The sequence below is a fragment of the Conger conger genome, chromosome 4 (assembly GCF_963514075.1).
Source record: "Conger conger chromosome 4, fConCon1.1, whole genome shotgun sequence".
NCBI lineage: Eukaryota > Metazoa > Chordata > Actinopteri > Anguilliformes > Congridae > Conger > Conger conger.
The window spans coordinates 24,335,683-24,450,508 of NC_083763.1; the positions used below are offsets into that span (position 1 = coordinate 24,335,683).

The window sequence follows — 114,826 nt, forward strand, 5'->3', positions numbered from 1 at the left end:
TGAAAATCATAGCAGGCTAGCCAGCTACTGTTGGTAACTAACTAATAGCTAGCCTACCTAGCTTGTAGCCTAACTAGTTAACTCGTAGATGCAAAGGAAGTTGAAAACTGGGTTTTACTAGTTTACAATAATGGGGACCAAGTAGTGGCAACCGCTGAAGGCAGCTGGCCATACCACAAGTCCGTTCACAAGTCATGATCTTGAAAAGGTCATACAGGGCTCTGCAATGGTCAATCAGCTCAGTGCAACAAAATACACAGCAATACCATTCAATCGTCAAAGCAATAGCATCACCAAACCACACTCCCACATCTGACCACTAGAGGTCTGCCCACTATACTAGATTATTAAAGCCATTAAATTACTATACGATATTATTTTATTAAATACAAATGCGATTTACATGTAAAAAATCTACTTATCTGAAAATACTCTATAATGCATAGAAATCCTGCACATAAAACTACTGGGGAGTCACAATATTACATTTATTCCATTCCTTGCTGTTGGAGGGAGGGAGAGGACTAGCGAAAGCCCGTATGACTGGACAGCTATACCTGCACATGGAAAGCGGCACCAATGGTGTGGCTTCAGACAATATTCAGACCCCTTCCCCTTTTGCACACTTCATTGAGTTAATTTTAAATTTAATTTAAATTACATTTCTGCCCATCAATCTACACTCAATAACACATAATGACATTACAACAAGCCCAAGAAGGCCATGGACTGAGCCTGGGAATGTTTACGACCCCCACGGATTAGCATGTCCACTTCACTGGAAACAGTGGGAGACAAATTCTGTAGCAAACCCTCCTGGAGCCTGCCTGGAGCAGGCAAGCTTCACTGCTCAGGCCGAGGCATGATCCCAGGTAGCCAGCTGAGTCAAGGTAGCCAATTGTGGTCAAGTGCCAGCGCACTCGGTTATGTTCTGGCACCAGATGTACCAAATGTGAACTTTGGCCCATATATGGCGGCCATATTTTACAGTGTTTTGGGCCAGTACACTTGGGCCAATTCAGAGTAATTGTGAAGCAATGCTGGCAGTGCCAGCTTAGTGTTTACATCCGGAATTGGATCACTGTACTTGGGCCGAGTTATTCCTCCAAGCCATTTTGGCTACCCTGGCTTAGGATAGGCTTCATGCAGCTGTCACCCTGCAGCACTTGTGTTGGGGTGGCTTGCAACCCAAACAGCTTTGCCTTTGCCCCTGCCAGCATAGCAAAACTGGGCCTGACGCTTTGGTGCCCCCCTTAGGTTACGAGTCCTTGGGAGGGCAGTCATTTGACAGCTCTAGCCGAGATGGTAGTTTCCACCCTCACAGGAAAAGCAGCCCCCTTAAGTAATCGCCAATTCTCTTAGCAAAACAAGATAATCAATACTTACCAATTACTCTCCCATGCAGCTCTCTACCAAAAATAAGCTTTTGCCCTGACGGGGGAAAAGGCTTCATTCGGCAATCAACAACTCTCTCAGTAAAATGAGAAAATCAACACCAAAACGAATTTAGTCTCGCATACACTGGGAGAAAAACTGCAACATGAACCGCAAAGGGTAGCTAACAACAGTTAAACATGCTTTTACTTCCTCAAAGAGGACATAATGCATCTCAGCTTCATCAGGAGGCAAAAAAATGAATGTGCCAGAGGATTCACAACTGTATTTGCAAGATATGATTCCATGAAGGTGGTAGGTGTGTTATTATGTTAAGTTGTTATTATGTCACCTAACAGTTCCACCTCACATCCGCCTCTAATTCCCCCATTTTCACAAACACACACACACACACACTCACACATACACACATACACTAATGGCAATAGGCTGCCATGCAAGGTACCAATCAGCTCATCAGGAGTAATTGGGGATTAGGTGTCTTGCTCAGGGACACTTCGACACACCTAGGGCAAGGGGTCAAAAAGGCGACCTTCCAATTGCCAGACAAATGCTCAAAAAACCCCAAACACCTGTCGGACAGATCAGAAGGACTCTTCAGGAGGCAGGTGTGGAATTGTCAGTAACTACACTACAGCAGACATCACAAATAGATCTACAGAGGGTAAACTACAAGATACAAACCACTATTTAGCTAAAACCAATAAGGACAGCCAGGTTACATTTTGTACCTACAAGTTTCTACAGAGTTCTGAAAAAGGTCTTGTGCACATATGAGACCAAGATTGACTTTTATCAGAGTGATGGCAAGTGCAATTAATTAAAATGAATTGGCAAAGAACCAAAGCACTCCCCACCCTTTACTCTCATTGGTGAATCGTGGTGGTTTCGGGTGTTATAGTTTGTAAGCCGTCTGAGGTCAATACATAATGTCATTGAGGTAACATTGTGATAAATTGCATATATCCTTGTTTTGAATGTGATTGCCGTTCTCTGATATTTATTTGTGAACTGAATCACGGGAGTCATACTACAATAGTGATACTATTCACAAGCTCTGTATTTGCCGCTTCTAAACTCTTCTACAGCCACTGAGCCACAGACATCCTCTACTTCATGCTACAGCCCAGAATTGTACATACTTTATTGTGCCATGTGCTAAAATACCACATTTCTAACCTGTCAGTCAATATTTATAATATCAACATTTAAAATATACCCTCAGACATATTAATTAGACACATGTATACAGTACATTTTCCCTGCCAAATAAATCAGTGGGTATGTATCACTTGATATCTTGGCCCCACATAAATCGGGATTCTTATAAGGATTCCTTCATGAAGTCACATTGGTGGAACGTGTTGTTTTTGACTGGGGTCATGTTTGACCCCAAAAGATATGTCATTACCTAATCATCACATCACTCCAAATAAAGGCAGAAACCAGAAAAAAATGGTATGTAATTATTGAGGACAAAGTTAAGAAATTGTATGTCTGTGGTCAGATATGACCCCAGTTGGTCGCTTGAGGGTTAAGGTGGCATGACATACAGTAGGGTTAGGAAAGTAGCCTAGTCAGCTCAACAGGCCCCTAGAACAGGCCCCACTCCAGCCTCTGGCTGTGCTCCAGAGATAGGCCTAGTAGGTTTTTGGCAGTACGACGGTATTTGACACCAATACAGGCCTGGTTCTATAGGTGCCTCTTTACCCTGTACAGCATGTGTCTGACTTGTGGAAAGAGCGGCATTTCATCTGCTCTGCATAGATTCCTTACATATATCTTACATATTTATGCTTACATTTTACACTATATGGGTTTATATTGTGGTTACTAGTTATTATTTAAATGACTGCATGCTGATTAATGAACTACTGGAAAATGTCTAGGATTTTTATTGTATGTCTCTATGTATTCATTTACATAGTAATACCATCTGCTGCACATTGTGGAGCCCCTACTACTGTAGTTTTACTACAACCACAGTACCACATTTACTAATAACACCAAATATAATCAATATATCAGCAAAAAACAAATGATGAAAAGAAAAATAATGTTGGTTATAATGCAATCAATAATAATAAAATATGTCATAGAATAAATAGTGATAGTTTCAGAGTATGCCATCCTTGTTAAACCCTAAACATAGACCGGGGGGAAACTCAAGATGTGTCAGAATGACCTACTGTTATATAATGTGAAGTAAGGTCTGACAGGGAAAAGGAAACGTATAGAGATAATAGTCTTCTTTCGCCACTAGGTGGAGCCCGTCAATTGAAAACATTTTACATTCATGACATGCGCCTTGGTGCCATAGAGTTTACATAGTATGCTAGTGTGTGCTATGGTATGCTTGAAAAGAACAGTTATACAACAAAACTCTATGAGTGAATACGTATCGTTGTCATCATAAATCCTGGGGGAACCAGAAAGGTATTCTGGTTGAAAAAAACGTGTATCTTCTGTAATGCAGTCAGGCTAAGATTTTTTATCTGCTGGTTAACCGACAGGTCATAAATTTGTACATAGGACTACATCACCATGTCTGTTTACATCTTTCTGACAAAGTGTCATATAACAAAACAATTATTAGACGGTGAATTGTGATATTGATAATAGAAACGCCATCATAATTGCACTGAAACAATGACTATAAAGCATGTGATTATTATTATCATTATCATTCGCATTATTGTTATTGTTTTGTTGTTGTTGTCCGGTAATGTGATACAAATAGTTCAACACAAAAAATTAATACAAAAACGATAACACAATTATCACTTGCGGGAATATGCAATTAAATGCATAGTAGTAGGCTTACTAAAATCGAAAAGACTTGTCGAAATGGTGCAAGGGTGGTTACTATGTGCAACCTTTTTGAAAGATGTGCTTTGTGGAGGAGTGGCTGTCGCAGGGGCTATCACGTGACAAAGAGTATATAAAATGGGAAAACCCCCGCGCTATAAATCCACCACCTGATTGTGTAGCCGTCCTTTCTACAAGTGTGGTTGTCTTTTGAAGTCCGAGGTCTAGGCTACACAGTAGCTTTGACTTTCCACTAACCATGGCAGGTATGTGGATGCAGTCCGTTCAATGGCACGAACAAAGGGGAATGCAGGCAAAATGCTTTCAAAAAACGAGTTTCAGTGTAGTTGCTGGTCATTTTTTTAAATCGTCGATGGTAAAATGTATTTTATTTTATTTTTTCGGATAGAGGTGTTACGAAAATATTGGCAGTTATTGCGTTCTTTTTTTGGTGTTCTCGAGTTTTGAGTGTGGATGATCGAACCGACGTCTTAAGTTTTTAGTTGTGGTGGAAGGCACAAAAGGGGGCGTGGGCCTGTGGATCTCTTGTCTCTCTCAAAATAAGCGTTTTTATGGAAGAAGTTGTTTCATGTTTGTTTTTTATATCACCCAGTTTGTCTTCAGTTGGTTGTTCTACTCACAGGCATGTAAAAAAGCCGAAGTTGTACATCGTTATGTAAGGTATTGTTTGCACGTAGCCCATGCACGCATGTAATAATGCCCGCAGTAGCAGGTTGCAATGGTATGTCATTCATTATGGAGTGGTGCTACTTTGTTGATCGATCGTTATCGCTACTGTGGGTTTTATATTTTCACGTCAACAGGATATACCGGTAGTGATGTATAAGGTTTCAGAATTTAAATTGACTGTGACAAGTGGTATCTTTTGAGCGGCATCTTTGATCAAGAAACCTAACCTCAGTGGTTCATAATGTCCAACTGTTTAAATGGATTGTTTGAAAAATGTAAGCTGTGTAAATCGTGCTGATGAGAGACTCTGCAAAAAATGTGTGTATGTATATAGCATATTTGTCGAGAGCTCGATGTCTCCCAAATTTGATTGGATTTGATTATCATATGTATGCAGGATTTTACATATATACAGGCTAAGGCTCTGACTCTGAAGCCTCTTCCTCTAAGTGTATTTGTTTTACTAATCTGGCTCAAAAGAAATGAATACAAGTGATTGCCCATGTTAATTCACACAAACTAATACATACACATTTTATTGTTGGTTCCCAATTAGATTATTTTGAAGAAAAAAAAAAAAAAATCACACCATACAAGGAAGCATACTGTCAGCTGTCCCTTGTTTGCTTGCTCACTCCTATCTAGCCAACCAGCCCGGGAGGCAGGGCTCAGTCAGAAAGCCCCTCTTATGCAAGAGAAACTCCTCTGCTAAATTGGGTATCTGCAGTCTAACCAGCTGCCTAAAGCAGCGCTTGTTGACCTCCAATTAAAAAAAGAAAATAAATGTAAGAAACAAAAACAAACCAAAAAAACACTTGCACAGAACTATTTTGATTCTACTTTTCTCTGTAGCTAAGCTGCAAAGTTACTTACTAATTGAGCCAACCTATTTGACTGAGATGGGGAAATATACAATTGTCTATAGCATTCTCTATGAAAGCGCTTCCTGTCTCGTTATGCAATAGCCACTCCTTTTGTCATTTGGGGTTCTGTGCCATTGGTCAACTTTTAAGAGGTGGGGGAACAATGTCTTACTGCTCATGATTCAGAGGATAATTTTGAGTCTGTATGCTCCAAAATTGAAGAAAGGTGTTGCAACAACAACAATGCTACTTTAGGAATTTGTAGAAAAGAAGAGATTTAAAGTTGTTTAAAATGGCTTGACAGGTTTTTTTTATTGGGTCCGAAACTAGGTTAGTACATGCCAGAGGACTATCCCCTCCGAAGTGTTGTGCATGTTAATCCTGTTCTGGCACAGACCCATGAATTGATTTATTGAAGTCTTGTCAGCTGTAGTATCTGCAATATTTTTAGTAGGGATACACTTTCGTCATCCCCTTTGCACGTTCTAGTAATCTGCTTTACAATGCAAGATGTCAATCTATTGTTTCCAAAAGCTTATCTGTGCACTTTGAGTAACATTAATAGTTTGATCATAAATACAGTGAATTAATGTGGCTTTTTAAAATGTATTTATAATTCTCTCTACTGCTTGGTTGACCAGTTCATCGTGTTGTATAGCCCTTTTACACTAGCTGGTATGAATGGATTGGAAGTGAATGAGTTAACCCTTAAAGTATCACCCCTTTTCTTAACACAAGCTTAAATTGCATACCCAAAATAAAATGGTTACTATTCCTGTACCCTTTTGACTACAGGCGTCATCCTGGTGGCTTCTGAAATGTATTCCTTTGGGATTTGTTTTCCAATAGTCAGAATTACTCTAATTCTTACTAACACATAACTACAGAAGCTCAAACAGTGGAAATGTAAGATTTTTTTTCTCACATTGAAAAGATTTTCTGTTTGAGTGGAAACGGATTATTGTGGCGGTGACTGGTTCACTTTGACACGCAATAGAGGCACAGCCAAAACACTGGGCAAATCCTTTCAAATTTGATGACAATATCATAAGCATTCCACATTGTTTTTTTTCTAAGCTATGTCTAGGCTGTTTTCCCAATTATAATTTTTTTTTTATCCCAATTTGTCTATTCCAATTATTTGTGTTAGCTGGGGATACGCCACTTACGACCCCCTCCCTCGGCAGCCCAGATGGACCTAGCAATCCTGAGAATGACATGCCTTCTTCGCTCCGTATCATCTCAGAGCCTGTGACCGTGATTCCAAGGCGACTGGGGCACTGTTGTGCACAGCAATTTTACTACCTCCTACCGAGTCCCTCCCTCTGAGTGGCGAGCCAAGTATATTGTTCCACGAGACACGGCCAAACTCGGCCAAAATCAAACCCCGATCCTCAATGTGTAACTAACGAACTGATGCCTGCATCAAGGTCCAGTAGCTGTGCGGTACTTTTTTAAAATTATTTATTCATTTTCCCCAAACATTTGGAGACTCCAAAAGCTCACCTGGAAACTAAATGATACCATGCATCTTATGATGTGTAAAATGCTGTATTTTGCTTACTTGGGTATACGACACTTTTTATCCTGAAAAAAGTGTTTGCACTTCCCCCTGCTTGTGACCCTCCCGCTACTTCTCGTCTCCTTGTGTTTTCCTCAGACAGCAACAGGTCGATAGGATTGTAAAAAAGAAGTACGATAAGAACATCTTGACATAATATATTTATTGAGGTCCATTGGTTGAAGTTTGTCAAATGCCCAACCCCCATCAAGTCAAACACATTCCACAATTTCACATGCTATCTATTATTCAAAAGCAGGCTTGCTCTTTAGCATACTGAATTATAAACGTAAAAAAATGCTTATAATAAAAAAAGTTATTTTCCAGAGAATAGTCAAGAGGCTAGAGATAAGATTCCGCTATTTAGACGCAAGCATCACAAAATTAATTTTGTTGTAAAACGTCAACCTTTTTTGTTAAGATCTCAAGAACTGTTTATGCTGAAGTGTAATCTCAGCGTGTATATTGAATGCTCTGGTTTTGTTACAAAAAAAGCTGTTTTATGCAAGCCTAGCAAACTATACACTGTTGGAAATGTAATGTAATTAGCTAAAGTGTCTCAGTCGTTAATTCAATACCATAGCACAAGGCGGTTCTAGGTTCAGCTGAATTTATACTGTATTTTTTGCTCACAGATGGAGACCAGGCACTTACTGTGCAAGTGGATTTGGTCAGAACCTGCTAGTTGCACTGATTGTGTTCTAGACGGCCTATACAAAATGTAGACGATAGCATTCCTCAGTACTTTTGTAGAAGTATATAACGGTGAAATGGACAATAATAATTCCTCCAGAGAAAGTCCAAGTAAAAAATTGACATTCTATTGACGTTTCTCGTAGTTAGTAGGTTTTTAGAATAGCATTATTATGCATTTGGTTCGCTGGGCCCTTGCCGTGAAAAGGACACTGACATTACCTTATTTTGTGTAGTATATTGATTTTTTTTTTTTTTGAATGCAGAGAAGACGTGGTCCCCCAATGCTTGTTTTGCCACCTGCATGTTACAAAATAACTGTTGCCGCTAAATCAATGGCATCGTAACATAGGCTGCATAGATAGAACCATGAGTTTTAATGCTTTCAAATGGCATATCCCAGTACCATAGCGATCGAAAATTGCACCCTGAAAAAAGGAATGAATGCAAATAAGACCACAACAGCCCAGCCCTGGGACTTAGCTTAACCCCTTAAGTCTCCCCCTAACTGCACCGATTGCAGTATTGTTTTGCAGAGAATGATATTCCTTTGTAGCATGCGAAGTATATGTATACAACTGGATTGTACCAAAATTACATTTCTTTACAGCCAATAATACAAATGGCAGTAAAGTATCTGTAGCGATCAGCCATTTAAATGCATCCTGTTCAGTCTATTGACAAGTACACTTGGTAGCCTGGTTCTTCATTATATATTACATTTTATTGATATAACCAATAATTGCCAGTTATCACCTGATCACACCATAGCTAAACAATAGAGAAGTCATTTAATTGAACTTTTTTTGCCTTGGAATATCCAGTCATTGCAGTTCTCTATTGATTCAGGAGAGTGCAAGCATGTTCTCTCTTGAAAAGCGTGTGATGTCTGCTCCTTATAATGCTGCAGTAGGCATGTCTAGCCCCTGCAGACATGAGTCAGACGATGCTTAACAGGCAGAATTTTAGATGCCCATTTTGCCAGTGGGGGGTCCCTGGTGCGCAATGCGATTCTGTCATCCTGGCCAACTGAGGCCATCCAAACAAATTTGTCACTGTGACACTGCTGGCCCCAGTCAGTCATGGTAATTCCTCAATGGGAGGTAAAATTCACAGGGGATGGGGTAAAGCAGGACAATGGGCATTCTCTATGATATCCACCATTATTGGCTGGTATTAGCTGGGATATCCTGCATTTCAGACTTTTTGTATCTTTAGCATCCGTGCCACTAGTGGTGAGCATTAGCATTGGTGAGCACATCTTGCATGAAGACGAATTGTATTTATAGAGCATAGTACATATTTCTAATGCATCTTTATCCTCCATATCTTGATACTTTAACTTGATTATGAATACAGTGTATACTGTATGTCTTTACAGCTAAGAAAGAATAAAGCTCTTGCCAAAGGAATGGTTAACTCCTATTGAAAGCCCCCTTAAGTAATGATTAATTTCTTTAGATTAATGTGTAGACACGTTTCTTAACTTTCTGTGCACACCAAATGCTATAAAGACCTGTTATTTGTATGGATATGTGTGAGCCAGACATTGTTGAAATTCCTAATGGTGAATGTACAGTGCCATGAACATGTATTTCCTGATTTCCTCTGATTGCGCATTTCCTATAATTTCATTATCACTCTCACTGTCATTTTTGAAAAAGTTTGTGTCAAAAATGTGTTTACTGGGCACTAAATATATAGTGTGAATATGTCCATATGTGAAGTTTTGTACAATAATAGTTTCAACTATATAATAATGTGAATTTGAATACTTGCTTGCCCTCATTGTATTTCAGTGTATGGAGGGTATGTTAGAGTTGTTCTATGTAGTAACTTCCTTGGTAGCCTATTGTGTACTTCTGCTTGCTGTCCATCTCGCTGGGAACAATATATGCTTCTGCTAAACCAGTAGTCTGTCACCTGAAACATCAAATGGCCTGATGGAAAAATTTGGTACTGAAAATTAATGTCCCCTTCAGTGCCATTATTATTTTGAGGGAGGTCATTTCATGGGCATTTCCAGACTGCAATATAAGGCAGAGAAGAGCACTTCTTGGGGAAACCAAAGTTTGACAAAAAAAGATGTGACTAAATTATCCCAATTATACCAAACTGCATGGTGGAAATGGTTCAGGAAATTAGGTTAAAGTAAAAAAGAAAAGTTCCCCATAATGTTGTTGATTTATTCCAGACCTTGTGCTGTCTAAGTGAAGTATGCTGTATATTTGAAAAGTGTAGTTTATTCCTCTTTTATGGGTGTCCATAAAAGTGGAAGTACCCAAACTTCTGTGTAACTAGTGCAATATACTATACAGGCACTAGCAACTTTGAAGAGGATGGTCTTTATTTTTATTTATTTTTTTATTTTTTATTTTTTTGTATGAATGAAATGTAAAGACTGATATGTACCTTTGCTGGCTGTGGGAACCGAGCCATAATGACACTATTTTGGCTCGGTTCCCAAAACTATTTTATAAAAATATTTTTTCAGGTGAACGGAACATTGTCCAACTTTGTCTAACTTTGTTAAATGGCTTTCTCTTTTTACAGACCAGGCTTTTGTGACTCTGGCCACGAATGATAACTATGCAAAAGGAGCAATGGTGCTCGGCAAATCTTTGCGGAGCCATAAGACATCCAGGAAGCTGGTGGTGCTCATCGGCCCGCATGTGACTGAGCCTACCAAGTAAGAGGTTCTGCCGATGCCCCGCTTAGAGCAAATTTCCAAACTGAATGAGATTTACCTACTTAAATGTCAAAATGAATTTATAAATTAATTTAGTCATACTTTTTGGGAACATAAAGCAGTTGTTTAACATTATCCTTTTTATGTTATGAGCATTTGACAAATTCAATTATCAAACCTCAGAATTCCCAGACGCTGCATTGGTTGTCTTCTACATTGCCACAGTACCCAGGACAAAAACTGATTGTCATTGCCAGGACTTTTTGTTCCTGACTCCCCTAGTCTGTCAGATTGGGCCATTATCAGGCTAATGGGTAGTCTGAGGGAACCATAAACACACTGTTCGAATCTGCAACGCGGCACCATGTTTGGCCAAGTTCACCTTATCAAGTATGACAGCCTTATGTTTAGAAGCGATATGATAGATAATGTATATTTGTAGATTTTCCCCACGTAATGCTTGACGATTGAAGCAATAGCGGGAATTACGATGGCTTAAGATGTGACGTACTTGAAGGAGAATGGGAATTGCTTTGATATAAGCTTGCACCACCCCTACCCACCTTCAATCGATGAACGCGTCTGTATTTGTATCTCTCCCCACTTCTTTCAGGGCAGTGCTCAACAGCATTTTTGATGAAGTAAGGCTGGTGGATGTGCTGGACAGCCTTGACTCTGCTCACCTGGCTATGCTAAAGAGGCCAGACCTGGGGGTGACCTTCACCAAGCTGCACTGTTGGACCCTGACGCACTTCGCCAAATGCGTCTTCATGGATGCAGACACGATGGTCAGCCTCGCTACCCAAAATTGCCTGCCTTGCCTCAAGTTATTCTGAGTACAATGTAGGTGCAGTTAATACAGAAATGTTAACAGCCACTCCAACGGAAAAGTGAGTGGACTGGATTTGTCTTGTGAAGCACCTCAGTGTTTCTTTGTGTGGTTTTACTGTACTGTATATAGTAATCAAAGGGTGAACGGTAATTACCAGTCCTCTCCTTGCAGGTGTTGTCAAATGTGGATGATTTGTTTGATCGGGAGGAGCTGTCAGCCGCACCGGACCCTGGATGGCCGGACTGCTTCAACTCTGGCGTGTTTGTGTTCCGGCCTTCTAAGGAAACCTACAACAAACTCCTCGCATTCTGTACAGAGCATGGCAGCTTCGACGGCAAGTAGCTTTTAAACTGCATTTACTGTACTGCTCTAAAGTCAGAGACCACCCTTTGTTAATGTCCAGTCAAATCAGCCATTCCGTACAATGTTTTCAGTGTCCGTCAATAAGGTAGGAAAAGTATATTTATTGTGAAAGAAGAAGCCTCCACCACAAATATAATATTGATAATATTGAATCGAAGTACTTGTCCTCGAATGTTGTTAACAAGTGCCATTGCCTTCAAAAGTGAAAACGGAAGCTTGCCTAACTGGAGTTCAAAGGATTAATGGAGAGAACATGTACTTAACTGTGTAAGAACTGGTAGACCACTGAAGCGGTCACCATCACTAAGACCGTACTTGAAGATTTATTGTGAGAGATTGGTAAATAATCCAGCTCTACTCTTGCTTCTGATCTGAAGACATTCACAGATGTTTTTGTCAATCCTTTCACTGAAGACAACTCAATGCTATGCATCTGAATGGATGTGTACCTACTCAGAAAAGGAAGTAAACAAAGAAAAGGAAGTAAACAAAGAGAAGACTATTTGCAGTAGTACACTGAAACTGTACACGTGAGTTGTGGAGTAAGTTTTATGGACCGGTGAATCTAAGTTTGAGATTTTCAGAAGTACAACAAGAGAAGCAGTATGTACACTGCCACTCTTTGAACCACGTCCACAACAAGCAAGCATGGTGGCAGATATACATTTTGGGTTGGGAAGGAATCATGAAATCATGCAATGCCCTCTGGACAACCTTTGCTTGGGAGTGAGTTCATTCTGCAGCCTCAAGTTGATGCAACTTCAGAAAATGGCTGCCTCGTAGGCCTTCTGTTGCACATCACAAATGTTGGAATGTGTTATGTAACGCCATATAATGGCAGTGTGGGGATCTGAGCACCTTTGCTTCAGGGATTCAAATAAGCCAATGAATGTGGCCTCTGAAAGTTTGGAATGTTCGGAATGGAATCGCAAGAGTTCTAGTCCGGTTTTGCAGTTGTACAAGCAAGGTTCTTTTTCATTTCACTCCAGACAGTGGACAGTTGGTAAACTGTTAGGGGGGGGAACCCCCTAATGGACAGGTTTAACTTCGAATTAAATCACTACTTCATCAAGTCCGGTGGCCAAACCTGAGTTTCTGTCTCTGTAATGCTTTTGCTATTCTGGGCATCTCTTTTGGGGGGGGGGGAGGAGAACATGAGACCCAAGTTTGCAACAGCCACATAGTTGTACACACTGAGTGAATGTTGTCTAGTGGATTCCTTTTCCTTTTTGTTCGGTCTAAAACTCAATGACAGCGTGTTGGCAGTATATTAATGGCTGTCTAAGCACCTCATTTATTGAAGATGTATACCTTTTTTTTTGTCAAATTTGTATTCAGTCAAACTAGATTTGTAACATTGCCAAGTGGAATTGCATGATGATGCAGCTGCCAGCCAAGTTGTGAATCAAGGCTTTTGGTTATATATTCTCACTTGAAAGAAAAGGCATTTTTCATGGTAGTCATGTCTTATAAACATCAGACATTTTTATACATTATGATTTCAATACTACTGTAGTTTTTGATCAAACTTGCTGTGCTAGGTGTTGCAAGTGACATTATTAGAAAGAAATGATGAATGGGCATCTTGACAGAATTTTCTGATGAATGACTTGCTGCCGGGAGGCTTTCTCAGACTGGTTATTCTCATATGAAGGAATGAACGGCAATAGACTGCAGTTTCTCTTATTTTAGATTAATAATGGACACCACTCCACCCTGTTCAGTGTCTGTATATAACGTGGCTAAACAGGCTATAGGGTTGGACATTTAGAGTGACTGCTTGAACCTTGGCGTTTGTTCAGAGGCCGGTTTTGTATTCTGAACAATTCGCATACATATCATCCTATTTCCTATGTTCACTTAATTTCTTCAAGTTTAGTAAATTGGGTCTGCTGCTTTTTACTTTAGGCCAACAGCCCTTCTCCCATCCAGATTTGTGAGGGTTTTTTTGGTTTGTTGAATAGCATGTTAATGGGCCTGTGGTGTGCTAATTGGCAAAGCTAGAGTATTTTTAGCATGGGCACTTCTGTATCCATAAGACTGTCTATAGGTTGACCTTTAACATTTGTTTCCATTCCTCTGGTATGAATAGGTCCAAGTGTTTATGCATGTCTTCAAACACTGAAGGCTATAGCAAATATGCTGAGACTGTTAAAATTGAAAGTGGAAGGACAGGAACTCTCCTTTTATTGCGTTGTGTGTATCACCACAGGTAGTCACTTAGCCTGTAGTTATAGTTTCATGCAATGCCAAGAGAAACATCAGCAAATGATGCACATTATTGAGGTCTGGTCCCTTTATAAATGAAGAGGCTGAAACCTCAAGGGCTTTTAACATTCTGTGCTATACATAGTGATGGCATACCCGTTAAACTGCATTCGCACAGGGTCTTAGCTCTGGAACCTTTCTTGACAACTCATGCACACAATATATTCATCACTGTTGGTGGAAATCGTGGGAAAGGTGACGCTTCTAATAAATTGAGTTTTTAGCGGTGAGAAACAGCCATGTAAACATGCCTGTTGATGCTATCTGTGTTATGGTTGAACCATTAATCCTATTTTGTTTGTTTATGATGTCATTGTGTTTTACATGACTCCGTTAGACATTAACATTATTGAGTGGAAAGTGGTGAGGAATGGTCAAACAAAGATTGTTTTAGTTTGTACAAGCTAAACTCCTCTGAATTTGTGTGGAGATGATTGGCTGTGCTGTTATAAACTGTTTGCTGCTGTTCAATTGCGTCTGGCGAGATGTATTTTGGGCTGATGAATAAACCATAGCGGAACAGGCTTCACTGTAGCCCCCAATGACCGTGAGGCTTCTTTTATGCCTTTGGCAGTGTGGCTGTTTAGCCTGTGCTTCTGAAAGAATGCAGCTCCCCCCTTTCTTCCTCGCAGCGCAGCCTGCGGGAATTCAAGGGCTTAGTCATTTGCAGTTTATTCCTATGTGTGTCCAGCTGCCATGGAAATTTCCCGGATTGCTCTTCTGGGGGATAACAGGTGGGGAGAGCACGTAACTACTAAAACCAAGAAGTAAGTTCATCTCAAGTATTTTAGTCTTATATTGGGACTTCTTATTTTACTTTTTTGGTAAATAAGACAAAAGTTTTGCCAACGAGGTAAGTTTTACTCATTTTAAGATTTCACTTGTTAAGCAAACAGTAACTTAAACAAGCTAATTTGCTACTTGAGAGAAAAAAGGATCTTCTGTCTTACAAGACTAAAAGGCCTGTTAAGACTCATGTTTTGCAGTTAAGTTGGCTCTGGCCCACTCCACATCTGTAGAGTTGACTACATTACTATGCATCAGATTAGCTCAGACTTGCAGTTCTATCTACACTACACTAAGTATGGGTCACCAGTGTGTCTACCCATGTTTTCTCGCATGATACTTCAGTCCTCCACCAGCTAGAGGTCGCAATAGCCTCATTGTCAAGCCGCTTTTCAAGCAATTAACCCTTTTGAACCACATCAATAATCAAAGTTGATAAAGTACAGACTGACTGACAGTGACATTTACAAGCGACGCTTGCGTGTTAAATTAATTTAGATTAGTTACTATAGTAGTCATGCTGCCGTATTTTAAATGTTGTGCTGGGGCATGATGAGTTTTGTTGGAAGTAGTGGGAAATGGCCACATTAAAAAAATATGAGCAGTTGTATAAGATTTAAAGAGCAAGAATTTTTAAAAAACATTATTCAACTAATTAACGAACGAAATGGAATTGCATCTGATGTAGAATGTGCACGAAGTCATGAGAAATGTACCTGTTGTACCAACTGTGCTTAGCACTACATCTGGGTGTAAATTGTGTGCTTACTATGGGGTTGATGGAAGTGAAACATCTCCTCTTATTCAGGACCATTCTCCTGCATTTTATTTTTTCCAAGAAAAACCTCTGTATACAGCATGTCTTATTTTGCACCACCAGTACAGTTTCAGACGTGAGTACATTAAGAGACTGGTCAAATCCTCTCAACATGTATGGGGATAGTGTATTAATTGAACGCTTTCATTTCAGCAGGGTTGACCTAGTTGAATTCATTGACGAGCTCTTGTCTCAATTAGAGCATGTCTCTGACCGGGGGGTTTCTCACAAAGCAGAATTAGTTCCCTGGATAAGTTTTCAGAGTGAAATCAGAACAGCAGTTTTCACTGTGTTCCAGTTTGCAAGGTTTCTTTGTGTTGGGCAAAAGCAAAAACATGCACCCACATCAACCCTTTTCAGACCAGTTTTGGACACCCCTGCATTTCTTTTTTCTGCTGTGATATTGTGTACTGTTCCTGGAGAGCTACAGTCTGCTGGGTTAACTGATCAATTGCTGTGCTACTGAAGTGCTGAGTAACCATAAAAGCCAGCAGATCCTGTGGTGCTCCAAGACCAGGGGGGTGGACTACAAAGCGAGATTATGGGGTTAGCCAGCTAACCTGAGCTGTAACCCTTGGTATTCCGTACTGTGAAGCTGGGTTACTTTAAATCTGGGTATATCGCCAGGGCAACATTTGCTGCACGGCTGATCTTGTCCGGGGCAGGTTATGTGTAGGCTATCAGTTTGAAATGTATAAAAGCACCTACCTTTGACCACTCAACTCTGTGGACTTCAGAAAGTACAATTTCTTAATCAAAAGCTAAAATCTCTTGTTTATATGTATTTAGACCCTTTATTCAGTACTTTGTAGAAGCCCCTTTGGCAGCAATTACAGCTTTGAGTCTTCTTGGGTAAGGCTCTACAAGCTTTGCACACCTGGAGTTGGGCAGTTGATATCATTCTTCCTGGTGTTCATATTAATATCAGTTGTCAAGGCAAGAACACCCAAACATATTTTGTTTATCTTTCAGCCAATCTAGTTTAATATGTAATAAGGGTACTTGTAACAAATATCTAGGCTCAGCTCTGCTCATTACAAGTTCCCAGCTCCAGCAAGCAAACTGGCAGTGCTGGTTATAGACTCCGTTCTGAATAAAGACTTTTGTGATCCACAAGGTGGGGAACTATGCTAGCTACATACAAAATGGTCCTGCACAAGTCTATTTATACGAGGCTGAAGGTATGGAGTCGGGGCTAAACGCTGTGAGTGAACGATGCTCTTCACATTATGTGAATAGGTTATCCACAAAGATAGGGTTGCAGACCATTGCCCTTTCACCGTCTGGGATGAACTGAGCATGACGTTCTATTCTACTGGCTTGGCTGCTGCTCTTTACATGCATGACCTCGTATACATTACAGAAAAGCCACAGTAAAGCTCCTCAGTAACAGCCGCTGCGTACACACACGGCCAATCTCGGTGGGCCGCTGTGGACTTTTTTTTTAATTTTTTTTTTAAAGGGTACCTGTACCCAGAACTAGCATATGCCTAGGTCTTCTTGTAAGCTAAATCAGTCACGCATAACAACGCGTTTAATTTATTTTATCGGTCCATTAACACTTCGGTGAGAAGACATTGCCGAATACTTAACGAACGTGTGACGTCAAGTCGTTGACTGCTCAAACCGGAAACCGCTGCAGCCAACACTAAAAAAACCACTGAAAGGGGATTATCCCCATTTAGTATGCTCAGGTGGAGGAAGCAACGATTCAGATGATGACATTATGGGACCTCTTGCAAAATCGCTAGCTCACAAGGATCGCATAAAACACGCATTGGCTCCTGGCTCACAACAACTTGATGTCACACCATCGTCAGATCTAGGCATTGGCTCATTTTGGGTAGAGGTGCCCTTTAAGCACAAGTTCAACTCTGATTTTTCTTAAGGTGGAAGTTAACAAAAAATGGAATGAGGGTGAACTCTGTCTTTGCAAGCTCCCACCCCACCCCCTTATAATGACTGACTAAAAACAAAGCTTTCTGTTCTACAGCAATATGTTCTTTCATAGTTCCACAAAGGCTTAGTTAGCTGCTGATTGGCGTGCACTTCCTCTTGTCTGTGTGATGTTTTTGGAGAGGGTTGATTTCAGGAGGGTTGCCAGCGTAACTAGGCCAGTATTAATTGCATTGGGTGGGACAGGTGTATGGATCACTGGGCTGTCACTTCTACTGAATTGTCTGTCGCAATCAGTTTTTATCCCGAATACATGCAATCTAGTAAGTATTTTGGCACTTTCTGTCCAGAATCTGAGCAGTCTTTTTACATTTTGTTCCGTGCACAGACCAACTGCAGTGGTCATTCATAGGAATGTATCGTGATCTAAAAATATCTTCAGTCTAAGACTCCATCTATGAATGGCCTACGAATGGCCTCTATCTATAGCACTGTTTCGCCATGTTTTTTTTTTTTGTGTGGACAAAGGGGAGACATGATGAAAGTGCGGAGGGAGGGAGGAAATTTATATTCATGCACCCAAATCTGACCAGCTAAAATACTAATTGGAGGAACGCCATTCTCTACAGATTTTTGCTCCCTGTAAATGGGAATTCAGATTGGATTTTTTCATGCATTTTCCCAGTGTAATTTGTTTGCAGAAACCTGCTGAATGCAAATTGTATACTGACATGAAATGGAAGTGAACCTAGAATCCATGATTAATTGCTGAGTCCAATTTATGCACTAATCTAGAAAGTTGATAAAATAGGAACGTTCTACTGAATTGGATTGTAGACTTTCCTTTGGTGCATTAGTACAATTGACAGATTATAGACAGTGCTGCATAGTATATTATTGCACTTATTTTTGGAGGGTGATGAACATATTTTGCTTTGTATGATTTTAATGGTTTTGCGATTGCTGAATGTTTGTGTAATTACAGGTGGTGACCAGGGAATTCTCAATGGCTTTTTCAGCAACTGGGCAACAGCTGACATTACGAAGCATCTTCCTTTCATCTACAACCTCAGCAGCATAGCCATCTATTCATACCTTCCAGCTTTCAAACAGTAAGTACCTTTAAAAAAAAAAAATAATAATAATTTGGCAGCCTCTCCGTTTCCCTTAGCTGCGCCAGTGCTGGCATCCTTGCCTGAACTGATGCTACCTGTCGTCTGTGGGAAGGTCTTGGGTGTTGTTTTAAAGTTGAGATGGCGTAAGAGGATCCAAGGTCACATGGACGTGTGTCCATGCCATGACATCGGGTTACAGGAGACGACATGCCGCCTCACCCCGCACTCGAATCTCCATGGGCCCCGCAGTACAGACCAGCTACCCAAAATAGACACGTTTATTTAAGGACCCTTTACGCACACAAGAGGAGGGGGTGGCTAGTATGGGGCTGGGCACCGGGATGTTTGTGAGGTGCGTCTTTTCTTTTTCCTGTGAAAAGCCTTCCCTCGAGGAAGCAGCCCAGTGGCTCTGGTTACAGCGGATTAGTGGGTTCTGTTGGCTCCCCTATCAAAGAATGAGTGACCAGCATGTCTTGGCTGGATGATGAATGCTTCGAAATGCATTAGACATTAGTGGTGTGTGTTCCACAAATGATATGTAAAACAAGTAGACCTTTTGAATGTTTTTGTGATTGAATGATACCTTTGATTTAAAGGTAGTTAAAGGAGTTTGGCTAGTTCTCATTTTAGGCTTGAAAGTATAATGAATGAAAGTGACTACTTTTATATACAGTGGGCTCCAGGATTGTACAAATGCTGTGAACTTATTGACAAACTTTATTTTCTTTGTGTAATGCGGTGTGCTTTATTAATGACTCAATGAAAACATTTTCGAGTAGCAAAATGCCAAACTGGTAATGTTTTATTTTATTTTTTTCCCCCACCTGACAATTTCACAACATGGTTTGGAAGCTAATACCATAATACTTAGAATTAAGACTCATCTCTTCCAGGAGGGATATTGCACAAACCGTTCAAAAATAGTTTACCTTCAAGCTGGTTGCTAGCACCGCCAACTTGTCACACAGAGGCATCATTCCAAAAAACATTTATGAAAGGCACAATAAATGAGAATAACATTTATGTATTATGTATTATGTAGAATGTAGTAGACCAGTGCGCACAGCCCCCGTAAAGCACAACCATATTAATCTGAAGTACCAGTTAATGACGTGAAGGAAAGCAAGATATCCTACTGTTTAACTGTGATCTGTTCATAATTTTGCTAATGGCTGCTTCCTTTATTTCATTCCAACTAGGCGGCTATCCATTTAGCCATTTCAACTGGACATGTCTGACCTAGCAAGTTGAATGGTTGGGTATAAACTACCTTGCTCATAATTAATCATGTTAGTTTCTCTCATTCCATAAACACATTTTCTAGGAATACTAATAGACCTACATAGCATTACACAAAGCGCACACGTGGGGAAAAATGATTCTTAAAACATCCAGTTATTTTGATCCATATTACTTTTGGAACTGAAAAGTTCCATTCCGGTGAACTGTTCCTGTTGACATGTCAAGTTAGGAGTCCAAATCAATTGCTACCATTATTTGAGCGGAATAAAGAAGAATTGTAGGTGACCACTCCTTGGTTCCATTGAGAGTACAACTCACTAGTACAGGGGTCAGCGACCCTGGTCCTGGAGAGCTGCAGGGTGTGCTGGTTTTTGTTTTCGCCTTAATACCAGCAACCGATTCAGACCCAAGAAACCAGGTGGGGCGAGTTAACTGTAATGTAACTAACTGTAAATCGATCAATTAAGTGCGGAGTAACGACAAAAGCCGGCACACCCTGTGGCTCTCCAGGACCAGGGTTGCCGACCCCTGCACTAGTAGAACCATGGTAAACCGTTAGACTACTAATATTTTGAAAAGGATGGTTTATAGTTTTGGAGCAGATAAAACATTGGGTTTTTAAACAAATGTATAAACAATTTTCCTATCAGATTGTATTCCATGAGTCAAAAAAAGCGCCAACTAATGCAATTCATGCAATCTTTGGTTTGGGTTGATGAACCAATGGGTCTAATCATCAGACCAGCAGCTGTGAGTTCATCAGGAGTAATAAGATCATGCTGCATGCCGGAGCTTGGGCTTAAAGCTGTGGTCTCCAACCCTGGTCCTGGAGAGTCACAGGGTCTGTTGATTGGCTCTTAACTGTAATAAATTAGAGCAGTTGAACTCCTCACCTGGTTACTTGGGTCTCAATTGGGTGCTGATTTAAGGTGAAAACAAAAACCAGCAGACCCAGGACCCAGTAGCTCTCTAGGACCACTGGTTTAAAGCACTGTGTAATGAGACATCCTTGGACTCCTTTGGCCCAGGTACGGTGCCAATGCGAAGGTGGTCCATTTCCTGGGGCCAACCAAGCCATGGAGCTTCACGTATGACACCAAAGGGAAATGCCTCAAGGGTGACATCCACGATTCCTCTACACACGCCACCTACCTTCTGATGTGGTGGGAAATCTACTCCGTGGATGTGCTGCCAATGCTGTTCAAGGAGTTTGGAGACCAGCCCTTCCACACTGGATGCGTTTCAGTAAGTGGGATGCCCATCTTGTTGTACAGTAGCATTCCTCTTTTGCAGGTCTATCACCCATGCACAATAAATTGATGCTTTTGGATGGCATTTTATTTATAAATGGTAAATGGCAGGCATTTATATAGCGCCTTTATCCAAAGCGCTGTACAATTGATGCTTCTCCATTCACCCATTCATATACACACTCGCACACCGACGGCGATTGGCTGCCATGCAAGGCCCCGACCAGCTCATCAGGAGCATTTGGGGGTTAGGTGTCTTGCTCAGGGACACTTCGACACAGCCCAGGCGGGGAATCGAACCGGCAACCCTCCGACTGCCAGACGACTGCTCTTACTGCCTGAGCCATGTCGCCCCCATTTATAACCAACTTTGCTTTAGCTTTTTAGCTTTTGTGTTTGAGTTTGTCAGCAAATAGGTTTTTTATTTTTTTTATTTTTTTTTTTATTTTGATGGGTTCACACATACTAAAGACATGAATCAACATCAGAGTTCTCTTCTCTTAGTTTTCTTGACTAGCTAAAAGCTGTTCTGTTGCCATAACATACTTTCTGATGTTTTAAAAGGTACTCTTGTCTAAGTTTATATTCCTGCATTCCTCAAGTTCCAGTTCACGAGTGACAACCTAAAGCAGTTATGCGGAGGATCAAATGTACTGCAGCTGGTTGCTTTTGAAAGGGCTAATGCAGCTTACTGTACTTGTGAAACCTTTCCTTGATATTTAATTGGTTATTGTGGCTTCAATGAATCACACATTTACAGATTAGAGGAGAGCAAACGCATGGGAAGGTTTCTGCTGATAAAACAGTTTTATCACCACATGCTCTGTTTAACAGTTGATCACAACAAAGATGGTCTAGCTTGTTGGGAGAGAAAGACAACTGTCCTCCTGGATGTGAAACTAAATAAGCAAGCATACTGTATTAACGTTCTATAGAATCGATTACTGATTCCAAATGGCATGCTGTTGTTGATATACATGAGCTGTAATTAGTGATGCTCCAGCTAGCCGTGTCATAATTCCCACCAATTGGCCATGAGGATTCGGCTGGTGGGTCTCAAGATCAACAGCATTTATCCATCCTCGCCTGTTCAACAAATATGGACATAACTTTTATATCGATGTCATTCTGGAATGCAGTAAGAATGTGTTAGGCGTGTGCTTCATGGCTGCTGTGGCAGTTGGGTTCCAGCACATTCCATTGCATTCAGGCTGTATTCGCTGTGCATCTCCCCCCACAACCATCCCATACTCCTCCTGTCCCCCTCTACACCCAGGGTGAAAATGGCAGTAGGTCATCGGACGCCGCTTCCCACAACGTGCCTGCCATCTCCTCAGAAGAGCGGAAACAGCGCTGGGAGCAAGGCCAAGCAGACTACATGGGAATAGACTGTTTTGAAAACATACAGAAAAAGCTGGATTCTTTCCTCAAATAAAAACGGGGATAGAGAGAGGGTAATAAAAGGCTATGCAGGTTGCTTCCACAATTGTTTGTGTGTGTGTGTAGTCTCTATGGAAATAACAGTCAATGTCATCTGCTTATGGACATTTTAAAATTCATCTTGAGAAAAAAAAAAAAAAAAAGTTCACCTCATTCTGAATCCAACCTCCTGCTCCCCTCCATCTTTTTATGTTAGAACCCCAACAATGGCTTGGACTTGTTGCAGTTGTAGGTGAGATGGGTTTTTTTTTTTTTTTTTTTTTTTTTTTTTGTGTAGTAGCAGCTCATTCTAATAGTGCAATGCTGCATTTAGAATGTCTTTCTGGCTCTATCCCTTTTGTATCTTCTCTAGCAAGCTGAATGCCACACACTGAACCACACATGTAAAACTACTATGAAGGTACTCTAACATTAAACCTGTTGTCATGGAGGCATTGTGAGATTGAACTTGTGGGACTTCAAGAAGAGGCAGTCTGTTGAAGCATCAGGTTCTCATTGGAACCATGTTCAATTGGCATCACGTGGCTAGAAAAGTGCCATGAGGAATTTATTTTGCACTTAATTTTCCCCTTCATAGACGAAAGGGTGGGAGTCAGGCATCTGTTCCATCGAACAAACTCAGATATTTCTGTATATATTTTACGTTTGCAGTCAGTTATGAAAAAAAAATACATTGTAGCAATTAAAAAATTTTTTGTAATGGTGTTTGCTACTGATTCTTCTCTCAAGCCTTTCTTTTCACCCCAGGGACGAAATGAAATCAACAAAGAAAAGTTTTGTTGCCTTTGCTTGATGCACTGTTTACAAGACACACCATATGCTGCCAAAACACTTTAAAAGCCTCCACTCATTTTCACATGGACTGTAGGAATACACTTGTATTCTACACAGTCCAGAAATGAGTGGGGGGGGGTTCACTCCTCATTGTCTTAGTTGCAGGCTGTTCACTCCTGGGAAAGTGAGGAAGTGTGTTGTTCTGCGGGTTTTTTCTACTACTGTAGATCACTGTGTATGACGCTGCACTCTAATAAGCTGTTTTCTCATTGTTTTTTCTTAACTTGAGCGATTATGGTATGTAACGGCACTGGCATAATTCTTTTTTAGCAGCAATAAAGTAGTGACATTTTAAACATTGAGGTCCGATTCATTTTTGCCCTGCTTGCATCCCCCAGCCTTGATTGTGCTGAAGCGTTCTGCAAGATCCTTCTCATCAAAGGGTAGTCTGTCAAAGCTATACCTTTCTCTTGAATTTGAATGATTGATGATGTAGTGAAACCAGGTAGAATCTATCATATGCCCTTTGGCCTTGCTTTATACACCCCTCTCCTCTTTGGGGGAGAGACCCACTAACTGATAACAAATAATAGTATGAAAACTTCCCCCACTTCTGAAACATTGTAATATACCATCTTTAACACGCTTTATTTTTTATAAGCACATAGTGTCCTAGATGTGCCCATGTTTATAATGGTATGATCTAAACACAATTGTGACACCTAGTGGGGTATAGAAGTATAATGTACTGTAACAAAATAAATATAATAAATAAAACACATTCCAATTTCAGAATACACATCTGATAATGATTACAAAAACAGTATCTTCAAATAATTGTTTAAAACATTTTCATATACTAATTTCAGTTAAGCGTAATACACACTCAATAGGCTATACATTTGCATACATTAGATTTGAAAGGAATTACTTGGCCAGATGTACCAGGTCCAGTAGAATAGGAGACTACATCAACTTGTGAATCTGTAGGAAATGAAATAAACTCATTAAGAGTGTACAGAAATAATTATGTGGACACAGGAGGGCCTTCGGGGCAAAAAGGTTGAGAACCAATGATCTAGGTTACGTCCCTGATCTGCTGAAGGGGGAAGGCAGGCGACCTCCCTTCAAGCTTTGTGTGGGAGGGACATATGCCATGGAACCTGCCAACCACAGCTCCAGTTGTGATTAACTGCAGCAGTGATTTTAATTAGTGAAATTTAGTGAAATTGTGTGATGTGTATATTTCATATTGCTTTATATTAACATTAAAATGTCAAATTTTTTAACATTTAGCAAAGTTAGATTATTATTTATATAAATCATCATTATTGAGCATAATAGAAGCCATATTGACTTCTATGTACTCAGATAGATGAAGACATTTAAAAGTAAGTAGTGAACAGACTACTGAATGACTGCACAGTTCCAGTTCGTAGTCCAGCTGGCATGGTTGGTTATGGAGGGTGGCTCCATTGTCTGTTTTTCCTTTTGAGCTTATGTAGGATTATTTTGAGGGTCCAAAGGTTCAGAGCAGACTCAACCTCCTGCAGCTCTGCTCTGGCTGCTGCCAATGGCCAGGCTGTGCCAATGCTTTCAGACAAAGAAAATGGTTCCCCCCTCCCCACCGCCATTGTGTCTAGAAAATGTCAGCTTGCAAGCATTCCATGCCCTGTGTGAGAGTTCAGCCACCCATAGTCTGAAACACTGGGTAAATAAACGTGTAACACTGAAAAACGCTCAGATGTTGAGCCTACTGTTTGATACATACAGTTAAAGACACAGTACATAGTAGAATTTACCAGCCATTTTCAGTGCCAGCTCTGACCAGTGCAGTGCAGTTTTTCAATGGCAATGGTTTTGTTCAGCAGGTTTCCATGCAGCATGACATCAGGAGAGGCTTGTGATCGATCAGGCACCCACAGTTTGGATGTGCCAGCTGTGCATTATAAGTGTGATCCTCTGAGGCAGGAAGACAGCTCAGTGGGGAGACTGAACTAAAAAGAAAAAGAACAGGGGCTGGTAGAATGTGTGGAAGAAGAGAACTGTGCTGGTCCGTGCTGTCATGAATGAACTAAGGGTGGAACAGGGCCTACGTGCAGGGTGGTATGTAGGAAGTATTCAGATCCCTTCCCTTTTTGCACACTTTGTACAGTCCCCTCCAAAAGTATTCCTTTGTTTTTGTGATACTGAAGATAATTGACTTTGAGGTCAGAAGATGTACAGCGTTTATTTCCTGGATTTGTTAAACAGCTTAAAACATATGACCTTTTGTATCAGACCACCCATTTTCTATGTGAGCTAATGTATTGGAACATGTGAATGACAGGTGTCTCTTGTTGCCTAGATGTGCCCTGTTAGATTGATTGGTTAAGCAATAAATAGTTCTGAATGTCTACTCTTGGTTTTAGCCGTGGGTTTTGCCTGTGCAGACTGCATTTGTGTTAGAAAAGATAAACCAACATGAAGACCAGATAGCTGTCTTTGTGAGAAACACAAGCCATTTTGAAGCTTAATAGGGGAAAATAGGGGAAATCATTGGGGATAGCTTGTACAACAACTTGTACTGCTGGCATACTGAGCAACAGACATCAAACAGGTCGACCAATGAAGGCAACAGCAGTTAATGACATAAACATTGTGAGAGCTGTGAGGAAAAACCCCAGTGAGATCACAATCTCCACAGGGCTAGGGTTTAAGTTATCTCAATCAACTGTTCAAAGAAGACTTCAGAGAGCAGCAACATAGAGGCTATACCACAAGATGCAAACCACTCATCCATAGTAAGAACCGAAAGGCAAAATTACAATTGGCAATGAAGTACAGAGATAAGCCACAGTTATTCTGGAACAAAGTTTCATGGACTGATGAGACCAAGATTAACCTCTACCAAAGTGATGGAAAAGCCAAAGTCTGGAGAAAGAAGGGATCTGCTCATGATCCAAAACATACAAGCTCATATGTGAAGTACGGTGGAGGAAATGTCATGGCCTGGGTTTTCATGGGTGCTTCTGGAGTGGGCTCACTAATCTTTATTGATGATGTAACTCATGATGGTAGCAACAAGATGAATTCAGAAGTCTACAAAAACATTGTCTGCCAACTTATTGAGAAATGTGTCCAAACTAATTTGGAGGAACTTCATCATGCAGCAAGGCAATAACCCAAAACACTGCCAACACATTACATTACATTGATAGCATTTTGGCAGATGCTCATATCCCGAGCAAAGTACAGTTGATTAGATTGAGCAGGAGACAATCCTCCCCTGCAGCAATGCAGGGTGAAGGGCCCAACAGCTGTGCGGATCTTATTGTGGCTACACCGGGGATCGAACCACCAACCTTGCGGGTCCCAGTCATGTACCTTAACCACTACACTACAGGCCGCCCCTACACAGCAAGACTGGCCAAGTCAATCACCAGACCTTAACTAAATTGAGCATGCATTTTACTTCCTGAAGGGAAACTCCCCCCAAAACAAACTGAAAGGGGCTGCAGTAAAAGCCTAAAAAAGCATCACTGTCAATGGGTCGCAGGCTTAATGCCGTTATTGCAAGCAAGGGATATGCTACCAAATATTAAGTGTTATTTACTTTCATTTACTTAAATCAGAGGTGTCCAATCTTAGCGTAAAAGGGCTGGCGTAGGTGCAGGTTTTTGTTTTAACCCAGCAATAACACACCTGATTATATTAATGAACTAATCGTGGTCCTTGATGAGTAGTATCAGCTGTCTTAGTCCTGTGCTAAAACAACAACCTGCACACATACCGGCCCTTTCTGGATAAGATTGGACACCCCAGACTCAAATGCTCTCTGTTCCAATACTTTTGCTCACCTACAAATTGGGTGGTCTGATACCAAAGGTGCTATGTTCAAAGTAGTTTTACACATCTAGGTGTAAATACCAGGAAATAAAAGCTGAAATTCTGAACTCTTCTCTTTTTACCTCAACCACAAATATATTCAGTGGATTGCAAAAATAAAGGAATTGGCCTTGCTGTTCCAATACAAATTTTTGCCCATAAATCTACACTCAATAACCCATAATGACAAAGTGAAAACATGTCTATCGATTCAGTGTACTTTCTGAAGCCACTGTATAACAGTGGGTACTGCAGCAATGGAACAAGACCTACATATAACAGAGGGTGCAGCAATGGAACAAGGCCTGCATGTACGCTCAGTAAGCACTTTATTAGGTATTTATTAGACTTATTGGTCTTCTGCTGCTGTAGCCTATCCACTTAAGAGGTTTGATGCATTGCATGTTCAGAAATGCTCTTCTGCATACTGTTGTAATGTGTGGTTATTAGAGTTATTGTCACCTTCCTGTCAGCTTTGACCAGTCTAGTCCTTTTTCTCTGACCTCTCTCATTAAGGCATTTTTGCCCAAGGAACTGCTGTTCAACTGAAGTTGTTTGTTTTTTTGCTCCGTTCTCTACAAACCCTAGAGACTGCTGTGCATGAAAATCCCAGGAGATCAGCAGTTTCTGAGATATTCAAACCACCCAGTCAGGCCCCAAGAATCTATTCACGGTCAAAGTCACTTAGATCACATTTCTTCCCAATTCTGAAATTTGGTCTGAAAAACAGATGGTCTGAAAAATGTAAAAAAAATTAAATATATTGCATTACCAAGCTAGTGTATAAGTCTAAAGTGTACAATTGGGCATTCCAAAGCATGGTGGAAACTTAAGAAAGTTTCAGAATTCATTCATGTTCGTTTCTCTTTTTTTGGAAAGCAGGCTGCATTCTGATTTGCATTCTAACCCACAAAAATGAGACTATGTGCAGAGAACATTTGAATACAGAGGGGGATATCGTTTACTGCTAATATTTTGATAGCAAAAATGTCATACAATAGAATTCCTGGTTTACTAGAACTTTCATGATCACATATTTAACTGGAATTAAAGTACAGAGGGGCAGCACAGATGGTGCAGTGGGTAGCACTGGGTTTGAATCCCGGTCGGCCGGGGCCTCTCTGTGTGGAGTTTGCATGTTCTCCCTGTGTCTGCGTGGGTTTCCTCCGGGTACTCCGGTTTCCGCCCACAGTCCAAAGACATGCAGGTTAGGCTAATTGGAGAGTCTAAATTGCCCATAGGTATGAGTGTGTGAGTGAATGGTGTGTGTGCCCTGCGATGGACTGTCGACCTGTCTAGGGTGTATTCCTGCCTTTCGCCCAATGTATACTGGGATAGCCTCCAGCCCCCTGCAACCCTGTTCAGGAATTAAAATACTTTTTAAACCTGCCACCAGAGTGCACAATTGTACAAGTAATGGAATGTGTACCGTTACTTGGCCCTAGGGGGTCTCTAATGGAGACTGTACAGCCACATCAATCATGATCCTTACAGAAAATAACTAATATTCTTTTGATTGCTTTGGTTGCGAAGCCATATGGTTGTCAAGCTATATTACCCATCTAACTCATTATGTGCTTTATATAAATTCTTATATATGGAGATATTAAAATGGAATAGGCCTAAATAGAGAGAGGGAATGTGTGTTTTGAGACAGACTTCAATTTAATGTTTTGAGAACATATTGACATGGTATGGTTTTATTAAATACTCTTGGAAAAGCATTAATATACCCTCCAAAAACAAACCAATGTTTTCTTGGAATTACCTTACTGATGAAAGCTCTAAGCAGGTTAAGCAGATTAAAGGTCTGAAATATGAATGTGCTTTAAGAAATAAAGGAAGAATAAAATACAATGAATTAACATATAGTGCATAATCTTTTATAACTTTGTGAGGCAGTGACTACCACTGCAGCATGTAAGAAACAACAACATTGAAAACAGCCTAGAACAACCATATTTGAGCTGATGCCTGGCCCAGTGTCTTTACAAACCTCCCATTGGATGGGCAAAGTTTCAAGGTGGTTTTACTTAATGCTGTGGAAATATACAAGTACATAGTTTATGTCATCTCAGGATAAGCTGCGTAAGACAAAAGATTAGGACCCTGCCTCCAAATTTGATTCTGCAAATCGACTGCGGTGTTATTTACAGAATACACTAATTGAGTCATAAATTCTCAGCTGAACTTATTTGGAGTGCTTAGTTTTCAGTGTCACAATATAAAGACCAGACAATGCTCATTTAAGTCGGTAATTTTATTTTTGTCCTGTGAGCAGTCAACTTGCTGAATTATAAGTGAATAATCTCCCAGCTCCATAAAACAGTGAGAATACTGTATAATATTTCCATTTTCACATTGTAGCCCAAGTGTTCACACCCACCCGATGTACCTGAAATTCTCATGCCACAAGCCGCACCAATACCAATCACAGGCTCGAAATGTAAAACTTCCGAAAAGAAGAAAGAATTCCTTGGGGTACACAACCTGTCTGAATTTGGAAAGCGGGTAGAATTCTCACCAGAGTAGTCTTTGGATAAACAGCATCTCGTGGTACTAGGAACTGCTGGGATTTAGGGGAATGCAAGTCCCGACAGATCCAGCTCAACCACAAAGCCTGTTGGGAGTTATTTTGCACTGAGAAACTTAGAAGGGCGACTTTATTTAGTAATTTCTTAAAGGTGTGTGAACCCATCAGAAATACTGTGTACAGCATAAAACTGAAGGACGATACTTTTTTCCACGCTTAACAGGGCTGCCAAACATAAAATAAATTCCTTTACACAAAAAGCAGTGGTACTGGTATAATCCTGTATAATGTTATATCTGGAATGACCTTAAAAACTATTATCAATCACCTATTATTGGGCAACCATTTTTAGCAAATTACATAGATAAATCATAATCTAAGCATATCACAGATTATTAAAAATCAACATATAGCCTGTTAAGGTCACTTGATACTACAGACATGAAACGTATTTAAAATACATCCAAATCAAGTGTTCCACACACTTCCACTAAAAGTCGGGTCAAATTAATGAAAAATGAAAAAAAAAGAAAAAAAAAAAAGAAAATTGGCTTTACCACAAAAATTATCTTCACAAGGAAGTCGCAGACTGTATCATCAGTGTCAGCACACATTTCGGTCACGTATAGGTATCGAAATTCGATGACGCACATGCAAAGCAAAACCAAAAGAATCAAATGAGTTGTGATAAACCAGTGGTGTCCAATCTTATCCTAAAAGGGCCAGCGTGGGTGCAGGTTATTGTTTTAGCCCAGCAGTAACACACCTGATTATACTAATGAACTAATCGTGGTCTTTAATCAAGACCTTGAAGAGTAGAATCAGCTGTCTTAGTCCTGTGCTAAAACAACAACCTGCACACACACCGGCCCTGTGACAAACCATGTGTCGATGGAGTGACAACCCAGACACTAGACCTTTGGTTCGGAAAGCAGTGACGAAGGCACAAATTCACAAGGACTCAAGCATCTGACCACTGCTGCACACCTCCCTCCCTCCCTCCCTCCCTGCTCCACTCATCACTCACTCATCCACTCGCTTGCACCTGGGTAATGAAAGTCCAACCGTTTTATGCATCTATTCAGCCCAATTCACTTCCACCAATGTGTAATCCAGACAGTTCCACCCTCCGTGATCAAAAATCCTTTGTCCCACACACTTACGTAGGTTGAACTCCTGCAGCTGGGAAACTCATTCACGGTTCCGATGAGCTCCCTGGCCGACGTCCAAGCTCATTTTCCCTCCTGCGGAAAGTCCCCCATTCAGTTCCCAAAGACCCGGGGAGAGTTAAAACCATCATTTCACATTCAAAGCCTCATTTCCTGCCAGAAACGAACAAGGGTCAACCTCCCCTCCGATCTTTGTTGTGTCAAGTCCCTTAACTTTGAGACATATTTTCAAAAAACAAGGGAGCTCCATACAGCATTACAGACTACATTCTGAATAAGCAGCCATTATGGTTTCTTTCCTTTTTGGTATGAAGGATTAGCAAGTTCTCAGTCATCGTGAGCCTCCCTTACTACAATGTAAGATTTACAAAACTCCCATGCAGCATATACAGTAGACATCAAGCATGAAGAGATACCATATACCATCATCAAATCATGGTCCTCAAGGTCCAAAAACTGCTGGTTTTCCACCTTCCCTTTACCTGGGACTGGATTTGGATTCAAGGTCCAGTTGATGATCGCTGGCATATACCACACTTTACACCTTTCAAGGCAAACAAACTCTACCGTGCTGGTTGGTTACTGCTTACAAGCAAAAATTATGTCACTTGAATGCACACGACATCGCAAATAGCACCAGAGGTACCATCTCTTATCATAATATAGACACACGTCTCTCACACTCACACTCACACTCACACTCACACTCACACTCACACTCACACTCACACTCACACTCACACTCACACACACACACACAAAACGTTAACCTGTCATGAACAAGAACTTTTATCTCAATCTTTAATCAATGTTGCCAACTGTAGCAAAAGGAAAGTCTTATCTGGACAGACATGACCACATACACATATCAGGTGACACATGCTATTCCGGGTTCCGAGAAGAGAGGGGTGAAGAACAGTTCAGTGAGCCAGGTGACCAGCACTGTCCCTCGTTGGTCTCCACGGAGACAGACTCAACTCTGCCAGGGGCCAGCCTGATGTCTCCCAGCTAGGGCAGGTATACATGTGGCCCTGCCCTGTGGGGACACAAGTTTGAGCCGCATGCCATCTCTGTGGTGGCAAAGGCAACAAACTTGACTCCAAAAAAATTGTCACGAGGCCAACGTACTAGAATCTGCCCCTACACCACCAATAAATACACTTTGGTCATTTGTTTTCACTCAATACGAGGCATTAACAAAAATAAATGAACAATTCTAAATGCAGTTGATAGAAATTGTGACAGCCTAGATACCCGTGGTAGCGACAAGTGGGAGAAGGGTATATGCTATCCTTTTAAATTTGTGACTCTCATTCCTCCAAGCTAGATTGACAACAGACCCTTAAAAATGCCATTCAATCACACTTTTAAAGAAATATCACATTTAAACGAAGGAAGCTTAAAAAAAAATATATAGATATACATAGCACTAAAGTGTGGCTTACAGATGCTGAGTTCAATATACACTGAATTATCTGTGAGCCAAAGGTGGCTTGTGAAATCAACGAACCGGATGATATCCCAGAAGTCCAAACGTTTCTTTTCCCCCGATATAGGAGTCCACAGGGATTTACCCATCTCCTCTTGAAATGATTTGGGGTTTTCACCAGCGGGGAAGGTGTCCAGAGCTGGAATTACACTGCGATCAGGAAGAGGTCAGAGCCTTGATCAGGTACAGTTTGTCTCCCTGCTCACTGGTAAAAATGGGAGCCTTTTTATAATGGTCCACCAGCTCCTCCATGGAGTCGAATTTGCGCTGTCCGATGCAGTAGAGAGCCTCCTTCAGCTGCACTTTGAAATGCTTGTTCTTGCTGTGGGCCTTCAGCGAGATGGAGAAGTCATTGGGCTGAAAGGAGAAGGCACAGGAAAACGGTCAGAGAACACAAAGAAAAAAAATCTTCAAGAACCAGTTTGCAAAACAAAACCAAAAACCATGCAGTGCGATATAGTAAGCAAGCAGATGTAATTTGGTTGAAAGGAAAGAGCTGGAGACCGATTGGGCAAAACAAAAAAGACAAATCGTTCAAAACACAGGAGAAAACTAAACTAAACAGAAATTGCTGGGCAACACAGTAGGTGTGGTGGGGTAGGCACAGATAAGTCAATATCTGTACATCAGGATGGTTTTCATTTCTCAGAGAGCACTGCAAGGCTGTACAAGTCTAAAACAGGCCATCCCGCTTCCTATCTCTTATAACAACTGGCGCATAAAAGAAAATGTCTGGTATTTAAATGAGCTAGAGACTCCGTGGCACCATGAGCTTGTGAGATACAGTACCTGACTAACCCATTTGCTGTGATTTGCATGGCTACACTGCTTCTCAAAGCAGATGGAAAAACGTTCCCCATCTTGGCTGAAATTCTGCCAGCGATCACAAGAGTGCTTAAGGAAATAGCTCAGAGCTGGCCTGGAATTCACAAATCTCTTGACAGTGAGAAAAGTAAGGATGGCACCTGAAGGCCAAGGTTTAACTTTGCAAGGTTTAACTTTGCTGCTGAACATAAGGAATAGAACATGTATGTCAGGATAGTGCAGCACCCTTTAAGAGAATATCTGGCTTTCCGTATGACACATGAAGTGAATGCACAATTCTCAATATCGTCATGTTATTCCAAATGCATGCATGGGGTTGAAATGAGAAAAGTTTCCGCTATAAAAATCAGCCACAGCGATGCCTACAGTTATCTACTCAGTAACGCCAAGAATGTTGTGCAATGCGCAAGCATCAAAGGAGTGGATATACAAGAGGAAGGGGGGGGGTGATTTGGGACACTTACCGAAGACTCGCTGTCCCTGATGAGGAAGTCACCGTCCTCGCCCCTCTGGTTGAGGGCCACCTCGGCCTGGTGCCTCGTCACCTTACCGTAGTACCAAAGCCGTCCGGCGAACCTCCCGGTCCCCGAGGGCTCGATGTAGTCGCAGTCAGGGGTGGGCGGGCCGGCGTCTCCAGGTGCATTGTGGGAGTCGCGCAGCACCGTGACGTAGTTTTTTGGCACCAGCCCCAGCTGCCCGTCGGCCTTGCGGCACTTCCACCACTCCGGGTCGTTCTCGGGCTTCTCCACCACCTCCATCACATCGCCCTTCTCGAAGGCCAGCTCCTCGTCGTTGCCCGAGCTGAAGGGGTAGAGGGCTTGGACGGTGTCCAGAGCGGAGCTGCCGTTGGCTCCGCGCATGGCCGCCGCCAGCTTCTCCGTCAGCGAGAGCGCCGCGTCGCCGGCCGAACCGTCTGGGTCCTCGGTCACGTAATTGGAGGGGAACCAGCCCGAGCGGCCCTCGTAGCTGCCCCGCCACCAGCCGTCGCTGCACTTCTCCATGACGACCACCCGCGTGCCCTTGGCCAGCGAAAGCTCGTCTTCGCGCTCGGCCACGTAGCTGAACTTGACCAGCGCCGGCAGGTTGAGGTCGTACAGCCGCTCCCCGTTGTCCGAGAACAAGTCCGAGTCGGCGTTGGAGGCAGTGTCCCTCATGCTGGGCTTCCTTCTGACCTTCCCGAGTCCTGCATAGCATGTTCAGAGAGAGAGACCATTAGCACAGAGCAATAACATAGCATGTTCAGAGAGAGAGACCATTAACACAGAGCAATAACATAGCATGTTCAGAGAGAGAGAGACCATTACCACAGAGCAATAACATAGCATGTTCAGAGAGAGAGACCATTAACACAGAGCAATAACATAGCATGTTCAGAGAGAGAGATCATTAACACAGGGAGTTCAGAGAGAGATCATTAACACAGGGAGTTCAGAGAGAGATCATTAACCCAGGAAGTCAGAGGGAGAGACCAATAACAGCTGGTTCAGGGAGAGAGACCATTAACATGGGGGGAATCATTATCATTCATTTTATGGAATCAAATGTCAACTGACATAAAAAACAGAAATACAGTTCAATGTCCAGCATTACACGCACACTACTGGTTTTCAGACCGAGACTTACAGAGGGCCTGCTTGGCAAATTGGGAGGCAGGGCCTAAGACAGTCACTCTGTGGAGTGGAGGTAGCCCCGCTCAGCCTTTTGGGCTAAATACTGGCAGATCATTGGGACTGGGAGGGTGGCTTTCATGCCAAATTTTTGGTTTTCCAAGCCAGTAAAAATTAGCATTTGAAAGAAAGACCCCGCTGAAAAGTGTTGGAAGTGGCCAGCCCTGAGCGGCGAGCTGAAAACCTGTCGCCCGGAACCCCTGAAGACTATTTATTATTTATTTTCTGTTGGTGTTGGCTCTCTCATGAAGCAAACCATGGTAAAAACATTTTGAATGGTAGAAATAAATACGGCAGTGAGATTCATATTCCCCTATGTTGGGGAATTAATTTGTGAAAGCAAAAATAATGCGGTTTTTAACAGGCATGGTACAAAGACAGGCATGCAGGGGTGTGGGTAGACTTTATGGGCTTCGATCACGTGACAGACATCATCCCACCCCTGACATCTGTGGAATGCTGAGGTTTTCACCTCGGCAGAATAAAAGACCAAATCACCCTTCGTGCAGCACCGACAGGATCGGAAAACTACAGTCCAAACAATTACACTGTACAGTAACACCAAAGCTTGCATCGACATCAACATTTCACTAGCATCAACAAGAGCAGCGTTTGAGTTAGTGCAGGAACTCGCGCAAAGCATGAAGTCAGACAGCTTTTCAAGCATTGCAGTGTCAGCCCTACTTGGACAAGGGTGCCTGCTAAGCAAATACACACTTACGCAACATTCAACTTCTTCCCAGCAGTGTCCCGAGTCAACTTTTAAGTCAACAAGACCTTAGTCCTATTGAAAAGGCATTGTTCGCAGCATGGGTGTAAAAGCTGAGCTGGAACCAGACCATGGGAATTTGCAGAGGGCTTAGACAGACGGGAGAGCGGCTTCTGAGGGTGGGACGGCCTCCTCTGCAGGCGGAAAGCCCTACCACACCCTCCGTACGGATACCCACCCATCCCACAGAGCTGGATCTCGCTATATATTTATGATATATCCCACTGTATTTGTCTGCATGTGTGCTTGTGGCTGTGTGAGAACAAGCGAGAGAGAGATAGATTTACAGTAGTGGTGTGTTTTACTCCTTGTTGGACATATTGCAAGCATCAGGTTTCAGTTTTGCAGAACATGAAACAGAACCCGTTTCACACTTGTTACAACTGCAGACGTGTTTCTGAAATATGACAGCTGGAAGAAGTTTATATCAACGATACCCAGCCATAATGAGCTCCGAAATGCCAACCTGAAACCACAGCACAATTTTACGACACTTAATTCACTGAATTCACATCATCACATGTGCCCTACCCTGCTTAGCTAAGCAAACGCACATCTTAATATCAAACCCATTAAAATACCAGGAATTATCAAGTGAAGCATGTTCAAGGAGGTGATATCATTGTCCGGAATCTGCCCCAACCAACCCAAGCAACGCCCCAACCAACCATGCCATTACCGCCATGCCATGCATTGCTTTGTCTATTTACTTAGTTATTTAATATTATTACTCGTTTTTGTGCTATGATGCTGTGTCCCTGGGGATTAATAAAGGAATATCTAACTATATCTATCCATCTAACTAACAGCACTAGAGTCCAAACAATAGGCGGTCAAACTGGACACTCTCTCTTCCAGCACAACACAGACACTAGCTACTGTTTAGCTTATACTGAGAGTTAACTGAACGTCAGCGGGTACACTTGACTGACAGAAGCATCGGTGTGAATCAGACTTAGTGATGGCTTGGCACAGAGCTGTCGTTATAGCGCTTGGATACCTCCCCAGGGCTCTGGCATTCTCTGCATGGTGCTGACTCAGTGTTTGCGCAGAGAGAGATTACAGTTTGGATCAGGACACCCCTGCCGTTTACCAACATCACAGTGGAGGTTTTGGGTGAGAAGCACGGCAGTGTGCCATCGTCACAGAGCCAGAGGAGGGGCACTGAGTTTCAGTTAATAACCCTGCTGTAAAATCCAGCTATGAGCAGTTTCAAAACATCGGTCAAACTATCTTCTGTTCAGCATGGAGCTGGTCTAAACCAGTTTTTTCAATCAGCTATTTCAAAACCTAGCTTGAGTTCTTTTTTTCAGCAGGGAATGACCTGGTACCTGGTACAGAATCGTACTTGATAATGGAATGATACTGTATATTTATTCAAAATCAGAATACCCTGTGAAAATGCTGACATTACAAGGATTAATCCAGAAAAAAACACACCCTTTGTTCGAGTGAACCGGCTCCACCCGACTTTATCCTAAACTAAAGTCTCACGGAATTGGAAGTGGTTGGTTATGCCAATTTTCTGTCTGGGTGAAGCCCTAACACATTTAGATCCACCCAGTGACACAAAGATGTGAGTGAACCTTTGGCCTCCTTTGCCTGTTGGAATACTACAGCATACTGCATAGCAATGTGGGTATTCAAGTCTGCACATGTCGTGAAAGCAGAATGCGTTGACATTTATGTCCTTTGCATGGCGTGTCCGTAACACCCCGCTTTCTGCTTTCCCAAATAAAACAGTCTTATCACAATATTTCCTTTCCTACCATCCAAAAGAATGGCCCAATACTCCTCTTAGTTCCCCATCAGCTGCCCCATTTGCCTGAAATGAAAACAACACCATAAGGAAGAGAAATGTCAAAGATAAAGCTGGGACCTTGTCTGTGACATGCGCGACACTTCCCCACCCGTCACACAGCAGCAGTAAGATTTTCTGACTTGCTGAACGAAGCTCAGGGCTGCAATTTTAACTATATCCAGCGCCTGTAATTAAAGCAGGGCGTGTGTAGTGTGACGGCCATTGCTGCTGATATCTGAAGCCGATAACTCTAACACAAGCACAAGGAGAGCGTTTCACGCGGCGCAAAACCCTACATCAGGATAGCGGTCGTCACTCTGAGGCGTCTAGCCAGGGAAAGACCAGACCAGGCAAAGTTCTTATAGGCTTACAGGTATAGCCTGCATAGCCTAACACACGACTGTACCTCACACGACAGCGCGAATAGCATCTCCAGTAATTACCACGTCCAAGATAATTGTACAGCACTGCCCTGTAAATCGTGAGAATAGATGCTGGTATGTCATCCACCTGCACTAGCATGCAGAAACAACAAGAGACGTTGACATTATGCCGTGAATTTTCAATTTCCAGATTTTCAGTTCGAATAATGAGTTTTCAATTTCCAAATAAACCATTGTACTTTTGGGTAGGATACTGTACCAAAATGTGTCCTGTATATGGAAAATGTCAAACAGCCTAAGCTATAAAAGGTGTCCTGGTGACTGCAAAACAAGCAAATAATCCAATAATTCAGAGATATTTGCAGACAAAGACATCCACTGGAGTATCTGGATCTTTCAGCTCTTTTTTTGACATATTTTGATGTTGTTTTTATAGACAGGCTTTTGATCCGTTTTTAACCCGTAAATAAAGTTTTACTTTTTTCCATGACCACCTTTTAGAACTATTTTCATCCTCTGATGCTTTCTTTAGCCCAATATTTCAAAAAAGGCCAAATGGACAAAACGCAGACAATTTAGGAACTTCCCATTTATTCACCTCTCACTTTTTAAAGTAACTCTGGTCAAGGTGTTGGAGGGGCAGTAGTTGTGTATCAAATCTGGAATATCCCATTTCTGCGGTAGGGTGTCAATGTTGGGCGCCGAGACACACAGCCACTGCGATTCAGAAGTTTGCAACCACACTGACAACACTGAGAACATTGCATATATCCTTAGCTGGGAGGTGTTTGAGAAACACACCACAGGTTTTTAAATAGAGACTGCCATCCACACCTGTCTCACAGAGAACCTGAAACTGAACCTCCCTACCATACGGCGCATGCAATGCACAGAAGCAGAGTACGTCCCAGGTTACAGAAAGAGAGAAAATTACAAGGCATGACCCCAGATCTTCCAGGGAAGCAGTTTGCTGTATTGCGCGAGGAGCAGCCAGGTGTTATCCCCTTCCAAAAAAACCTGTCAGGGCACAGCACTAACTCGACAAGACCCCCAAGTGCCAATCTCACCTACAGAACATGAACAAAAAAATGCTATTGTATAACTTCAATGGGAGCTTGAATGTAATTCTTAATTTCATACAATACATGCAAAATAAACCCCAAAGAAAAACATTTTGTTGGATGTACAAACCAAAAACGCTACCTCCCATTACAAAACAGTCTTCCTCCTTACCTTCAAAACAATTGCCCATGACTATGAATGTAAAGGCCAAGGTATATATACAAAAACACGTCACACTCAAACAAGTCATACTCACGCAAGCCAAGTGAAACATAGGCCCTGTTTACACCGGGAATTAATAAGAGTCTCATATCCGGATTGTGGTGTAACTGGATTGCATTTACATTTGGCATTAACATCATGTGTCCTCACCGAGATTGGATTTACACTCATTGAACACTTTATTTACTACACCTTTCAAGTACTGGGTGCGTAGTACATCCCTTTATCCCCAGAACAGCTTGATGTATTTGTGGCATGGACAAGGTGCTGGAAACATTCTGATTCTGAATATTCTGGTCCATGTTTACATACTAGCCTCATGCAGTTGCTGCATATTTGTTGGCGGTACATTGATGGTGCAAGTGTCCCATTCCACCACATCCCAAAGGTGCTCTATTGGATTGAGATCTGGTGACTGTGGTGGCCATTGGAGTACACTGAACTCATTGTCATGTTGGTGGAACCAGCCTGAGATGACATGCACTTTGTGAAATTATTTGGTACACTATTTGGCTGGAAGTAGCTATCAGAAGATGGGTAGACTGTGGCTGTAAAGGCACAATACACAGGTAGGAAGTGGTATTTAAACAATGCTTAATTTGTATCAAGGGGCCAAATGTGTGCCAGGAAAACATTACCCACATCATTACACCACCAGCAGCAGCCTGAACCGTCAACACAAGGCAGGAGGTATACACAAATGAATGTTGTTAATGGCAAATTTTGACCCTACCATCAGTATGTTTTCCTAATCTTCAACTGTCCAGTTCTGGTGAGCCTGTGCCCACTGTAGCCTCAGTTCCTATTCTGAGGTGATAGGAGTGCAACCCAGTGTGGTCTTCTGCTGCTGTAGCCCACCCACTTCAAGGTTCGACGTGTTGTGTGTTCAGATATGCTCTTCTGCATACCAATGTAATGTGTGGTTATTTCAGTATCTGTCACCTTCCTGTCAGCTTGAACAAGTCTGGCCATTCTCGTGAGACCTCCCTCATTAACAAGGCGTTTTTGCCCACAGAAGTGCCACCCACTGGATGTTCGGTTGTTTCTCTGTACGTTTAGAGACTGTTGTGCATTAAAACCCAAGGAGATCAGCAGTTGAACTGAAAATGGGGTCATTTTGCACCAACAATGATTCCATGGTCAAAGTCACTTAGATACTTAGATTCCCATTCCAATGTTAAACTGAACAACTGAACCTGTCGACCATGTCTGCATACCTTGATGCATCGAGTTGCTGCCACAAGATTGGCTGATCTGATATTTGCATCAACAAGCTGGTGTACAGGTGCACCTGAAATGGTCATTGAGTGTATGACCATTTTCTACAGAAGCTTGCTTCTGGCTCTCCAGACAATCCTAGCCAGCCTCGATCCAGTCTTTATCTGAAAACTGGTATTACTTAATATGTTATTTTATTTAATAAAATGCAAATATTTCACTGTAACCAGTTTGGGTCGGCAACACGTCTGCACACATACACCAGTGTTCTCTGAAAAAACTTTGTGTCGTAAAATACGGTCAAAACCATCATTTTAAAAACAAGTTCATGTCCGTCACATACATTTTAAGTGTCCTTCATGGAGGATGATGGTACTGACCCCTTCGTTAGTTGACAAGGCAGGGGCCGGGCAGCTATTAATACTCCGGCCCCTGCTTTTGTTGTGTTTCCTCTGTCGCTCACACTCACCATCCTGCAACTCCCCTTAATTTCCTGGCTCCTCCTTTGCATACAACAATACAAACAGGCGGTCGGAGATTAGCCATTTCCCAAATTCCAGAACATCCTTATTCCCAACTGAAATATTCACAGGGGGTTCTAAACCACTGGCTACATGTCACGTCCCCGTAATTTTGAAGGCTAGCTTTCTACAGACACCTTTCGCCTTTCCCGTAATAGACCTTGTCGAATTAATTGTGTCATTGATCTTAAATGGCGCCCCTGGAGCACTTACAGTGAAGCATCTCTAAAACATAAATGACCCCCCTCCATATTTGACAGTAGGTATGAGGTGCTTCTCCATGTATGAATTCCATTTTTCTGCCAAACATGTCAATGGTTTGTATGGCCAAAACGTTAAATTTTAGTCTCATCTGACCATAGCACTCTCTTCTTGGCAAACTCAAGATGCTTGGTTTTGTTTATTGTGCACAGTGAGGGCTGTCTTCGTGCCACCCTTTCCAAAGAGTTAGTATGGAGGTCGTTGTGTAATACTCACTGTGAAATGGAAGCACAGTAGTTTTTTCAAGTTCACAATAAACAGCAAATTATAATAACTAAAATTGGGAAACACCCAGATTGGCCCTGCCTACTGTACATGTCTTAAAAACCAAATTAGTGACACCATCACTCTACAACTTTCCAGTTTTTCTGTCAGGGAGATGAAAGGACTAAAAACATTTTTTTTTAATTGAAATTTTCTGCCTGTTCTGGCTGTCCCGAATGACAACGGAAAGCTAACAAAGAGCTGGGTGAACAGCAGGAATTATCAGCGCCCGCACAACTGTTGTCATGGCAACAGAGCTCTTCAACCCTCCTTCACCTAAAGGAGGGAATCACAGGTGGCCATAATCTCAAACAGCACTAAGACACAAAACATTTAGTCAGAAATCAGGGAGTGGTGGACAGAGGGCCCATTTGTATTTCGGCCTGTGTGCCTTGTCTCGAGCTGTACTCCAGCTGATTGCCACGCTGAAGAAAAAACACCCTCATACTATCCCAAGCAATCTTCCATTTGACATGATACACTGATTTAAAAAAACCCTTTGATGCAACCTTTGAAGCTGTTCACAAAGAGAAAGATTAAATCTAGATATTGATCTAGATATTTGAATTTGAGCAGATATAGACAAAGTGGAGGAAAGAGCTGGCTTTCCCAAAAACAATCTGTTCGTAATGTCGCCGTCCTATGGCCTTCACAGGGATAATGCACAAGAGCACATGAAGAAATGGAAACCCTGATCCTGTGGCAATTAACAAAGAAAGCAAAAAAACTACAAGATGGCCACCGACCCCACAAGTCTGTGGGAGGTGGATGGAGAAAACTGCTTCAAATTACACCCTGCCGCAGCTGCAGCCGTCGGATAAAAGCGTCAGCGAAGACAAACTTGTTCAACTGAAGACGTCTCGAACATCAGAGGGCTCCCTGAGCGCAAACACGTTTCAGTTCGCGTGCCGGCGTCTGCCGGCTTTGGAATTGGAGAGCGTTGTCTGGGCGAGTGCACTACTTGCGGTTAAATTCCACCTCCTCCCCTCCAGGTTTTGGAGCCTCCAGACACCTGCAGGCTCGCCACACTAAACACACGGTTGTGGTCATTTCCCTGGGGAGAACAGGTTTCTTCTCCATGTTTATAGAAACGTTGGGGATTCCGTGCCCGCCAGACGATTCGCGAGTTGGCACCTTAATAATCGAAACAAACAGACAACCATGAATGCTGCTGAAGCACGTTATTATGCGGTCACTATTGGCCTTATTTTCCTTTGTATACAGTTTGTTTATAACAAAAGGGGGAGCAGGCCTTGCAAGTAACAGAACAGCAGAGCGGTTCTAGGCAAAGGCAATATAGGCGATTGCCTAGGGCCTCATCTGGAGGAGCCCCCAGGTCCGCAAATCGCAAACCCCCCTGTGCCTGTGTAGGATAGAACTCTAACGGGGGCCCTCCAATGAAAACTTCAAAGATTCAAAGGGCCTCTAATAGCTTAGAACCGGCCCAGCCAGAAGAAGTTCCAGCCTCTCGTTCGTGGATTGGATTAGGTCCGTTCCTCCATATTCAGCACTCAAATGGTGTTGCTCTCCTTTGCATAAGCATGTAAATGAAGGTGGCTGCACTTCACAAAAAGGAGCCCTTGTTTCCTTGTTTGCAAGATCTGGCTCATAGATTTTCCAGTGAAGTGGGAAAAAAAGACTCAATTGAAGCAACCAAAGTAAAACGGACAGTTTGAGCAAAAACGCATTGAATACAGAGGAATAAATGGCTCGCAACCCTGCTTTTGTCTTCATAATCCCACCCACTTCATCCTGCCAAGTCATAACACACTGACGCCCTTCTCAGACATCTGCGCAGGGGAAGAAAAACACAAACTGAATCAGAGTCAGAGGCAGACAGGGTGAGATAATGCAAGACAAACACAATAAAAAGGGAGAGCACAAGAGCAAGACACGGAGACAGAGGGAGAGAGAGAGACGGGCAGTGCGTCAGACTGTCGTGATTCAACGGCCCCGGTTCTCTTCACTTCCTTCTGCTTCAGCCCTCCAGGGACCTGGCAGAAATCTGTCTTGAATTAGACAGCTTCCGCTGGCTGGGAAGGGAAGAGGAGGGCGGGAAAACCACACAGAAAGGAAAAAGTCCAATGGCTCTGAAACGTACGAGCGCACAGGCACACGCACGGGGGAACCTTCTGCCCGTTCGGTGGCCTGAGGTTTGAGAGGACATCATGGTGCTGCACTTCTCTGGCTACAAGTAAAAACTGTCTCCTCACACCGATCCTTCGCACTTTGCCCAGGGACTGAAGACAGTAGCAATTACTCCACAGTTTGTGCGATTACAAATATTGACCTCTGTGAAACCTGAGTCAATCTGTCCGGGAAAAAGCCCATGGTTCTGGAGATGCTCCACTGTGACATTCCGACGATAGCTGGTCGAGGCTCAGATAAGCGCCTCCAATCAATCATCGGGGATGGCAACAAAAGCGCCCAATCAGTCCAGATTATGGTTGGAAATGTGAAACGTGTCCGCAGCTAAACTCACGAGTCTCCTATTCATCAAATTCCCATTAAGTTCAAACAAGCAGCAACGTCCCACAAAAGAGTATTCTTGCAAACTACAAAATACAGTGGAATATATACACCATGGACGTACATACAAATACCAAATAGCATTATGCGTGGTGGAAATCTGTACGGAAATGCTAACCTTCTAAGCGGCTGTTTCAACAATGTCACATATTTACGATGATGGTCTTTACGGGATTAAAATCCCGTAAAGACTGTACAAATGGTCGTTTTGGAATATAATCCTGCAGCACCCCACAGCATATGTCAGTGGGGGATGAGAGACATATTTACAGCAGTATTGATTGCAGTGTACGTGGAATGTATGCGCAATTACAGGCTTCAACAGCTGGCTCTCTAAGTCATATCCACCCAGTTTATACAGCCATCACCCTTTCCCACCCAGTCCAGGACTATTCACAGCATTATACTTTTGACAAAGAGCACACCCTCAAAGACATACAAACACTCATAAGATTTGAGTGGAAGAAAAACTCTGATAGCTTTCAAGTCAAGTTGTAAAACGAAGCAAGAACTTGGAAAAAAGGGGGGAAATTCCTTATTTCCTTATTTCAGCTTTGAAACAAGAGATAGAAAAGCTTCACAGGGTAGAGAAGTGCCCAACTCACGGAAGAAATGTTTGAAGAGGTTAGCCATATCCATTTTGGACTCTCCGGGTGGCTCCTCACTTCCCACAGCGCTGCGGAGCTAATCCATGTCAACTTCCAAGTCCACAGCTAATAGCAGAGAAGCTCCACACCCTGACCATGTGACTCCTGCCAGCCAACGGGAAGCAGAGGGGCCTCCTCTGAAATTCTGTAGCCTCTGGCCTGCCCCCACACTCGCTCTCCCCTCTCTCTCCCTCTCTCTCCCTCCCTCTACTTCTCTCTACTTCTCCGTGTTCTTGAATCCGAGAAGGAATGCATCTAACCAGGCTCCAGGAAGCCTTTTGACAATATTGCTAGTTTTATGACCTCTCAGTCTACCAGCTTAGAAAATCTTCTTCAGGTTTTTATTTCTCTGTATGCATTAAGCAGTTAACAGTTTAGAACATCCAAGACATGCACACTCATACACACAAAAGAAAGCACACACACACAAAAGCACCCATGTGTGCACACACACACACACACACACACACACACACACACACACACACACACACACACACACACACACACACACACACACACACACACACACACACACACACACACACACACACACACACACACACACACACACACTTGAAGCCATCTCTGACTGACCTGACTGCATTGTAACTTTTAAATGGCGCTACATGCACTACATCACCACAAACAGCCATCTTTAACCAGAAAACAGCTGTTCCTTTCCAGGGCTTGAGGTCGATCACAGAGTTCAAAGTCCGGTAGTTCCCGAAGTTAACGCAACTGGCTGTCAGTAATGTGGGCAGGCAGTGATTATTCAGATGAGTGGGAAAGCGGAGAGGCTCTGGGAAAAGTCCTCTCTCTGCAGCCTACCCCTTGGCATGCCAGGATCAGCAATCACAAGCAGGGATTCAAAACCAGACCATGTGCTGCTTATTTACGAGAAGGAAATGGTCGTGGTCACAGGAAGTGACCTCGTTTTCAAATGCTTATTATTGCAGGTTAATCTGGTAGTTACCAGATTAACCAGGGGGACTTCATCAAAACATTCTGAAGTACACATATGCTATATAGTATGCTATACACCTAAAAAGTTAGTTCTTAAGTGTTCCTAAGTGGCCAAAGTATTTCTAAGCGGCATCTAAAAAAAAAAGGTAGATGGTGGACAATAAAAATGGTCACAGTATGATATGTGTAATGCCCTGCTTTATAAAACTATATAACTAAATGCTCCTAATGGCATAACTGGGAAGTCCTCTGCTCCTGTTTAATAGGAAACTGACATCTGTATTTCTGATCACAGCAACTTACTATCTATTTTCACTTGTCAATTTCAAAATCTATTTTGGTACTTGCCCTCGCCAGTTGGCATGTCAATATCATTTTAACTCAGGACAGAGTATTCAGCATTTTCCATGTCTCCCTTGCTGTGTGATCCCATGGTTCACTGCCAAATAATTGTCCATGATGTCCAAGAGTTTTCTGAAATCCTTGTTCTTAAACACTAGCTTCTACAAATATTTGTACAGTGGATGACTCTAGGAAAGATTCTATCACAACATTCTTTTGGAAGAGAAATGCATTATTGTTTTTGTCATTCAGAGAATATAGATGAGAGTTACCATGCTGTGGAAAACTACAGGTAGAAAACTACCTATGAAAAATAGGTAGAAATAGAATAGACAGCCACATGGCAATGTTTACAATGTCCTGCGAAGTGCAGGAATCTGGAACACTCATTCACATATACAGTATGACCACAGGAGAACATGCACATGTCTACATGTATGCAACAGACTGAAAAGCTACAGGTATGAAACGCAGTGAAAATCTAAGGGCATGCAAAGTCATGACCTGCCTTGTGCCCGGCTGAATTCTACAGCACCGTAGACCAGTGCCCCAGTGCTAAAATTTCACCCTCCCCAACTGTCTGCAACGTTATCATGGTGAGCATCTGAGACACAAACACACAAAGACAGTTTCCACATCCTGCCCCCCAGACTGAACAAAAACACACCCTAAGCCAATCACCAAGCACGTCCAATTCAAAACCCCAGCACACTGCAATGACAATGATCAGAATGTCTCATTTCAAGAGGTACAAAGAAACTCATCCTGGTCTGGTCTTTATAGCATTACATTTGAAGCTCCATTAAAGATACACCAGCTTCTGCTCATAACAGACACTTGCAGCAGCACACACCCCACTGTGATGCTATGTGCTGCAAAAAGCGGGTTGGGGAACTGCAGGCAAGGTTTTTCTTGCATCAAAATGCCTAAGGCGATCCGCCTAAGGGTTTTTCCTAATACCTGTAAATCAAGTAGAAATGGTTCATGCATTTAACACTACAATTTACTGTGAATAATGCAGCACTTCACATTTTAAGATTTGACTTTCAAGTTTACATGTGGCTGTAGGCACGCACATTTTCTACTTGTAGCATGACTTGGGATAAATTCACTAAATACATATGCAGTGATACGACAAGTTGTCAACCTTATCAAAGTCAATATTTAGCAATCATTGCAATAATCTCTATGAATGCACTTTGGCAAAAAGCAACTCCATTCTATCCTATACCCTCCCCATTTTGGCACTTATAATCCATAAATAGACATTTACATTATTCCAATTGTTCATCTTTGAATTACATTTTTTGCATTACATTTTTTATAGCCTACATCTCAATGCATTGTAGTCGTCTCTTGAAGACTTTACAGAACATTACATTCCAAGGGTAGCTAAATATAGGGAGACAATGCATTGAGTTGGAGAAAGTGCAGTTGCTGTCATGCAGAGTCACTACCTATCCTGGTACTGACTTTTAAATCAGCTTTCATAATGCCAAGTGGGACATATTTCACATTAGCAGCAAGTCAAATATTTAAAAACTGAGACGGGAGCTAAAGTGGGAGCTACAGATAATGAGAGCATTTCAAAGAGACAATATCACACAGCTAGTATTGAAAGCATCTTTTAACAAGATCTTATGCTGAAGCACTGAACCAAGTTGAGAATTTTGCCATTTTTTCCTACAGCCATAATATCGTATCCTAATTTTCACCATTGTCAGTCTCAGGGCTTATTTTCTCAACGTTACCCAAAGGAACAGAAAGAGGAGCGCCTTATTCTTGAATTATGACTGCACACCGATAACTGACAACAATTTAGTTCCACCGTCATAAAGTATCAAGCAGGACTGGCATTTGTGACAATGCCACAACTTGCTTTCTGAGCTGAAACAATAACCTCAGCACAGCGGAGACACCGCTATTCGTGAGAGAAGTGTGCATTACAGGGAGACTGCACTAAAGTACCTGTAACGAATGGAATGGAAGAAAACTATGGCCCTACCTGAGGAGTTGATGCGGAGCAGAGCAGTTTCACACAATGAGCTTTAGACAAGCAGCTTCAGCTATGGGGGTTCTATAGGAAGGGGTGCTTGCAGGTTTAAGCAATATTCTGTGTGAGACGTGTCTCTGCTGCCAAAACGGGGGACTGGCTTCCTCTACACCTACGCTGTGGTGAGAAACCCAAGCGTTGACCTATATAATGCAGGTATTCTGAAGCTTTGTACTTTCTAGTGGTGCACCATGAGTCAAATGTTCAAGCCAGATGTGTTACGAAAACAGTCACTACTTGAGTGCAACATTGCAAGGTCTTCAGACAATATCATGAACCCAGGGGAAGCATTGTTTAAAACAGAGATTTTTCTCTACCGAGTAGGTCATCTGCCTGGAATAAGCTATGCCTAACCAAACAGCTTCCGTAAGTCACCTTCATAAATGCAACAATTCGCAGAAAACTTAAATTCAGTCCAAGCTCAATTACCTAACGCATGTTGAACAATGAAGCTATTGTCAAATTTGAGCCATCAACACTTTAAGGAGACTGACAACACTGATTACAAAACATACATAAATAAATACTTCCATAACTGAAAAAAAATCCTCTACCTAAAGTATCCTTCAGATTTTTCACAATAGAGGCCTTCCTGGCACTGTTTTTCCTTTCCACGTAGTTGGAAGGCACAAATCCCATCTGGTTGGTGGCGTTACGAACCCTCCACCAGGACTTTGAGTCGTCCAGGAGCCACAGCCTCTCATTCTTCTTGATGTCCAGCTCCTGGTCCTGCTGTGCAATGTAGTCAAACTTAGCGATGACTATCACTTCGTCCGTCATCTTTCACTGGATTCAACACTGAGGAAGAAAGGGAGAGGAGGGGTGAGAGAGATTAGACAAATTAGACAGGCTGCCTAAGCAGGCAGAAACAAGAGGCCTGAAATCACACTATTTTGCAAAACACAATTTACAGGGCAGCGTAACTATGCACAACATTATATCCACAATTACTATACATCTACCCATCACAGAACATATTGTACAAGATATAAACGCATGTTTCCAGTATGCCAAAGGCTATGTGAACACTCAACCTGTAGAATATGGCTTTATATCGAAGACTACTTTGCACTTACGATAAATTAGTAACCATAGACTAGGGTTTGTATTTTAAAAGTGTTTCCGAATAGAAATGCTGATCAAGGACCTCTCTTCCCTTCCAGCTCATTATGGACATGGATGGCAAATGGACCCAACAAGTATGATCCTAGATCAGTGTTCCCACGTGTTGGTGCTCTGTATATGAGCACAGATCATGGAAAGCATTACCACGAATACAACTCATAAATTTACTCAGCAGTTCAGTGCTTTCCTGGCTCAATCTCACATAGCCTTTGCTTAAGCCTTTGTGTCACCCAATAGAGTTTGGGTTACCATCATTAGCAGTTAAGGGCACAGATAAATATACAATCATTTAGTCTAATTCTCATTTCCACATGCATTTAACAAATGTCTGTCCCTTAAATAAAGCCAAATAAATTAAGTTCACATTGATCAAGCATGGTTGGCAGGATTTCAAGTAAAAATGTGGAATATCAATAGCTAACATTCATAGTACACATAGAAAATTTGTGCACAACGAAAATAAGAAACGATGATGAGATGAGTTTTAATTCATTATGGATAATAAACAAAGGAAACCTAATGTACATGTGATGCTTTTTTTAAAGACGCACCTAAGAATGTACCACTACTGTACAGTCTGGACCAGAGTAAGTTTCCTTTCCTTGTGAAATGCTAAGAACTTTAGCTACACATGCTAATCATACACAGGAGGTCACTGCACCGCATAACCCTTATTGCTAAATGACACTAGTCTATGGAAAAACATGACTGGAGGTACATAGGACATCAATGGAGTGAAGCACTTATGGGGAGAGAAAACTTATGGGGTGAGCATTATCTCTATGAATACATGCTGTAGTGACTTCACTTTTCACAAACGGTCACTGTCACCATTACAGAGTAAAGAGCTGCCACCTTGTAAACAGCATGAGCTAAACATCTGGCGCCAAATGGAGCTAAAAAATGTCAATGCTACAGGCTAGCGCAGCTGCAATCACAACATAAGGGCATAAGCTACATGCAAACACAAACACTTGCAATCCATTCATATTTCCCCTAACCCTAACCCTAGATAACATCTCAATGGAAATGTTTATTTTAACAAACCCGCTTGAAAATGCAAGTAAGGAACTCTAAACTCCTGGATCACACACAGCATCTTCCCCCTTCAAAACAACAAGAAAATTACCAAATCTATTTCCCGATGGAGATCATTTAAATCTCAGGATGAGTACATCATTCAGTGATCAGTCCTATTAGGCACTCCCAAGGGCTGCATGAGAGCATATTCACATCAAGCAATGCACTCATACTGTATACTGCACTTAGATCGTTGCTTGGCACCACGTGAGTGCCATGATTTAAGATAATGCTGCTATTAAGGCCTAAGAATTGGGGCTGCTTGGGGAGCAGTCTTTGCAGGTAAGAGACCCATCATCATCAATTACGCCATTATCTTTAGCAGGTTTTGTGATACCAATGGCTGCAGATCACACAGGACAGCCACTCTTCTGAGCTTTTGGGATAGTCTCTGTCCCCATATGCATGGTGGCAGATGGTGCTCTTCTTCTTCTTCTTCTTCTTCTTCTTCTTCTTCTTCTTCTTCTTCTTCTTCTTCTTCTTCTTCTTCTTCTTCTTCTTCTTCTTCTTCTTCTTCTTCTTCTTCTTCTTCTTCTTCTTCTTCTTCTTCTTCTTCTTCTTCTTCTTCTTCGGATTTGGCGGCAGGTTTTGATCTCTTCTGGATGATGGTCTTTCTCGGACAGGAACCTGGACCAAGTCCTTAACTGAGACTGCTGTTGCCTGCACGACCTGTACCACTTATTGTTCATGGATATTTTCAGCTGGCTAATGACTCCCACATTTGTACATGATGAACAACTACTAAATACTGTGTATGTATGTCAGAGAGAGAAGGATCAGGGATGGCAGTGATGAAGAGAAAGATCGAGTGAGAGTCAGAGCGAGAGCGAGAGCGAGAGAGCGTGCGTGTATGTGTGTGTGTGTGTGTGTGTGTGTGTGTACAGAACATTGTCTACCGGCATTAGAATTATAAACTTTGAATAACTATGTATGTAAATTCAGGAAGTCCCTAAATGCATATTTCCTCCATTCGAAGAACTTGAAGGACTGTCCCAGATTACCAAAAGCATGCCGTCCCACATTCTCAGTCATATTTCATAAAGTGGGACAACTAAAACATGTTTGAAATAATAAAAAAACTTTAATGCATATTTTGTTGCTTGAATAGATCACAAACATAATTACAAACATGATAAATACGAGAATGGTCCTAATTGTTATGACAGATTTATATCCTTAACATTAATCTTGTCAGAATCCTATGTCACTAACCTTGTCATGCAATTCTCAGGGGAGCTTCCTGTTTGACAAGTGCCCTGCCCCTTCCTGTGACATCACCCCCATGAAACCATGTGATTTCAGTGACATGACATCCATGCTAAACCTATAGTAAAATCCCTGTTAACTAGATTTTCTTAGAAGAGGAAATAATCACACTTGAGTTTGAATTCACCCTACTCATTCTTTCAATTGTATGACCAATTAGTGCACTTTGTCACTGGTGGTGAAAGTAATGTAGCGTAGTGCTTAAGCTACATGACTGGGACCCGCAAGGTCAGTGGTTCGACCCACGATGTAGCCACAATAAGATCCACACAGCCGTTGGGCCCTTGAGCAAGGCCCTTAACCCCGCAATGCTCCAGGGGAGGATTGTCTCCTGCTTAATCTAATCAACTGTACGTCGCTCTGGATAAAAGTGTCTGCCAAAGTGCCATTAATGTAATGCAATGGTTGTTTTTTAAATGTTTACAACTCAGTTTTGGTTCCCGTTTAAACATTTAACCGTTCACACCCCTAATTCCTAGCATATTGTTATATGGCTACCTAGCTGTTCATATGGGAGCATACCCTGCCTGGGCAGTGCAAGCATAACTTACTGACTCGTAGTGGTTTGCTTTGTTACAATTCATACCGCTCACAATGAAACAGAAACAGGTTTGTTTGAGGATCGTTTAATTAAAATTTACTGTGCAGTGATATGTGCTAAATTAATTCATTGGACTGAATGGAAATAGTAGCTAAGATTTCTAAAATGTTCTCCCATCCCCTATGCAACAAATGGAGGACTTAAAAATGTACAAGAGCAAAGTATTACATATTTAGGTATGTGCACCACAGTGTGTTGCAATGCTTTTGCTTTCATTTTGGTATGAATGTTTCATCATAAACAATCCTAAGTTGTATTGCTTTACGAAAAGCATTTAAATCATTTTTGGAGAGGTTTTGGATAAGTTTTTGAACCCATAGGTATCTTAGCCCCAACACTAAAGAAAAGTCAAACAGCTGTAGAAAAGTACGATTATTTACAGCAATGCACAATTTACCCATTTTGGAGACACTGCTTATATTTTGCTTCATAGATCAGCGATATATTTGAGATTATCATTATTTCATAAACTAAAGGAGAACAACTTCAGTTTTGCATTTTCACCAAGATACTTGCCCACATCTGGAGTTATAAAGCCAGTACATAAATAGGCAAGGATTGGCCAGATTTGGCATCTGTGGAAATGGGTTAATTTAGTATTTTTGTCAAGAAAATGTACCTAAAATGTAAATAAAATTGAATGGCACCTCATCTCCTAAGGACATAGGGGAAATAGATTTCACAACCTTATGTAGTGCATTAAATGTGATTTAGTACAGGACAACATTGGAAAGTAAAGGACAACATTGGAAATTTGAGTCTATTAAACAAAAAATACGTACAATATCATAAGAGAACAGCAGCATTTTGTAAATTGGTTGAAATGTCTTTTAAAGAAAAAAAAATCTTACCTGTGCCACATCAAAGCTGTCAACTTCAAAGTTGTAGTGTTGTATTTTGATCTGTGAAAAGGAAATGCCTCTTAGCCAAAATACAGCAACTTATACTGTGCAGTCAACAAAAAAACTGAATGTGAATGCCTGGAAAACAGAGAAGTGAAAATGCAGAAGAGCTGAACTGAGGAAATAATGCATCAGATGAACACAGTCATATCTATTCCCTGCAGGAAGAACATAAGCAAATGCAATGGTTTTAATGGATAAGCTTTAACCTGACAACACTGAATACAAAACATACATAAATACTTCCATAACTGAAAATCCTCTACCTAAAGTATCCTTCAGAACCTATATCCACTGAAAAATCTTTAAAAACACAAATACATTCTTTTGATAAGGAATTTAAATTACTAGAAAAATCCCTGTGCCGCCTTTGAATTCTCAAAACAAAAAACAATAGCACATTCTTATTGTGAGACTTTAGAGACTACGGACTAGGGTACTACAAGTCAACAAATCACTCCGAAAGGAGAATTTATACTCTACATCTTATAAACTCATATTTAGGTTCTCCCAAGAAAACAATTGTTACCTGAGAAATAGCTCAGGAAGTCTGAAAGATAACGTAGGAACACATCAAAGGCACTCTTGTTTCCTTGCCATACTTTGAACAATGTTAAAGCTAAAGTATGCCCCAAATAGCATTTACACTACAAGTTATCTTATTCAATTCTTAGTGTAGCCTAATCAACTGAGCAGCAATCACTGAGCAATCACTGAGGTAGAAACAGCAGTGTTTCCTCAATAAAATGTTTTAGGATAGGAGAACATTGCAGCTATTAACTAAACCGTGACCATTCACAGGCCCCAACAGCACATAGCGATTGTTTTTATCATATGGCCCTTTTCCATTGATCAAAACCATCCAAACCGAGAACCTCTGTAGTTCAATTAATTTCTACATAAGTTAATTGCGAAAGAGTTTAGCTGGAACATGATGCCAATGTGCCACCCAAAAACCACATGAAGATGTCATCAAAGGCTGCCATATTTGAGGAATTGGGGTTATGCAGAAAGGTCGAAAAAAATAAAAATCCCCTTAAAAACCACTTACTTATAAGACACTTGTGCCAGAATGAACGGTTATTAAAGAAGTGTTTTTGTCCTACATTAGCAAAGTTACAAATGGAAGAGTCTATTTAAAAAAAAAAAAATTAACCGATGTCATCTTCTTCAATATTATTTTCATGAAAAAGACAGTAGTGATACACTACCAAAGAAATATTCTAAGAGGTTTGAGATATCTTAGAAATGGCATACAGGAATTAAACTTACTCCCGCTATTTCTTCACCACTTCGGAAAAAAGAACACACTCAATGTCTCCACCAACCACTCAATTGCACAGAAATGTGTTAACTGAAAGTATTCGCTGTTAGCATGAAGTAGGAAAGATCTGTGGCCTAATTACCCAACGCGTTAAAACTGAGCACTTACAGTTGACCGTTGGTCTTTGGTGGTGAAGCGCAAACGTTTAATGAGGTACTATTGAAGCAACAATCACTTCCTGAAGAAGTGCAGGAAGAGGGCACGTAATGTGTAAAAGCTGCAGTCTGTAAGTCATCTACCAAATCAGTCATGTTGCTGACAATTTTTGGAAAAGTAGGTTGCATCGCAGGAACATAATTTATTTCATTCCAGCTCGGTGACCCCTGTCAGCCATCATCCAAAGTTAAACTACGAGACAGTAATGGGAGGCGGACATAATCCTGTACTAAAACAATGAAGCGATTTACACCAGAGCCGGCCCATAATCTCCAAACAAAGGGAGTGCACTGTTGGCGGCAAAGAACCCAGAGGCGACCTTCAGGGTTAGAACTTCCCGCTCACTGCCCATGATGCATCGCTCCCAAGGAGTCCCGTTTCCCAGGAAAAGTTCCCACGGCTTCTCGGTTCTCCTTGTGAACTGTTTAGACTGTTAGATGTTATGTGCAACTACTGTGGTTATTTCGGAGGAGATGTGCATGTGAAGCCACAATAAGATCCGCACAGCTGTTGGGCCCTTGAGCAAGGCCCTTAACCCCACATTGCTCCAGGGGAGATTGTCCCCTGCTTAGTCTAATCAACTGTAAGTCACTTTGGATAAAATCATCACCTAAATAACATGTAATGTGAAGTGCATTCGAGCCAAATGGCTGGTGATTACAGCTGCAGTCTAATGCAGTCTTTATTGATGAATGTGGAGTCAACGGCATTGCACTAAACAGAGAGGGGAGAAAGAGGCAGGAACAACCTTGTGGAACGGCTTCTCATCTTCACATCTCTTCTGTGAAGCACTTTGGGCCGCCGCTTTTTTCATATAAGGTGCTATATAAATAAATGTATTCTTACTATTATTAATCCACACAGCAAAATATGAGATAAGCCACCATGCAATAAATGCATTTCAGCAGGGTTTGAGGTGAGGCAAGCAATCCCAATTGGCGGCCTGCACAAGAGCACTACGCACTAAGCGCCCAGATACTTGCCTGTCCTTCTACTCACAAACCCTGAGGAACTCCCCCCCATACCTAAACAGCCCCCATTCCTCCCAACACTCCCCTCCATGTGCGCGCCGGAGAATCGCATGCTACTGCCCCAGAAACGTTTCACGGTGGCATTTCAACAATGACGGAAATTCCACACATTGATATTTTATACACCATGTAGTCTGCACTCATCTCCTGTAAACACTGGGCATGAGAAAGGCACCATGTTCTGAAGAATTTTTTTTTACGGTCTAGTCGCGGACTCCAATAATAGAAAGTATATTTTCCACATAATTTTCAGGAAATAGTGCTCCGGAAACATGATGTTTATAGAGTCAGATATGGAAATGGCACTCCCAATGCATATCATTTTCAGCCATTCCAGACTAGAATGAAATGGCTGGCTCAAGTTAATAGAACCAAGTTGTCTGAGAAGTATTGAGTAAAAGCTCCCACCTGGTATTGTATTCTAAGTCCACTAACCCACTTATCTCTCACAGAAGAATTATCACATGATCATAAACATCAATAAATACGATTCTTGCCTGTTCCTTGCGGGTCCGGTAAAAACATACTACAAAGAGATAAAAACATTTATCAATTAATCAGCTATCTATATTTTTAGTAAATGAGGCCAAAACTGAATAAGCTAAATAAAACTCAATTCAAACCAAATGCACTGGAAACTAAATCATCCATCCCTTTGCCTGCATAGACAATCCCCTCAATTCCACTCTCAGCCCAACCCATCTGTCAATAGCACAAGATCAAAAGTGGAATACTCAACAGACTCCAGAAGAGAAGACCGTAAAGTGACATTGCCCTCTCTCAGCACCCATCCCACTCTACATCATCCTACAATGCAGCACAGGGAACTGCAGAGATTCCCTCAGCATACAAAGCCCCACCAGTACAATTGCAATCCAGTGATTGCAATCCGACTGACGGCTTCCTCTGTATTTACATCACAAATGCAATTGTTGTGTCTGTGCACGTCAAGCAAGAGGAAGTTGACCACCACATCCTCAGTTACAGTGTTTGAGTGTTGCGAGGTATTTGATTTGCAGAAACCCTGTAAAATCACCCTATCAAAAGGCAGACCCCATGCTGCGGGCCAAACCACATGAGGTACCAATGGCTACTTGCAAATCTAATCCAAAACTGAAATCTGTGTCAAAGTCTATGATTACAGTTCCCATGAATTTCAAGATGAAGGCCATTTTGCACATAAAACTTAAATGCACAGCATTAAATATTAGGCCCAAAACACTTTTGAGGTCCTATGACAATACAGTAAGCTATGTGCAAAACATCAAGTAAAAAAAAAATTCATTCCTATTCCTGGACTCCCATCAAGACACTTTAGTTGCAATTAACTGATTTGCCTTTAGCAACCCAATAGTGCCAAATTGTCTCCATCTATACAGAAGCAAAGAGGGCACAGTCTCACTCTGCAGAGAGGGCATAGCATGAGCTCACCGTAACGTAATGCTGCTGACAGCGCACTAAAAATCACAAGGCTTTTGTGCCGGTTGGAATGTGCTCTCTGCAGTCTTCTCTCCCCTCCGGCACCACTGCTTCTCACAACGGGGGCAACCCGAATGGGGGGGGGGGGCTGCCTTATAAAGAATGTAAGCTGTATAAAACGGCTATCAGAAAACGGGGTTCTTTTCACAAGCAGCGGCTTGATGCCTTTTAAAGAAATGCGTCTCAACTGATCTCAAAACACAACCACCTCAGTACCAGAATGTGCAACATCACTTTCACCAACTGCAGCTGCACGATGAGTTAAAATGTCCTCTTTTCCTTATCTACGGCCCGATTAAGCCAGCTCCTTTCCCTCCCTCCGCACGCCTTCAATCTGCCGCTGAGATCAGGAGACACAAAGGCCTCCTGTAACGCACCCTTGTTTCATGCAAAACAGAAATAAACCGGTCGTAGTGGCTCATCTTGGAACGCCGCAGGGGTTTTTCCAATCTGTGTCACCCCACTTCGGAGTAGGGATTAACCCCGTCAGACAACACCCCGGGAAATGAGCAATGCAGACTATAAAAACCCATGGAACGCAGGGAAGCTCTAACCGTGCAGTTAGGAGACTTGCCTTGCAGAAAGAAAGTTGAAAATCTTAGATGCTAGCTACTGACTCACTCAGAACCGCTGCTCACAATACCATGAAAATGAAATAAGAAATGGTTACATACAGGGTTTCAAAAAGCTTTGGATACCCAAAAAGTTCAGTTTGTGAAGATAACTACTAAAGCCAAGCACAAGCTGAAGTAGTCTACGAAACCAACCCTACATTTCTACCCAAAACCTCTGTAAAAACGTTTTTCTGACTATGAACATGCAGCTTACCAAAGGGGAAAGGACAAACTAACAGCTTGAGATTCCCCTCTACTGTAAAGTTTGGTGATAAACAGAGCCGTCTGGCCTGCCCACCTGTCTCCAGTATTTCCCCATGAGATAAAAACTGTAACAGGAAACAATGAGAAGGTGGAGAACAGCAATGGACAGTGGGATAGCTAGAAAAGAGATTCATGTGTATTGGAGGAAGCAGGATAGACAAACGGTTACCTGTGTGTGAACGTGTCTGTTGCATGTGTAGAAACATGAGTGAGTCGCGTGCATTTGTGTATCTTGGGCGGTGCTTGGAATTTGCATGCATGCTCATCACCAGTGTGTTTCAAGTATGTATTACTGTTTAAATACACGCATTTGCCTTCAGGGGTAGTTAGTCATTAGATCAAATACATTCAAATTCACATGTTTCTTGATAACTCAAGGAAGGTATGGAATGACAGTGAAGCAGGTATAGCCATGACCTCAGCTGCAATAAGCCAGTGAAGCAGGTACAGCCATGACCTCAGCTGCAGTTAGCCAGTGAAGCAGTTATAGGCATGACCTCAGCTGCAGGTAACCAGTGAAGCAGGTATAGCCATGGGTTCAGCTGCAGTTAGCCAGTGAAGCAGTTATAGGCATGACCTTAGCTGCAGTTAGCCAGTGAAGCAGTTATAGGCATGACCTCAGCTGCAGTTAACCGGTGAAGCAGGTATAGCCATGACCTTAGCTGCAGTTAGCCAGTGAAGCAGTTATAGGCATGACCTCAGCTGCAGTTAACCAGTGAAGCAGGTACAGCCATGACCTTAGCTGCAGTTAGCCAGTGAAGCAGTTATAGGCATGACCTCAGCTGCAGTTAACCAGTGAAGCAGGTATAGCCATGACCTTAGCTGCAGTTAGTCAGTGAAGCAGGTATAGCCATGACCTCAGCTGCAGTTAGCCAGTGAAGCAGGTACAGCCATGACCTTAGCTGCAGTTAGTCAGTGAAGCAGTTATAGCCATGAGCTCAGCTGCAGCTAGCCAGTGAAGCGGGTATAGCCATGACCTCAGCTGCAATAAGCCAGTGAAGCAGGTACAGCCATGACCTCAGCTGCAGGTAACCAGTGAAGCAGGTATAGCCATGGGTTCAGCTGCAGTTAGCCAGTGAAGCAGGTATAGCCATGGGCTCAGCTGCAGTTAGCCAGTGAAGCAGGTATAGCCATGGGCTCAGCTGCAGTTAGCCAGTGAAGCAGGTATAGCCATGGGCTCAGCTGCAGTTAGCCAGTGAAGCAGGTATAGCCATGACCTCAGCTGCAGTTAGCCAGTGAAGCAGGTACAGCCATGCCCTCAGCTGAAGTTAGCCAGTGAAGCAGTTATAGGCATGACCTCAGCTGCAGTTAACCAGTGAAGCAGGTATAGCCATGGGCTCAGCTGCAGTTAGCCAGTGAAGCAGGTATAGCCATGGGCTCAGCTGCAGTTAGCCAGTGAAGCAGGTATAGCCATGACCTCAGCTGCAGTTAGCCAGTGAAGCAGGTACAGCCATGCCCTCAGCTGCAGTTAGCCAGTGAAGCAGTTATAGGCATGACCTCAGCTGCAGTTAACCAGTGAAGCAGGTATAGCCATGGGCTCAGCTGCAGTTAGCCAGTGAAGCAGGTACAGCCATGACCTCAGCTGCAATAAGCCAGTGAAGCAGGTACAGCCATGACCTCAGCTGCAGTTAGCCAGTGAAGCAGTTATAGGCATGACCTCAGCTGCAGGTAACCAGTGAAGCAGGTATAGCCATGGGTTCAGCTGCAGTTAGCCAGTGAAGCAGTTATAGGCATGACCTTAGCTGCAGTTAGCCAGTGAAGCAGTTATAGGCATGACCTCAGCTGCAGTTAACCGGTGAAGCAGGTATAGCCATGACCTTAGCTGCAGTTAGCCAGTGAAGCAGTTATAGGCATGACCTCAGCTGCAGTTAACCAGTGAAGCAGGTACAGCCATGACCTTAGCTGCAGTTAGCCAGTGAAGCAGTTATAGGCATGACCTCAGCTGCAGTTAACCAGTGAAGCAGGTATAGCCATGACCTTAGCTGCAGTTAGTCAGTGAAGCAGGTATAGCCATGACCTCAGCTGCAGTTAGCCAGTGAAGCAGGTACAGCCATGACCTTAGCTGCAGTTAGTCAGTGAAGCAGTTATAGCCATGAGCTCAGCTGCAGCTAGCCAGTGAAGCGGGTATAGCCATGACCTCAGCTGCAATAAGCCAGTGAAGCAGGTACAGCCATGACCTCAGCTGCAGGTAACCAGTGAAGCAGGTATAGCCATGGGTTCAGCTGCAGTTAGCCAGTGAAGCAGGTATAGCCATGGGCTCAGCTGCAGTTAGCCAGTGAAGCAGGTATAGCCATGACCTCAGCTGCAGTTAGCCAGTGAAGCAGGTACAGCCATGCCCTCAGCTGCAGTTAGCCAGTGAAGCAGTTATAGGCATGACCTCAGCTGCAGTTAACCAGTGAAGCAGGTATAGCCATGGGCTCAGCTGCAGTTAGCCAGTGAAGCAGGTATAGCCATGGGCTCAGCTGCAGTTAGCCAGTGAAGCAGGTATAGCCATGACCTCAGCTGCAGTTAGCCAGTGAAGCAGGTACAGCCATGCCCTCAGCTGCAGTTAGCCAGTGAAGCAGTTATAGGCATGACCTCAGCTGCAGTTAACCAGTGAAGCAGGTATAGCCATGGGCTCAGCTGCAGTTAGCCAGTGAAGCAGGTACAGCCATGCCCTCAGCTGCAGTTAGCCAGTGAAGCAGGTATAGCCATGGGCTCAGCTGCAGTTAGCCAGTGAAGCAGGTATAGCCATGACCTCAGCTGCAGTTAGCCAGTGAAGCAGGTACAGCCATGCCCTCAGCTGCAGTTAGCCAGTGAAGCAGTTATAGGCATGACCTCAGCTGCAGTTAACCAGTGAAGCAGGTATAGCCATGGGCTCAGCTGCAGTTAGCCGTGAAGCAGGTATAGCCATGGGCTCAGCTGCAGCTAGCCAGTCAAGCAGGCAGTCATATTGGGATCCTCGCTCCTAACTTTAGCAATAAGGCAGCACAGGAAATGATTGTTATGTTCACTTTGGAGTTTATATATTAGAGATGTGTAATGTATTCATAAGCAGGAACAACATAACATAATACCCAATTTCAGCCTGCTTCCACCCAGGCAGTTCAAAGCAACAAATACTGCAGATAAGAAATGAACTAAAAATAGACAGTCAGTCATTAACTGGGTTTAATAAAAGTTTGATGATTTCATATCCAGAATGCTTCGCAGCCGTCAAGTAAAAAAAACAAAAAACCTGCCCTCATGTACATCATACAGCCTGATCCAGGAGCTGCTGTGATACAAGCATCATGACAGGTCAGATCTAGCACCTGAAAGCCAAAGATAAGAAAATACTTCACATAGGTCACGTTTGCGTGACAAGTGTGGTCGAAGATTGACAATTGTCTAAAGCTATTGTCAAAAGACCCAAGCGAGGCATTGACATTGAGCGAGAAGCTGTGATTGATTGCTCCATAGCAGAGGAAGGTTACGATTAATGAAAATGAAGTTTGCCGTTCCGAGACCACTTGATGGAGCGATCTACTTCTCCCCATTTATTTCCCCCTTCAGTTTGTGAACCCAGAAGCACTTACTGCGGAGGCCTTGACACCGTATCATTTTAAACCAATACAGAGCATGAAAAATGATACAGCACAACCGCAGCTGCCAGATATTCGCCTCAACACAATTTGACAGGCCCGAGCCCTGGGGCCAGGCAGTAAACGTATAAATACGCGTCTTTGCCCTGAAACATCTGACATATCTGCCAGGACTTGCAAGAGCATAGGGAAAATGAGGAGACACATTCCAATGACACCATCACACAAATTCAAAAAGGAAGAGAGCTGAGAGGGAAAGGCCAAGCGGGGAGGAGACAGACACCGCTCTGTGAGTTAAGGCAGACTTGCACCTGTGGAGCTGTTAACGCATGGGCCTGCCACCGTAAACCAGGACAAAATGCTGGAACGCGCATGCGCCAAGCAGCCTTCAACTGCTATCCCCTAGGGTGTTGGCTCCCCTTGAATGGAAAGCGATAAAAGCTGGTGTTTATAGTGTCTTGGGTTTTTCCCCCCAGAGTTTTTCCCTCACTTGTGCCAGTGTGTAAGAAAATAGCCTGTGACACCTGTAAATTGTTGTCGCTGCTCTACCTACTTGCAATCAAGGGAGAGAGACCTGGCTTCTGTGAATTACTTTGTCAAGCCTGGAAAAAAACGTCAGTACCAGACTTTTGGTTGAGCACACACTGCAAAGGGGACAATTACAGTCGTGCTTCTTAACGCATTCGCAGTACTAAATTCTTAAAACTTAAAGTTCAACATCCTGACGACTTTGTGTTAATGTGGTGAATTCTGCATTGACCTATAACCCCCCTCCCAAACCACTGATGGAGCAAGTTCTCACAAGTGCACACCCTCTACTTAACTGTCAATAACTGTACTGAAATAAGATTTGAAGACGTAAAATATGTACCAGAGAGTTCATTCCTTCATTTGGCATGGCATTTATTCTATTGTGATGTATTGGGTCCAAGAAAGAGCAAAACATGTGATAATGCCCCAGTATGGCATATTTCTAAGTTCAGGGACTACTCTCATTATACCACACATTATTCATTTGCTAAACAGACACAATCTTCCCTCCACTCCATTTGCTGGCCAAAATAAAAGTTGTGGTGCTCGTCATGTATATTAATTTACGTAATAGGCTACTGAAGCAATTCATTAATTCAATACATTAGTTTCAGGCCTAAGCTCTCAAATCAGATTTCACCACTGGTCTACGAACGACCACTACGGTCCTCAAAAACTTACAATAGGAGTGAAATCTAATCAGCAAAGCAGTCAAATCTATGAATGAAGCTGTGATACACCAGCATCCTCTGGGTTCTCCCTCTGAATTTGTACACATTTACAACTCTGTTAACCATACTTACAACTCTGTTCACTCACAACGCGGTTTGACAACATGCAATATAAATGAAATACCCTCCATGCACTGTATGAAACTCCATCCATTATCCTAACCCGCTTATCCTGAACAGGGTCGCAGGGGGGCTGGAGCCTATCCCAGCATACATTGGGCGAAAGGCAGGAATACACCCTGGGCAGGTCGCCAATCCATCGCAGGGCACACACACCATTCACTCACACTCTCATACCTACGGGCAATTTAGACTCTCCAATCAGCCTAACCTGCATGTCTTTGGACTGTGGGAGGAAACCGGAGTACCCGGAGGAAACCCACGCAGACACGGGGAGAACATGCAAACTCCGCACAGAGAGGCCCCAGCCGACGGGGATTCGAACCAAGGACCTCCTTGCTGTGAGGCGGCAGTGCTACCCACTGCACCATCCGTGCTGCCCTGTATGAAACTATAAATTATAAATGCATTTTTATATCTGAAACCACTCACAATTTCAGATGGAAAATGTTATCAACAGATTTTTCAGTTCATGAAAGGGCTTTCCTTCCTCTTCACGAAACTTCCCCAGGCAGAAGTAAAATTGTGCCGGCACATTTTCTTCTTTGATTTCTTTGGTAATCCCCATGATCCTAATACGTGTTGTGGTTTACATATTAAGAAAGAACGGAGCATGTCTGCAGGAACATGAGGAAGCAGAAATGTAGACAAAAGCTAACAGTTTCATTATTATGGAGTAGAAAAAAAGAAGGAAGCACTGTGCTGACTTTTACAAAAAACACAGGAGACAAGCAATACTATAAGTGAGAGAGCCAGCACGCAGAGCCAAACGACCAGATCATATAGTAACACTCAGAAGCGGAGAAGCAACAGTTACACACAAATATTTCAGTCAAAATAGCACAACAATTGGAGATCCAAGCTCACAGAACTACATAAGGGACAAATGTGTGGAATAAAATTGACTGGTTTATATCCACTACGTGAAAGATCAGGCTGATTACATAATTAACCACCAATAATGAAGGTGGAAGGCTTGTTAAATAATTACAGACAAGACATTAAGAAACAGAAAAAGGCCCAACTGAGATGGTACATTGGACAGGCCTAAATTATAACTTGAGCATATCCTCTTCAAATGAAATCCAAACATAATGTACACCAAACATTTTACACTAAATGTTAAAGAGTAGAGAATCCTTTTATAAAGTACAACAGGAGGTAAGCAACAGGTTACAATGTTTGCAAAAGTTCACTGTCCTTCTAAAGAGAAAGCACAAGTAGCCGTAAAAAACAGTTACTGCATGCAGCGTAGACAAAAACCAGAGGTTATCTTCGGACTATGCAGACCTGCATGCAGAATCACTCATACACTGTAAGCATCTTCTTGACCGTCTCTGTGACTTGGTATTAAAAACCAGGGGGTCAGAGGTAAAGATTAGGCTAGTGCATGATACCAACATGATCAGGCAAATGGAAGGAGGACTCTGGGGTAGAGCTGGAGTCCTGGGGCCTCATTTATAAACGTTGCATATGCACAAAAGAATGCGTACGCCACTTTCTAAGCAAACTCTGGCATTTATAAAAAACGAACTTGACGGGAAAATGTGCGGTCCTCCACGGAAACTCTGACCCATGCGTACGCACATTAACTGGAGAAATGAGAAACTGCGACTCCGATGGCAATGGGATGAAACACGAGAAATGGTGTGAAATTGATACCACTGTGTAAAATAAATCGAAATATTACCTCTCACGTATCATATATGAAGAGTTAATTGTGTTTTCAATGGTGCTAGACAAAATATACGTGTATTATTATCATTATTATTATTATTATTATTATCATCGTCATCATCATATTCGTTACGCAGAACTGTTTGTCATTTACAATCAATCAGGATAATTCCCTCACCTGTAGCTTTTCAGAGGCAATCAAATGGCTGAAATCCCTTTTCTTGGCCTTCTTTTCAGCATTTGCCATTGTCGTCTTCGTGAAATGCATATTCATTAGGGGTGTTTCACTGCCTATTTATAGGCAACTGTGGGCGGGACATGAAGCTGGCAAAGGTGCGCCACATTTAGAGTTGATTGTGATTTATTAAGGAAAACTGGCATGGGACATGCGTGTGCACTATTTTATAAATCAGAATATTTTTGTGCGTACGCACGTCCTGGGTTTCATGCGTACGCAACCTTTTGACGTGAATCCTACGCACAGTTTTATAAACGAGGCCCCTGGTCTGGAATGACCAGGAGAAAGGGGGAGAAGATTACATTAATGGCATTTGGCAGACATACATTTAATACAGTTAGACTAAGCAGGAGACAATCCTCCCCTGGAGCAATGCAGGGTTAAGGGCCTTGCTCAAGGGCCCAACGGCTGTGTGGATCTTATTGTGGCGACACCGGGGGTTGAACCACCGACCTTGCGGGTCCCAGGCATTCACCTTAACCACTACGCTACAGGCCACCTACAGGCACTGGACATTTCTGTGACACTTCAGTTGAAGTTGCTGAAGTGGAATGACCTTTGCCCACAAGGAAAATATCTCATTATAAATAGCAATTCTCTTCCCATTTCATCTCACAGACTCCAAGTTCAGCAGAACTCTTTCACCAATTCAGCACCAATGATGGACTGAGAAATGGTCTGGGAGTGTGACAGATTACAGTGAGAGCACCTACTGTACCTGCCAGCTGCAATTACCGGCCTTCTTCTGTTGGCTCCGTTTTATTTTTCAATAAAACTAAAATGTGAAAAACCCCTCTGTAAATTCCCAGCTATAGGGAGGTAAAGTGGCCGAATGGCAATACACTGCCAAATACTATGCTAGCGCATTTTATCATAGACAGCAACAGTGACAACATCATATAAGCAAATTAAGCATTAAATCACTCTGAAACCACAAAATTACAAGTCTCTGTATCATCAGCAAATTATCGAGATGCAGCTTTATTACATTTTTTAAATATCATAGTTACAAGCTCATGGTCAGATTTGGGTACGAAATGGAACAACAAAGATGACGTTATCTATCATTGGCTGGCCAGTCATACGTGGACAAGCGAAAACATTGCCAGTGGATTTTTTACCCCAATTTACCCCAATTGCAGGTTGTCATCAATAGGCTACAAATTACAAACTTGATTATACATTTGAGTACTCAAATGTAGAAAATTTGGTTAAAACGGATTTTTAAATCACACCAGTCATGATAATAAATTAATACAGACACCCGTCTGTGGCATTGGCATGGTCCCATTCTCGGCAATCTAAAAATTGCTCTATTTAATAGGGAGGAGTATACCAGAAGTATCATTCCCAAAACCTTCGCTTTACCTCCCCTTTGAGTCATTCATCACTTTGTAATAGAAAAATAAACTCTTGACTTAATCCAGTGAGACAAAAATGTTTTAACTTATATGCAAATTTATGCTTTCGCAATGTTTGCACTTGTGTCCACATTCAAAACATAAAATGTCATTTTGATTGGAGGAAAGGATTTTTTTCCACTTCTCACCTGTGGTACCTCCCCTTAATCAATGAAAACCTTTTAATATGGCTTTTAATCCGTCATTGTGACAGTGCTGAAACCCAGGCCATTACTCGAAGTCTGGTCAAGAACAGCCTCAGCACGTTGAGGCTAACGTTGAAAGGGCACAGATAGAAGGGCCTTTCGGCCATGAAGAAGAGAGATTTTCTCACACTGAGTTTCCCTTTACCCAGTGTGTGCTGTCAGGCTGCCTACTGTAACCTCCAGTTTGAAATGTATTACAAAGCACACACCGCCACTCAAAAGCCAACTAGCAATGATGGTGCATTAGTGGTAAAGGGAAATAATTGAGGATTAACCGCTTAAAAATCATGGTTTTAGGTAACAGGCTACAATCTTTTGGTAACAACTCACAAAGGAGGAAAAAAAACAAAACACAAACTAAATCCTAGAACGGTAATTGGAGATAAATTCCCCCAGAATTGTGGTACATGGATGCTGATTCAAAGAATATCAGCCAAGCAACGTCAGAAAGAAACATTAATGCCCACATGGGCCAGGGAGACACAGCGAGGAAGAGAAAACCACAACCACAGACATCGAAACACCACTAAGACAAACCAAGCACCAATAGCCTTACTTACCAACAGGACACTGGCTTAGATTCATGCAGCAAATTAGGACAGCCTGTGTCATCACCGACTTAGTCTATTAATCTCTGTAACAATGACACAATTTGGTGATTTCAATAGACGTTTTTTTAATGGGATAAATATATGGACTAGATTTCATAATACATAACTGTACATTTACAACGCATGTCTTTAAAGCATAATTTTCCTGTCTTAATTTCCACAGAAGCTTCAATATCCAATTGTGATCAGAATATTACACTACAAATATAGTGGTAAAATGATAACATATGAGTAACAAATGATCTTTAAACCCTGTGTCTAGTTTTCCTGTCTTAATAGCAACAAAAGCTTAAACTTGCAGTCATGATCAGAGCTTAAAATGAGCTTGAGTCTCTGAGCATCCAAACACCTTTTATCTCAACTCCAGCCTACAGCAAAATGCACAAGGTGCTGGACTGAAATAGGTCAGTTTTCATAAGAACCATAGTTGTGGGCATCTGCTCACTGAAGGCAAGCAGCACCTCAGCAATCCCCAGAAAAGGTGGGACACAGAGGATCATAAACCACAGGGAAGTAGGCCACTGGGGAAACTGCAGCCAAGCTGGATGCAGCAAACATAACATGGACTATAACAGGAGGGTGACTCATACGGCTGTTGGATCTCCATTTTCCTCCAGTGGGCAATATTAGATTTGTATTTTTTTTGCAAATCTTGGAAACAGAGACGCTCAGTCTCAGACAATGCCTGTGCCTTGCAGCAATTCAACCATTTAGTTTCGGATTGTGTAAAAGGTCAATTTAGCTTTTTAGAAGTTTTTTAGATGATCTTCCTTGTAAGTGGAAGCTTTGAAAAACAAGACCAGGCGAGCCAGCTTTAGCTGGACCCTGATGTAGCTAAGGGGGAGTATGTGCGGCAGAAACTACGAGTTGACCCATGCCTGTCAGTACAGAAGTGGAACAGGACACTATCATTTTTTTCTTATTAATAATAACAAATAACTCTCCCATAAAACCAGAAGGGAAGTTAAATATAACTCTCATTTATAGGCTACATTTACTTCCTCCATTGAGGCATTTTCATCTGAGTAGGCTACTTGTATTTCAACAGAAAAATGTGTTTTGTGGCTTTAAGAGCATTGCATTGTGGTTTTGGTTGCGATAGGGCACTTTTAGCATTGAGATTGCCGTGGCAGAAAACCGGTTACTGCTCCATATCGTTTTGAATGCATTAATTATATTAGGAATACTGTGGAAGCAAACAGTCCACCAAATAAATATCATCTACTTTACGGAATCAACACCGTTGTCTCTTCACTAAACTAGCGCAGCGGAATGAATGGACATTTTATTTGGCTAGTGGTGTTGCCTCAGAATTTGGCTCGGCATCATAGCGTTCTGAACCTGGAGTTTCTAGAAATCAGTTGAAACTTCCATGAAGTCAGGAAAGGTAACAAGAAGATGTAGGAACTTTTCAATATATTCACGGTGATTTTGAGATTAAGCTGATTTAGAGATTAAGTTAATCAGGGCTTTAATTTTCAGGTAGCCGAATGAATGGTAATTAATGGATTCGTACTGCCATAGGCGTTGGCTCGGCAGAATATCGGTTTTTCCATAGACGTCCGTGATAACCAAGTTAGCGACACAGATTAGGCCTACACGGCAATTCGGTATATTCTGTTGGGTGCCAATCAGTCTATGGTCACAACATTCACATTTCAGCTGTATATAAGATATTAATTGAACTGAATGTGTGCCAACTATATGAATAGATACAAAAACCATTCGCAGTCGTGCTTTTATCAAATCAGATTTTGCATTGCCATTGTAAGATGACGGACAGGGTCCGGCAAAAATACTGTATACGCAAGTTTAATGAATCAAGAGGTAACCAATTTGCCAGGTCCTTCTTATGAGCTTTAGACTACGTCATGAATCCCGGGAAGTTACATTTCATTCTCCTCTAAATGGCGCACAGAGCATGGCTCCTTGGAGATATGAATCAATCATTTAAAGGCTACATCTTAAGGTTTACCGAATGATACTAAACGCATAGCCTGGGGGTGGAGCAAAAATATAATAATAATAATAATAATAATGTTTTGTTTATATAGCACCTCATATTATAAAATGCAATGCACACGACGTAAGCCACCCTGTAGAATCCCTATCCTAATTCACCATAACTGGGCTACCCGAATTTCCCTTACTCCGATTCCAACAGAATAGTCTGCATATGAACGTCTTGTGGCTGAGAAGTAGGCCTAATAAAAACATGATCCTCCTGGTTGTAAAAACATGGACATCACCATGCTATTCAAGGGGCTCACTGAGTAAATGTGTCCTATGGTAAAATGGCCTGCATTTCCAGCACATAATTCAGTTCTTATTTGGAGAGAGAGGTAGGCTTACTACCACCTGGTAGTTCATATTATACACATAGTAGCCTACCCATTGAAATGTCAGGCACTCGTTCATCACAAGAAAGCAATGCGTTGACAATGAAAAACGATTTACTTTGACAGCTTAGTCAGCATTGCGCCGACTCGGTTAATATGTAGACAGTTTCTGTAAATTCTGAAAATATTCTCAATAAAACCATACCGTTCATTTAACACTGGTAGCATACGTGTTAAGCGACATCTTCCACATCAACGAGGAAAGAGCAACGTGGTCTGGGTCTGAAGGACTGCTTTTCTCTTTAAAGAAATACCAAGACATCATATTGAGGTCATAGAATAAGTGACCATTAGGGCACTAACATTGGAGAGGGTAGAATAACTGTCGATTTCTGTTGCAGGCATATCAGTCGATAAAACTGATTCGTGTTATCGCTTACAGATTTGACTGATAATAGGTCCTATATTTGAATGGAATTTTAACAAATATATCTTGGGGGCTTGAAACAAATCTTCAATTTATGACTAAATTAAACAAACCATTACTGTATGCTTAATTGATACATTGCATCAAGTGGAGCGAGCCAGGATCCCTATATTAAGTAAAACACTGAAGTTCGGTCTAGTTTTTGTATTTGCGAAAAGCCAAATGAGAATATCCATTGGCCACGGCGTGAACAGTTCCACCCAAATCATAACAATAACGAAATCTCATTCACATTCTTACCTGATATCTTGATCTGAGGTGAACGGTTGTAACTGCCTATGAAATTATAAATTGCCTGCACACATTAACCGCAAATACACATACAAATTCTTATTTTCTAGAGCGCCTTATTCGGGTTTTTCGGCATGAAGCGCGCCCCTCTATCTAACTTGTTTCCACACTCAATCCCATGTTTGCCTCGATTGGCTGCTTGTGACGAGACTCCCCCTTTCCATTTGACAATAGCTGCGTCTGTCAAGAATTATAGACCAGCAAAAATGTTTCAACCAAGGTTTCAGCCCCCTCGGGAATTTCTAGGCTCTGAGAGCAAGCGCTTGGTGGCGAGTTCCTTTAACGGAATTTTCTCCTTGTGAATTTTCTTGAGCCGCATACCGATAAATGCGTTGTGAGGCAAGGAAGACCTACGATATGTGTTTGCTCATACAAATACATAGCACATATTTGTGTATTTAATACAATGTATTTTAAAATATAAAATCCAGTTTTGACTGTACTTTGATTGTTATGTTGTGTTTTAATCAATGTACAGTCGTATCATTCATAAAAATGGCTGATTGGTAGTACGATGTCAAAATGCGATTTCCTTCTTGAGAAAGGTTACTCCGGTTCAGTGAGATGCCTCCACATTGTGAGCTCTAAAACATGAACGCTGTTTCTGGCCATGAAGAGACAACATTCCATATTCCATATGTTTCTGACTGTGCATCTGAAATGTGTTACAATTTTCCCTCAGAATAGCAACTTGGAAATGACTAATGCTCTTTCGTCAAAGTATTCGTCATCTATAGAACCCAGTTTAATAAGCATGGGTTATAGACTGCTGCTCTGTGGTTTCATTCTGCCCTCCAAAAATGTGTATCATTCTTTGAATCATAAAAGTACAAATCCATTCAATCTTTTTATTTAGAGGGAAATCATTCAGTGCCTTTACTCTTTTTAACAAGTCTTGGTTTTGGATTTAAATACAGAGGTAATCCTCACTTGTGCTGGTGCTTTAGCAGCTAAATGGGGCGTGTGTGTGTGTGTGTGTGTGTGGGGGGGGGGGGGGGGTACTCCGGTTTCCTCCCACAGTCCAAAGACATGCAGGTTAGGCTGAATGGAGAGTCTAAATTGCCCGTAGGTATGAGTGTGTGAGTGAATGGTGTGTGTGCCCTGCGATGGACTGGCGACCTGTCCTCCTGTATTCCTGCCTTTCGCCCAATGTATGCTGGGATAGGCTCCAGCCCCCCTGCGACTCTGTACAGGATAAGCGGGTTAAGATAATGGATGGATGGGATGGGTATTCTAGAATATTACTGTAAATGGTAATTCAATAATATCAATATTACAGTGTACCATTTGATATAGAAGCAGTCCTTGAATTATTTGAGAAGTGCCAGGAATATGAATGCTCTAAAGTTTCTGCAGTATTCAGAAGGGGATTTTGACTCAGTATAAGGTTAACCTCAACTGTGAAAATTCAGGTCATTCAATTGTACCTAAGACAGGAAATTAAGCATTTCTTAATAATGGCTTCTGGGTGTTCCAAGTAGATCTAGGAGCCGTCCTTACCCTACAACCACAACAGTATGCTGATATGGTGTCTGGTAAATTAACTTTCAGGGAAAAAAAGAACAGCACTTCAAGCTTCCTGAAACTGGCTTCCATGGTGTTTTCTCATACACAGGAAGTGATGCATTTTCCTAGAATGGACTACGATATCTCTGACAGGCGGAGGTGACAACGCCGCATGGAAGGGTGAAAGGCACACTACAGGATGCAGTCTGTTTCCTGTATAAAAAGATGCCTTTACTTTCAGTGTCCCAAGTGCCCATATCCCTACTTGCTAATCAAGAGGATACGCTTGCTTTGCGAAGGCAGTCATCTGTCTCTCATGTGCAACCGCAAACAAAACAAGTCATTGCTTTCAATTTAACCACTGTAGATTTTCTCATGGTGTCGGCTTATATTTAATGTACAGGATATGTTAATTCATACCTGAACATACACTCAGTGAGCACTTTATTAGGTATTTATTAGACTTATTGAATAAATTTAATAAAGACTTCTACTGCTGTAGCATATCCACTTAGAGGTTTGATGCACTGTGTGTTCCGAGATGCTCTTCTGCATACTTGTGTTTTATTGCGTGGTTCTTTGCATTACTGTCACCTTCCTGTCAGCTTTGACCATTCTGACCATTCTCCTCTGATGTCTCTCATTAACAAGCCGTTTCTATCTGCAGAACTGCAGCTCATTGGATTTTTTTTTTTTTTTGTATCATTCTTTGCAAACTCTAGAGACTGTTGTGCATGACAATCACAGGAGATCAGCAGTTTCTGAGATACTCAAACCACCCTGTTTGGCACCAACAATCATTCCATCTTCCCATCAGAATGTGAAAAAAAAGTGATCTAAGTGACTTTGTCCGTGGAATGATTGTTGGTGGCAGACAGGGTGATCTGAATATCTCAGAAACTGCTGATCCCCTGGGATTTTCACACATCCTAGTCTCCAGAGTTTGCAAAGAATGGTGCAAAAAAAAAAAAGAAATCCAGTGAGCTGCAGTTCTGCAGACAGAAACGCATTGTTAATGAGAGACGTCAGAGGAGAATGGCCAGAGTGGTCAAAGCTGACAGGAAGGTGGCAGTAATGCAAATAACCACACATTACAACAGTGGTATGCAGAAGATCATCTCTGAACACACGCATCATAACTCTAAATGGATAGGCTACAGCAGTAGAAGTCTAATAAATACCTAATAAAGTGCTCGGTGAGTGTATAATGTTGCTTACATGTAAAATTTCTCAGTTAAATCAGGTAAAATCTATGGCTTGGTTTTTAGTGAAATGGCAGAGGCTTCAAAAGGAAGGTTCATTATTACATTAATGGCATTTGGCAGACATCTTGGCATTATTCAGCCAAGACATTGCCTGAAAATCCTCTCCTGCCCTTTCAAAAACCTATTGCTTGAGATGGCTTTGATGGAACAGTTTAAAACCAGGAATCAATGACATGTGGATCTTTATAGCTAGTTATGTGAACCAACAATTCCCTAAATGTCTACTGTGATATATTTATAACTCCAGAAACACTGGCTCAGGTATGTTTATATCTGTTGTGCAATCGAAAGTACACACATATGCATTAGCTGTATATAAGTAATTTTTGATCAGATGTGGCATTATGATATGGGAGTCACTGGGGTGCTGGATACTGATGGAACCTGGATATTGTGTGTCCTGTTCAGTAGATGTTGTTCCATGAACATGGTTGGGGAGATGATTGGACATTCCAAATTAGGGTGGGAATTGGAAGCACAGCCCCGTGTTGGCAATTTATTAATAAAATAAAATTAAATAAATAAATAAATAAATAAATAAATAAATAAATAAATAAATAAATAAATAAATAAATAAATAAATAAAAAGATAGTGATTGGTATGTTTTCCAGCCCAATAGGTGGCGGTATGCACCTTTTCAAGTGATAATAAATCCGCAGTAACGCAAACTTAGAAGAAGATTTCTAAACGCACTTCCTGAAACAATATGGCGGTGATTTGAAGCAAAGCGTCGTGTTTTCTGCAGTATCTTGTCTAAATATTTATGTTTATAAAAGGGCTCAATGGCATACTTCATACATCAGCTAAGTAGTTACAGTAACGCACGTTAGCAAACCAGCCTGCACATCAGAGAAGACGAGCTAAAGTGAGTAGCTAGCTTGTGCTCTGCTTTTTAAACCTAGAATGGAAATCTGCTGTCCTGCTCTTAAATCTGTGAATGATGTTTAACGTTAAGTGGTTTCTTGCTAAACCAAGCTAACGCATATTTATGTAAGCTTCTTAATCTGGTATCTGTAATTTCCACCAGGGTGGTGCTACGATATATTATGCTAATATGCGGCGCCTTTCGGTAATGATAATTACCGAATGTATTGTATGTATACATTCCGGTTAATCCTATACTTATATGAAATTGAGCTGTTTTGCATTTAGGCTAAATTATCTAATGTAAAGCGATTGTGTGTTGTAGCTACATACACTCAGCGTGTACTTTATTGGGTAACCTATTTATGAGACTTATTTTTTAGACTTCCCAGAAGATCCGCAATTTCTGAGATATAAAAATGTATATGTATATTCTGGCAGTGGTTTCAGTGACGTTGAAATCGCTTGTCTTTCTTTTCAGCATGATGCATGAATTGTATGTTGTTACTGTGAATGATTGATTAGTTTTGCAGACCTGCTGTCTCGGGTGACTTACATTATGTCTTTATCTATTAATTAAACGCCTGGGTATCTTACAAAACCTCAATACTTGACTGCTACCATTGGGTGACGAGCTCAAGCAACTTAACACTTACAGGACATTATGACATTACATCCAACAGGCTGGGAATCCCAGCCTGGGAACTTAATGACTAATTTTATTTCCCTCCAAGTAGGCAAATGTGTGGTGGGCGCTGTGGTTCAAAATGGCCTACTTCATGTCACCAAGATGTTTGCTACATATTGGTGGGGAATTTTATTATTATTGTCTGACCCTAATGTTGTTCTGTGGGAAGGAATGCCGAATGCCAGCACGCGGCCCAAGCGGGTGAGGCGGAACCGCCGGACTCCCAGGGAGGACCCGGCCAGGAACGAGCTGGTCTCCAGGTCTCTAGAGAGTGCTCAGCAATGTCTGTTCAATCAGGACTACGGGACCGCATTCGTGCACTACCTCCTCGTGCTCAACCTCGCTCCTGTGCTCAAGGACTTCGCCAGGGTATGTGTTCCACCTCTGAAATGTGTTTGGTCACCCCCAGTTGGAACATTGAAGCCATATTTGTTTTGGTGGGTGACGATCTGTGTCAGTCGTGTCTATGAGACCCTCTGAAGGCTTAAGTTGTGTGTGGTTCTGCAGGAGTCCTTCAGGTTCACACTCTTCAAATGGGCGGAGGAGCTGGACTCTCTGGGCCGGGTACAGGATCTGTTTGACTGCTATGAGCAGGCGCTGGAGCTGTTTCCTGTGGATGAGGTCATAGTGAACAGCATGGGGGAACACCTCTTCAGGTGCAGCACTTGACTCTCATTGAGCACTTCTGTTTTTTTTATTGAGCTTTTTCATTCTACTTTATTGTACTTTCTATGGTGTTCTCATTCCACACTGAACTTTCTATGGTGTTCTCATTCCACACCACATTTTATGGTGTTCTCATTTTACTCTGTACTTTCTATGGTGCTCCCATTCCACCCTGCACTTTCCATGGTGCCCCCATTCCACACTGTGCTTTCTGTGGTGGTTTCATTCTACACTGTGCTTTCTATGGTGTGCTCATTTTACACTGCTTTTTCTGTGCAGTACAGGTCATTATTTGTTGCCCGCTCAAACATTTGAAAACAATCCCAGTAATTAACTGAATGTGTATTTGTACTATAAATTGAAAAGCTGTACACGGTTCTCTTTCCCTCCTTCCAGAATGGGCTTCAGAGATGAAGCTGCAGGACACTTCCACAAAGCGCTGAAGCTGAAACCGGACTATCCTGAAGCCAAGGAGAACTTCTACAGGGTGGCCAACTGGCTGGTGGAGCGCTGGCACTTCCTCATGCTGAACGACCACCAGCGCAACAGGAAGTACCAGCAGGCCATCCAGAAGGCTGTGCGCTCTGGCTGCGCCACTGTGCTGGACATCGGCACCGGCACGGGAATCCTCAGGTGGAACTCAACTTCCCATGATCCTCTTGTCTGATTTTCACGTTGATCATCAGCAATTTACATCAGTGACATCATTGCCATGAAATGAGCTGAAATTAATTGGCAAAAAACAAGCTGCATGCTTTCTGTATCTGTAGCTGTATATCGAGAAAATACAAAATGTTTCCTTTGGTAATCATCTCTACAGTGGTGTCTGCCTATATATATATAAATATATCTCATGTGTTTGTTACTGTATTGTGTAACAAAAATAGTGCATCCTTTTATGTTTTAAAAAATGTGTGGTGTGATGACAATAGTCTCTGATTTGTGAGCGATTGTAATCTCTGAGAAAAAAAAAAAAGAAGATGTTCCTACTTTAGAATGATGTTCAGTTCAGAGTTACATACCTTTCCATTTGTTCCTGTTTTCACACTTGGCCGTACTTCAATTGAAGTTGACCACAATATAAAATTTGATCCATATCTTTGCTTCATTACTTTTAAGCAGTGCTACTCTATTAACGTGATGAATAATGATTTCCTGTGTGTGTCTGTGCGTTTGGCAGTATGTGTGCGAAGCAGGCCGGGGCAGCTGAAGTGTACGCCTGCGAGCTCTCCAAGACCATGTACGAGCTGGCCTGTGAGGTGATCTCAGCCAACGGGATGAAGGAGGACATCAAGGTTGTCCACATGAAGTCTGTGGAAATGGAAGTGCCCAGAGATCTTCCTCAGAGGTGAGGCACCCACGCCCTGCCCTTGCCTAGACACAGCGTCCTCTTTGGAACGCAAGCTTACCGTCAACCTGTAGCCTAGTAGCGAAGGAACATGACCGGGACCCAGAAGGTTGGTGGCTCAAGCCCCCAGTGTAGCCACAGTAATAACTGCACGTAGGGCTGCCCCATGCCAAATTGGGACCCTAAGCGGAATTTTGTTATGGTGCCCCGATTACGATTGACAGTCGTTACAGCATATGAAAATACAATTGGAGAATGGTGGTGGGGGCACCTTATGCTTTACTTTTATTATTTTGAGAAAATACTGAGTTAAATTATTGTTACTTATTGTTTGCTTCCGGAAGGGTCTCTCTGGTGGTGACTGAGACTGTGGACGCCGGTCTGTTCGGGGAAGGCATCATCGAGAGTCTCATCCACGCCTGGCATAACCTTCTGCTGCCCCCTCAGGTGCCCAGTACTGTGCTCCGTCCAGGTTTTTAATGTGGAACGAGACACACAGGCCGCACACACATTTGCATGCGACACATACAGTAGGCCTTACTCCAAATTATGTCAGGTCAAGCGTCTTGTCTACTTCCTCTGAGCTGTATTTATGAAGGGCATTTAATTTTTAACTAATTGAAATGGCTGTGGTATGGTTTATTCCATGAGATGGTTATATTATTCATAAAAGTGACAATATATCATGATAATTGACATTCATGATTAGTTCAGTGTGCAAACAAAAGCAAGCATGTTTGCGAACAGCATGTCGAAGCAACTGAAAAATCTTTTGTTGTACCGTACAGTTGAGAGCTCCACCTAGGGCATGGTGATCATACTGCATTTAGGAAGGTATTGTTGGAAGATTGTGCTGTAATGAACTGAAGCTGTAGCTGACGCTTGTGTCCCCTCCAGAGTTCAGGCGATTCGCCTCGCAGCACTGCGGAGTCAGGACGGGTGATTCCAGCTGGGGCCACTGTCTTTGGGATGGCTGTGGAGTGCCAGGAAATACGCAGACACCACAGGTGAGTTATTCAGAATGGGCAGCTCTGACCTCATTAGATAAGCTGCTCAGTCTGAGCGTTCCAATCAACAAACCTGTTTGTGTTGGACACACAAACACTAAGTGGAAATCGTTGGAGGTTTTATCCTACTAATTGTGGTTGTAATTTGTGTGTGTGTGTGTGTGTGTGTGTGTGTGTGTGTGTGTGTGTGTGTGTACCTGTGTGTGGTTTATATGTCTCTGGTCTGGGTGTTTGCTCGTTGGCGCACGTGCATTCCTGCACTTTGTCTCATCTGTCTGTTTCTGCGTGCGTGCGTGCGTGCGTGCGTGTGTGCGTGCGTGCATGCGTTCCTGCACTATATCTTCTGTCTGTGTATGTGTATGTGTATGTGTCTGTGTATGTGTCTGTGTCTGTGTCTGTGTCTGTGTCTGTGTCTGTGTCTGTGTTTGTGTACGCATGCTGGGCCATGTGTGCAGGTTGTGTGTATCAGAGGCAGGTGACCTCTCCCTGTCTGCGGCGGGGAGGCTGCACAGCCCTGTCAGCTGCTCTCCAGACGCCGATGACTCCTCCGAGCCCTACACCACAGAGCGTCTGAGCCGGCTGCCTGGGGGGTACTCCGCCCTCACTCAGCCATTCCAGGCCCTGGACATCGACTTCAACAACGTGCAGGTGACCACAAACACGACTCCTAGTGATCCGATGTCACCAAGCTGTGTATCTCTGACAGGTAGTGGGCTCTAACAGCTGTCCATCTGACATGTGGACTGTAGGTTGATCTTACATTTTTGTACTGGCAGGACCATGTGCACAGGTTGACAGAAATGGCTGAATGTATTTTTAGTTGCTAACAGCAGGGGGCTCCTAAACTGTGGGTCGGGACCCCATGTTGGGTCACTCGATTTCAGATTTTTTTTTTTAAAGAGATAAAATGTCATTTTTGTCTCTTTAAAATATGTGAGTGTAGGCCACAACATGTTTAACATTACAACAACCCAACTATAATAAAGCAATGAGGCAGGAGAGGTTGTGGAATATTTCCAGTATAGTCATGGCTAAAGGGTGTTGTTCGGCACAAGATGTGTGTGGTTCAGTGTTGTAGTAAGTTTGTGAACATTCCTTTGAGGTCGCATCATAAAAATATTTGGGAAATGTTGAGCTAACGGCAGCCTTGTTCCAGGAGCTGGAAGGGCTGTGTACCCGGGACGTTACCCGCTTCAGCCTGCCTGTGACCCAGGCAGGCATTGTGGATGCCCTGGCCGTGTGGTTCCAGCTTCACCTGGATGAAGAAAACAGCCTGTCGACTGGGCCCCAGGAAGACACTTGCTGGGAGCAGGCCGTCTACCCCATCCAAACCCGCTCCAGTAAGAGCCAAACGCATACTGCACAGTAATGTATCTGTAAGAGCTACCTTAGAACTAACCGCATACGGTTTAAGAGATATTTCAGAAATGTATCACTACCACGTAAGCACCAAACACCTGAGAACTGTAGTATAGTCAAATATGCCGTATACAGCTGCTTATTATCCCTGATGTGAAATGCTAATGATAAACAAAACCAAGTCACACTTCACATTAATTGAAACACTATTAAAAATAGACAAGGTACACAATGTTGAAGAGGGCAAAACTGATTCATGAAATGGTATGAAATTCATATTATTATTCAAGTTGTTATATTAAATGTGGTGAATCTGTAACTGAGAATATGATAAAATGGAAAAAAATAATTGACTCAGATTGTTGGGGGTTGAATCATTGTCCATCACTGCAATTGTTGAATTTTGAATGTGCCCAAAACCTCTCAAATCTTGCTGGTTATAATATTCCTTATAATGTCCTAGTTAGCTCAAAATAATAAGCAACTGAAAAGTACATGGATCTTACAAACATAGTTTTTAGTGGTAAGGTTCTTCTCTCGTGCCCCCAAATAGCATAGATGACAAACCCTCAAACAGTGGTGAGAAAAACCTCCTCGATGGGAAGAAATCTCGAGAGGAACCCAGCTATAGGGGGATGCCCATCCTCCGCTGGCCTATAGGTTAAGATGGTAACCGTTCAGGTTTTTAGCTTGAATCCTGAACGATCACACTTTCTGCGGTACCGATTCGGCTTTCTCCGCAGACTTCACAGTGAACCCCGGAGATAAGCTGATGGTGGAGGTGTCCTGCGAGGACGCCTACCTGCGCGTGAGGACCGTGGCCGCGGTGAGGGACGGCCGCGCCTTCAGCCTGGACTCCGACTGCGACTCGGGGCCTCTGGGCGGCCCCGGGCCCAACGCGTCGGCGGAAACCGAGGCCCAGCTCTGCAGCGCGCTCTCCTCCCTGCAGACCGAGTCCGTCCGGGACCACAGCTGCGTGCTGGAGTGCGCCGAAATCGCCCTGCTCAACAACACGCACTACCACCAGAGCTTCAACAGGGCCCTGGACAAGCTGCTGGCCGGGCTGAGGCCCGGCGACGACGGCCAGGGCGAGCCGCTCTACGTGCTGGACGTCTCGGAGGGCTTCTCGGCCCTGCCGCTGATGGCGGCCAGGCGGGGCCGCGTGAGGGCCTACAGCTCGGTGGAGAAGGAGCAGCACCAGGTGGTGCTCCGGCTGCTGGCGCAGGCCAACGGCGTCCCACAGGAGGCGCTGGAATTCTGGCTCAACCACGTGGAGGACGACTCCAGCGTGCTGCAGAGGCCCGACGCGGAGAAACTGTGGAGCGCCATCGTCCTGGACTGCGTGGAGACCTGCGGCCTCATCCGACAGAAGCTTCTGGAAAAAGCCACGCTGGCCAGGTTGGTGCGGGCACTGCTTTGTTCTGTGTGCTACGTTCTTCTCTAAGGAGATTTTTTATCTAATTTATGCACTTTACATTACATACCCATCACCTGGAAAAGGGCTCTGAAAGACCCTAGAGGGGAAGTACAGTCTCAAGTACTAGGGCTAGGGCCTATTTGACAAATCTGACAATGGATTAGATGTAAAACGCGTATGTTTGCAGGTGCTTGCTGGAGGATGGCGGGCGGATATTCCCCCAGCGTATCGTGGTCTACGGCCTGCTGGTGGAGTCCGACACCCTGCTGTCAGAGAGCGCCGTCCAGGGCCGCGAGCCAACGCTGGGCTTCAACATCGCCCCCTTCATCAACCAGTTCACAGTGCGTGCTGCCCCGCCCCCCCCCTCTCTCACACTCCTCACTGTGGGCTTCAACATCGCCCCCTTCATCAACCAGTTCATAGTGCCTGCTGTTCCCCTCTCTCACACTCACTGTGGGGTTCAACATCGCCCCCTTCATCAACCAGTTCACAGTGCATGCCGTTCCCCTCTCTCACACTCCTCACTTTGGGGTTCAACATCGCCCCCTTCATCAACCAGTTCACAGTGCGTGCTGTTCCCCTCTCTCACACTGATTACTGTGGGGTTCAACATTGCCCCCTTCATAAACAACTGGGATTCAACATCACTCTTCAAATCAGATCCACTGGGTCACCTAGATTTCATTTTGATCTCAAAATCTGGCAGTGGCTACCCAGGTCCAGGCTGATGCACCTGGGAAGTTGCATTGACTCTACACACTCTCAGAAAAAAGGGTTCTTTGGCTTTCTCCATAGAGGAACCCGTTGTAGTTCTTTCTGGAACCTTCCATCACAGGTGTGAAGTGTGAAAGCTTCCTGACAAGAACCATTTTGCCTGACAAATAACCCTTTAACAAGATGGGATTCTTCCGTTGAATCCTTTTGAGTGCACGTTTACGTGCACTTTTGAGTGGACGTTTACTTTAAAACATGTCACAAGCAGCGAACAGGCTTTTATGCGGATCAGATCAGGGCTGAGGGTACTGGTAGTTCATCTTTGTTTTGCTGTTGCACCATTGTGCTATGTACTTTAATCTGAAAGGAATCACGCAACATCAAGTTGTACAAATATATGTGCATGGCATTGTGTAAGCCACTCTAGTGAAGGTGAATCTCCCGAACAAATGAATCATTGCTTACTACAGGGATGTTTGTTTTGTTTCAAGCTGTGTTGGATGATTGAATTCGTTCTTGCTTAAGAGCCAGAGTTTTTTTTTTAGTTTTTTTTTAGCTTGGTGCTGGTTGTTGATTTTCAATCAACCTCTCTCCTGGCAAGGCAGATCATTTTTGAAGTCTTCTACAACAGCTGTTACTTTTATCGGCCGTGCCTCACACAAGCTGTCGCTGCCTTAAAATAACATAAAACATTAGTGCCCTTCAGCACTCCACAGCGAATGCCAGGGAGCTCAGAGAGAAGAGGTACTTAATGTGATTGCGTTGGTGTGTTGGTGCTTTCCACAAGTTGGTTCCCACTATTTACAAAACTCATAGATTATGTAACCTTTTTGTATCTTTCCACTCCGGTAAAATGATTTAAAACTTATAGAGTTAGACCGCAGTCAGAGAAGACACTAAGCTTTAATGCGGGTGTAGCTGAGGGTGTTGCCTGTGTGTGTGTGTGTGTGTGTGTGTGTGTGTGTGTGTGTGTGTGTGTGTGTTGTGTGTGTGTTGTGTGTGTGTTGTGTGTGTGTTGTGTGTGTGTGTGTGTGTGACCCGCTGTGATGTCCCTCCAGGTGCCCGTACACGTGTTTCTGGACCTGTCCACCCTGCAATGTAAACACCTCAGCCTGCCAATGGAACTGTTAACCCTGGATCTCATGACCTCCAATGAGAACTCCACACACCGACAAGTGGAAGTAAGGGGCCAAACAGTACATGTATATACAATAGCCTGCACAGCACAATATTATAGTGGATGAATAAAGTAATATTACATGGGGAGCCTCATAGCTGTGTTGGTGTATTAAATACATTATGTCCATTTCATGTAGGATCAGGGTTTTGGTATGTCTGTAGTGAGTTTTATTAATGTGCTAATCTTGATTGGAACTAGCAGCTACTCAAGGCCCATCCACACCAAGAACGATAACTATAACAATAACTGTAACTTTTTTTAAAGTCATTCTAAGTCAAGTGGATGGCGGAGTCACACCACAACTATAACCGCAAGGACAGTGACAAAGGCTATTGTTGGGCTCATTTCCAGAGCGATTTGTTCCAGCTGGATGAATGATAAAAAACATGACAAAACATTGCGTGCAAAATGGAAAATGATCTTGACAAGAGATTATTTACAGAATGCTATCATTTAGCAGTGTGGATATCGTTATAGTCATTGTTATAGCTATAGTTCTTGGTGTGGACGGGCCTTATGCCCGGACTGTGAGCTTTAAGGTACAACTTAAGGGAGAACGTATGAAAAGCTGTCGCAACCCTCCCCAGGTGCAGGTGACCTCCGCAGGCCGGCTCACCGCCATCCCGTTCTGGTACCAAGTGCACCTGGACGAAGCGATCAGCGTCAGCACCTTCACTCAGGACTCCCACTGGAAGCAGGCGGCCGTGGTGCTGCAGCACCCCCTGGAGGTGACCGCCGGAGAGACGCTGTTCCTCAGCGTCCACCTCCACAAGAGCAGCATCTCCATCACGGCCTCCAGGGAGGGCGAGGGGCCTGCCGCCATGGACTCCGCCAGCTCCGCCCACTCCCTCGCCTGACCCTCGCGGCCTTCTACGCCTCAACACGAGGCGTTCGCTCGATTCAATTGTGACGTGTTGTATCTGTCTACCAGACCTGGGTCCAGTATGTAATTGTTGTGGATTCAAATACTTTTCTACGCTTTACTGAGCTGGTCTGGTGTATTGGACCCCATGACCTAAGTGCAGAGACCTCGCCTTCTTGCTCTCTTGGTTGGTTCAAATTCACCGGGAAAGATCAGTCGAGCTCTGAAAAGTATTCCAGAGTCCAGAACAGTTGTGAATTTGACCCAGGTCTGTCTACGCAGCTGGTACTGTAAAACGTTGTTTCTAATTGTGGGTGCTGTTGCCAAAATGCTGCTTTTGTCAGAAAAGTACTTGCCTTCATGTAAATGGAGAATTTTAAAAGAACCCATACAGGGAATCCGTATTAGACATGTCCGGTCAAGAACTCCGTTTACTATGGAGCACTTGTACAGTATTGACTGCTAGTTTAAAAAGGATTTGTTGATGGTCCAACACAAGTATTATTGCAAATAGGTTAATGTATTTAAGAATAATAACTTCAGTAAAGTATTTCTCTTTAGTATTCTGATATAGCAGAACTGTGAGGTTGCACCAAAAGCAACCCTGCACTCCACAACCCTGCAGATTAGTAGTCTGACGTGCACTGCAATTCACATTGTACGGACGCATGTATATTTAGTTTATATCTGCTCTGTTTCATCCATTAAATTTACTTGGGGGGAAAAAGACGACTGAATCTAGGTTTGTCTTGGCGCAACTTTTGTGTAATTTGTTGTTTAGAGACCTTTGAGATTAAATTACAATTTGTCTTAAGATATTCTGGATGTAAGTAGAGGTATTTTTCTTCAAGTTAAAATGTATGATTTGTTAAGTAGTGCATGCTAGAAATGGAAAGACATCATTGACCACCCCCTAATGTGCGCCCAAAATAAACCCAGAAAGTAATGGGACTGCCTGTCTCTGTGAGGCACAGACGGGCATAGGCCGGACAATATTTGTCATGTATCCCCCTCCCCTTGCCCTCACAACAACATTTACAGTGCCGTGTAAAATGTATTTGGAAAGTGGTACAGTTTTGGTTCTTTTGGCTCTGCACTCCTGCACATTGGCTTTGAAATGAAACGATGAATATGAGGTTGTGCCGACTTTTGAGGAAATTAACATCAGGTGATCCATGTAAGAATTGCATCCCTTGTTGCACATAGTCCCACCCCGTTTTAGAGCACCGAACGTAATTGGATAGTTTGCTTCTCAGCTGTTTCTAATTAGTCAGGTGTATTGAAACGCTTCATTAGTGCAGGTATAAGAAAGCTTTCAGTTTTTAGTCTTTTCAGTGCCTTTTGAGTGTGTTATTGGTGTTTGACAACATGAGGACCTGAGTTATAACAATGATGGTCAAGGAAGCCCTGATGATGCTGAGAAATTTGAAAATAACAGTCCGTGATATAGGCCAAACCTTACCAACATCAACTGTTTGGAACATCATTAAGAAGAAACGGAGCACTAGTGAGGTTGGTAATCACAAAGGGCCTGGTAGGCCAAGGAAGACCTTGACAGTTGGTGATCGTCAAGAAAAAACACCTGTCCATCCGATCAGAAGCACTCTTCAGGAGGCAGGAATGGATGTGTCGGTGATTAATTTACACAGGCTAAGCTGCAAGATGAAGACCAACTGTTTGCTAAGAAGTACCTAATTGAGCCTGCAGAATTCTGTAAAAAAGTATTCTGGATAGATGTGACTGACATTGACTTGTATCAGAGTGATGGCAAGAGCAAAAGCTGAAAGGAACTGCCCAAGAACCAAAGCCCCATTAATTTATCTGCCTCGTAATGGCTTCCTTGACTTTCTTTTGAAGCTGGCAGATGGCAACAACACAATCCAAAGCCAATCAAAAGCCTAGAATCAAGACCAAGATACTAAAAGCTTTCTTATACGTGCTCCAAGGAAGCAATTGAATACACCCGACTGATCATCAGCATCTGAGAAGCCAACTGTCCAATTACTTTTGGTCCCCCTAAAATTTGGGGACTATGGATAAGAAAATTTATAATGAGACAAAAATTTGGGGACTATGTAAAAGAAGGGATACAATTCTTTAAACCTCATATGCATTGTTTCAGTTCAAATCTAATGTGCTGGAGAGTACAGACCAAAAAGAACAGAAGTGGTCAAAATACTTACGGACTGCACTGTCCATGGGCTGTATTTTGAGGACACAAAAAGCCATTCACTTGTGCCCACGCTCCTGCCTCAGACCTGGGCAAAGACCTTGGTTCTTTCTTTTCAGCCCTTTTTGGTCTTTGTGCTGATGATTAGTGGGCTTGGGTCAGTGATCTTTGGAGTGTGGATTGGTGGAAGTTCACAGCAAAGTGGCATTTCAACAGATTTGAGGAATCTGAAAGGTCCATACCAAAAACATCTTGTTCTTTGACTCTTTGATAGGGGACAGTTGGGGAAATACATCTGATGAATGGTGCCATCCACACACATATGCTAATATGGTAACAATATCATACTTAATTGCATCATGCTTGGTTATCTTAGCAAAGAAGTATAATAGTAGATGTGATTGGAAGAGGGCACAAACGACATGCAACTGAATGTATCATTGTCAGAATTTCCATCCTTCCGTTTTCCATGCAGTCCTGCAGTTCACACAGGTTAGGTAGCTCATTCAACATATACGGAATATTAGGTAGTTGGCATCACTTTGCATAGAGATGTACCCAGTTCTCAATCAAACTGTAATGTTCAGTATGTGCACTACTGTGATAAAATCTTGAAAATCTTGAAAAATAATTGCTGGTTTAGCAGGCCAACTGGATACATGCTGTCTGACAACCAGATATGATAGAAATGACCTTCATAAGCCAGGGTATAATAATCTATGATCTAAATGTCATTGTAATTTAACAGTAGAGGCCATACAGAAAAATCAAAGTATGATCAAGGTCAATGATGACAACCCATCATGCACATCATGTCAATACAACAAGCTTTTTTACCAGTGCAATGCAGAGGTAGAAATGTGAAATTCTGTAGTTGCATCAAGATTGCTTTTGAAAAATGTCTGGTCAATGCCACAACACACTTTTGTGTACACTATAAAAGTGTAAGTGGTATCAATGTACCAATGTGTCCTGATGCAAAATCTCTAACGTGTCATGTCCACCAATTTTCCCCAGTCTGCATTTTACAGCTGACCTCAACAAGAATAGATCACAGTTGTTACCTGTTCAAGCTGCAATGTGGGCAACTCGATATGACTCAATTGCCCAACATTCAATAATTGGCTGTCAGTAGTGCTGTTATTTAACAGACTTTAGAATTGCTTTACGTCCCTTTGAGTGACATACTAAAATTGCCACCGTGAAAAATTGCTGCATGTGTCTGTGATGAGAAATAAGGATCATGACAGTGATGCTGCAACCCCGACTCCACCAATCCAGTGTCTGCTGGGGCGGCCTGTAGCATAGTGGTTAAGGTACATGACTGGGATCTGCAAGGTTGGGGGTTTGATCCCCGGTGTAGCCACAATAAGATCCACACAGCCATTGGGCCCTTGAGCAAAGCCCTTAACCCTGCAATGCTCCAGGAGAGGACTGTCTCCTACTTAGTCTAATCAACTGTAAGTCGCTCTGGAAAAGTGCATCTGCCAAATGTCATTAATGTAATGTAATGTATTCAAACAAAAACCAGCAGGCACTGTGGCCTGCCAGGATCCATTTTGAGATTCAGTCTAGCGTTTGTCGTCTGCCTTTGCATCCACAAAACAGAGCCCTATGTATCATTTGAAAGCATGTATGAAATTATATGTTGGAGATAATTGTAATGAGCAAAAGCAGGATGTTTAGAACGGAAATGGTTAAGCCTCACTTCTGCTCAATAAATATTTTCTCCATGACAAATATATTTTGTTTCGTACTTATTTAATTTATTTTGATTTAAAATTGGTTTAAAAGCAATAAAAAAGTGCCCTTACAGTTCTAAATGTGTCTGGAGCCGTTTCAATGCAAACTAATTTAAATATTAAAATAACTTATTTATTAAGGGTTTGCTTGGTAAAACATCATTCTTAAATGCAAAGCCTGTCATCTTTCTGGCACGTTCTTGGCTTGTATTGTCAGAATGACCAATAGACAAAGGTCTCTTTCTGAATCATAATGAGACCTGTAGAAAATGCTCTCCTCTAAATTGTAATGGCAGCAGTGTGACACTGGTTCTCTGTTTAACTATTTTAATTACAATACCTTCTTAGTGTGGGTCAAGTGACACTCAACATCAACGTACTTGAAATGGGGGCGGCATCGTTGCTGCAATCATGGAAATGTCACTAGACCCACCCTCACATGTTTCCATTCAAAGGATTAGACCGATTGCCTGAACCGGCAACAAACCATCCTGTCAGATACAATCAGTACCATTGCGCTTGGGAAATGTGGTCTCAGATTGCTAGTCCGCTTTTAAAGTGTAGCAAACCCTGACAACCACCTCTGCAGATTCAGCTCCAGTTACTGAAAGCAGAGATCCGATACAAAGAGGAAAAAGTACCTATCAATTCCTTTAATTGTCTTGTCTACCCTCAGAACCCACCCTTGGGATTATGACTGGCTTGCTTAAATATATTTTGCATAATTCATAGATGCAGTGGGCTGTTGTATGCTGTTCCTAGCACCTTCCTGTCTAGACAAACAGAAACATGTAGTTACCTTCGCTAGACATCTTAACGTGAAAATCATTTACGCAAAAAGCACGTTCCGAGCCATTTTCTTTATTTTTCGCACATGATAGTTAGCAAAGACATTACGGAACTGCCACTCTTTCAACAGCACAATACAAAATAGAGACCAGATTCGGACATTCATGAGACTGTTACATGTGGGGGAGGGGGGATTTAACACTGTACACGGCAACTGCGGGGGGGGAGGGGGAACGCGGGCGGCGCTCATTTGATCGGCGAATCAAGGATTTCTTGATAATCCTGCCGTCTGGCCCTCTCCACCCTGTAGAGCTTCAGCCCAGTGAGGACGAAGACGCTGACGATGATGATGAGTCCTCCGATGACGTCGTAGACGGACGGGACCATGCGCAGCACCAGGAGCTGCAGGAACATGGCCACCACGAACTCCAGGTGCTGCACGGTGCTGACCAGCGCCGGGTGGAACTTGTTCAGGGCGTAGTAGACGCCGAGGAAGGCCACCGTGGAGCAGATGCAGATGCCCACCAGGTAGCCCCAGGTCTCCCCATCCAGGGGGATTATGGGCTCCTGCATGACAAACATGGTGGACGCCCCCCACACGGTGCCCGTCCAGCCGAAGGTGAAGAGGGCCGTCCACATGCTCACCCGCTCCTTGATGGCCCGGTAGACGATCATGGAGAGGGCGGCGGTGAGCCCGGCCATCACCGTCATGGTGTACCCGAAGGCCTCCTTCCAGAAGCCCAGGGGCGACTTCTCCTCGTCGGCCATGTTGGGGATCATGACCAGGCAGAGGCCGAAGACGCTGCTCACCACCGTGACCACGTCCGTGTAGCCCAGCCTCTCGTCGATGAGCAGGAAGGCCAGCACGGCGCTGAAGACGGTGGTGGTGGCCCGCCAGATGATGGTGGCGTTGCTGGGTGGCACGATGGTGAAGGACGTGTAGGCGCAGGTGATGGAGATGACGTTGCAGACGCCGTAGAAGAAGAGACGCAGGCGGTAGCCCTTGGGCCCGAAAGGGGCCTCCTGGTAGTAGTAGACCACCGTGATGGAGAACACCTGGATGACCGAGCGGATGAACAGGAGCTCCAGGGAGGGCACTTTGGAGCGGTCGGCCGCCAGGCGGGTGATGAGGGCCACGCAGCCGTGGGCCAGGGCCGCGCCGAACAGGGCGGCCCACGTGACCCTCGAGGCAAACACCGAGGCCTCGCCGAAGCTCTGCAGCTGCTCCCCCACCCCCTGCTCCCTCTTTTCGCCGCCCACGCTGGCCTGGGCATTCATGGTACCGAAGAAAGTTCTCCCGTGCTTGCCGTCTGTTATCAGCCTCTTTTTCGGGTTGTCGTCCACGAAAGAGCTGAAGTCTTCGAAGGACGGCGCGTCGTCGTAGCCCTCGTCCCCCGGCTGGGGGAAGTGGGTGGTGTACTTCACCGTCACGGTGTTGGGGTGGATCTTAACGCGCTTCTTTGTCCCATACTGCTGCCTGGAGGGAGACGTATCCATTTTTTTTCCTCTTCGGCTGAGACTGTTTTTCTATAATGAGATACAGATCTTAGACAGGGACCCATTTAAAAACACCCACGTGCTGTACATGTTTTGTCACTTTGAAAAGATAAACATAACTGCCACCCTCTATTACGTTTATTTTTGCGGCATCAGTAAAGATGACTAAAATAAAGCACATTTGCTGGGAAACACAAAAGGGAAGAACAACAAGAGACTCATTTAGTCATTCTTCCTTAAGATCATGAACCTATTTTGGCTAGCCCAAGAAAATAGTGCTGTTGTATTCAAGTGTCAAAAAAATGAATGAATAATTCAAAACTTACTGCATCTCTATCTCATTGCAACCATTGAATGTCCCTGCAGGTTTTTCCCTATTCTCTCTCTCTCTCTCTCTCTCTCTCTCTCTCTCACACACTCTCTCTCTCTCCCTCTCTCTATCTCATTTCTCTCTCCCATCTCTTATCTGTCTCTTCCTCTTTCTCTTTCTCTTTCTCTCTCTCGCTCTCTCTCTCTCTCTCTCTCTCTCTCTCTCTCTCTCTCTCTCTCTCTCTCACACACACACACACACACACACACACACAGGCTTGTAGATGTGTGCTGCCTTTTCTATATTTAAGTAATGCCTGTTTGTTCAGATGGATCCAGCCCAGCCAGGCTGATTCAGTGTGACGGGCCAGGAATTATGTAACCAAGACAGGCATAGGATATGCTGGTATATTTCTATTATAATGGTATTTATATCTGTTAACTGTCTGTATACTACCGACAAATGTCTATATATCATATATGTCTATATATGACTTGAAAGTGCAAATGCAGTTTTGTCCAAGACAACCCTGAGCATTGGAAATGTTTGATAATACAAAGATATTTTGTCTAATTCATGTTGCTTAATAATTCAACTTATTAACATATAAAAGTATTTTATTTATAAGCAAATAAACGTTTTTGTTCTGTATATACATATCTAAATACTTTGTTTAGCTGTTTGCTGTTATTACTCATAATCAGCATTACATCATACAGTAAGGCATATATAAATATTAATTATTACATATTAATCTGCTCGCACATATGGGGTATATATATTTTAATATGTACAAATGATATATAATGACAAATATTTTAATAGGCTAGACTCCATGTGCGGAAAGCTCACATCTTCGAAACATTCTTCCTTTTTAGGTAACATTCCACAAGGGGGCAGTAATTCTCGTTTTACCATCACTCTTTTTCTCTGTCTATGAAGTCATAGAGAAAATATACAGTAATTACCGATTCAGACGCACCTTTCCAGTCATTAATAAAAGTGTGGGTTCGCGGTAATGTATACGTATTTTGCGGTAAATGTTCTTTTTTATTTCTTATATTATTTCTATTTTTGAACAATGACAAACTCAAATATTCAGTAGCTTGTGCCTTTATGCTGGGGATGAATGATAACAGCGTCCCATCCAGCAAAAAAAAAAAAAAATAGTAGTAGTTGTATAGCTGTAGTTTTCCCTTTTTCCTAAACCTTCCAAAATAATGAAGCAGGTCAACCCGTTATTTTGAACTGTAAAACATCATCTGCTTCACTTAATTCTATTTAAGAATGAAAGACAATACAGTATGCATGGAGTATGCACAAAACGCATCGGTTAACTGAACAGTGATTGGGTTGACAGGAGCGGTAATTGAGACATGCATCCGTTTAAATGTGTTCGCTTAAACTGAATCCACAAATTCCTGAGACAATCTCCAATCAAAAATGTGTTATTCTGCAGCAATTAGTCGTCAAAACATATGTATTGACAAATAGAACAAACCCCATTCATGAGTCCATCTCCGTTTCTGGTCTGTTCAAAAATACAAAGCATGGACAACGTAAAAAGCTAGAACGTTACTCACCTAGTCAAAATAATCAAATCCCACCGGAATGAACTCAGTGACATGTACTAATTATCATAAATGCAAATGGTTAACTGGTCCTCTCGATAGAAAAAATCGCGCCTGCTTTCCCCCCATCTTTCCCTCGAATGACTGCAGAGAGCGTCTCCAAAGAGAGGCAAGGTGCGCTCGAGCTCGATATTTTGGTATCCACGCCTCTCACTGGTCGCTGTCTGGGCGCGATGCAAATGCATCCAAGAAAGGAACGAAAATGCAAGGAAATCCTTCTTAAGATCTCGATTCCCCCAACGCTTCACCAAAACCACAACCATTCGCATAAGCAGCCGAGAGTGGGTGTGGAGTAGGAGACGTCAAAAGTCACTGGCTCTGAACAAGCGTTCATCATCATCATCATCATCATCATCATCATCATCATCATCATCATAAGTAGGCCTGTCGTCTATTGTAGGCTAATGTAAAACACCATATGCCACCATTCTCAAATAAATAATTATCATGTAATTAAGTTATCATTCGCAAACCTGCATCTTCTGGATGATAATTCTAAATGCAATCATCAATAAATCAATTAATGTCAAGAGTTTTCTGAACATTGCACAACAATGCACGAGTCAACCACTTAAAAGCATAATATGTATGTGTCTTTGTGTAATCATCAGGGCCCAGTATTTCTAAAAGTTTAATCTAGATCAGAATTATCCAGATTTTGAATAGCTTTTGATACCTTTTTTTGCTAGCCAAGATCAAATTGATCCTAAAGGATTTGTAGCAGTTTCTCAAATAATTTTCAGATAGGATCATTTTGATCCAGATACCACAAGACCAGGATGACAGAACCATGTGTCCCACATTCCCCTATATCAACCTTAAATCCATCCTCAATCCACCCTTTCAGTGGCATCAAGATTATCCAAGATTATTATTTCTGTATCAAACGATCCTAATCTTCATCACCATAGAATTTTCAAATACCCTAAACCAACATTTGATGTTGATTCTAGGTAGGATTAGATTACAAAAACCCTATCCCAATTTTTAGGATCAGGATCATAGCTTCTAGTTTTGAAATACCCAATTTTGAGATTTAATCCGATTACTGAAATCCTATCCAAAAATAGTTTTGAAATACTGGGCCCAGGAGTGAAGAAGAATGATTGTATTACATTACATTGCATTACATTATTGGCATTTGGCAGACGCTCTTATCCAGAGAGACATACAACAACGTGCAAAGTGGATGCATAACAATCACCAGGAACAAGTGTGCTGAAAGACCCTAGAGGGAAGTACAATTTCAAATGCTAAGAGTACAACAAAGATAAGGACTATAGCCCATTTGATTAATCTGACAATGGATTATATAAATAAAATAAAATAAAAAATGTGCACTTACAATGACTATAGTCTTTTTGTTTACAACAGCTCTTCATGTGTATTTTGCTAGTTATGGATTTGATGCTTTTAACTTGTGGAAGAACCTATGCACTTGTAAATCACTTTGGAATAAAAGTCTCTAAAACTGTTTTATACAGCACAATGCAATAGGATTATATACACTTGCGTAGGAACAATAAACAGCTAGATAAACAATTTGATTATATAAAATAAGTGTTTAAATACTGGCAGCATATTGAGGATGTTTATCCTATTATACATTATATAATGTGTATATGATATGGAAGATCAGAAACTGCTGAAGGAAGAAGTCTGTGGAGAAAGCACAGAAAATAAACTGATTAATCACTGTCTGTCTTCTCACATTATTCAGTTGCCTATTTTCTGCACGTATTATTAATCAATTGAAAACTCCAGTTCCCAGAACTGAAATCTGTCACTTTATTTCGTTACATGTTTATATCGAGACTAATGGCCGTGCTGAATGACTTATGGCATCAATGTATCCCAGCATTCTCTTTCTACACTTCAATGTCTTTCACACCTATGAACCTCTTATTACTGTAAACATGAAAACCACTTGTCAGTCCTTTCAATTAAAGTAACACATTGGGCTATGGAGGTGGGCTACATGTGTTTTCGATTTGTTAGTATATCTGTCACCACTCCGATGAAGCTACGATTAATGGAGTAACTATTGATGAAGTACTTACCATCGTATCGAAGCAAGTCACATATCACAAAACAGATTATCAACTCAATATTTTGTCTGCTTTGTTAGGGCAACAGTAGCATCCATATGCTATTCATAAAGAACTCAGATGCTCTTTTGAAGATTAAACATTGAAGAGACAAGCCGTGTTCTCAAACCATGGCAACACATTCCTAGCCAAAAGGAACATTAGAAGTTTGTAATTTGTATATTTGTATTACATCATTTTCTTAAACGGTAGTACACTAAGTAAAATGAGAGAAAGAGAGAGAGAGAAAGAGAGAGATTACAGTAGATGAAATAGATGATTATCCATACACACAAGAGAGACTGCACTTTTCCATGGTGATCGTATTATCCCTTTAATTAACAAAGTCATGAGTGTTGTCCGCATACCCATTGCTGAGTCATATGTGACTTACCGCTGGATGTTATCATTTCAGTCAATGTCACATACTGACAATGTGCAATTTGATTTCCCGGGGCACATTCGTGAAACTCAATTTCTTGCTGTTCCTGCGCCCTTATAGCTTTTGTTGAGATAGTCATCACAAGCAAGACCAAGGGAAACAGACCACATTATATGGGTAATTGCTTTAGCATGATGTTTCCAGGGAGCTAACATTTGCATGATCTTTCTGACTGATCATATAAGCAGGGACATCACCAGGGATTTTGGGCACCATGAAAAGATTGCACATTGGGCTCCACCACCACCACCAGGCCGCCCCATCCCTGCACAGTTACTGTAGTGGAGGCATAAACACTGGTGGTTTTAAAGACCAATATGGTGCCAGATACTATTTAGCTTGTAGGCAAACTATTGCTGAATGGCCTGTTCTTATCATTACCTTATGTTATGTTACGTTATGTGATGTAATTAAAGTAATTAAAGATTACAAATATCTTTCTGTGGGCCCCTGTCAGTCAGGGCCTTTGGAGCTTTCCTAATAATGAAAATAGAAAACGTTGATAAAAAATGAAAAATGTCAGTAATGAAAAACATGTCAGAAATGAAAAATGTAAAATAAATTTACATTATAAAGCAATTAATAACCCTTGAAAACTTAATTTGCAGTACACATTTATTAAGACTCATTGGGATAGACATGTCAATGCCAATAAAAACATGAGCAATGTAATGAAATCAGCCACAATACCGGGAGCATAGATTAATGGTTACGTGATTGGGTTTGTATCACAGACGTTGCAGATTGTACCCTTCAGCAAAGTACTTAACCTGAAGTGCTTAAATAAAGTATCCAGCTGCATAAATTAGAGAAAGTTAAAAGTGTAAGCTATGTCAGCTTAGTTAAAGTGCCTGCCAAATGGCTACATTTAATGTCAATGTAAAATAAACGTGGGTTGTGGTAGAATACCCAGCTCATTAGCAACCTATTCAGTATGCTGGTTGAAGATACGGAACTTGTCTGTGAACTAATGAGAGTACAACATGTGGTCTCACAAATGGCTATTAACTCAAATGTGTCTCAAAGGTTCAAGAAGCTTATGAATTTGAAATGGTGAATTACAGGTCTGTGCTCATGTAATAGCCATTGAATAATTTTAGCACTAAAGTGTGCTTTCCTATCTAAGTACAGACTGGGCAATAGTAAGAAATTAATGTCTTTTGAAAAATGTATCAGTATTGCCTTTGAGTATAAACATGCAGCCAGATATTTTGAAATGTCGAACATTTTTATCAAAGGCTTTTTTAAATGTAAGAATTTTAATCTAAGCCTTTCATTGGAAATAGCAGATTTCATTCAACCTCATCAGCTTGCACAGAGTATGGATTTTACCACTGAAATCAAACAGAATACTTACGTTGTGTCGACAAAAACGTTACCACTCATCCAGCCATCTGTAATTCAAAACAAAGTTTTTATCTGTTGTAAGCCCTGGCCACTGTTCAATCAATCTTTCAGTGATGTTGTAGGAGCCCTGGAAAACACATACATGTAAAACAATCAAAATAGAATTAAAAATATTTCACAGTGTTTATATTGGCTCTCTAATAGTGATCCTGTCCCTACTATGTAAAGGTTTCACAGAGGGCAGCTGCTGCATCCATCCCAAAATAAAGCTCTTATTTTCACCTCTCTTTCAATAAAATACATTAATTAAAATAAGTAAGTAATTCAATAAATACATACATAAATACACGTCTGAGAACTGCTTTTGCTTTAATGTTCCTTGCCTGGCTGAGAAGTATATTTTTACCCACTGAATACTCAGGTCTGTCTCATAATATGTTTTCTTTGAATTTGCTCATTAAAAGCTTTGTGGTAGCTGCAGTTGCTTTGATGATTGTTGTGATGCTCAAAATGGAAGGCTGAAATGTAAATGTAAATGTATCACCCCCCTCCATTGCCCAGTCGAAAGCCTGTTCTGCAAAACCCTATCATCATATAATTTCACAAAACTATCACTTACATCCTGATTCACTGCAGATACTGGTCAATTAGCTGTTGGGACTGTTTCATGTTCCTGGTGTAATTTTTCCTAGGCTGTATCTACTGTGTCCTCAAAATGTGTACTGTTTACTAAACATACCTATTTATATTATGTGTTCCCGAATGCAGACGGCGAGGACACTGGATGAGAATGTTATTAAGTAGGCCAACTCTTCACTCAGTGCAGTGTACATATTCCCGGAGTTTTGTTGAGTGTATTCATGAACAGACTTTTCAGGAAGTGAACTATACTGTTTAGGAGGTCCCACGGAGAGGAAGGGACAGAGCCATTTTGGGATGCAATAACAGTCCAATAGATTATACAGGAAGGGGTGGGGACGTCTTACAACACAAAAAGAACATATACAATTGAATGCACATAGGCTACATAGATCTATTATATTTACTTCAAGGATTATATTTAGTCCCAGGACCAGTTCAGTGATATTTGCCTCTTGGCATTTCAGGGCTTTGTAATGAAAGCAGTGGGGGTCTCTACATCTGTTAACCCTATGCACTTTGCCCCCTTATGGTTGAGTCGCCAACATACAAAATTATTGTTCATATTTATAGAATACAAAAAACTAGCTTATTTGCAACCCTCACCTTGCGACAGACTCTGACAATAAAAGCCATATTCTAACAATCCTTGATACCATTTCTCATGTCAAAATATCATATTCCAATATAAGAACAAATAAATACAATTCAGAAGTTGCATGAATACATATTTTTTTTATGATATTATCCGTGACTATACTTCAGCAGATGTTGTCTTGAACTACTTATTGTTGCATAAATTGCCAGGTCATTTCAGTACCAAACTAATGTAAAACATGGTAAGCTTCTTGTACTATCCAACAAAGTATAATGTGTCATATTCAAGTGATGGACTGTTTCGGAATATCGCTGTGTTCATATAGCAGGATAATACTTTTTAGACACTTTGGGCATGCTTTATGAAAACATACTCTCATATACGTGAATAAAACACACACAAAGATATATGCAGATGTTTTGTATTTGGAGAGATTTGGGGACACTTGAGGACATCTGGGTGACATTTTGGAAAAAGACAGTCTGTGCACAAATATAACATAGATCAGGATTGGTCCTTCACTTAGAAATTTTGTGTGATATTATGTGTAGAAACTATAAAAACACAAGGCCTTTTGTAATATTTTGGTATTTTAGTGTGCAAGCCTCTCCTTTAATTTAAGTCTTCAACCAGTACATACTTTTTGAGATAGAAACTTTTATAGTACTATTACAAAATAAGTGGAAATTCACTTCTTGGGGGCCAAAGTGGAAAGGGTTCATCTCTAAACTGTTTCACGTTAGTAAAGGAGAGTGAGGGTTTGTGAAGTGAAGAGATTTAATCCAATATGATTTTTTGGTGATTGTGACATGAATATCAAGTGTTTATGTTCATACAAAAAAGCCTATGAAGAAGCTGCTTGGTATTCAAGGCTTGGTATGAATGTCTGTCAGAAATTTTTAACACTGGCCATATCCATATCCACATACCAGAAGGCGCAGTGATTAGATTTTTGCTTGTCATCTCTTCAAGCCTCTGTTTCTTTGTCATTCCCAGAACTGGTATTATTTTAGATCTTCAAAAATTGTAAAATTTTAGAACTCACTTTTCATTCGAGAATTACAGGCTGGAACATCAGTCATTCTCAGTGAATGAAGGCATCAAAGTGCAAAGATATATTTTGAGGTTTGCTCTGTCATATTTGCATGTCAATGACTAACTCTAGTTGCAAATTTGTATAGCTGCCAGGCTGAGCAGACAAATTACATACTCATTACATACTCAAGACAACCACCAATAAATTATAGATCTAGATTATGATACATAGGTATCAACAGGCAATTACTGCACTTCCTACAGTTCCAATTATACCACAAAACATGTTGGTAGAAACAATTCAGGCCAGTCCCTAGGTATCGTACTTTAATACTTTAGCCTCCATTTCTATTTGACTAAAGCCTAAGTGTAATAATTGTCGCCCAGCACCTGACAGCGACCAGCTAAGAACATTTACTAGTCTCCAGTTCCAGCTGAATCTGTCTACACAGAAGAGTCAACTAACTGGTCTATAACTTTCTTACATAATACACAGCCTATCTGGTTACATCATATATTCCATGCCCAGGTATGGAAGTTCAAGAAACACATGTTCTAGTTCTTGTGAAATAGCAAGCCACATGCTGTAGCACTGACACAAATGTAATGACACAATAGCTAGGTTATAGCCTTGGTGATAGCATAGGGTGGATATGTTATTTCTGCAATGCATCTTGACATGGTGAAATAACCAGGGGGATATAATGATAGAGACTGGAGCATGCAGCTCTACGAATAACACAGCCAGCCCTCTTTCTACCAGACCACTGAGACCAATCATTTGAAATGCATCCACGTGCTGGATACAGTGAAAATCCCATTGCAGTTGGTTGAGTGGTGGGGGGTCTTGAATGATGCAGTGTAATCATGCTTAATGAAAATTAATTCTCAAAGGAAAATTCATTTGCACTCTGGTTTTGAGGCATTAAAACAAACCATTTCATATTTAATTGAACTCTTTCAGTTTGCCTATTTCAAGATACTGAATATACACATAACAGAGGATATTATTTTTTGGATTAGTTTGTTCATGTGTTACTAAAAAATTGGAGGGCTACAGAATTCATCATTCCCTTCGATAGTTCATTATCGATAGTTCGTTAGCATTTTCTAGATTTACGGATCAAAAATCCATGGTCTATGGGAGAAATGAATGGAGTTTTTTAAAATTCTTTAAAATGAATGATATACAAAAATATATTTTTTAATCCAATTTTTATAGTCTAAAAACAATCAGTGCAAATTTAAAAAACAAATTACATTACATTAATGGCATTTGGCAGACGCTTTTATCCAGATCGATGTACAACAAAGTGCAAAGTGCATACCCATAACCAGGTATAAGTGTGCTGAAAGACCCCAGAGGGAAGTACAATTGCAACTGCTACCAGTACAACAAAGATAAGGACTAGGGCCTATTTGATCATCGGAATCATTACATTACATTACATTACATTATTGGCATTTGGCAGACGCTCTTATCCAGAGCGACGTACAACAAAGTGCATGCCCATAACCAGGGATAAGTTCGCTGAAAGACCCTAGAGGGAAGTACAATTTCAACTGCTACCTGTACAACAAAGAGAAGGACAAGGGCCATTTTTTTTTTTTTTTTGAACAAACAAACAAACAAACAGAGCAAAAGTCACCAAAGTTAACTATCCAAACACTGCTTACCTGGCCAACTAAAAATACCGATACACAAAGCAAGTCACAGAGACAACAATTAAGGTTCACAGGGAGGTAGGGAGGGATGGGGAGAGGTGCTGCTTGAAGAGGTGTGTCTTCAGCTTGCGCTTGAAGGTGGGGAGAGATTCTATAGTTCTGACCTCAACGGGGAGTTCGTTCCACCACCGTGGAGCCAGAACAGACAGTAGTCGTGAGCGTGAGGTGGAGGTTCTGAGAGGGGGAGGTGCCAAGCGGCCTGTGGAGGCTGAACGAAGCGGTCTGGCAGGGGTGTAGGGTCTGATGATTTTTTGCAGATAAGCTGGGGAAGACCCTTTAACTGCTTGGAAGGCTACCACCAATGTTTTGAATTTGATGCGAGCCATGACAGGCAGCCAGTGGAGGGAAGTAAGCAGGGGGGTGACGTGTGAGTATTTGGGAAGGTTGAAGACCAGACAAGCTGCTGCATTCTGGATGAGTTGGAGGGGTCTGATGGCGGACGCTGGGAGGCCAGCCAAGAGGGAATTGCAGTAGTCCAGGCGGGACAGAACCATCGCTTGGACCAGGAGCTGGGTCGAGTAGGGGGTGAGAAAGGGGCGGATTCTCCGTATGTTGTATAGGAAGAACCTGCAAGACCGGGTCACCGCCGCAATGTTCTTGGAAAGGGACAGTCTGCTGTCCATCACCACGCCGAGGTTCCTTGCACTGGGTGACGGCGTGAGTGTGGTATCCCTGAGGGAAATGGAGAGATCCAGATGGGGAGAGGTATTAGCAGGGATGAATATCATTTCAGTTTTACCTGGGTTGAGCTTTAGATGGTGGTTGTCCATCCAGCTCTGGATGTCCCTCAGGCAAGCAGAGATACGGGCTGAAACCTGCGTATCAGACGGCGGGAACGAGACGAAGAGTTGGGTATCATCCGCGTAGCAGTGGTAGGATAGCCCATGTGCAGTGATCACAGGGCCAAGGGAGCGAGTGTAAAGAGAAAAAAGAAGGGGGCCAAGGACTGAGCCCTGGGGAACTCCTGTGGCGAGGGGCCGAGGTGTCGATACCGAACCAGCCCAGGCAACCTGGAAGGAGCGACCAGAGAGGTAGGACTCAATCCAGTCCAGGGCTGTGCCACAGATGCCCGTTGCTGACAGGGCAGACAGGAGGATGGAGTGATCCACAGTGTCGAAGGCAGCAGAAAGATCTAGAAGAATGAGGACAGAGGAGAGGGAGGCTGCTCGTGCGGCATGGAGTGACTCACTGACGGAGAGGAGCGCAGTCTCTGTCGAGTGGCCCGATCTGAAGCCAGACTGATGGGGGTCTAGCAGGTTGTTGTTAGAAAAGAAGGAAGAAAGTTGAGTAGAAGCGGCTCGTTCTATAGTTTTAGAAAGGAAAGGAATCATATATATATATATGTATATATATATATATATATATATATATATAATAACACCGCACCACGCAAATATATGAATAAACAGCTTACCTAGCCAAACAAAACAAGCAAAGGTATCATCCTAATGACACAAGTAAATAACACAAGTAAAGACAACAGTTAAGGTTTACAGGGAGGTAGGGAGGGTTGGGGAGAGGTGAAGCTTGAAGAGGTGTGTCTTCAGTCTGCGCTTGAAGGTGGTCAGAAATGCGACTGTACAGGGAGTTCGTTCCACCACTGTGGAGCCAGAACAGAAAGTTGTCATGAGTGGGAAGTGTGGAGAGGGGGAGGTGCCAGCCGTCCTGTGGTGGCTGAACAAAGAGGTCTGGCAGGCGTGTAGGGTCTCATGATCTTTTGGAGGTAAGCTGGGGCTGACCCCTTAACTGCTTGGAAGGCTAGCATCAATGTTTTGAATTTGATGCGAGCCATGACAGGCAGTCAATGGAGCGAAGTAAGCAGGGGGGTGACATGAGAGACCAGACAAGCTGCTGCATTCTGTTGGAGGGGTCTGATGGCGGATGCTGGGAGGCAAGCCAGGAGAGTGTTGCAGTAGTCCAGGTGGGACAAAACCATCGCTTGGACCAGGAGCTGGGTCGAGTAGGGGGTGAGAAAGGGGCGGATTCTCCGTATGTTGTATAGGAAGAACCTGCAAGACCGGGTCACCGCCGCAATGTTCTTGGAAAGGGACAGTCTGCTGTCCATCACCACACCGAGGTTCCTTGCACTGGGTGACGGCGTGAGTGTGGTATCCCTGAGGGAAATGGAGAGATCCAGATGGGGAGAGGTATTAGCAGGGATGAATATCATTTCAGTTTTACCTGGGTTGAGCTTTAGATGGTGGTTGTCCATCCAGCTCTGGATGTCCCTCAGGCAAGCAGAGATACGGGCTGAAACCTGCGTATCAGACGGCGGGAACGAGATGAAGAGTTGGGTATCATCCGCGTAGCAGTGGTAGGATAGCCCATGTGCAGTGATCACAGGGCCAAGGGAGCGAGTGTAAAGAGAAAAAAGAAGGGGGCCAAGGACTGAGCCCTGGGGAACTCCTGTGGCGAGGGGCCGAGGTGTCGATACCGAACCAGCCCAGGCAACCTGGAAGGAGCGACCAGAGAGGTAGGACTCAATCCAGTCCAGGGCTGTGCCACAGATGCCCGTTGCTGACAGGGCAGACAGGAGGATGGAGTGATCCACAGTGTCGAAGGCAGCAGAAAGATCTAGAAGAATGAGGACAGAGGAGAGGGAGGCTGCTCGTGCGGCATGGAGTGACTCACTGACGGAGAGGAGCGCAGTCTCTGTCGAGTGGCCCGATCTGAAGCCAGACTGATGGGGGTCTAGCAGGTTGTTGTTAGAAAAGAAGGAAGAAAGTTGAGTAGAAGCGGCTCGTTCTATAGTTTTAGAAAGGAAAGGAATCATATATATATATATGTATATATATATATATATATATATATATATAATAACACCGCACCACGCAAATATATGAATAAACAGCTTACCTAGCCAAACAAAACTAGCAAAGGTATCATCCTAATGACACAAGTAAATAACACAAGTAAAGACAACAGTTAAGGTTTACAGGGAGGTAGGGAGGGTTGGGGAGAGGTGAAGCTTGAAGAGGTGTGTCTTCAGTCTGCGCTTGAAGGTGGTCAGAAATGCGACTGTACAGGGAGTTCGTTCCACCACTGTGGAGCCAGAACAGAAAGTTGTCATGAGTGGGAAGTGTGGAGAGGGGGAGGTGCCAGCCGTCCTGTGGTGGCTGAACAAAGAGGTCTGGCAGGCGTGTAGGGTCTCATGATCTTTTGGAGGTAAGCTGGGGCTGACCCCTTAACTGCTTGGAAGGCTAGCATCAATGTTTTGAATTTGATGCGAGCCATGACAAGCAGTCAATGGAGCGAAGTAAGCAGGGGGGTGACATGAGAGACCAGACAAGCTGCTGCATTCTGTTGGAGGGGTCTGATGGCGGATGCTGGGAGGCAAGCCAGGAGAGTGTTGCAGTAGTCCAGGTGGGACAAAACCATCGCTTGGACCAGGAGCTGGGTCGAGTAGGGGGTGAGAAAGGAACGGATTCTCAGGATGTTGTATAGGAGGAATCTGCATGACCGGGTCACTGCCGCAATGTTCTCGGAGAGGGACAGTCTATTGTCCATCACCACGCCAAGGCTCCTTTTACAGGGTGGTATGTTGTCAGTGAAGTATCCCCTCGGGAATTTAAGAGATCCACGTGGGGAGAGGTAACAGCAGGAATGAAGATAATTTCAATCTTACCTGGGTTAGGCTTTAGATGGTGGTTGTCCATCCAGCTCTGGATGTCACTCAGGCAAGCAGAGATGCAGACTGAAACCTGTGTGTCAGATGGTGGGAATGAGAAGAAGAGTTGGGTATTATTAGCGTAACAGTGGTAGGATAGACCATGAGTAGTGATAACAGGGCCAAGGGATCTAGTGTAAAATTGCTATGGCTTAGTTAGCACCTATGTGAAAAGGCCATTAATTTTTCCCACAGAAAAATGTGCTTTGATCCGGAAATCCATATATGGGCAATGGTTTTGCTCTGGCTTACATCAGACTTCTATGCTTACATTTACTGTACAAAAACATAAGAATAATAAAACCAAAGAATTGAGATATGGGGTAACATACAGTACTTACATAACTGCATTCTGTTAATCTGGAGTACAGATAGAATCAAATTATGTATTAGTTATTAAGGTAACCTAAATGCAATTTGCTTTGTACGTGTGTGTGGGAGTAGGGCTGTGTTCTGTTGAGAGTTTTCATATTGATGTGAATTAGTTGCACTCAGTTTGAAGTGCTTTGTTTATTTTGTGTCTTGGTGTTATCCATTAACTTTGATAATTCATAAATAATTCTAAACCAGGGATAAAATATAATCACTTTTAGAATAATGCTGTTTAATTCTTATGTAGTCTTAACATTCTGTATGCTCCCCTTGTCCTATGGGTCAAAAATGACCCACCTTCACTAAACCCCTAAGCACCTTGAAATTGAATTTTTAAATTTTAAAAATGAAGAAGCAACCAGTCACTCATCACAAACTTTGTCATCAAATTTCAAGTTGAAAAAAATATAATTTAGGGGGTTTTCTCTGCTTTTAAACATAGTGGCAGGTAATGTTTGACCCTTAAGACCAATGAGATACTGCAGGGAAAGGCATGTAATGCAATTATGTTGTACAATGATTTTCAGGAACCTCCACGCTCTGCTCCCAGGAAATAAGGTCAATTGTGCAGTGCTGCAATCATGCTCCACACTGTTCTGGAGCTGAAATCCTGAGGACACACAAGCAGTACTATTCACATAGGGAGGAAAACGTCACCATGTCAAGAGAACACACAGGTTACAAATATTTCTCCATGTTTCTATAAACCTCTGAATTCACCCCATTCAGTCTGGTACTGTGACATTACGAAAAGTGGGAGCATTCTTTACATGCATAAATACGTATGTAAAGTTAATTGCATTGAACATTACAAACATGCTATTTTAGTCAATCCAAGGCTAAGCACACATTTATACCACTTTCGGCAATATTGAAAATACATTGAAAATCTTTTTTTTATGTAATCATGAAAAGAAACACAATGTTTTAGAATTTAAATTATTTTAAAACAAATTAAAGTTGCTGCAAAGCTTTGCTGCACAATCCACAATCACCTGACCTCAACCCCATTGAATATTTATGGGGACATCACAAGATGCTCTTTGGAACATTATCAAATAATGCTGGAATAACATGGATCATCAGGTTTTTCACAGATTTGTGGAATCTATGGCAGCTTAAGAGTACGCTGTCATTAAAGCAAAAGGGGGAAATACCAAATACTAAGAAATTCATGTAAATTTCAACTTTTGTAAAGATTCAACTTTTCACTCAAATTGTTATGCTGATAATATCATTTGTAATTAAAGTTTAAATTAAAGTTTTGAAAAAAGCAGACCTCAAATTTTCTGCAGAGACTAGAACTGTTAGCTGTGGAATGGTGTATGGAAAGGTAAAGGCTTTTCAAGTTATTTTCAGGTGACTTTCAGACTGGTTGTCAAAATTGTGTACTGACATTTCTACAACATATGTTTCTGAGTTTAAATAACATTTAAAACTAGTTCAGCACATTTTCCATTTTCCAGTTGTCAGGTGTATCCACAGGAAGTCGGTGTAGCCAGTTGACATTTTAAAAATAAGGCATTTTTATTCTTCTTCTCCATTAAAGGTTATCCACACTACATGTTTCACCTCAAATGCAATAGCAAAGGCACAGACCCTTGAACATGCACTGATGTTTTGAACTCTGGCCCAGGAGGTAAGCTGTCACCCAAGTGATAGCAAGGAAAGGACAGGCTATGTGCTCTCTCTCCTGAGAAACACCCCTTACTGTATATGAAAAATGAGGATGGGTGCCAGGGATCAATATCTTGAATACAGAACCAATAGGTGAAGATACAAAACATGAGAGAGATGTTATCATTCATTATGATAATATTGTATTATTCAGAGCTCTGCAGAACATTCCATCAAAGGATTCAAAGGTGGTAGAGTAACTGTTTGTCAACCGGTGGACTAGCTCACAATATAAGGCTGGTATATAACTGCTTGACCAACTGCTTAGGGTAGTTTCAGTTGGACTTTTCAGCATAGATGATTAAATCACCACACAGAAATCTGCAACTTCCAGGCTGAGGGGAAGATACTGCTATGTGGATATTTTAGCTCCAGAACAGTTACACAACAACAACTTCAAGAACACCCAGGGAAATTGTCATATATTCAGAATGGAAAGAATGAGAGAGTGTCCGTCTATGGGGGAGTGATGATTTAAATATTTAGTTTTGGGAGCTGCAGACTAGGCCTATTTTGATTTTAAAATGATTCAAAATGCAAATTTTGAGGTAATCTGCATATATATGAGAATGCTAATATATGAGAATACCTTGTTATGACTGGCTGACTGGTTCTTATTTTGTCTGAATTACAATATATGTTCCTTTGAATGACCAAATGCTCATTTAACCCTTGTGTTGTCTTCAGGGTCAAAATGACCCGCCACTATATTTAACAGCAGAAAAAAAAACATAAATCATCTTTTTTCAACTTGAAATTTAATGACAAAGTTTGTGATGAGTGACAGGCTGTTTCTTCATGCAAAATAGGGTAAGGATTAGGGTTAGGGTTATGGTTAAAATAGGGTCAAGGGTTCAATTAAGGTGCTTTATTTTAGTGGTTTCGTGAAGGCGGGTCATTTTTGACCATTAGGACAACGGGAGTATACAGAATGCTAAGACTGCACAAGGGGTAACCAGCCATCCTGTATTCACTGTCCAAATTCTTCACTCCAGCCAAGATAAATGCATTATACAGCTTAAATCGTTATGTTTGATCAATTCATTAATAGGAACAAATACATACAATTGTTCAGAACATGATATGTATGGATGATCTGTATGTGCATTCCTAAGTCTTATTTATTATGCAAATGATTCTTAATCCAGCCACGCTGTTTCTGATAGTCAGTCAGATATCAAAAGCAAAATGTATTTTACTATGACTAGACAGAAAGATCTTATTTCAGGTTCACAGGTACTGCATTTGTATCAAATGTGGTTCATGTGTTTTAACTGCTACAGGATGGTTTGTTAAAATCAAAATGGCTATGCTTATAGTATTTTCCTACCCATCTGTGACCAAAATCCAACCACAAATGTGTCACATCTGTGCCCTTTTCACATCTGTGTCTCTGTTCTCTATTTTCTGTCTTAGTCCCCAGCGTTTTCGCCTTTTGTTTCCCTCTGTGCTTTCCAAAGTCTCTCTATCTCCTCATTCATTCCCATTCACTATAATTTATTTGTTTCACCTGTGCTCCATTTGTTGTCTCCGCCTCCCACACCTTATATGTATTTCCTTCTTGTCATTCTGTCATGTCTCTTACCTGTTTCTTGTTGTCTGTTAATCAGTTTTGTATTTATACCTGTTGTTTTCAGTTTCTCGTTGCTACTTCCCATTTTCCGTGTCTGCCCTTGTATTCCTTTTCCGTGGTTCTAGCAACCATGTTTCCTGTCTTTTTCTGTGCCCTGATTTTTGGATTTTCTGTTTTGACTTTATGTGTTTTTAGGTTGTGGATTTGTACTTTCGCTGGTTTGGTCTGGCTTCTTGGTTTCTGAACTCTGCCAATTTTACGATTACGCTCTGCCTGCCCCGTATGTATCTGTCTGCCAGGATAATGACCATTGCCTGTTTTTGGATTACGTATCGGATCTTCCCTCTGTAATTAAAGCCTGCCTTTTTCACGTTATCCCTGAGTCTGCATTTGGTTCCCTCAGTCCGATCCCTGACACAAATGTTAGGGTGGGTCAAATTTTAATGGAGGTCCCCAAGTGACTACTGCTTTCCTTCCTGTCAACAATGAATCAGGTGCTCACAGCCAACGCAGTCAGGCAGAGAAGTGGCTCTGCTTCCACTGACCTTATATTGTAGAAAATATGAGTGCGTACATCGATTGAACATTTTTCTCACGTGTAGGTACATTGGAAACTGCAGAGGCACAATAGGTTATTACCCATTTGGGAATGAAGAATAACAAAACAGGAACTTTTTCACTTGGAATATAAATGTATTACATGTAAGCAAGGCAAACCCTTGTCAGTAAAGTGCAAATCACTCCTGTTAGGAATTACACATTATCCATCCTGTTCTTTTCCAAATATTTTTTCAGCAATCCAGCGAACATAATATTCTTACAATAATGTGTATTAGGTATCTTCAGGTTCAGAATGACACATTTTTTAAATGCATTCTGCTAATATAAAGCATAATTGCTTTTTTCTCATCTTATACATTATGTAAGATACTGGCGGTCGAGCTGCACGTTCACCCCTGTTTTCCGTTCTGGTTCCTCAGTGGTGGAATGACTTGCCTACCACTGTCAGGACAGCAGAATCCCTCCCCGTATTTCGACGCAGACTCAAAACCCACCTTTTCAAACTCTACCTTAGTCCTCCCTCCTGATTTCCCCCGCCCCTCCTTTCTGATATCCCTATCCTTGTCTAACCCCCCCCCAAAAAAATAAAATAATAATAATAATGTTGCACTTATGATGACGACTATGTTTAGAACAGCATTCCTAGTGTTTTCCTAGTTCTGGATGTGATGCTTTGACTTATGGTAGAACCTATGCACTTGTAAGTCGCTTTGGATTAAAAGCGTCTGCCAAATGGCAAAAATGTAAATGTAAATGTAAAATGTATATCTGTGGCTGGATATTAAAAGGGGCATCAATTTCAACTGTTGTTCTGGAAGGTACTGCAAAGTGTTCCAGGAGGGATTCAAACCAGCAATCTTTGGGTCCACTATTTTGCTGAGAATGTCCCAAAATATTGCAGTGGCGGCATTTCCTTTGCCATGGTCTGATAAGCGCGTGGAAGAGGAGATTAGTTTGGTCACCTCAATGTGCTTCTAAATCACGCATGGTATAATTAAACAGCTTTCACAAGCTAATTACTGACGCTCAGACTCTGTGCTATGTCCTCTGCAATCACTCTGTATGGCAGCTAGGCATAAACAGTGTCACTCTAATTTATTTTTCACTCATTGAGCATCTATTTAATTGTGCTGGGCATCAGACAGGAAGAGCAGCCTATTCTAACGTGCGGCCATCAAAATGATTAATACATAGTATTGTCAGATACTGGCACATGCTTGCTACACTCTTGAATGCTACTCAGAGTAATTGGAAAGCTTCCAAATTCACATCTGCATACTAAATATAGCCACAAAACTTATATTCCAGGAAATTTAGCCAATCTTTCCTCCAACTTACAAGTGCAGAAAAATGGCAATCGTAACAGACTGCTCCAAAGCATTTCATATTGGGGTATGATGGTGGTGTGATGGGAGCAAATGAGAGAGGCGCCTAGCTGCCATGAATGTCTTCATTTGTGGATGAGGATATGGTTTTTTGGTCTGCTTACTATTTCTATGCTAAATCTGTTTGTGAGCTTAGTAATATCGGCATAACCGCACAGCATTGTCTGAGGCCACGGTGAATTTCTGTCACAAAGCACATTCAAATCAATGCAGCCAAAGCTGGAGCCGTATAAATAAGCATTGAGTCTGCACGAAATAAAAGACTCTTTGGGAATGTCGCCTTCTGTAAACTGATCAATGGAATATTTGTACTTTGCTGTCCACTTGAGTTATATGCAGCATTCCTCAGAATTATTCAAGAGATGGTGATTTCAGGCACCAAAGGCATCAATGTTCCAGCACTTAAATGCACAACAAATTGTTTTTGTGACAGGAATTCATGGCATTATATAAAACCATTATGTTCATATGGGATTATATTGACAAACCTACTTTATGTGACACACATTGCGATAACACTCAGCATAACGAGATGTTGTCAAGGAGCTCTGTGTAAACAACTGAAATCTGGGCCATTTTTTTGAAACCCATCACATTCTTTTTTACTGTCACTCAACACTGGGTGATAGCACACTGGCTCTTGCCACAGTACTGCTGGATACATTTGACGGCACCTAATCACACCCTAGTGTTATGCTTGGAAATGAATGGCCGCATGGAGAGATGGTTATTGCCCCTATTACAAATTCTGCCATCAGAGCAGTGGAGGATTTGTAATAGGAAATATAGAGGTGCAATAAAGCGGTCAGAGGGGTGTGAGATTCATGAGATTCCTCATGCGTTACGTGGGCCTAAATCAAAATGTGACCATTTTATCTAGGGCTCCTCATAACTGGCTGAAACAGCAGATGATAGGATCTGCCAAAGGCCAGTATTTATGCAAGGAGTTATCTGTGGAAACGGCCATCTTAAAAACCATCTTGAACTAGCTGTAATCCCAGTCAAACTCAGTTTCATTTGTTTGGATTGATATTTAATTTAATCATTTTATGTTTAATTTTTTATGTATGTTGTTGTAAGAATATTTCTTTGACTTCCTTTCACAACTATTGAATTTTCCTAGATTAAATTATTTTATTTTTTTTACAAATGCAGGGCTCAAAAATGAGTAAAAAAGCGTATAATCTTATTCCCAAAATCCCAAACACCAGGGAGGTTACGCGGATAAGTGATTAATTTGAGGGTGGCAAGATTAAATTTCCTGTGCAATCAAGGGCCTGCAAATTGGCAACACAGTTGTTTGTTTGGTCAATCAAAAGGGAGGAGCCCATCAGTAGCAACCACATGCTGTCACTACAGTTTACAGTGATTCATGCAAATGACAGCCACTCCATTATTTTTATCACTGCTCACAAAGAAAACCTCAGAATATCTCACCAGCCATTCAAACTGGAGTGGAACTGCAGAAGCAATTCCTGGAATCACGAGAGAAATTAATTTCTGGTGCTTGCAAGAATGACAGAGCTGAGAGACTGGTTGACAACAAAAATAAATATGGTTGGAAAACAAATCAATCAACAGAGAGCTAATATATTAGAGTACTGCCCATACACAGCTTTGTCAGTGTGGCTTGAAGGCAGTGTTAAAACCATGAATTATTAGTTTATGCATTTTAAGATAATTAGATAGCTAGTCAAGCTAGTCTGTGCTAGATACAAGGCACTACATTAATAAACTAGAGACGTGCATTTCCTAAAGAAAATGCAGAGTGTGATTGCTGCAAATCGGTAGACTATTGCAGCTACTGCTAATACGAGAGTGTACTTGATGTTTGGTAGGGTGTTTCTAGGTGGTTGCTGGAGTGTTGCTAGGGGGTTGCTAGGTATTGATAACAGCCAAGTTTGGATGCGTGACTATTTCATTAATGCAAGGCAACTGAAGCCATGTAAGTTTAGGTTGAATCAAAATGTTTGTAAACAATAGATTTAGGTTACTTACTTCTGGGTTCTAAATTACTAATCAAGTGGTGGATGGTAATGCTTTGTTTGGGGTTGCCGATCACGTTTTCAGATAGGTGGCAGATTGGAATTTTTCAGATTTCCTCCTCTGAAAAACACAAATCAGAAATGAGGATGTATATCATGTATTTAAAAGAGGATAGGAGCCTGAAGCTATGGCGTTGTTAACTTTGCCTAGCTCCTGTGGTGGTAAGAAATGCCCTGCTGCGAGGAACATACCTCATTTAAAAAATATAATCACACATAATGCATATCTTGCATTAATGTAAAATTCTACATATTTTAGCCCTTTAATGACTAGAAAACAAAGCCAATAGGAGAGTTAGGTTGGATATACAATGAGCCTTATCATCATGTGCATTAATCTTTGTGATTAAGGAATTCCAATCCTGTTGTTGGTGTAAATGTTAATAAACGGAATAATCCACGATGAGGGAGTCATTAAACGGTTTTAACTCACGATGTTGATGCAAAGAATGTTGCTATATTACATATGTTGATTTTATCTTGGTTAAATTCAAGGTTTTAAACAAGGATTAAATTGGTTTCTTATTTGCAACTTCTTACTCATAATTCCTAAAAAATTTAACATCGGTTTTGCAACTTATATTGCTGCCATGAATCGCAAAAAGTGGTTGCTGCGGATCTTCACGTGCCTCTCAAAGTCGGCCAAAGGCTCCAAAGATGATTGAGTTACTAGTCGGGTCAAGGCAGATTCCGCACTAGCTAAGGGTAAGAGAAGTCATAGAAGGAAGATATTTTCATGAACTTCACAATTTTTTATCCATGATGGCACAAGTCATGGAAAGGACTGGTCTATGATTATAATGAGGTCAACACGCCCTGCTTAATTACAGTATTACAGATTCCCAAAGTCCAAATTATGGAAAGATTATGGAAATAATATTTCAGCCTTAATTCACCATCAAATAAAATTCAGTATATAGTAATAGCTTAATGTACAAATAGAGCACTGTACAGCATACAGTGTTGCTACAGGCAGGAAACCTGGCCAAAAGGCATTTAGATGTGTGATTCTTCTAATGACACTGGTACACTCTGACATAACTAGGGACTGCATCCATGTGAATTTTTGTGATCACAATGCACCCTGGCTTTGTTAAGTGTTAGATTATTATTAGATTTTTCTTGGAGCATTGAACTTTGATCATTGATCGGTCTTTGGCTCTTTGATTCACTGCAAGCGCACTTCAGTGTGAGCACAGCGACAGCTCGGAAGGCCAGAAGGGTTTCCCTGGCAGAGGCAGACTGGATATTTATGGGTTTTTACTGAAAACAGTTAGCTTTCCCTGTAATAGGTGATTGGTATACATTTATCAATATTTTCCCTCCATATTGGTGCGCTCTTTGCCGACTCAAGATGGTAGAGAGATTTTTACTCTGAAAAAGTGCAGGAGGCTCTTGATGTCTGGTCACATTTGCAGGTTAATTGGTCTTGGTCTGTATAGTCTCCCTCTGGAAATGACGGGAGAGCAGCAGTGTCTGACGTCTAACAACACAGCCAGCTGATTAAACAGCTCCCCAGGAATCTCATGGTTCCTAAGAAACCATAGGCCACAGACAAGCAGGCAAGATCTAACCCTTAGCAATAAGTAATATTACAATGTCTTGCTACACAATATGCCAAATACAATATGTACATTTTCCCCTGATATCAAGGTATATTATTGTCTTATATAACAAAGAATAACAAAACGTATTAGCACATACAGTAAATGTAAATGTATACAGTAATATGAATATATATGCATATGTGTAAAATGTATTGTATATTTTGTTAAGAACATAAGTACATAAAAGTATACACTCAGTGATCACTTTATTAGGTAGACCAGCTTGTTAATGCAAATATCTGCCAATCATGTGGCAGCAACTGAATTGGTAAAAAAAAAGCATGCAGACGTGGTCAAGGTTCAGCTGTTTTTCAGACCAAATGTCAGAATGGGGAGGAAATGTGATCTAAGTGACTTTGACTGTGGAATGGTTGTTGGTGCCAGACAGGGTGGGATGAGTATCTCAGAAACCGCTGATCTCTTGGGACACACAACAGTCTCTAGAGTTTGCAAGGAATGGTGCAAAAGACAAAAAACATCTAGTGAGCAGCAGTTCTGTGGGTAGAAATGCCTTGTTAGTGAGAGACATCAGAGGAGAAGGGTTAGACTGGTCAAAGCTGACAGGAAGGTGACAGTGACGCAAATAACCACACACTACAGCAGTTGTATGCAGAACAGCATCTCTGAACACACAACGCATCAAAACCTCCCAGTGGATAGGCTACAGCAGCAGAATACTTAATAAGTCTAAAAAAAAAAACCTAATAAAGTGCTCACTGAATGTATATAAAAGGTTTTCTAATGTGCAAAGGCCTATGTTTTGTCAGTTTACAAAAGATTGTTTGATTTTATGAAGGTTTTGTCTTTTGAAAAGGTATTCAGTATGTTTCATACATTCTATTTAATGTACATCCTTTCTGCTGAGGAAACAGGCATGAAAAATGCACATGAAAGGCCTTGTAAAGTTGGAGAGTAATACACTGAGACAGCGAGTGGTGTAGGCTTGGAATGACAGTGAGTTATTGTGACATGGGAGTACAGGACCCTGTGAACCAGATTTTTTTCCTCTCAGGTAGACAAGGAAAACACATTTCGTACAGTATGTTACTATAAACAAACGCATTATTTTGGGATAACCATGACAACAGTCTAACTGTTGCTGATGAAGGAGAGGGCAGATAAGAGCAGTGAGTGATCAGCAGAGAGTGGTCTGATTACCCCATGGGTTTGACCCAGGTGCCTGACTCCTCCAAATCCATCTGGACTGTACACGTTGTGCTCTGCCATTGGAGCCTTGGGCTGTGCTCATGCACACTGCGCAGTGCTATGCTTTTTCCTCCACAATTCATGAGCTGAGAATTAGAAGGTCTTATCTGTGATCTTTAGAGACATTGAGGTTCAAAGATTCAAAAGTGAATGGGCTCCAAGCAGATACGACTTTTAAATTTAGCATTTTTGCATATTTCTAGACAGTATTTTGTGGAAAATGTCTTACATGTATTTAGTTCCCTATAAAGAGCATACAGTAACTCCTTTTTTAAAAATGTCCGTTAGAACCATATAATTCTCAGCTCACGAATTGAAGCAGTTGACTTATGTCATATTCAACTCCTCATTGATTGATATTTTTGACTGCAGTCTTCTGTATCATATGGAAGGCAGCAGGAATGGAACTCTCTGTGCTGACCTCCATCATCGAAGCAGATGGGGAAGCAGGGACGGCCAAGAGTCACAGGGAGATACAGGAGCAGTAAAGATCTCCGCCATAGCACAGGAAATTTGATCGCTGCTTTAATAATGAAAATGTTCTTCGCATGAGGATGGGAATGGGCACACAAACCCTCGGCCTGGGTGAGCGTGTGGGGCGATGACGGCATAAAAGAGGAATCGCGCGAGTGTTCATGTTGCAAGTGCCGACGAGCCAGGCTATTTTTATCTGGCAATGCTCAAGGCGTGCATGATAAATGCTCCCGTGCAAAACGGAGACTTAGCCGCACAACAAGCCCCCTTCCGAGACGTTGTGTGCGAGCATACACGTCTTCTCTACATTTCTCTCGATGTGTTCACGGCGCGGAACCCCCCTGTGCCCATCAACACCCGCACACCGCCCCAACCCCCCCCTCCAGCCCATCCATAACTGTATTGAGATCTGCTCTGCTTGCCTCAGAACTCAATGTGAGCTAATTATACAACCCCTCCCAACAACCCCCCTCTAAACCCCCCTCTGCCATTTCCATATGCTAGGCAGGGATGCTGAACCAGAGCCACTGTGATGCTAATCAGAAATAATGTCTATCCATAGGGCCCTGTAGGTGTTCTAATTGAATTACATTGTTAAAAATGACTGCAACTGAAGTGCCAGCAGAAGGTCTCCTGCTAAGGAAAATGTTTTCTATCTCTCCCTGCAGGCAGAGGGGAGTCTCTGATCGATTCTTGGATGATTCTGGCTGTCATGCTTGTTATGCCAGCGCCAGAAAATATTGCATTTTCAGAGAGCTATTGAAGGAACTCTTTCTGTGTATGGCGTCATTAAGCTTTCATGCAAACATTATCATCTCGGGTTTCTTTTTTCCTTCACAAGATATTATTCCCCCAATGCCGTTAGACTGTCCCCACCTGAAAACACAGACATACAAATCTCTGTGGTGGAGCAGCAGAACCTGGACATTTTCTTCTATATGCTTGCCAAGTACAGAGAATTGACCCAGTGGGGCTACCATAATACCCGCCAAATTCCACCAGGGCTCATCTCCATCTGCTCCAGCTCCCTCTTTTTTCCTGTCACCCTTTCCTTGGGATATTCCTGGTGAATGGTCAAATGACAGCCTGAGTAGCTCTCTCTCTTCTTCAAATTATCTTTCTCTCCCAGGACTCCTTCTTGAAACATCTTTTCAGCAATAGCAGATAAATGCATCCAATTGCCATCTGCAATGTAGCAGGGGAAATACCACTGCTTTCTAAATAACTTGTGGCTGGCTGCTTGAAATGTAGACCAATGCTGGTG

The 114,826-nt window shown here is 42.1% G+C and overlaps 4 protein-coding genes across 9 annotated transcripts; 2 read left to right on the forward strand and 2 right to left on the reverse strand.

The window, feature by feature from the left end:
- The first annotated feature begins 4,344 nt into the window (after positions 1 to 4,344).
- Positions 4,345 to 23,838, forward strand: gyg1b (glycogenin 1b). 2 transcript variants are annotated; one of them, XM_061239420.1, is made up of 7 exons: positions 4,345 to 4,469; positions 10,564 to 10,699; positions 11,313 to 11,487; positions 11,703 to 11,865; positions 18,647 to 18,773; positions 21,041 to 21,263; positions 22,545 to 23,838. In XM_061239420.1, exons 1-7 carry the CDS (start codon positions 4,463 to 4,465, stop codon positions 22,701 to 22,703), a joined length of 990 nt encoding a protein of 329 aa, XP_061095404.1. In that variant the 5' UTR covers positions 4,345 to 4,462; the 3' UTR covers positions 22,704 to 23,838. The 2 variants fall into 2 exon arrangements, with proteins under 2 accessions (XP_061095404.1, XP_061095405.1); XM_061239421.1 differs by having other exon boundaries at positions 21,047 to 21,263.
- A 7,997-nt stretch (positions 23,839 to 31,835) lies between these two features.
- Positions 31,836 to 70,247, reverse strand: nck1b (NCK adaptor protein 1b). Of its 5 annotated transcripts, none has more exons than XM_061237216.1 (6): positions 70,056 to 70,247; positions 66,939 to 67,012; positions 52,994 to 53,044; positions 48,625 to 48,868; positions 33,830 to 34,548; positions 31,836 to 32,897 (listed from the first exon to the last, which is right to left on the reverse strand). In XM_061237216.1, the coding sequence occupies exons 4-6, from the start codon at positions 48,848 to 48,850 to the stop codon at positions 32,697 to 32,699; spliced, it is 1,146 nt and encodes a 381-aa protein (XP_061093200.1). In that variant the 5' UTR covers positions 48,851 to 48,868; positions 52,994 to 53,044; positions 66,939 to 67,012; positions 70,056 to 70,247; the 3' UTR covers positions 31,836 to 32,696. The 5 variants fall into 5 exon arrangements, with proteins under 5 accessions (XP_061093200.1, XP_061093201.1, XP_061093204.1 ...); XM_061237217.1 differs by lacking the exon at positions 70,056 to 70,247 and adding an exon at positions 69,534 to 69,595; XM_061237220.1 differs by lacking the exon at positions 66,939 to 67,012.
- A 3,327-nt stretch (positions 70,248 to 73,574) lies between these two features.
- Positions 73,575 to 86,895, forward strand: prmt9 (protein arginine methyltransferase 9). Its single transcript, XM_061240187.1, has 13 exons — positions 73,575 to 73,743; positions 74,600 to 74,799; positions 74,938 to 75,086; positions 75,493 to 75,729; positions 76,277 to 76,444; positions 76,789 to 76,891; positions 77,342 to 77,451; positions 77,907 to 78,099; positions 78,608 to 78,791; positions 79,554 to 80,208; positions 80,415 to 80,568; positions 82,000 to 82,122; positions 82,709 to 86,895. Exons 2-13 carry the CDS (start codon positions 74,602 to 74,604, stop codon positions 82,976 to 82,978), a joined length of 2,544 nt encoding a protein of 847 aa, XP_061096171.1. The 5' UTR covers positions 73,575 to 73,743; positions 74,600 to 74,601; the 3' UTR covers positions 82,979 to 86,895.
- An 886-nt stretch (positions 86,896 to 87,781) lies between these two features.
- Positions 87,782 to 91,383, reverse strand: slc35g2b (solute carrier family 35 member G2b). Its single transcript, XM_061240714.1, has 2 exons — positions 91,075 to 91,383; positions 87,782 to 89,211 (listed from the first exon to the last, which is right to left on the reverse strand). The coding sequence occupies exon 2, from the start codon at positions 89,179 to 89,181 to the stop codon at positions 87,931 to 87,933; it is 1,251 nt and encodes a 416-aa protein (XP_061096698.1). The 5' UTR covers positions 89,182 to 89,211; positions 91,075 to 91,383; the 3' UTR covers positions 87,782 to 87,930.
- Between the last annotated feature and the right edge of the window lie 23,443 nt (positions 91,384 to 114,826).

Coding starts and splice junctions, on each gene's coding strand:
- gyg1b (XM_061239420.1), top strand. Junction 11,866..18,646: donor AGAGCATGGCAGCTTCGACG/GCAAGTAGCTTT, acceptor GTGTAATTACAG/GTGGTGACCAGGGAATTCTC. Junction 18,774..21,040: donor TACCTTCCAGCTTTCAAACA/GTAAGTACCTTT, acceptor TGGACTCCTTTG/GCCCAGGTACGGTGCCAATG.
- prmt9 (XM_061240187.1), top strand. CDS start 74,602: ATGCCGAATGCCAGCACGCGGCCCAAGCGGGTGAGGCGGAACCGCCGG. Junction 78,792..79,553: donor CCCCATCCAAACCCGCTCCA/GTAAGAGCCAAA, acceptor CTTTCTCCGCAG/ACTTCACAGTGAACCCCGGA. Junction 80,209..80,414: donor GAAAAAGCCACGCTGGCCAG/GTTGGTGCGGGC, acceptor GTATGTTTGCAG/GTGCTTGCTGGAGGATGGCG.
- slc35g2b (XM_061240714.1), bottom strand. CDS start 89,181: ATGGATACGTCTCCCTCCAGGCAGCAGTATGGGACAAAGAAGCGCGTT.
- nck1b (XM_061237220.1), bottom strand. CDS start 48,850: ATGACGGACGAAGTGATAGTCATCGCTAAGTTTGACTACATTGCACAG. Junction 34,549..48,624: donor AAATCTGAAGGATACTTTAG/GTAGAGGATTTT, acceptor CATGCTATGCAG/GACTCGGGAAGGTCAGAAGG. Junction 32,898..33,829: donor TCAGGGACAGCGAGTCTTCG/GTAAGTGTCCCA, acceptor TTCTCCTTTCAG/CCCAATGACTTCTCCATCTC.